General features: G+C 41.6%; 1 protein-coding gene and 1 pseudogene across 1 annotated transcript; both read right to left on the bottom strand.

Moving 5' to 3' along the window:
• Positions 1-45,590: 45,590 nt before the first annotated feature.
• LOC139291939 (contactin-associated protein-like 5) lies at positions 45,591-132,139 on the bottom strand. Its single transcript, XM_070914006.1, has 23 exons — positions 132,019-132,139; positions 131,113-131,306; positions 114,943-115,090; positions 110,639-110,842; positions 109,363-109,547; positions 100,780-100,923; positions 98,559-98,862; positions 90,974-91,117; positions 90,670-90,829; positions 84,548-84,654; positions 80,001-80,120; positions 69,401-69,601; positions 64,564-64,720; positions 60,830-60,957; positions 60,053-60,223; positions 55,451-55,669; positions 54,816-55,052; positions 53,653-53,880; positions 52,461-52,594; positions 51,640-51,727; positions 49,210-49,413; positions 47,528-47,602; positions 45,591-45,787 (listed from the first exon to the last, which is right to left on the bottom strand). Exons 2-23 carry the CDS (start codon positions 131,236-131,238, stop codon positions 45,591-45,593), a joined length of 3,681 nt encoding a protein of 1,226 aa, XP_070770107.1. The 5' UTR covers positions 131,239-131,306; positions 132,019-132,139.
• LOC139292101 (putative nuclease HARBI1) lies at positions 87,141-90,421 on the bottom strand (annotated as a pseudogene).
• Positions 132,140-144,179: the final 12,040 nt, after the last annotated feature.

The following is a 144,179-nucleotide window of genomic DNA, read 5'->3' as shown; positions in this document are numbered from 1 at the left end:
ACCTCTTCTTAAAAAGACCACTCTTGATCCAGAGGTTTTAGCCAACTATAGACCTATATCTAACCTCCCCTTTCTCTCCAAGATTCTTGAGAAAGCAGTCGCCAACCAGCTGTGTGACTTTCTACATGACAATAGGTTGCTTGAGGACTTTCAGTCAGGTTTCAGAGCTCATCATAGCATAGAGACAGCACTGGTGAAAGTTACAAATGACCTTCTGACTGCAACAGACAAAGGTCTTGTCTCTATACTTGTTTTGTTAGATCTTAGTGCTGCATTCGACACCATTGACCATCATATCCTATTACAGAGACTGGAACATTTAATTGGCATCAAAGGAACCGCACTAAGCTGGTTTAAGTCGTATTTATCAGATCGATCTCAGTTTGTACATGTTAACGATGAATCCTCCATGTACGCCAAAGTCAGTCATGGAGTTCCACAAGGTTCTGTGCTTGGACCAATACTATTCACCTTATATATGCTTCCTTTAGGGGATATTATTAGAAAACACTCCATACATTTTCATTGCTATGCGGATGATACCCAGCTATATTTATCGATCAAGCCAGAAGAACCTCATCAGTTAGCCAAGCTTCAAGCATGCCTTAAGGACATAAAGGCCTGGATGACCTGTAATTATCTGATGTTGAACTCAGACAAGACAGAAGTTATTGTTCTTGGCCCTGAACACCTCAGAAACACAGTATCTAAGGATATTGTTACCCTAGATGGCATTGCCCTGGCCTCCAGCGCCACCGTGAGGAATCTCGGAGTTGTCTTTGATCAGGACATGTCCTTTAACTCCCACGTAAAACAAACTTCAAGGACTGCCTTCTTTCACCTCCGTAACATTGCAAAAATCAGGAAGATCCTGTCTCAAACAGATGCAGAAAAATTAGTCCATGCATTTGTTACGTCTCGGCTGGATTATTGCAATTCCTTATTATCAGGCTGTCCCAATAAGTCCCTGAGGACTCTCCAGCTGATCCAGAATGCTGCAGCACGTGTACTGACAGGAACCAGGAAAAGAGATCATATTTCTCCTGTATTAGCTTCTCTGCACTGGCTCCCTGTAAAATCTAGAATAGAGTTTAAAATCCTTCTCCTCACCTACAAAGCTCTTACTGGTCAGGCACCATCATATCTTAAAGAGCTCATAGTACCCTATTACCCCACTAGAGCACTCCGCTCCCAGAATGCAGGGCTGCTTGTGGTTCCTAGAGTCTCCAAAAACAGAACAGGAGCCAGAGCCTTCAGCTATCAAGCTCCTCTCCTGTGGAATCGGCTCCCAGTTTGGGTCCGGGAGGCAGACACATTCTCTACTTTTAAGAGGAGGCTTAAAACTTTGCTTTTTGATAACGCTTATAGTTAAGGGCTGGCTCAGGCCTGCCTGGACCAGCCCCCTAGTTATGCTGCTATAGGCCTACACTGCTGGGGGACTTCCCATGATGCACTGAGCGTTCCTCCTCTCCCTCCTCATCTTTGCACATTCATCACAGTCCAATGCATGTTACTAACTTTATTTCTTCCCCGGAGTTTCTTTGTGCTTTGTCGACTCGTAGGTCGCTGTGGATCGTGGTCCTGGTACGCCTGGGTGCTGCTGCCGCCAGGTGCCTGCCTGACTACAGTTATTATGTTTAGTCGTAGTTCTGTTACTATTAAAGCTGCTATTATTAATCTAAGCTAATATTACAGCTATTTCTACTGTTAGTGCTGCCATACATCTTTGCCTACCTGTCTGTCTGTCTGTCTGTCTGTCTATCTGTGTGTGTCTCTGTCTCTCTGTCTCTGTCTCTGTCTCTGTCTCTCTCTCTCTCTCTCTCTCTCAAACCCAACCGGTCAAAGCAGATGACCGCCCACCTAGAGTCTGGTTCTGCTCGAGGTTTCTGCCTCTTAAAAGGAAGTTTTTCCTTGCCACTGTCGCCAAAGTGCTTGCTCATGGTGGGAACTGTTGGGTCTCTGTAATAACATTATAAAGAGTCGGTCTAGACCTGCTCTATTTTGTAAAGTGTCATGAGATGGCTTTGTTGTGATTTGGCGCTATATAAATAAAATTGAATTGAATTGAATTGAATATAAGTGACTGAATGGTTTGGAGTAAGACTCTGTATATAGTATATAGATTCCATGGACACTGGCAGTATCTACTCAGTGCAGTGGACAGAACCAGTATCCACCACACTAGTTAGGGTTACATTTCCGGTTTTGCCGTCCGGTCCGGTGTACGAACTGAACCGGCATCTGTCTTTATGACGCGTTCTGGCAAATAAAAAGAAATTCCTACATCAGCCACCTGTGTGACAACGTCATGGCCATCGAATTTGTATTGCATTAGTAATAAGCAATAGGACAACGTGATGAACTTAATGTTAGGCTCGTCTAACAGAGCCACTTGTGTCCGACAGGCCGTGCTGCCGGGCCGAGGCCAGCAACATGAAGGAGATCAAATGTCAGAGGTGGGGGTGGGGAAGCTGCGCACGGCTCAGGTTGTGTTTGTTTAGAAAGTTCATGTGTGTTTTTGGGGTGACGAGACGAGACATGGTGCAGTTAGCCTCAAAGAAAACCAAATCTGCGCCAATATGGCAACATTTTGGATTTGAAGCCAACAAAAGATGAGGCAACGTGTACACACTGCAGGAAAGTCAGCTTAGAGGTGCATTACCACCACCTAGTGCACGGGAGGAGACGCTGCACCCTCGTTCATCGGTTCTCAGTATCATTATGTTCCACTCCACAGTGGTGAAATTCGTTACGACGGTCCGGCCAGGTGTTTGGCTTAATATCAAACCCATCTGAACGTTTTTACGGCGGCCCAACTGTAGTTGACTCCATGTTTGTGTCAATGTAATGTTTGCCCATAATACCATAATCCATGACATCTGTGCAAATAGCTGTTTTATGTTTAATTATTCACAGAAGATGTCTTTTGGTTTGACCAACATAGGGCTGGCTACAGGGACAGATCAGCATGTAAACTACATTTGTAGAATTGCAATTAATACATTGTCAAAGGTATATAAAATAAAGCTGCACAAATTAACACACCAGTGTATCTCTGGCTCTGGTGACTTCTGTAAGCACAAATTTGAGACGAATTTATGCTAGGAGATCTGTTTTAGAGATCTGAGATACTTTGTTGTTGTCTCTCAACAGAATATCTCTGGGTGTTTCCATTGCTTGAGTGTTGGCTTCATCAATCTCTAGGTTAACATACACAACAGAAAATCTTCCAATACAAGGAACAGCTGGTAAAACTGCCCTCTAGGTCCTTGAAGACGATTTGAGGAGGATTCATTTTGTAATCTAATATTGTGTTTTGTTCATAGGTTTCTGAAGTTTGTAGTTTATGTTCAACAAATTAACAGGTTAAAAGACGTATGTGACATGAACAAGCTCTTAGATAATACCAAATTTAATAGTGCACATAAGAACTTACTGTGAAATTAATCTTTTTTTATTTCTATTTTTGCAATTCTTCATTTTTTGGAAACAACTTGCTCAGCGTGTCATTCTGGATTTCATGGGCTGTGATGAAGAACCTCAGACACTAACAGATTGATAATTGGTTGAGGTTGAACTTTTTACTGTAATGAATATATTACTACACTTAGCAATAAGCTGACTGAACCTAACAATAAAACACGTATTGCTCTTGCTCTTAGCAGGACAGCGGGGTTAAAGATGGCTTACTGTCAATGAGAGACGAGCAGGGAAAGAAACCGACAGAGTTGAGCTGCTTGAGAGGACACCTGTGGGCCGTTGTGGGCACACACCGCGTCTCACACATTGTTCAGCAGCAAGGGGTCTGAGAGCCTGCATGAAAAGCAAAGGATGCCCACTAAATCCCTTTGAAGGCTGTGTGGGACCTGTGTTTTTCCTGACGCGCAGCTACGGGAGGGCTGAGCTATGCAGAGAAGGGTGAGGGGGGTTAATGCAGCACTGCGACAGCTGCAGGGCTGGACACGACCCTTGCACGGATAACTGGACACCGATGAACACCGAGACTCCAAAAAAGGTTCTAAAGGCTGAGGGAGCTATCGGAGATTTAAGTGGCTGTTCTGTCCCGATTTTTTCTTTTTGGTTCTGGGATTAAGGTAAATAAACAGATCAGTGACTCAACCTTCCACACCACGGGTACCAGCGGTTCTCAACCCACTTCAGCAGAATAATTTTGATGAGCCATTAATAACAAGGACGAAAGCAGAAACAAAAGTTGTTGTTTTTTTTCCCTCAAATATCATGATCTAGAACATGTCCTGCATGAAATGCATGTTAGATGTTGTACTGTGTATTAACGTGGATCAGATGACTCTGACTCTGACTGACACAGATCATCACCCACTCTGCAGTTCCCTTTCTAGCCTCTTTCAGCTCATTGCTTTGGTTTTACAGCCTGAAACCTTACCGCTTTGGGTCAGCCTCAGCGCGCTCATAGTGTTTCCACCAACAGCACGCCGCCGTTTTCAAATTTGTAATAGGCCTATTGGTCATTTTTTTTTAATGAGCCACAGACATTCGTCCGATCTAAATAGTACATTTTAATCTTGTCGGTTAACGGTTAATGATCAGCTAACAAGGGTCGGCTATCAGCCCGAAAAAAATAAATATCGAAATTAGAAGCCCTACCTGAACAACAGTGCTTAAAGATGTGGATTGGACATTTCTCAATGTGAGGAAGTCTCAACATAAGAGCAAGTGATTCCACACGTGGTGACCCATATTTGCAAAATACATTTTGAGTTCATTGTACTACTTTATCATAATAACACAGCTAAAAAAAAAAAAAAAAGATCTGAAGTCTCTTGAAGTTTCTCCAGTTAATCCCCTGTAATTTATAACATCTCACAGACAGGCTGCAGACACCTTTGCTGTCAGCTGTAAATCTTAAGGCCCAGAAGCCATAACCCCTTGGAAATACGAGAGCTTTCGGCCCACTTTCCTTTGCCTTTCTTTGAACAACCCACGTCCAACATAAAAAAAAAAAAGAACGTCTGATTAGACATGCCGAACGAAGCCAAAAGCCTTTGCCCCGTACAATCCCAATCCCAAAAGAGTCACATTCAAGCCCTTCAGTTGAAATCAAACATCGTGAGGTAAACCTATGCATCAGGAAGGACGCTTTACGGCAGATAAAAAAAAAAGAGAAAAATCCAAAGAAAAAAGAAATGATTCCTGATATGTTTACTTTCAGTCATATAGAAATCTGAGTGTTTCAGTGCCTACCGCTCCAGCTACTATTACTATGACTAAAGCATGAATTATTTATGTCGTAAAAGTGCTGAACTTCAAAGGAGACCACGAAAGCAGAACTCTCCAAGGACGCGCAGGGAAATCAGCCTCTCTGTCTTCCGACAGAGTCAGGCAGGCTGACGTCCTCGGCTGAATGCTAACATCGAACAGGTCACCGTAGACGCGTAAAACCATGTGAGGATTCATGCAGATCTTGCAGATAAGCAGGGCAAGCAACCAACACTGAGGAAGCTTGTGCAAATGAAGATTTACACATCTGAACCCCTTCAGGAAAAGATTATGAATCCAAGTTGTTTTTTTTATTATTATATTATATTATTTTGTTTGTTTTTTTTCGGCGTAAAAGAAAATCTCAAATGATTCGAGAGACTGTGCAAATGAGGCGTTTAACCCGGACATGCGCGGTCAGGAAAGCAACAGAAGGTTGACAGCAGGACCCGGGCCTGTGCGACATGGAGGAGCATATGTCCTGTGGTGTGGACACGTCTCATACATCCACTCACAGCGGTACGCATTATCAACGCGTTAGCGGTTCTCTCATACGTGCAGCAGCTTCTGCTACTGTCCGTCATTACACACGTACTGGGCGAAGAGCCTTTCAGCATCTTCACGATGCAGCCAGAGGTTCTCCAACAATCGACAGTTCAATGTCAATTGATTAAAGTAAGTAAAGTAAATATGATTTTAATTAGAGACCTGACAGGTGATGATAAATAATGTTTGCATCTTTACTGCAAAGAACACTTCAGTGTCCTTTACTGCTTTATATTTTGGTCTACTCCTACCTTATTATATAGATATATATATATATTAACTGTAAATAAAAACATGAATTAAACTAGACCTGCAAGCAGCTGTACCGGGTCACCGTGTTCTCAGATCTCAGATATTAGTGAGCACAATGTTATTATTGCTGATAGAAGTGATGGACAAAACTGCTACCAAGATCCAACTTTTAATAAACCGGAATTGTCCTTTAACAACAGGCATTATTCAACTTGCAAATCACACTATGAGGTCTCCTTACAGCCCCCTCAGATCTCGAGCAGCCATGTTAACATCCCTGCGGTTCCATTCTATCTCTCTCTCTCTCTCTCTCTCTCTCTCACACACACACACACACACACACACACACACACACACAGTCCTCTGTGTGTGTGAAATGTTCCACAGTGAGCGGAGCAGTGACCGAACATAAAGCTCGTGCTGAAGTCACTCACCCGTGTGAGCTTGTACAAACTTTCCTGAATAATTCACAGCTAGTACTCCAGTGCCGGAGTAACACCAGCTGGCCAGGTTTTCTGTGTACATTTATTTAGGCATATATTCCCCCATGTGATCACAACACAAATTATAAAAACAAAAAGGTGTCAGAAATGTAGATTTTGACATAGACAGCCAGATAAGACAGGACCCACCTTAATTGATGTTGTACTTTCTAGCAATTTCTAATTATCAAAATTACCACAGATCATTTGAAACTCAGAACCTGGAGCGTTTGGAGGACCTGGGGGTCTGGGGCCACTTCCAGCCTTGTCTACTAGGTACAGATCCCAGCAGGGATGAGGATTTCAAATTTAAAGACAAAATCAGGAGGACTGTCCAAAAGCACGGTTTATTCTGCACTGCATTAGCTGCACAGTGGTATGTGTACAACTCTCATGTTACAGCAGCACAGAGACAGGCGAAGAGGTAAAAAAAAAAAAAAAAAAACCCAACTGTTTGAATTCATTAAATAACATTGAAAAACTCGAGAAAATACATTAAAAAGCTACATACATGATTTGCTTTCTGGCTGAATTACGCAGAAATAGAATTCAGTACTGCAACTCTGACCTCACGATTGACATAGCAGGCAGCCACGGTGTTTGTGCTGTACGTACATATAGGTATAACTCTGAATAAGAAATATACGTAAAAAACATTGACATGCACAGTATAGCTTCCCGATAGCAGCCAAGCAGGCCACTAATGCTGACACAACATCTAATGTATCATCACAACTCGGGATGTTAATAATTAACCATTAACCGACAATACGAATTTTGACCGTTCTTCCTGAGGCTGGCCACACCAGACTAACCCATGTGGACATTTTATTTCTGAATAAAACTCCGAAAAATGGAACTACAAGTTTCCGTTTTGTTCAACCTGCCGGCTGTTTTTGATCATCAATTAGCCTGTTACAAAAGTCTGGCCACTGTTTGCAAGGCTATTTCTTTGAACAAGTTATGAAATATTTTTCGACACAAGAAATTTAGGCTGTCACGCCTACTAAAGGTTCTATACAGTGGTCTCAGCGTTGGAGGATTCAATGTGCGTGTCAGCCTCCGATGCCTCGCCCAATCTTTAATCTTGTCGGTTAATGATTGGTTAACGAGGGTCGGCTATCAGTCAGGAAACAAATTCACATTAGCATCCCTACTCACAACTGTGAGTGGGGACATGGACAAATGTAATGAATGCAACAACCTAAAGATATTATTATGGCGGACTGAATTCAGCATTTACAGGCACCTCAATAAGGACCATTGTGGAAATGGGCAGAAGACAGACCTTCTGTCGCATGGACCCTGGTGTGTTTTTATTTGAGCTTGGCACTTGGTAAATTGTTTAAAACTACTGGGGTTTTTTTCCATTAATCAATTCATCAAAAAATGTTTCTCCAACCTGATTAATAATTACATCTTGTTGTCAGTTTCAAGCAAAGCTTAATAGGTGATGCAGAATTGGGAAAACTGCATGTATGAACTTTTTTTCAGCTTCTGAAGGGAGCGTGAAAGAAAAAGCACCACATAGAGAACCACTGCTTTAACTACAGTGCAGACGTCACGCTTACGTCACGGTGTTTAGCAGGAGGCAAAACACTGCGGGCAAACACAAATCACCTCAGAGTAGTAGGCTACATAACCTCCCGAAAATATCATCTGGGTGCCAGAATAGAAGGAAATTGAAATTTTATCACATACGAGCTGTAAAAAAATAATCAAAGACAACTAGGATTAAACGCGATAAGACGAAAGGAATGGACTGAGGCAATCGTCAAAAATGCTCATGTTTGTAGCGCACACTTGGTATCACGTGAGGTTAAATAAATTGTTGTAGGTATGGATAACGTTATGTGTCTAAAGGTTTGTCATGCCCACCTAATCAGAAATTGGGGAACTCTGAGGAATAGGTGATTTTTCTTGTTATGCTAACTCTTTCAGCGCATTAGTTAACTTTGTTAGCTAGTTGTGTGGCCGGAGACAAAAATCATCTGTTAAATCTTTGCATTTCAAGTTTTGTAGTGGCCATGACCATTCAGGACATAGTTATAGGCATCTAAAGATTTATACATCCTCAGTTTCTTTTTACTACTACTTTTTTTTAAAAACTTTTACTTGGTTTCTCTATCAGGTAGGTGTAACGCTGAATGTCTGATCATTCCACCGGAGGTAATCCTGGTGTGTACGGGTTTAACCAGATGAGTGACATCTACATATTCAGAGAAACTCATATTTTCTTCAGCCATTGTTAAAAAAAAACAAGCCAACAAAAGTTGCTAGCTAGCGCAAGCTAACAGGAATTATTCTGCCTTCACCTAAGCTCCGCCCACAAAAAAGCCATAATGTTTAGTAACAGAAAAGGGGTCTATACAATTGCCACCAGTCACCAAAAACCCAGTTTCAGGCTGACTGACCAACACGCCTACAGCCTCCCTGGTAGCTTTGCCTCTTTCGGTTATTGATTGTGAAACGAGATGCAAGTGACATGTAAGGTTGGAGCTTGTACATCCTCTGAGCCTCTGACTTTTCTATTATATTCCTGTATATTCCTGTAGCTCATTGTCCTGTATACCTCCTTCAACAAGCACACGTTGCACAGTCTTTCCATAAAGAACATGCGCTCCTCTGGTTAATGAAATCAGTACTCAAACACACATGCAGCGTGTACTGTCACATCGCTCACAAGAGAGATTGTTCCTCCCCCAACACTGACCCACAGAAGGCAGCTAATGAGGAGGGAGTATCAGAGTGAAGAAGCGAGTAGCATCACGCCAGTTTCCTGCACTGACTGACTGAGCTGACCCGTATGCTCACATTCTTTTCCTCACCATTTTATCACACACCTGGGAGCACCCCCACAGCCCACAGCCCGCAGTCACAGATGTGGGTCCCCCTTCCATCACACAGCTCCATAATGGAAAGTGTCTGCAGCTAATGAGGGTGAATAGAGTTTCGTTCACAGGCCAAAGCCCATTTTTCAGCCCTGTCACTGCTGCAGACATCATCCATCAAACAGCAGGGCCAGTGGCCCTCACTGCTACAACGCTAACACAGTCTACATCTACAGAAAAGGCGCTTCAAAGCAGATTAGATTGCCCCAAACACACACACACACACAGACACACACACACACACCCCAGCCCCCACCCCATCTCGGTCCATAAGCAAGTTGATAAGCAAACTGCAGTTAAAAATAGGGCGGTGTCTGTTGAAAAAGAGCTCTTCACATGTGAAATAGTTCTCTACAACATAAACACGTGAAATGCGATAATGTGACAAATGATAAAATCACGTGCTGTTTCTGTAGTATCACCTTAAAAGGACAAGTCTGGCAGTAACTGATGTTTTCCTTGTCTTAACGCAAAAACCACATAAGAAGCTCTGTTGAGTTACAATTACATTAGGAAATAAAGGGGCGCACAGTAAACCCTGCGGAGGACTCACTGATCCTCGACACTTAAAAGCAAAGCTGCAGCTGGGTGTGGGGCCATGCAGTGGGGGCCCAGTGGCTCTCGGGCATGGAGCAACGGCAACAGAACCAGAGGCTTTCCTTCCTTCAGAGTGCACTTGATAACTTTCAGCAGCTATTGTCATGCTGAGTGAACGGACACACAAAAGGCCGACACATCATGTGACTTCACAGCAAATTAAAGCCACTGTGGTTCTCCAGACAGAAGGTTCAGAAGTGAGGTGTGCTGCAGCATGGAGCTCACACACACACACACACACACACACACACTGCAGTGCTATACAGGCTTCATCATCTATTGTTACAGTAAATGTCTCATGAGGGGTAGAATTCATGAAAACTAAACAAGAAAAATAAAATGTGATGAAAACACATTTTGAAAGGAAAACAGTCAGCGATACATCCTGAAGTCATTCACTCCACGACTGTGAATGCAATTGAATTAAAACTATTAAAACTTTTTTTTAACTGGTTATCTCATACCACTTTAATCATTCAGCGGTCATGATGAAAACAATTGTCTTTTTTTTTGATTATTTACCATTCAACCTGAGACTGGAAATAACAAGTCTTAACTGATATTAGACTGAGAGTTAATGAAAACACATTGACAACATTGTATGTGGAATTGAAAATAGAACTATTTACATTTAAAGGGGACTGGGTAGAAGGTAGTTCAAGAATGTATTGTTTAACAAGTCACAAATGAATAAAAGCACTAAAGGTTAAAGCTACAGTAGGCAATATTATTGAATTATAACTTTAGTTGAAATAACTAATTTTCTGTGTTCTGAGTAGAAGCCCTTGTTTGTACAGAGTCGATGTGATTGGCCAGTTATGTGCTAGCTAACCCTGATTGGTTGTTTGATTCAGGCCTGGTCCAGTTTTTTAAAAGACTAAATACAAAGGGGGCGGGTGCTCACAGACACACATTTTTTTTAAAGCAGCCCTTCAATTAAGATATTGTTAGTGACATGCAATGGTCGAAATTCGTTATTTCAACCAAAATTATAATTCGATAATATTGCCTACTGCAGCTTTAATGAGAACATATTGCACAACATTGCATGTGGAATTAAAAATTGACCATTACCAAAAGGTAATTCAGTATTGTATTGTTTAACTGGTCATAAATAAATAAAAGCACTGAAGGTTTAAATGATAATCCACAGCGCTGTTCTGTGTGTGTTTATCCATATTACTATCACTTCGTAGTTTTCATGAAGTGATCCCAAAAAGGCAAGTGCAAGTTTAGGGCTTGTTTGGGCTTGCTTTGTTGATTCATCTACAATTATTATTATTTGTATTCAAATGATTAATTATTTAGTCAAAAATAATAACAAATGCCCAATATTTCTATAATATTGCTTACACTAGAATTCCGTTTTATTTCCAACATATGGTATCTGTTTTATTATTATTATTATTATTTAATTGTTGGTTATTTTATTCCATTTTATTCTTGTATTTTGTTTACTTTGTCCAGTTTTATTGAGTAGTCTAGTTCAATCATGAAGCACTTTGTAACTTTGTTTTTAAGTTTTTGTTTATTATTATATATATTATATTTTATATAAGTGAGGTTGTTAGCACTATGAAAACTGTCCATGTTCGCTCCTTCCTTTCGTCTTTTATTCAGACAAATTCTTGTTTTGTACGGTGAAACCTGTGATGTCTGTTGTCAACCCCCCCCCCAACATAAACATCACAAAACTTCAACGAAGATCTGGACGCAGATGAAACAGTATATGATACTTCCGGCATTATCAAGGAAAATGACAGCAGCATTTGGACGTTGAGGTTACAAAAATGTAAATAAAATCAGAGAAAAGAAGCAAATCATCACATTGGAGAAGTTGGAGATGCGCAGATCTCTGGTGTTTTTTCTTGATAAATGAATTCTTATATTTGCTATTGATTTATTTTCTTGACAAAGCTTGAAATTCAGCTACACAGCGTTTTCATTTCTTTTTTCTTTTTTTTAAATCAGCAAATAAATTATCTTCATTTCGTATTCTTCTATTCATTCTATTACATGTCAGAAAGCTGTCAAAACGCCCGTAGTCCAAGGTGACACCTTCAAATGTCTTGCTTTGTCGGACCAGTTTTGTTTTGTTTTTCTGTCAATTAACCAATCAATGAATTGTTTCAGAATATACATTTATATTTTATTTTTATTATTTATTTCTGTTCTTTTATTATTTTATTTGGTCTCTGGGATTCGTTTCCTATTCCAATGCCGATGCAATACCTTAGTCTCGGTGCCGATACCAAACCAGTACTTTTGTGATTCCGTACTTAAGAAAGGAACCAACGTTAAAACACACGCAGCTCTGCGGGAACATTACATTCTGACTTACGTCAGGATCTATCTGATCAAAGAAGGGGATTATCAATGTGACCAGACTGAAGCCAGGTTTCAGTACTGGACGGTTTCTGATTGTCAGAGCAGGCCCACTGAGGCGGGATACCCGCAGTCCACTGATGTGAGCTGCAGTGGCAGAAGCCGGGCACATGGACACAAGTGTCTGTCCCCATGCAACAACCTCTGGCACACACACACACACACATAAAAGCGCTGAGCCTGTAGAACAAAGCCTCCATGATGTGGGGGGGATGTTGCCCCTGTTTTTCCCGGATGCACCCATCCCCAAAAACATCTCGTCTGCGGCTTCAGGACCCGTCGCGCCTCGGTGAGGCGATGATCCACCTGCTACTCTCTCACACACACGCACACACACTGTGCAGAGATCAGTGTGCGTGACACTGTCCAACGTGTGCGACTGAAGCTGCATGCACGGTATACTGAGACTGGAGTTCAGAGCTGGCAGGGCCAGCTGACAGGACCGGGTCTACAGGAACACAATTGAGCCTCCTCTTACATTTCAAAATCAGAAATTTATTACAGCAGAAGCCCCCCGACCAGGCCTTATGCAAAACGAAAATAGATATATTTATCCTATGATGGACTTTAAACAGAGAGCCTTTAGATTCTTTGATTTTCCTTTTCTGACAAAAACAAAAGGAAAGTAAGAAAGAAAGAAAAAGAAAGAAAGAAAGAATCATGTCTTCATTGTTGAGACTCGATCTTGATGTGATGGAGCTGGTGAGGAGGTCAAAGTGGGTCATGCAGAGCAGCATTTCAGGAACACCGGGACGCAAACGCACCACTTTCCCTGGCCGTGAGCGTGGCTCTGACTATTTCGACACACACACACACACACACACACACACACACACTTGTTTTCAGCTCGTGCGATTGTAGAAGCGCTTTTGTGCTCGAAATCTGGTCCACAGAGAGGCCGTGTTGATCTCGGGGTCCGTGTCGTGGCTGCGGCTCAGATCAAAGCAGCCTGACGGTACTTACTTGCACAGAGGAGGTTCCAGCTGTCAGACTCGCTCAGGGTCCCGAGGCGGTGAAGAAGAGTCTCCTCCAGCGTGGAAACACTCGTCCACTCCTCCTGTTTGTTGCTGTCAGGATTAATGTCCCATTGGTGGATCGGCTCGGTCACACTCAGACACAGCGTCTTGTGTGGAATGGAGGAAAAGCTTTTTCCATTGATGGCAGGAGACTGGAGGGGGGGGGTGAAGTGCGGCAGAGGCCGCTTCTCATTGGCCGGGACGGCCCGGTGGGCGGCGGCTCCGTCGGCCGCACCTCCAGTCTGATGAAGGAACTAGACAGATAATATTAATCATCATGCATATTTCGTGCTTATAAGATGACATAATTCATAAGTTATAAATATATTGCTTTACATTGAAAATCTGTCTGTGTTATGTAGCTACCTGTTTATCTATGGAAGTGAATCCAGGCCAATAGTTTTGATAATTTGGAAAAGAAAAAGAAATTGCAACTGAAAGATTTATCCTGAACTTATTCAAAATAAAAATAAGCTTAAAAGGTTTTGGTTTTTTTCAGTTTAAACATAATTTTGATTCAACTCTGGAATCATTTATTTTTATTTGTCACGTTCCTATCAATATGATTTGATATTTGATGGGGGGTTTTTTTGTTTTTTTTGGTTTTTTTTTTACAGTTCCCACTTTTTCAGGTTCAGATCTTTTTTTTTCACTTTCAGATCGTATTTTTTCAGTTTCAGAACTTTTGACCTTGACCTGGCGTGGGGGGCGTGGAATCATGAGTGACAGCATAACAAATTAGGTTGAGGACCTTATGACTCAAGACTTTCCATATGCCATATTCACGTGACTGGCAGTGAAAAAAACTGATGCCAGTGACAAAGTCCTGTTTAGCAAGCTGTCTTAGCCTGCACTTGGCACCAATCAAACTCTCACTGACACCCCCCCGAACACTACCGCAAGCTATACGTTATATTAACGTACATCACCCCTGTCCCCACTGCGTTACATTAACGCACTCACCCCCTACTGGACACTTTATCTGGACACTTTACTTTACTTTATTCTGGTCACTGCACTGTTTGTTATTTATCTTATCTTATTTTTATTTTTATTCTTATTGTTATTTTAGCTTTTATATTCTACTTATTTGTTATCAAAACAATAGCACCTTCAGACCACAGCAAATTCCTTGTAATGTATGTTACTTGGCAATAAACAGTTTCTGATTCTGATTCTGATTCTGATTCTGAATCACAGTATAAGATATAATAAAATATGCCAGATTGTGCAGTTCTTTATATATGGTCTATGAGTTCAACACTTCGGCGTTGTGTTGATTAGTTAGGGAAGAAGACGTTGTGACACCGGGATCTCTTTATGGTTGACCACCATAAACACATTGGAAAATACAACCTCCATGTTAGCTCCTCTCCTACAGGGGGATTGTACGAAAAGGGCCACAACATGCTGAAAATATGGATTGAAACCAAATATACATGTAACATACCTGATAAACACATTGGGAAATACCTCCATGTTTATTTTTTTACAGCCCGCTCCAGCTCCTACACAAATGAAATAAATACACAAGATGGAAGTTAGCCTTGCTTCTCGAAACTTTAAGCTAGCAGCACTCTCTCATAAAACAACTATTTTTAAGTGCCACGTCATGACATTAATACATTAACAGACTGTGACAGACATTATAACACTGTGGGAAACAAAAATATAAACAACACATTACAAAAAGGCTTCTATAGGTGGGGAATTTACCAAAGCTGGACAGCATAGGGCTAGCAAGAACTAGCTTTATGCCAACCTGCAGGTTGCTTTGTGCTATTAGCTAGTGTGTTCAAAGACAATACACATTATAGGCACTGTAAGAAGTGTGAAATTCACGGACACTAACGTTAGCTAACAGCACGCTTCTTTTTATTTTGAACACATTGTTGTATTTTTCAAGTTCGAGATCAAAAGTTAACTTTCAGTTTCAAATTGTAGGTTTTCAGTTACAATTTTCTTTTTCAAGTTATCACAACTATCAAGCTCCATATTTATCCTATTAAGCAACATATTTAACAATTGCGAAATAACAACACAATGACATTAGAATAACATAAAGAACTAAATGACATTTTAAAATGTGGGAATACAAAAACAAAACAACAAAGCCAGAGTGCTCAACTGCTGAACACAAATATTTCACTTAGTGTATTGAATTTGAATTGGCACAACAGAATTATTATGTTCTGGGTATGTATATATATATATATATATATATATATATATATATATAAATGCAGGTATATATGTATGTAAATAACTGTATATATTGTTTTATTTACTTTATTTTAATTTAATTCTATTCTATTTTAAATGTAAATATTTGTATATTTGTTGTGTAGCATGAAGGAGCTACAACATACATTTCATTGTGCAATGCTGTGTTGTAAAATGACAAATGGATGACCTTGACCTTGATTCCTTAACCCATAAGAACCCAGACCCATTTCCCCTTAAAGGAAAATTATGGGGAATACACCACAGACCAAATGGACCACATTGAAGACATTTCTGATGTTTTTTTTTATACTACCCTTTAATGTCAAAGATCTGCGATGGTACATATACGTTACATTGGGCGTTTATGGTATGTTTACTTGTTTTATTGTTTTATATTAATTTGTTCAAGAAATATGGTCAAAACAGGTTGACTGTATACAGGACACACTATTAAAGTATTAGAATCGTTAAATGGGTTTTAACTTACCTTTAGTATCAAAATACAGGCTTTTTGAAATTAGTTGCTTCCTTCACTTGTGTTTACATGTCACACCACCATTTTGAAAAGGTCCCGACCTGTCACAGTCACATGACTGTGACATGACCGCCACAGCAGGATGTTACGTATATCTCGCTTAGGGACTTAATGAGTTGAGATCAAGCACAAAGCTGTATAAGGAAGATTCTGGGGCCTTTGAAGTGTGTGTTACACTGGTGTCACCATGGGTTCTTACGGGTTAAAGTTGTCTATGTGTTGTCAATGTGCAGCAAGGGGCTGCCATGTGTAAATATCAGTCTTACTGTTTTGGAATTATGCGCACAAACAGGCTTTGAGGTAACTTCCAGTTAGTAACTTCCACTTAAAATGTACCTCTAACTTTTCATTTCAAAAACGCTTTCTTTGAATCGACATTCTCTGCGAGGTAAGGGCACGCTTGGAGATCAGACTGTGCATGTGCACGGCAGAGAAACAATACAATACAAAATAACAGAAAAATAGAAATGAGACATTTTTGGGGGCTTTGGTATCCTTGTTTATTGGATTACCCATTTCAAAACTCAGTTATTTTCCTTTTTTGATTCTCACCAAAAACTAAATTTGGACCAGTTTTTTTATTCCCGTGCCTGAAAGGAAAATGGAACGACCAGAAGATACACAGACCAGTCTTTGGTAAGTTTGTTTATGTTGGTTAAAAGATCTGTTGAATTCCTTTGATTACCATTACTGTAATATCTTTACACGCACGTGCGTGCACATACAATGCGAGTGCTCTCCTTTGTAGGATAGTACACATATATATTGTGCAATATAGTAATCAATTATGTGTTATAAGACAGGATAATTGTATTAGTGAACATAATGCAACTGTAACACTTTGCCCGTTGCGTAATTTCAGGTATATTGCCTCCAGGGATTCTTATCGATCCATTGCCTACAGGTACAGAGTGGGTCTGTTCACTTTTTGTGCCATCGTCTGGCCATTTGGGATTGCTTGGTGGACGACTTCATGCTGGTACCCAAAGAGGCTGCCCGGGAGGTGATTACAGAGGACTACACGTTGTTATCCAAGCTCCAGCAAATTCAGGATTGTTGCTCTACAACTATAAGGGGTCCTTTTCAGTTGTCCTGATGGCAGTGGTTGATGCCCAGCACCAGTTCCGTCTGGTGGACATAGGGGCATATGGCAGGAGCAGCGATGGAGGTGTTCTGTCAAACTCAGTGTTTGGCCAAGCCCTCAGGACTGCAAGGCATCTCTCAGCTGCAGAACACCTTGGCCCCCTGCCTCATGTTTTTGTGGGAGACTGGGCCTATCCTTTGCTGCGGAATGTCATGAGGGGCGAAACCTGTCAAGACATCACCGCTGTCACGTGCTAGGAGGCTTGTGGAGTGTGCCTTCGGCATACTCGCCAGCCAGTTCCCCATCTTTCAGCTGGTGATGGCCGTTGAACCAGTGGCAGCAGAGTTGTTTGTTAATGCCACTTGCTTTCTGCACAATTTCATGCAGTGGAACCTTACAGAGGACATCCCCAACTCCATCAGCGGTGACGCAGCTGATGAGGGATTGTTGCCTGTCCAGCAGCTTGGGAGGAATAACTCTTCCAGAGAGGCTTGCGTCATGTCAACCAATGCTCATCAAAAAACATGCAAAACGTCCAACACAAGTATTTTTTATTTATGTCTTTTGTAGCCCATACAGTTATGAAAGAATGAAAATAATTTGCTGACTGGTGTAACTTTTGAGGTCATAGTTTTTCCTTGCCACTGTCGCCAAAGTGCTTGCTCATGGTGGGAACTGTTGGGTCTCTGTAATAACATCATAAAGAGTACGGTCTAGGCCTGCTCTATTTGTAAAGTGTCATGAGACGACATTTGTTGTGATTTGGCGCTATATAAATGAAATTGAATTGAACTGAATAGTGGGTGGTGGCGGTTTCTTGGAGGGCATTATATTGAAATCATTGAAATATGGTGCCACAAACATCTGCTTGTTTTAATGGTAAATAAGTGCAAGTTTCTAACTTTGCAACTAATGGCACTATTTTGCTGCTTCTTTAAATATTTTTAAAGGTTTACTAATTTGTTTGGTGGAGGTGGTGGTTCTATTTCTTAAACTTAAAATATATAATAGGATTATTATCAATAATGTTGATGCACAATGTGGTTCTTCGCTGGGGAAAGTCTGTTCAGAGTTTCCACCAGGCTGCATCCAAAGTAGTCATCCAAGTTTTTCCTTGCCGCTGTTAAGTGTCAATTTATGTCTAAGCACTGAGTGAAGGTCCGTTGAAGTGGTGTAAGGAGTTGAAGTTATTGAAGTGTAAGGCGGCATTCAGAGGAAATCCGGCGTTTGCGGCGAAAACGGCAGTCCTCCCATTCATTTTGAATGAGAGTTTTGCATTTATCCCTGCAGCAGTGTAGCTACGTCAATCCCTGCGTTATTTCAATTTTCAATTCAATTCAATTCAATTTTATTTATATAGCGCCAAATCACAACAAAAGTCATCTCATGACACTTTACAAATAGAGCAGGTCTAGACCGACTCTTTATAATGTTATTACAGAGACCCAACAGTTCCCACCATGAGCAAGCACTTTGGCGACAGTGGCAAGGAAAAACTTCCTTTTAAGAGGCAGAAACCTCGAGCAGAACCAGACTCTAGGTGGGCGGTCATCTGCTTTGACCGGTTGGGTTTGGGAGAGAGAGAGAGAGAGAGAGGGAGGGAGAGAGAGAGAAGAGAGAGAGAGAGAGAGAGAGAGAGAGAGAGAGAGAGAGAGAGAGGAGAGAGAGAGAGAGAGAGAGGGGGAGAGACAGACAGACAGACAGAAAGAGACAGAGAGAGAGAGATAGACGTAGAGACACAGATAGACAGACAGACAGACAGACAGACAGATAGGCAGAGATGTATGGCAGCACTAGCAGTAGAAATAGCAGCTATAATTATAATAATACTGGAAATATGACTGATAATAGTAGTTAATCGCCGCAACCACCGGATTCGGTCTGAATGCAGCCTAAGTGATAAATTGGACGGTTCCAGTTAAAGTGGAAGTCCTGAAAAACAAATAAATAAGTTGAAAAGTAAGGGCTGAAATGATCAGGAAAGTAAAAGATGAAAGCAATTGAAATGTCAGTTGATGTGTAAGTGGTAAAAGCAGTTGAACTGTCGAGGGACAAAAACCAGTATAAGTGTCAATTCAAATGAAATGGTTGAATCCTGTGAAGCTGAACAGCTGAAACTTAAACACTAACATTTTAATGTTCAATATGTATGTTAAGTTGGCTTAATTATATTCCAAAATAAACTGAAAATAATTGTTGTGTTATACCATAGCTACTTACCATGGGAAAACAGTCCCATCAGATGTAGCCCATCTTCACTCTGTGTGCGTGTGTGTTGTAATGTAAGTAATAAAACAGAACAGAACCTAAAACCTAAACTGTGTGATCATCAGTAAAAGCCATTACAAGCCGAAACAAAGCCGAGCTGTGATCTCATCCAACGGTTCAAAATCCTCTCCCTCAGTGCTGTGAAGGGCAGGGGAGGCTCCCTGCTGTGATGAACACATAAATCAAGGGCATATAAAACACACTTGAGAAAGAATGTGCCCACATCAGAGAGAGGGTTTGACTTGTGCTGAGAGGATTAGCAGTCGGAGACAGCAACGGAACTGCATGGATGTAAAAGTGATGTTACTTAGCGGCTGTGGTGATTGATGGATGGCCACGAGAGCCAGGGGGAGCGCTGCAGACAGAAGGAATGTGTTCTATCTGCAGCATATTAGACATGTAAGAACACTGCTTAATGCTAACCAGAAATATTTGAGTGGACTTACACATTGTGTATCTCTAGTTGTCTCCGTGTGTATCTATTGTAAATTTACTCCATTTAATCTATAGGTTTAATTTATTCATGAAGGCTTTTTAGACCTGGATGTAACCAGGTTGTTTACTGATACTCATACTCTGTTACTTAAATGACATGAGCTACATATGTATATGTCATGTATTTATACTAAGGTATATTATATATTGTAATATATAATGGTATTGTAGGGTTATGGCACAATAATTGTTATTGGACCTCTCCTAGCTAGTTTTATTCCAACTGTGATCTTCTCTGCAGACTAACTGTCCATTGCAGCCTGTTCTTGTCCTCTTTGGTGGATGAATCAGGCAGTGACTGCTTTGCAAAGTACAGAATCAGTAACTGCTGTGTAGAACTGGATCAGCAGCTCCTGAGGCAGTTGAACTTCCTGAGTAGGCACAGGAGGTACATCCTCTGTGGGCCTTTTTGACGATGGAGTCGATGTTGGTCTCCTACTTCATTCATCCCGACTGTGGATCCCAGAAACCTGCAGGTTTCCATGGCCAATACCGTATTGTTGGAGGGTGGGCCATTTGAAACACCTTGTCACTGAATATGGTGTTGGTCAAGTGGAAGTTTGACCTAATAGACCATATTCACACGGCGGCCATTTTCCTCTGACGTCACGCTGAGGGTGGGAAGCTCAAATGCTGTTACCATGTCATACTGCTGTGTTCCAGGTTGACAAATCGATATCATTTCACTGATTCTCGATTGTTCAGCAACTGAAAAGACAATAGATAGTGAAAATCCAGAGAACAATATATTTGATAACCATTAGCTACCGTCAGACAACAGCTAACGTTGGCATTCAACCACTTTCGAGCTAACGTTAACGTTACCGTTCTGTGTGCTGGATGAAATCAAGCTTGCAATGTAACGTTAACTGTCACAACTGTTAAATGTAATCTGTATCAACATTACACAGAAATATGTGTTCCAGTCAGCATGATGTCACATTACGTTACTGACGTAACCAGAACATTTCTGAGGTCAGGTGAGGAGACAGCAGGACAGTTAACGCTAATTGCTTGGTAAGATCCAGTGCGTTTTACTCCCAGGCTTAAATAAAAGTGTCCAAGATGTGCGTAGATATTTCAGAATTAATGTACACCTTCCCGAATGTATCTTGCACTATCAAACGGAAATGATAGCTAACGTTAGGAAGTGGTTGAATGCTAATGTTGGCTGTCAAACGGTAGCTAATGGGTTATCAAATATGTTGTTTCACCTTGAAATATGGCCTGATGTCCTTCCGGATTTTCACTATCCATTGTCTTTTCAGTTGCTGACCTGTCGAAAAGTCAATGAAATTACAACAATTTGTCAGATTCCCTACGTTTAACCTGGAACACAGCAGTACAACATGATAACAGCATTTGAGCTTCCCATCCTGAGCTTAACTTCAGAGGAGAATGGCCACCATGTGAATATCGTCTATGGTAGCACTAGACCAAAGGTCGACGATTCACCAAAATCATTAGGATTCAACATCTGGAGACAACGAATATCTACAGCATATCTCCCATGTCACAGATATCCTGGGCTGACATTAGACTGGGACTCATTTAATTTCAGTCTGTAAAATGACCACCTACATCCACAGGATGAATACTCTAAACTACATTTGCTGTGATGATGTACTCTTGTCGCACGCTGGCCAGCAGTTGACATATCATTGGATCTATTTACGGATTTCAAGCACGACTGGACTCAACTTGAAGTTAAGATCTGCAAACAGCCATCTCCCGTAATTACAAGGTAGTTAGCATGGGGATCAGGTAGCAGTTAATGATGAAGTGAAGATGGCACAGGACTCCGGCCTCCCCACAAGGATGACTAAACCTGAGGATAAAAGAAGGAGCAGAGAGATAAGGAGAGAAAGCTCCAGCGGTGAGTGGGGGTGGGGGAGGAGATCATGTGTGAGCATACAGGTTAAGCTTGTTACATGAAGCTGAACATCTTTTTTAAACATCTTCACTAAACATTATGGCTGTCAAAGAAGTCCCTGATTTCACTGAAACTAAATCACTACACAGGTGGACATCAATTGTCAATCAACAAGTCAATTGTACGCGAAATACATTTCCCTGCCAACAGGAGTCTCAATCAAGAATGCAATGCAAAGCCACAGTGTTCACAGGGTAGTTGACTAGCTACACTGCTGCGTCCTGATGGGTTGATGGTGAAGGCACTTTACTTGTACAGTGTTTTTCTACCCTAGTTCAATTTGCCTCTCATATTCATTCACACCACACACACTGATGGTGATGGACCTGATGTTCAAGGCCTATCCATCCAGAGCAACTTGGGGTTCAGTAGAGATTAATTCTGGTTAAAGAAAGAAACCACTCAAGTAAAGAATACAGGGTAGATTCAAATAAAAAAGAGATTCAACGGTGCATATGTTTAATTACCATTTAAATAGTTTATTCCTAGGCTGTGTAAATGCCCTGTGGTTCTTTTTAATGTCTCCTAATGCAGGTGGCTGGTTGAGCTATCTTTTTCTAACTAGCTCTATAGTAAGTAATATGGGTAATATGGGAGGGTGGCAGAGTAGGATACCTTGGTCCTCACTGCTTTATCAGTGGCCTAGCTGTCAGTCAAAGGAGACAAAGGGCATAGTTAGAAGGACTGGACCTCAGACAGAGGCCCATTCACATGGTGGTGGACATCAACACTGCAGTCACGCAGTCGAGACGCAGATTCAGGCACCGAGCTTCACTTAATGGTTGGGACCTGAGCAGGGGTGGATGTATGTAAGTATTGTGCTTCCCTACATTTGCAAGTTGCATCCGTTACAGAGTAAAAACAAAAGTCACCTGAAAATGTCCTGATAAACTGCAAGAATGAAACAAAAGGCCAGAGCCGCATGTCAAATTAAAGTGTTCTATATGAGCGCTGTTGACTCTCAATAAAAAGTTATCCCAGAGGAACAAGAGGGCTGCCTCTGTCGGACTGCACGTCCCAAGGAGGAAGTCTCCGTGCTTATGTACCGAACTGCAGTTCAGACTACCCGGCCAGAGTCTCTAAGTGCCGCCTAGGGACTCTATAGTAATGCTTCATGGGCAACGAAGGTGAAACTTGGAGGGGGTGATTGGAAGGAACGGCCTGCCTTATATGAACCTGAGTGGTGCTTTGTTATAGGACATCTGTGCTAGTCAAAATCCCAACCGTTTAGTGAGGGTGAACTGGAAACGTCTGGCTGGGGCCCCTGTCCACGAGGTCTTCAACTCCCACCCCCAGAAGAATTTCTTGTGGGTGGTTGGGGGCCATGTTCAAAGCCTCCATTGTGGAGGTGGCTGCTAGGAGTTATTGCCAGAAGGTCATCAATGCCTGTTGTGGCGGCAACCTAAAAACACGCTGGTGGACACGAGCAGTGAAGGTAGCCATCAGGCTGAATAAGGAGTCTTTTTGGGCTTGGTTAGCCCAGGGGTCTCCTGAAGCAGGAAACGGGTACCAGGAGGGCTGCAGAGAGCTGAGTCGGAAGGCAAAGCTTTCAATTTACCTCCAACCCTCACCTATTGTCACAAGCTTTGGGTAGTGACCAAAAGAATGAGATTGTGGATACAAGCAGTTGAAATGAGTTTCCTCAGCAGGGTGGCTGGGCTCCGATTTACGGAGAAGGAGAGGGGGCTCGGAGTAGAGCTGCTGCTCCTTTGCGTCGAAAGGATGCAGTTGAGGTGGTTAATGCATCTGATCAGGATCCGCCTGGGTGTCTTCCTTTAGAGATTTTCCAGGCACGTCCAACTGGTTGGAGACCCCGGGGTAGACCCAGAACACGCTGGAGGGATTAAATAACTCAGCCAGCCTGGGAACACCTCATGATCACCCAGGAGAAGCTGGATTACCTTGCTTAGCCTACAGCCACCGCTTTAGTAAAATCAGCTCACAGTCAGCTCTGTACAGGCCAGGCCAGAGATATAGCCCTAAACTACTGCACATGCTCTAGCTTCCAGCTGGGGTGGGACATAGAGACTGGGTGGACTGGTTATCGTGGGACAGAGAGGTTGAGTGGACTGGTTATAGTGAGACATAGAGGTTGAGTGGACTTGTTGTATTATCTCTGTGTTGTCTGCCTTGGTGATTTGGAGTTTTATTCTGCTGTTGATTCTATATCATATATAAGTACATATATACTGTATATATATATATGTATATATATATATATATATATATATATATATATATATAGTACGGTGTCCATTTTTTATTTATTGTTGTCATTTTAGTTTAACTGTGGGTTTTGTCCACTTTTCGGGGTAATTCTAGTGAGGCTACACCGAGGAAGGCGTTTATATAGTTAGATTTGAAAGGTGTAATTCACAGGCTGCTCTATCACGTCTAGAAACATAATTTATTGTTGATAATTATTGTTAATGTATACGTGGACATATAAAGCAATTCATTTTATTTTGCCTAAAGGGGTTTAACAGTAAAAAAAAATGTAACGAAGAAATGTAAAAAAAAAAAAAGTAAAATGTTTCTTTTTTTTACTTTTACTTGAGTAAAATTTCTTTAAAGTAACAGTACTCTTACTTGAGGACAATATTCTAGTATTCTTTACAACCCTGGACCCGAGTGCATTTTCCAGACAAGCCTTATGACTATCTGAAGGGGTGACTCATCTAACGTAATCATGGCGTCATTCTTTACTTTACTGTAACTTTAATCAAACTGACAACAACAAAAGAAATGGATGTGTAGAATGTTGCTTTCAAGTGTAGTGAAAAAAGTCATCTCACTATACGATTAATTGAGTATGAAAGCACTCTATATGCTGGCATGGTCCTGCAGCTTCCACAGTGTTGTGTTCACATGTGAGGGATGCAGCATTCACGAGGATATGGAGGAGGAGGCTGACACCTCACCACCAGCAGCCTCATCCGTCAAGCGCTTCAACAGGCAGAGCATGTTTGGGCTAAATGAAGCCTTCTGTTTCCGTAACGTGAACGAAAGATGCTACATGTTTTTTTTCTATCCGTCCAACATGTCAGACTGAAAGGAAAGGGACAGGTTGCAAACTCATTTTCGCTAAAATTTTGCCACCCATTTTCCACCTTTAAGCGTGTTGAAGGACAGGCTGAGGCTCATCTCACATACACGTACAGTATTTTAACATGAGCGCACGTTTGTTGCTGCAGCTTTGACATACTCACGTCCATCGATCTCATACCAGCGCAGATTGTTATGGTGCTCCCAATTGTTGTGGTTATGGCAGCCAACAGCACCCTTACTTGTAATCATTACCTCTGAGCTGATGTGACATGAATGAGTTGTAGCCTGTTGGCTACTTGGATAACGCTCTCTGTTTTACCCATGTGTATAATGTATTATTGATACCTGCATAAAACATTATAATGCATACAGAATGCATGATAATTTATGTAAGCCATCGTAATGCATTTTAATATCTGTATGATTAAAATACAAAATAAGGCATAATCGTTAATGGAGTATTACAATTGCTGTTTAACACTTCTTTAATTTAGCATGAGGGCATATGTGAAGGTATATAAAATCATGGTGCTTTCTGTAACTATAATCATCGCTGTACTAACCTACTGGGCGCTGGAGACAAATATGAGCTGCTGGGTCTCTCTCTGTATTGAGTACATTACGCCTTTGCTGCAGGAGGAATTGAGGAGTTAATTATTAATACGATGCCCATGTAAATGTACTGACATTTATTAGACAGCATGTCTTCTCTGAGTTTCACAGAGCCCCAACATACTGTATGTGTAGATATTTATTCGAATCCTTTGCATACAAGTTGTCAATCGTTTTGGCGTCTGATAAACATGAACTCGTGGATCTATCACTCAAACCTATTTCATCATCTCACCGGTGCATGGAGCTCCACACCTACACCAACGCAGACCCAATACAGATCTTACAAATGCAGCTCTGGTTTTGGTTTTTCCAAACTTGTGCACACTTTAAAATAACTTCCTATCAGACAAATCACTTGACGTGATGTGAATCTTGTGGACTCAAGGTGACAAGATATATACAATAACAACATACATTGTTATTGTATATATTTTCTTTCACTTAAATATTGTACATGTATGTATTTTCTTTAATATTTTTTACATTTTTAATTTTTTATATCTTATATTTTTACAGACTTCTCATTTCTCTCTATGCTACTTTTCTATTCTATTCCCCCGGGGATCAATAAAGTATTTCTGATTCTGAGTTAACCATCAGCAAGATAATCATATCCTCCTCCGGTCAAAGTCCCACTGAATGATTTCACCTCTGACTTATTTTGCCTGAAGCAGACAGTGAGCTGCCATGAAGCTACTGAAGCAGCTGGAACCACACACCGCATTAGCTATCATCACACGGTATATTATTATAGTCAGAAGACATTTATCATGTGAAATTGATTTTGTAATTATTAAAAACAGAACTGGTCTGAAAACAGGAGGAGGTGAACAGGAGAGAACTGCATTGACGTTTTAATGACTTTCCCAGACATGAGACACTTGGGTAAAACAAACAAGAACAAAAGCCAACATACCACCCCCAACAGACTGCCAGAGACTGGGGCCACCTGTCTTGTGACCAGGATCCGTTCTAGGGTCATGCCAGCCTTTGGTCTCTCTTTTCGGGGGGGGGGGTAGAGTTCGCAGTTAGAAGCTGACACGATACACATCAAAGGCTTTGTAAAAACATGACGGAGGAGACAAACTTTGACACACCCCAGCTGTTAATTTGATGACATTTGATTTTATGGAATCATATAAATAAATCCTGGTTTGAGGATAATGAATAGACAAAACTTCAAGAGCATTTAAGGAATGGAAACATCTCCGCACATCAGTTTAAGGGTGGGAGCCACAAGAGGATGAAAACCAATCTGCTGGAGGGTGCAGTTTATCTGTCAGCAACTGTGCTTGGAAAAATGTTCCTCCCCGAGTTTTTCACGCAGGATGGACTGAGTTGCTTTTCAGACCACCTATATTCACCTGTCTCCTTCAGGGCTATTTTTCAATCACCAGTTTGTCTCTGAGACGAGAAACTGTAAGGAATCTCCAAGTTATCTTCGGTCAGAACGTGTCCTTCGAGGACTGCCTTTTTTTTAACCTACGTAACATTGCAAAAATCAGACACATCCTGTCTCAAACAGATGCAGAAAAACTAGTCCACGCATTTGTTACTTCTAGGCTGGATTATCAGGCTGCCCCAATAAGTCCCTGAAGACTCTCCAGTTGATCCAGAATGCTGCGGCACATGTACCGACAGGAACCAGGAAAAGAGATCATATTTTTCCTGTATTAGCTTCGCTGCACTGGCTCCCTGTAAAATCCAGAATAGAGTTTAAAATCCTTCTCCTGACTTACAAAGCCCTTACTGGTCAGGCACCATCATATCTTAAAGAGCTCATAGTACCCACTAGAGCACTGTGCTCCCAGAATGCAGGGTTGCTTGTGGTTCCGAAAAAGCCGAACGGGGGCCAGAGCCTTCAGCTATCAAGCTCCTCTCCTGTGGAACCGGCTCCCAGTTTGGGTCTGGGAGGCAGACACACTCTCTACTTTTAAGAGTAGGCTTAAAACTTTGCTTTTGGATAACGCTTATAGTTACTCCGGTAAGGCCTGAACCATCCCTTAGTTATGCTGCTATAGGCCTGCCGGGAGACTTCCCATGATGCACTGAGCTCCTCTCCCTCTCCATCTGTACGTATTCTTATCCCATTAATGCATGCTGTTAACTGGACATCTTTTCTCTCTAGCAGTTGTGTGCTTTCTCGTCTCCCTCTTCTCTCCTTCTGTTGCATTCTGCAGTTGTATCTGCCTCCGGAGCTGTAGAGTCCAGATCTGTGATTGCAAGCCACCTACTGCCCCCATGTCCCTGCTCAACACCCGCTGCTACAAATATTATTATTAGTCTTATTATTATTATTAATAATAGCCACCGCCCTCTCTCAACCCAACCGATCCGGATTTTTTCCTTGCCACTGTCGCGAAGTGCTTGCTCATGATGGGAACTGTCTATTATGTGACCAGGAAGTACAGGGTGAAGAAGAAACACTTATCCCACTTATCACACGGCATATACCTTATGCTATACAGTACACTTTACATTTAGGCTAGCAGGTGGCCTTCACACTGACAATAGCACCACAGCAAAAAAAAACCCATCCGATTAATAGTTGTGCAAGTCCAACTGAAAATCTATTTTTGCTCAGAAATCAATATACATCTGGACCGGACTGAGAATGCAGGAAAGGTCCCCTTAACTCTATAGACCTCTTAGTTTCTCATTCCAGGCACAGAAATCCAGCTGGAGGTGACTTTCTTTGCTTCACTGTGAAAGCCAGACTACAGGTGTAGGAAAACCTGCTTGACGGTACCTTGGAAACCACCATCCACAGCGTCTAATGCGCTCTGACTCTGAGCAGCACATCGGTTGTTTAATAATATCTCCCTGACCTGTTCTGTAACATCTGCTCTGTACACACTGTATTGAAGCTGGGATCAGCCTGTCCTCTTCTATTTTCTACAGAATTCCTGTCCTGTCTTTGTTAAGGGTGTCGCTGGGTTTTTGTCCTCTCTTTGAAGCTCAGGTTTAACCACTTTTCAATGGATAAAACCCCCTTTTTGAAAAATCAGTCTCCCCGACGCAACTGCAGCCAATTAGCACTGTGAACTCTGACCTTGGCCGTGGAATGTTAATCCCTGATTGGCTGTTGCTGTGTCAACACAGCCAGATGCCAGCACAGGAGCCAGTGCTCTGTACCACAGACATGCACTCACACAAATGTGTCTCGTATTGGTTACAAATAAAGCTCAGTGTAAGTTCAATCAGGAAGCTCATTCATTCACGTCCCTCTCTCTCTCATCCTGTTACTCTAATCATCTGGTCGCAGGCGTCACTCTGTCTAACCAGATTTTGCCACGTTCTCCATCAGCCAATCATATTGCTGCTGCTGGAGACAGAGAAAGCAAAGATACATTACCGGGATTCCTGTTTAATTTGATTATCATTATTAATTGGAACAAAGAAAATAGTTAAGAAAGAAGAGATCTTGGGTGAGAGGAGTGGACATTCTTGCCGTTGACCCTTATACAGACAAAATAAGAAGGCGCCCAAAGATCACTTCTCTTAACTCTTATGCTGACTCTTCCAAAAATCTTGTCTGCTCTTGGCACTGCATTTCGTGCCTGAGGATGCCTGAATCTCTGCAGCATCCCAAGGCCGGTGTCCACCCAACTTTGAAAGCAAGAACTTCCTGAAAGAAGCCTGCTCAGCGTGTGGGTTCTAACACAACAAAAGTTAGAGCTGGAGAAACTTTGAATCCTGCACATTCAGCCAAGTGGGGGTGTCTGCTAATGTCCTGCTTGCTGAGAGAGAGACCGATTCAAGCTGAGTCGCTACGTGGGGACGGGCACACCCAAGGATACCTGATTGAGCTCCAGAGAGCTGGCCCACGGAGAAACCACATGCGTCTCCCTCCTCCCTTCCAAAGCGACTTCTTCCCTGGCCACCTGAACCACCAGGTGAAACTTTACTTTTCCTGTGATAGTGGGGTTGATGCTATAGATTACTAAAAGTGGCCTAATTTAGGTCGGGAGTAGGATCCCCCTTCACCCTGCTTCCCAATAACCTCTCAGCTGCTGAACGGAGCATTAAGGTGATTTCACAGGTCAATTTTAAAGTTCTATCCACTTAAAGGTACTATATGTAACAAGTCACATGCATTAATTGCTTTTTATTGCAAATGCGTGAAAAGAGTGTAACGTCATCCTAAAAATCAAGACCCTCCCCGACTTTCCTGATTGCCTATAACAGCCTGTGGACTGATTTCTATGCAAAGGACTTGGGACGTTTTTTCCAAAGGAGGTGACGTTATGAGCGCTCCACCTCTCCTCAGCTCCATGTTCAGCTCAGTCCGCTACCCTCAACAAACGACCAGCACCCGTCAAAACACAGAGCCCAACTCAAAGTTTACGTAGCTTCCCAGATCCACGCAGCAGCTAAGTTACAGTTATTATATTTCGTGACTCCTCAGATCCCTTGGAGTATTCCAGTTTTGGAGTTTTGTGTCTGTGATGTTCGGAGATGCCACAGGGTTAAAAGAAAGTATGTCGTTTAGGCAAACATTTTGAAAGAAAACTAAATCATAATAATAATAGAAATAAAATAACAAATAGTAATAAAAAAACAACTGGGCTTGAAAAAGAGGGCACCCTTATATCAAATACAATATTATAAAACAACTGACAAAGGTGCTGACTATGAGCTTAAACCAGGATATGCACCAATGTCTAAAATGCAGCTTTTTGTAGGGGGCGGTCAACTTCATGAACTGATTACTGTGACCTGTTCACTTCTAACATTTTGCTACTTAAATATTGTAATAATGTTTTCAAAATGTAATGATTCGAAACATTAGCTATGATGCTCAAAGACAACGGACACAGTTAAAAACAAACCAACAAAGTGCAACCATCAGGTGGGGTGGAGATCACGTCAGCTACTTTTGGCTTGCGTGGACAGCATCAACTCAACATGGCACTTTTTTGCCACTGAAGGATCAGCTAGAGACGCAACTGTGCAGGCGCCACATGTTGACGCAAGACACAAGACAAAGTCAAGTCAAGACATGGCAAGAGCCAATAGTGGCTGACAATAACAAAACCTGTAAACGACAGCATGGTCTTAAACTGATGCAGTTTGATAATAATAATAACAAATTTTCTTTTTTTTAAATCCAACATTAACTTCCCAAAGAGAAGAGACAGGATGTAAATAGTTATGTCTAGTGTGGTAGCTCCGGATTGGTTTGGTTAGATAGATAAGAATGCAACATAATTACAAGCTCAGTGTTCATTTATCTGCAGTTTTAACAAATTTGTAATCAAAATGTTTCGCAGTTCCAGAATGTTAACTTCCTTCACTGTTTATAGTGCAGCAGTTTATTCTCCACAGTTGTCCAGAAACTATTTGAAAACATATCAGTCTATCTCTCATCAGATAATTTCTGATGTATTACAAACAGTTGGTTTTGGCCTTTTCGGAGGATTTGTAGACAGCAAGAAATATATCAAATAATCCATTAAACCAGACTACACTGACCGGCATTGTGTTCATATCGTTTTCAACCTGGTTCGCTGTCCTAACATTGTAAGAGCAGTGAGCAGACAGAGCTGGTGTCGGAGGAGTTCAGCAGTGCCACCGTACATACAATACGCTCGAGGAAGCTGGAGGCTGGTTCCAGGTGCCAGTGCGAAAGTAAAATATGATCCGGGGAGTCCAGTCCTGAGTAATACATCCACGAGCGTGAAGGTTTACCCGACACCAAAACATTGCAAGCAGATTTGTACACTCATGTGTACATTACAAAGCAATCTACCTGAAATGTGTGCTTGCGCATATTTTATGTGGCCACCGCAGTGCCTTTCCAGGTGACGCTCTCCGTGAACTCTACATTTTTCGATCTGAGACCTCCTAAAGTCACTTTCCCACCTGGCATAGTGACAAGGACAAATGTGTATTTACTTTACTTAATGTTAATGTTACGTATTCAACATTTACTGCATTTTTACTATAGAAAAATATAAATAAACAATTTCAATGAAATAGTCTCCAGCCAGTAGAACTGTCGCGCCAGAACGCAATGACGTTATGCATGAACATCCACTGTGTTTAGCGCCATTAAACCACACAAGGCCGCTACAAAATAATCACACACACGTTAAACTGGTTATATAACTTCTCCAATGCACGCCACTGTCTCCTTTCCAGCAGTGGTTTTACATATTTTAGTCTTGAAATCGTCAATCACATTCAATTAAGGGGACAAAAAGCCTGTTTCAGGCCTATTGTGGGAATCAGTGGAGCCCAGCATTGGGTTGGTGATTTTGTTGGACTGTACCTGAATACCCAATCTGCTGATGATGAAAGACTCCTGGCTCCTGCCCCCACGTTGCTTTTGTGAGGGAAGGTTAAATAAATGAGCTGCATTGCTCGAACGAGGGACCTGGGTGAGTGAGAGCAGATGCCTGCATAATTTGTCCAGCCAGGTTAAAATAAAAAGGCACTTTATATGTGCCTTGACTGCTCCACTGAAACAGAGCTGACAGTGATGAACAGTGTGACTCCAGCGTGTGGAACAGAGGTGAGCTGGCATTTGGTCCACCACTTCTTAAGCACTTGGGGGGCACTGTCCCACCACTTCAAGTAAAAGTATGAATTACTAATATTTTACCGAAAAGAAGTCTGGACCTGCCTCTACATATACTACCTCAGTATTACTTATTCTTAAATTTCAGTGCAATACATATATAGTCATACACAATAGTGCAATACATACATATATATATTTTTAAAAAAAAGTCCCGACAAAGGAAATGCAAGCTCCCCTAGCTGTAAAGATTAAAAGTATTTATAAAATGAAAAATAAAAAATAAAAAAACATGGCTTCAGACAAATATTGCCCCCAGAACTACAGTAAAATCAGACCATGAAAATCAAACCAAACTTTAACTTTGGTTTTCATTTAAACCTGCAATATTTTTGCCACTACACAACACTGACTTATTATCACCTTTTTAGTTGATATGGTGAATGTGTAAGCAAATAGTGGCCTAGTGGCAACATTAACGTTCATTGTGTCTCGGTTTTCTGGCCACCCGACAAATTTAAGTTTAATAATCACTCTCTTTTATATCTGGCTTGGTAGCCATCAAGTGCTGAGAAAAGTGTCTGGCTCTTGTATCATTTGCTAAATGCTCCACTGTGTTCACCAGTTAGTCTCTTAACCTGATGTCTGTCTGATGTTTGGTGCTGGGCACGGAGTGTACAGGGGGTTTACCGGAGCTTTTTCCATTAAAAACAGCTGCCTGCTGCTTCTGGAAATGACACCGAATGAGCAGTGAGGCTGAACCAAAACAGTTAAAAACCTAAACTAGGAGCTGAAAGATGCTATGAAGCTCAGCAGAGCTGAAGGGAACTGCAGAGTAGGGTGATATTTGTCTTTTGAGTTCATCACTGTGAATGAACAACTTTACAGACAAGTAGTCATGAGATTCAGTCATGAGAGTGATCAAAAAATATTGATTACAGCCACATTTTTCGTTTATCCTACTGCCTTTAATGCATCTGGAATGAGTCTTTAAAGGCTAAATTCAAAGAATGACACTGTAGAGGCTTAGTCGTAGAGTTTGGGCTTGAATTTATCAATGGCAAAAGCCACAGCATCTTCATTTGTGAGCTCGCAGAGAATGATCTGTTTCGCCCAGGGATACCAGTATTACTTGGGAGGAGGAGCGGAGCTTCACCCTTCACTGGGGTGGAAAATGACTTCTGGACTGAGATCAAAAAGAAAAAAGAACAAGATGGATGAGGCAGTAATGAGTGAGGTGGGGTACATAGATAGCTGGTGTGTGTGTGTGTGTGTGTGTGTGTGTGTGTGTGTGTGTGTGTGTGTGTGTGTGGGCGCATCCTGTGACAGTATGTGCATATGTACGTGAACAGTGTTATCGCAGATGCAGCAGAAGCCAGCTGCTTATCTAATGAATTAATTGATCTATTCACCAACTATAAATCATAATGCAACTGTATGACATTATGAACAAAAACCACAGAATATAACTCCATTTGTTTTTAGTCATGTCTATTTTTGCAGGTTGTCAATCAATGAAACTAATTCAAAATTACAGGCTAATAATATTAGTCTATTAATTAACCCATTCAACACGTGGCACAATTATAAAAGTAGATTTTCTGTTCGTATGATGGCAGCTGTAGATGCAAATTATAAATTCATTTATGTTAGTGTTGTTGGTAGTCGGGGCAGGGCCTCAGATGCTCGGCTCTTTGCCCATTCTGACCTGAAGAAACCCGGGGTCGACTGGGGTTGGACCGGGGTCTCCTGAAGGTTCCTCCTCCAGAAAAGCTTCCCAGTTCTTCCCTATATGTTTGTGGGGGATGAGGCCTCTGAGAACCGACCTGATGAAGCCCTACCCCTTCAGGCAGCTGGGACCACAACCAGAGGATCTACAACTACCGCCTCTCACAGGCACGGCGAGTTGTAGAAAATGCCTTTGGCATTCCAATCCCAATAGGTTGAGGGTGTTCTGCTCCACAATCCTCCCTCACCCAGACAGCGCAACCAAGATCCCCCTGGCTTCAGCGTGCCTCCTCAACTTCCTTCATAAGCACTGCTCGGAGGCCTGCATGCCACCAGAACTGGCAGACTGGGAGGACGCAGGCCACAGGGTCAACGAGGGTGCATTGGAGGAGAGGTGGACTGGGGGCCACGAAGAGAGTGCAAGCCGGAACGGCACGGAACCCCACCCTCACTGCCAAGCGACAACGCAATCTCCTCAGAGATGACTTTGTGCCACCTGCTGGCCAGGTGCCACGTATATGCACTGCAATGTACATAGTTAACAGATTCTGTAATTTATATATTCTTTGATCACATGTACCATTTCCTTTGTTTTGAGATATTTGTTGATTGTCCTCTATTTGATTCTGCTCTCTTGTAAGTATTTTGATGAGATTGAAAACATCTCTTTACATTTTTATAACTCACAGTGTAATTTGTTGTGATTAAAATAAAGACAATATTCATGATCACACAACATTCATATATTTCATTCAAGTGTCAAAAACTTTGGTATATAAATGGTCTCACTTATATAGCACTTCTCAACCTTCACAGTTCCCAAAGCGCTTTACAGGTAAGTCACCCATTCACTCACCGAATGCGACCAAGCTGCCATGCAAGGTGCTGGTCTCCATCGGGAGCAACTAAGGGTGCAGTGTCTTGCTCAAGGACACTTCGACATGACGGGGGATCGAACCCCCAACCTGCTCTAACCAGCTTTACCTCCCATGGGACTGTGCTAACCACTGCGCCACCATGCCGCTTCTCACTTTTGACAATTATGAGAACAATCCTGAACTTAAGGCATTTTCCTTATTTGTACATTTTAAGTGACAACGAAGCCACAGACTGACACAAAGTAGAATTACATAAATAACAATCTTTGTGCAAGTAGCCTATACATTGTTTGTAGCCACTGCTCCACACCTTGCAGCCTCCTGCAATAGCTTCGAGGCTTGAGGGGGGCCCCGAGGAGGCAGGTGCTAATGGTGGGGGTGGGCTCGTGACTGACGTGACAGCAGCTGGTACGGACAACAGTTTACGAAAAGAAATTAAAATTCCGTTGGCGCAGGGCAAACACAATGTGGCAAAATTCTATGATCCAGCAAATGTTTTTTGAAAAATAAATTGGAAAAACATGAGGAACATGGCAATATGTGACTTACATTTTACACACATTTGTAATTTTAATATACAAAATTTTGATTTTATTGATTTTTTTTTTGAGTAGAGTTCTAGCATCCATGGGTGGTGAGGGATCATATATTCTCAGAAGTGCAGTCAAGCAAACCAAAAACAACCCGGTCACACAAAGGTGTCTCTAAAGAACTGGCTCCCTTACAAGTATTCCCGTCTAATTTATCTGGTCTGACTCAGCATCCTCAGATTGATAAACGTGACCTGCGGAATGATTTTACTCATGCACAGAATCAATAGCCCATGTTGGCACGGCAGCCATTTTCCTCAAATGCTGTTACCGCGTCGCACTGCTAGGAATCTGACAAACCGTTTATCATTTCACCGCTTCTCAACTGAACAGCAACTTGAAAAGACGACGAATGGTGAAAATCCAGGCGGAACCATTTCGGGCCATTTCTCGAGGTAAAACAACATATTCCGTGAGCCATTAGCTACCGTTTTGACAACAGCTAATGTTAGCATTCAACCACTTCCTAGCTATCATGACCGTTTGGTAGTGTTACGCAATACGATATGCAAATTGATTCTAAAATATCAATGCGCGTCTGGGACACATTTATTTAAGTCTTGGAGTAAAACTTACTGATGTAACGTTAAAGCAATATGAACAAGAAATATAAAACAAGTGCTTTTTCCCTAATCCCAGAATGATCATGGGTTGAGCCAGACCTTTCTCTGAAGTGTGGAGGAGAGGTCTGGCTATGCAAGACTACCTGTATCTTAACATTTTGCCTAGTAATAACTCTTTACTTAACTTTACTTTACTTTGACTCCCAGGCTAAACGTTAAACTGCCACTCAAAGTCTCAAAGTAGCTTTTAATATGGATGCATTGCACCTTTTCTTTTAACCACTGAAAACTAATTTCATGTGAATACTCGCAGTTAAAAATCTTATGATGGATTATACACGCGTAGAGTTGTGGTTCAAAAAGAAAAATACACTTACAAAATGCGTTTATGAAAATTCTGAAGGTGTAATCAATTGTTTTATTGTTTTGTTCCTAAAACAAAATGCAGCATGTGCCAGCATAGTATTTCTCCTTCTGGTCCACTGCAGTACAGAGTTACACCTCCAATGTTTCTACACAATTTGTGCAGGGAAGCAGCAAAAAACTCAATATATGCATGTAGACACATGGCTTGCCAACTGTAAATGAAAAAAAAATACATATAGATGCAAAGCAAAATACATTTATATACAGGGCTGCAAGAAAGCTGTTGTTAAACAAAATGAAATACTTCTAGTTGATCAAAGCCTGATATGTCTTCTTCCTCTGTGCCACAGAGCTCTATTGTCGTCCATAAACTATTAAAGTATCATTACTTAATCACATTATCTATTATTCTGGTGTACGCTGTTTACATACAGTATATAATAGACTTGCTGACTTGCTGCTATTAATCATACCACTGTCACTTTACCTCGTAACTTTGTCTTTAATTGCTAATTTTATACACCTCTTATTATTTATTTTGTACTTTCCTTATTTATCTGTACTTTAATTTCTGTCTTTGTGCTACTGCAACCGAATTTCCCCTATGGGGATCAGGAAAAGGCTTATCTTATCTTAGCCCCCTGCTGAAAGTAGTCCCCAATAAATGCACTATTTCCTCCTGTTTGAGTAACGCAACCAGCTGTTTTAGGAAATTACTGAGCCTTTTAAAAAAAAAACATGGAACTATATATATATATATATATATATATATGCCACAGAAGGACTAACACATTGTTGGTTTTGGTCTTTACATGGTATCTATAGGGCTATGTGAAGGAGCCCAGCAGTTCATTTTTGCCCCAGGGCCCCCGGCGGGTTAATAATGAAACATGATTTATTAGGGTAACAGAAGAGTTATAGGTGCCCTTTTTAGATTATGTCATCTTGTAACGCTATCTTGGGAATATTCTTCTGACCAAGAATTCATTTTCAGACAGGAAAGTTTTGAAGAGAAACTGACCTCTACTACGTAGATTTGTCTCAACTAGGAGAATGTTTTCTTGTTTATTGACAATGAGACTACTTTTTGCAGGATAAATGGTTCATCCTGCAGTGGTAGAGTGCCTCGTCTCCCTCCCTGAAGGATTCATGTTCGTGTTCCAAAACCTTAATCTGATGTTTCATGAATCAATGTCCAGGGGGAGGATGAAAGAGTCTGAAAGTGCAGATTGTGTCTGCTGCGTTCACTGTGAACTCATTGTGTGTTTACTCAAACATCACAGGTAAACAAACACTTCTGAAACCGAGGGATTAATCCTAGCTTTACACTGTGTTCAAGAGAACGGGGGGGGGAGGGGCGGCATTAAATGTGGCGGCAGTCTCTCTCCACGGGTTCAGAATCATGTGGCCATCCCTGTGGTCTCTCATGGAAGGGTCGTAGAGGTGCTTGAAATGATGCACTGGCTCGGCCAGTCTGGTTTCACAGGTGTCCATGTTGAAATGTCGCATTGTCCCCTAGTTACATAATGTTGCCGCGACAACATGCGGAGCCTTCGGCATGGCACGATGACGCCATTTTGGGACCACGGACCTTCACACCAGGGACACTACGGCGACCATAAATTATAAAGTGCTTCTTACATTCATACTTACATCTGTGCACCATCCTTAAAAAAGGGGAAACGATAGCTCAATATTGGAGGTTGCTATGAAGTTTTTGATAGAGGAGGGGCTCCAAATTGGCATTTCAACTGCCATTTTGTCTTATTGCAAGCTATGATCAACATACTGATATGTATAGGTGTACCCATATTCTTCTAACTTTTATCTTACACTTATCTTTTCAAGACTGACGGATCTGTATAAACCATCCCTGTTGGTTTAGGGTCTATTGTCCCTGAATCAGAATTCTAACCCAACACTTCATACTTCATACTACATGCTACATTTTGGCCAAATCAGTACATACTGCTGGTATAGTAGGTGGTTTCCAATACAGCTGAGGTCTGGGCCCTGTGTTTATCTATTGTTTTTACTAAAACTGTTGTTTTAGGGTGTAGTCCTAGCCCCTGTATTCACTGTGTTCTCTGAAAGATTTGGGGCGGGGGGGCAGTTCTGTCCTGGTCCTGAACCTGTGCTGTTTTTAGCTGCAATCTCGTGTGTGTGTGTGTGTGTGTGTGTGTTTGCTGGAGGATCGATTCTTTCGACATTGCTCTATCGCCGACGGCAAAACCGGTTGTTGAATTGAGGAGAGGCAGAGTATGCTGAATTGAGAATGGAAAAAACAATAGCGACAAGAGAATGCCAATTCTATGGAAGAGCGTGTGCACTTTTGGAGAAAAAGATACATAGCAAACCTGAGGCGAATTTCCAAGTTCACGGTCCACTAAAGTAATCAGAGCAACGAGAGAAAATTGGAAACATACACATTTGCTGACACCTGGCAAAGTGGATTGGGTAAATTTACTGGCAGGCTACGAGGATTCACAGGTGAATGAGGATTCAGCACCATTACCTCAGCCCATAAGGGGGGAGATGTACAGCTACGACTGTAACTCAGATATTGCTGAAAGAACTCCGTAGGTCAGCATTTCACACACCAGAACAGCTGAATATTTCCCTACACCTCACCACAACCTCCCACCAGTCTCTCGCGCACAGCAGTGCATGATGAGGAGCGGGATCAGAGTGGTAACTAACTTAACAGGCGGAATAAATTGTTAGGAATAAGTGATTGACAGAAACAGACGGTGAGGTCGTCGCATTTGCTTGATCTGGCGTGAGCTGGGCTTCTGGTTGCACTCTGAAGTAAAAAAAAAGAAAAAAAAAGGGACATACACATAGATGCACACACGCATGACACAAACTGTCTCTCTGTCTCCTCCTGCTGGGAGTACACATACATTTACACACACACACACACACACACACACACACACACACACACACCCTCCCTCTCCATCTCTCTCTCTCTCTCTCACAGTATCTTGGTAGTACTTGATTAGTAAATAAGCGATCACAAAGAGACTGAATTAACTGACTTAAGAGAACTTCTGTTTCCTTTTCGGCTGTTAAGAGAGGTGGAGTTAGGATTTTTTTTTTAATCAACTAATTAACTTTTGCTGTTCAATTGACTTAATCATCAAATGGTAAAACAATAAAAAAAGAAAGACATTTTTTTCCCCCAATAACTACTAATACGACTGTTGCTACTTTTTTTTTTACTGCTTCTCTGCCTGACTGACACAGGAAGACACACACATACACACACACACACATTGCAGTGAATGACGACCGAGTACCCTCACCCACACCAGGTTTGGGCCCCTCATGCACACCCACTCCAGCACCACCACCACCACCACCCACTCACTGGCTGGCTCTAATACCAACGGGAGCTCTTGGCTATTAGCCTTGTAGATGAACACAGATGGAGTCTCGAACAACCATATCCAAAGGCAGTGTTATAGACCAGTCCAGGCAGTGTTATAGACCCGTCCAGGCCATGCTCTGGACCAGGCCATGCTCTGGAAAATACAATAAAATAGAATCATAAAGGTCAATGTCTTTTCAATTAGACTGTGAAAGTTAAATTCCCCCTTTTCCCTTTTACCTGAAACCAAAACAAGGAGAGCGAAAAAAGAAATCCCTTCAATGAACGAGTGATTAGAGAAAAGTAAAATCAGACACTGAAGAAATGACTGAGATCAAAACATGACGTCAAATCATGGGTGAACATGGGTGATCAAAGTATTAGTCAAATTGTGCGCAGAGCTGAAATACTGTGTAGAGGCTGTCAACTGAAATGATGATAATTAGGCTTACCCACATGTTTGGCCTATTGCATTGGTAATATAATATATGAAAAAATATAACATCATTTACAATGTTATCGTATACCATTACAGGACTTGGACTTACTCTCTGCACATTTGAGAATGTTGGGGTCTGCGGAGAACAAGCCCACTCCTACCGCTCTCAAGGTTGACTGAAACGTCATGTTTTCTGAAATGTTGCTGTGTTTTGACCCTCAGTTCACCAACCGTTTCATCGGGGACTCAGATTTAATCCGCCAATACAAATGCAGTACCAGGAATTTGGCCAGCAGATGTCACCATGTTTTCACTGTATCAAATACAATGAGCCGTGTTCAACACGATTGCTTCATAGTGACTCGGTGCCCCATCACTAGCTTCCACCCTTGGCTTTTAAACAGGAAGCTCACCCTGCAGACAAACCAAAGTTAGTTCATAATCAGTTAAGACATACAAGTGACAACGAAACCCCTCCCCTCTGTACTCCAACCAACACGGCACAGACTGGGCTCGCCCTCCTGTAAAGCCCTTCGGATGCTCTCACTTCCTGTTTGGCGATTTGGACCCACGATCGGCCGGTAATATACATGGGAGCTCATGCACACAAACATTTCAGTGATTGAAATTGAATAAAACCAATCGATGACTTTGAGTGTGTGTGAAACATTTGTGGTTATTCCATTGACAAGGTGTGAATGTATACTGGATTCTGTTATTAGCAGGTGCTATACTTTTTTTTCCCTATGCTAGCATAGCTTAGCCTCATGCCTTCAGCTACATAATACAAAGGAGAGTGGTGTCATGATGGTTAGCCTACGACTGTATATTGTCAGCTGGATGGAATGAATGATAAAATTGCCTGTACTAAAGTAAAGCAAATGATCCCAACCTTTTTTTTTTTATGTCGCCTCCACTGTAATTTTAATTCTTTCCATCCCAAATTGGAGTATAATATAAAATATATATTATAAGGGTTTCATCTATATTTTCCTGATGTAATCATTCTTTAGAAGCAGCTTGACACACAGGACAACACATACAACGAACCCCTTTTCATTCAGTGACGGACGCTGGCGATGTTGTATGTAGCTTCTGAGCTTTCTGTGTGATCATGGCTTTGCTGCTACTTCATTGCATTCCGGCAAAGTTTTTAAGAAAGTTTTAATAATTTCATGTTGGCCTTCAAGCCTTTTTAATAGACATTGGTGCTGTTCAATAGTAGACTGACTTTTGTCCTACAATGTCATAACAAAGTTTCTTCCTGGATGCCCTTATTTGTGTGAAAATTAGTCATTCCTTTTCCTAGCCAACATTTCCAAAGATTGAACTCGCCGCTCAGTTCTAAAATTGTTCGTCATCATCAGCTCTGAGATCTGATGAAAAACGTCTGGGCCGCCAACTCGACATGAACATCACAACTCCACGTATCCATTTCCATTTTTATAGTTATTTCAGTTTTCAAAGTGAGTGTGTGCTAGCTTACACACGCCTGCATATAACCCCACTTGACTGAGTGGAAATGTCAGCAACACATAAGAAGAAACATGAGTTCCTCTCATATGTGACATATGTGCCTCTACGTTTATCCTCGAAGCTGAACAGATGTGTCTTTCCTGGTGGGACAGGCTAAAAATAGCTGAGAAAACTGAAGGGGTTTCCCTCCAGAGTGGACAGATGTCACTTTGTCACATTTCCGGCCAGGGGCCCGGAAGTTTTCATCCAAGAGCACAGGCCGCCAGTGCTGAAGCTGCAGTTTAAATGTCCTACTTAAGAAAAGGTAAAAAAAAACAATTAAAAAAAAACTGCTGAAATTGTTACGGCAAGAACTTGGAGTGGACCTGAAAGCAGAACATAGAACACTGACGATTCAGTTTCAACAGTTTAGTAAAGAGGACCTATAAAGCTTTTCCTTATTTTCTGTCATATACTGTATATATAATGTCACAATGTTGGATATTCATACTAAATGTCGCCAAAGTTGCCAAATAATGAGGTAAATGTATGTAAAAGTAATCCATGTGAGCCAAAAACTCAGGCTGCAGTCTGCTCTGAATGCTCCGTTTCAGTGTTTTTTGACCGCCGCGTCTATCTGATGTCACAGATGTCCTTATATGGTATCTCTGCTCCAGGCACAGGCCAGAAGTTTATGTTTACAACAACGTTGCTTAGTAACGTGGAAATTCTTCCAAAGAAAAATCAGGACTTTTTTTCCCAGTGGAATCACAAAATGAAAATGTAGAGCTGGAAATTAGCATAATAGGTCCCCTTTAAGCAAAACCACAGCTATTCAGGTTGGCCGGGGAGGAGTGGTGGCAAAGAGTGAGCAGACAGGAGGCAACCAGTGATCACAGCGAGTGGTGAGACAGGAGCGGGAGCTTCTATGCGACATAATCTAGAGGGAGCAATGCTGAGGCAGTCAAAGGTTTTTGAATGAATGTGTTATGGATTGGTGGGTGAGTATTTTTCCTCCCTACAAGACCACGCTTCAAGAGACCCGTTAAACTCCTTAAGTTGCAGTATAAGGGTTAAGGATTAATAACTTAATTAAGTTAATTAATTAGGATCAAGTTGCCAGACTTTTTTTGGGTACAGTTGCTTCTGTTGTTTTGCAGATTAAAGACTCCAGACTAATCCATTGATGTCATCTGTGATGTCGGCAGTTGGGTCCTGGAACGTGCTCCAGTATGGAGCTCATGTAGTGCAGACTGTACAGTATTGTATTGTATTGTGAAATATCACTGTTAAAGCCTTTGGAGTGTTTTTTTGATTTTATTTTATTGTCTCATGAAATCCTGGACATCATTTACAGTGTAGGCTAGAAGAGAAAAATAACAGACAAAAGGCAGATATACATGTTTTTGGTTTGGAGTATGTGGATACCTGGATGTTCCAGCCATATGTGATAGCTGAACATATGATCCTAAAACCATGGGCATTAATGTGCTGCTACACCAGCCTCCACTGTTCTGGTTTCAGGCTTTTCACCAGATGTTGGATCCCAGCTGCAGGGACTCGCTCCCATTCAGCCACAAGAGCATTAGTGAGGTCCAACACTGATGTCCGCATTCCAGCTCATTCCAACGAGACACTAGGTGTCCGAATGAGGTCTCCAGCACCACAGCTTTTTAGTTGCTGTTAATGTCATCATTTCAAATATGTAAAATCATTTAGATTTCAAGTTTAAGGGGACCCAAAATGAGATCCACCCTTTGTCACGTCACACATTAAATGGGAAGTCGAGTCATACTGCTCTACTGCTTATGTTATGCTTATATTGTTATTAGAGTTGAAACTATAATCGTCGGAGGCTAAACTTTCTTAATCCAATTAAGTTTATGTTGGATTTAACATATTTACTTCAATTTTCTGTGATATATTTTGTCTTTATTTGTTTTATTAAAGAATCTGAAGTACAACCAAAGGAAAATCTTTGTCCAGTGCTGATGCTGAAAGTCTTTTGGGGGCAGAGACAGAGGATGGTGATACAGACAGCAGGGAACCGGAAAGATTAAATGTTCATTTAAGAACAGATGGAAGCTGCTGCTCTGGACTGCAGAAAATTGTAACAATTTCTCTCCACAACTCCAACGGTGCTGCCGGTGGACTCTCAATTAAAAATATGCCCTGGCTATGGCCGTGCCAGTTCTTCCACACTCCAAAAAAACAAATTTCTTTATGGAGCTGGCTTTGTGCAGGGAAGAGAAAATCAAACTTTTGACACAAAGCTGGAAGAACACTATTGCCTAAAATGTCATGGTATGGTGTAGAATTAAAGATATCTAGTTGTTGGAACTAAGGGTTCCAAACCACGGAAAACAAGGGTGTCCACATACTTTTGGCTATGTGGCGTATGTATATGGTGTAAAATCTTGTTTTTCTGAAATAACAAAATAATAATAAATCCATGTTGCACCAAATGGATTAGAATATAGTCTTCTTCACTTTTATTATTAAAGTATCCATCTTTACAATATACCCCTAATAAAACTGCAGTTGTACAAATCATCAAATCATTAAGAAGAAGTAATCACATGACACGACTCAATGTATGTGTGTGTGTGTGTGTGTGTGTGTGTGTGTGTAGGAAATAGGTAAAAACAAAACAAAACACTTATCTCTTTGATCCAAATAATTATAAATAATTACTGAACAGATGATGTCAAGTTACCTTTTGGCCTTTTGCTCTAATGGCCAGGGTAATTCCAAAAATGGGTATGTCTCTGGTTTAAAAATAATTGAATGATTTCATGAGTTTTCCTGGTCTGTTCATTTTCATCCTACTTCCAACGGTGCAGTGCAAAACAACTCGGTGGTGACAGAAACATTTCATACACCGCTTAATAGTCACACGGCTGATGTGGTTGAACTACTGGGGGATGGAAATGGGACTCCCTTGGTGTCAGTCACTCCAAAAAAAAAAAAAAGTTCTAAAATGCTGAAAGACAAACGTGAGGGCAGATTAGGCACTCGTACAGTAGGCAGTATTGGCCCCCTGTTCCTCGTCCTTGCGACAACATGCCCCGTCAAACTAAGACGGCAGCGAATGTGCGCCTGTCTTACAGGGCAGGCCTACTCCTCTTGATTTCCAGGTATCTTTAATATTCTACTGAAATGTGGAAATATTCCGCATTTGGAGTTAGTAAGAAAATGTTCACATTCAGGAGATTAAGTGGAAAGATTCCACTCCTTTCTGTTTTTGCTTTACTGTTCACAGAGCAGTGTCCCCCGTTCAACGTGCACATCCTGACCTCAGAAACCTGTGTTTGTAAGGAATGCTACAACAACACATCCACATTGTTATTGTATGAAAGAGGTATGTGCAGAGAACTGGCCACTGTCGTAGTACTCCTTGATGTCAGACGTAGTAGTCCTTGATGTAGTGTGATATAGTGCTATTTCATGTGGTTTGATGTAGTACTTGTTCAAGTGGTCAGATGTAGTACTCCTCCATGTAGCCAGATGTAGTGGTCCTTCATGTAGTCAGATGTAGTACTACTCCTTCATGTAGTCAGATGTGGTACTCTTTCATGTAGCCAGGTGTAGTAGTCCTTCATGTAGTCAGATGTAGTGCTACTCCTTCATGTAGTCAGATGTAGTACTACTCCATGTAGTCAGAAGTAGTGCTCCTTCATGTGGTCAGATGTAGTACTCCTCCATGTAGTCAGAAGTAGTGCTCCTTTTCATGAGATCAGATGTAGTACTCTTTCATGTAGTCAGATGTAATACTACTCCTTCATGTAGTCAGAAGTAGTGTTCCTTCATGTGGTCAGATGTAGTACTCCTTCATGTGGTCAGATGTAGTAGTCCTCCATGTGGTCAGATGTAGTACTCCTCCGTGTGGTCAAATGTAGTACTCCTCCGTGTGGTCAGATGTAGTATTCCTTCATGAGGTCAGATGTAGTACTCCTCCGTGTGGTCAGATGTAGTACTCCTTCATGTGGTCAGATGTAATACTCCTTCATGTGGTCAGATGTAATACTCCTCCATGTGGTCAGATGTAGTACTCTTTCGTGTGGTCAGATGTAGTACTCCTTCGTGTTGTCCCTGACAGAGTTGTGGAGTTGCAGCTCTGTCCTGTTGCCAGTCTCCATGCCATGCCGGTGCTGCTTCTCCTTGATGCTATTGTTGCTCCTCAGGGACCCCCGCCGGCACAGGAGGCGGGTCACCACGGCCAGGATGCATACCATGATGAACACCACCGCTGTCACCACACCTGAGGAACAGCCACGATACACATTAGCAGGTGCCAGTCCAGTTACAGTACAACACTGAAAGAATTCTATTTCTTTTTTTAATGCAAACATGTTTCCTTGATTTGAAACCAACTTCCACTCAGTTCACACAGAAAGGGAAACTGACTGAGATGTCAAAGGAAGAATTTGTTCGTCTCCTAGAGGAAGCCTTTGACTGTGATACAGAATAAAAGGAAAATGTGCTTACCACGGGAATTTGACACTAATATCTCAGTCGTGGTGATAGTTGCTCTGAGACAATGTGTGCAAAGCATAAATTAGAACGCAGTTTAATTGATATGCCACCTGTTCAGATTCCCCTGACTCCAACTCCAACTGCCCAATATTCAATCAAACCTCAATCTGAGCCAGCTATAAAGGTTTAGAGTTCAGCTATACCTCGCACCGCGGCTCCACCCTCCTGATCACCACTGCACAGCTTAACCAGCGCAAGATGGCGGCGCCCATATCCGGGATATTTTTGGCTTGATTTAGTCTACTGTTGAGCCAGATTCTCAGTTTTGGTTTGTGTCCACCTTCAAAAGGCGCCCAGTAAAGTAGCTTTATGTAGTCCCGTCTTCATAGATAGACACAAATATTCTGGGCGGGCTATCTGCACTGGTGGCAGTCAGCTCATCAAGGGGTGGGGGGTGGGGGGGAGGGGTCAGCACAAACTGCTGAGCTATGGGCTTTGACTTTGTCACGGATTAGCTTGTGATGGTTCGAGAAAAAGTCATACGTAGTGGCATCTTAAGCTGCTCACATTAATGATCATGTTAAACATTGTACAACATGTCTGAGCTGTAATCCAGGACCAGATGATGACACTACCTGCACAACAACAACTTTGTCCCAGTGCTCCCCCTTTGTTCACATCCAGGCTGATTTCTGTTGTCCGTCTTACAGAGACAATGGAATACAATATATTTTGGTTGTAATAATCTTATCTGTCCGGTGGAGGCCTACTCTACTACTAGGAATGAGGCAAAGACAGTAGCATAATTGCTGCTAACTGAGTATTTCCCACATTTTGGTGTGGTGCTGTACAACTGATTCTGATAAAGGTCCTCACTTTGTTTCAAAGGTATTTAAAACAATGTGCAAAGCCTTAGGAACTGTCCTTGGCACCCACAATCCAGTGGTTTCGTTGAGCGATCCAATCGTTCTATAATGACTAAACTAACAAAGCTTATGTTCTCACCTGCAGGGAAATCCTGGGTCACTGCCCTACCAGCAGTGCTGATGTAAATGAGAGCAAACGACTGACCGAACGTCTGAGCTTTCCACATAGGTCCGACTGGGAAGGCGATTTCTAAGCTGAATCTGCCAAGGGCCCCGAAGTGAACGCTGGTGATTAAGTTAATGTCAAGCTTTGGCGTAAAAAAAAAAAACGAACGCTAATGCAACCCATGTGGCAGATGCAGAGGTCGTGATTCAAGCCTTTGCTTAGCCCAGACTTGATTATTGTAATGTTTGTGCTTTAAATGGTTCAGAATGCTGCAGCTGGAATCCTAACTAAAACTAGAACATTTGATCACATCACACCAATTTTTCACACCCTGTCCATTTCAGATCAGACTTTAAGGTACTTCTGGCTCCTGTCTGCTTCCACTGTTACAAAGAAGTCAGCTGGTGAAGTCATGATGGTGTGGCTGTGTTCAGGTGGGACCACTTTCAATAAGCAAAAGCCAAAGAAATGAGCACAAAAGAGGAAAACAGACCTGCTATTACAGCCACATCATTTTGGGTGTTGCCGCCATGCTGCTTCTTATCTTTATTCGTTGTTGCAGCTTGATCTGTAAAAGCATGAGTGAGAAATTCATTCACGTTGTATAAGTAGCAAATATGCAGTGTTGCTTTAGTTCTGTTGCTCCACAACATGAACTGGCTGGGGGTAAAACAATGAGAAACAGCTACCATTATACAGGAAGGTGCCCGGTTAGTGTGCATACAACTAATTCCTGATTTATTCCTGAAATGTAATAATGACATACTGTATGTCTCAAACATTAGTCTCAAAGCCGCGCAAACATGCTCCAGACAACTTTTGAAGAGGCATTTAAAATATTTAAAATAAAAGATGAACAACAGATTTGATTTTTTGCTCCTTTATGCAGGGATGAGTTTGTCCAACAAGCAATGGGAGACAGGAACATGTAAGAAATTAGGTTCAGAAAGTAGCTGCTGGATGCCAAAAAAGTGGTTACAAATTGCCTGTTGACATCTCACTAATGTACTGGAAGTATATTCACTGCACCCCACTCTCAGTGGATGTGTGTGTGTGTGTGTGTGTGTGTGTGAAGCTCAAACCCAGCACATCACTGTAAAGCTGATAACAAATGCTTTGGGACTCGACTCCTTAACAATATTTTCTAAATAGTCTTAATAACTACGTGTCATGGTGGTATCTCCATCATCTCGTTTTGAGGCTTTTCACTGAGCATTCTTTGAGCAGTGGAGGGAGCCTATTTCTGATTAGATTTCAATGGGGTTTGAAGCGTTTTGTGTGCTCTATCGGCTTAATTCCAAGCCGCAACGTGGCTGCTCTAGACAATGCTTGCGAGTATGAAAATCTGAGCAAAGTTAACAAAGTCGGGCAGGTTTCTGAAATGCTCCCGGCGGGGTATGGAGCAGTGCGGAGGACGGAACAAAACCACATCACAGAGCCGTGTCATCATGGCGGATGACCCTGTGACACTTTGGAGGGGCCCGACCCCTAGGTTGGGGACCACTTGACTACACTGGCTTACTGTATGTGAAGTAGTTGAAACTAAGCTAACAACAGTAAAATGCTGCTCTGGCATTGATGCATCGGTATTAATAATCTGTCTCACACACAATTCTTCTAAAAAACGAGGACTTTTGCTTTTGATACTTGAAGTATATTTAAAGTACAGCACTGACTCATGGGACCATGCGTTTTATCCACAGGGCACGATTTGGATAGTTCAACTCCGGGTGGATTAAGACTCTTCAGCACCGCAGCTTTTAAATCATGTGAGAAGTGACAGAGTACCTAATGGCAAGATGACATATGCATGACATCTACCTTCTTCTTCCAAGGTCAATTTTTTAAAGAGTATGGTCAAGACCTGCTCTATGAAAAGTGCCCTGAGATAACTTCTGTTATGATTTGGCGCTATGCATCCTCTGTGCTGCCCAATTATGAGAGTGCATATGAGCCTACAGACCCAACACGGATACAAGACAAATGGTGAGGGGTTATTGTTGCTGACCAGCCGGAGCTGATTGTACTCACAAACTCACTAATTGGAGGAACATTAAAGGAGCGCTGAAGAGTTTCAGGCTAGTTGTCTGCCCCCATTTTGTTTACTTGGTAATGGGTTTTTGATTGCCTCGTGTGTAACTGCTTTTGCCTTAACGGACACAGTGTGTGTGTTACCTCGCAGATTGTGGGACGTGATGGAGTCGGCCAGCGCTCCACAGTTTGACTGGACCAGTGGACCCCAGACGGCGACCAGTGAGCTTCCTCGGTTCAGCAGCGCTGCTTTCAGGGGAGCCACATGGTTAAACTGGACTGATGAGAGGCAGCCAATGAAACCTGTTGAACCTGCTTGAACTACCTCCTCTTGGAAGTTGTCTCTTCCTAGATGGATAGATGGATAGATGGATAGATAGATAGATAGATAGATTCAACCGAAAGGATCCAATGAATTTGTGTCACAAAACATACCTACCTTATCAGTTCATGGTATTTATCCATACGGTCGCGATACAATGGTGTTTTTTTTACCATGATGACGTCTTGCAAGTGTGGTGGTTCTCATAAACCACAATGATAGCTTGCAGCCCTTCCACCAGCTCACTGCGCCTGCTTGCATTATTCCTCCCTGCAATATTTCAAATGATCCACATGCAAACCTCACTGCTAGACACGTTGCATTTCCTGTAGCTCCTTCACAACAGGTCGCTCTAAAGCCCCCCCCCCCCCCCCCCCCCCCCCATTACTTACGGTGGCAGAGTGGAACTGAACACATTCACGCAGACAATGAAAACAGGGATGTTTGAGATGTTCATGGTCGACAGTCACCTCAGGGCGCTGGTGAATTGTCACTACCAATTCTTTTAAGGATCTTAAAAGTCTTGTCATTTTAACTCCACATAGTGTGACCTGTAAGGTCTAAAGAATTGTCAGATCTGTGTAAAATGTTGGCTATTTTAATGAAATGAGAGATGACAGAGTGCGATATAGGGGATGCCTGGTATAATGATCTGGCAACCCGCTGTGCTACGCATTATCAGCCGCAGCATCTTTGAGTTGAATGAACAGCGGCACATTTGAAGCAGTTTTTACTGATTTATTTAAATTTTTTCATCATGAAATTAAAGATAATTCCGGCAGCATATTTTGGTTGGTGGGCCGCCACAGAGCTCTCCTTTTTTGACGGAGAGCCTTTGATGGCTAGATGCTGGCATTGTGCTTAATGACTTCACAGAAAAAGTTAAAAATAAGGTAAAACAAATAAAGAGGTGACAACAAAATTTGATCATTAATATAAAAACAGAAACACAGATGTACAGAGTCTTTAGCTGTTTGTTGAAAAGGTAAATCTAAGTTAAATATGGGTGATAATTCCGCGGAAAAATGCACAGGGCCCGTATTCAGACACTGTGCCTTTAAACAGGCCATCAGTACTTCCGTACGGTTATGATGTCACAGATACAGTCACCGCTCTCAGCCCACGACCCCAGCAGAGCTCAGATCAGGTAACTTCGTAACTCACCGAGAGGTGAGGCGGAGCAGCTGGAGGACATCAGAGGGAAAACCAGAAAATATTTTCCCCATAAAACATGGAGTTTCACCAAAATCGGTGAATAAAGTTGTGTGTTTTTGTACAGTAATCAGTGAGGCCCAGTCCCCAGAAACACTCAGCTCCCGCACCCATCTATCGTTTTTCAAACCTACTTCTTGTCTCATTTGTGTTTATCAAAGGTCATCAAATGCCCCATATCGCTGTTTTCCAAGTTAAGTTACTGTGGCTGTCATATGCTGTCGAGCACACCAGCAAGAGGATGAGGCGGTGCTTTCCTGGCGTTGCTGCTTCACATTAAAAGCTTTCCACTTGCGAACCCGGGGGATGTTTTTATTGTGAAGGAGTTGTAGGAAATGCATTGTCTTTGTCACAGAGTTAGCTTCATTAGCGGAGCTATTCTTCAATAATAAAAAAAAGAAGGTCCAGTCAACCAGATATCGACATATTCTGCACTATTTGGGCAGCAGATCAGTTTTGAATATTGCAGGGAGGAACAGAACAGTGAGCTGTTCGATGAAGAGCTGCAGGCAACAGTCTCTTAGTGTGGTTTGTGACCAGCACACCTCCAACACGTCCAATCAGGGTGAACAACTTGACCTTGCTGAGCTGTGCAGTGGAAAAACAGTGCAACTTGACTGCTCACGGCAGTTCATAGCAAGGCTTTACAGCGACTACCTCCCGTACTATAGAAAACCCCTATAAACTGAGGGTCTGCGTGGTTACACTGTGTGGCAGTCAAAATGACTTGGCATGGCTGAAGTGGACTACATGGTGTTCAAGCACGTATGTTTACAGGTTGGACTTCTTTCCGTTTTTTCCTGCGTCCTTGTGCACAGAGCATCATCTGTATAATGGATGTGGCTCAACATGGTCCACTGCCGCAACGGTGAGAATAGAAAGAAAACATCCCTTGGTATTGATGCTGAAGTCTACTTATTTGAAGAGCAGTGATCCCTGAGTACCAAGTGAAGACTGGAAAGGAAATGGTTGTAGGAAATGATACTGTCCGTCGACTCAACCTTCCCTCAAAGAAGGCTCAACGTGATGAGAGGACTTACTGATGACTTTGCCCAACGTCAAGGATTTGATTAAGATCAGCTCCGCGTCAGATGACAGCGTGCGCTTTCTGTGGATGTCCTGGTCAATCTGGCGGAGAAGCCAAGTAATCAAAGAAAAAAATCAGGTTACAAGAAATCTAAACCAAGACAGCAGCAGCACATTGCGACACAAGAGCTTGTGTTCTTGACAGCTTCACATAAACCACTATAAGCCCACAGCTGTTGTTAAGTGCTTCGGAGCTTTCACTAACATGCCGACTCAAGATGCTCGGCTCAATACAGATCAGAAAATCGGAAAAACACTGAACGCTACAGACCTGTGATGCATAGAACCAAACATATCTTCTGTTGTTTGTGACCACCAAAGTCCTTGTCACCAAAAGGACTATCATCTGTCTGAGCTCTCCAAAATCATGGTGGTATTTTTTTCATTAGGTCCCCGTTAAATTGTCTGAAAATGACTTTGAGTTGAGTCATTAGATTATTTAAATATAGGTTTTGAATATTGGAGTTCTTCATTTTTCACGACGTGTGTTTTCTCATAACTTGATTTACTCAACTTGTTTTGATTCAATACAGACCCCTTTTCTGTTAGTAAGTATTATGACTTTTTTGTGGGCAGAGCTTAGGTGGAGGCAGACTAACTCCCTGAACACGTTGGCTAACACGAGCTAGCAAGTTTTGTGGGCTTGATTTTTAACAATGGCCGAAGAAAATACAATATATAATAATAATATATTCTGTTCTTTTCTGTTAGTTTATGGCAGACAGGGGAGCTCATTGCATATCTACATGGACGACTTGAGGTGTCCATCGCTCACCTGTACATAGAGGTCTTTGCCCTCACGGTGGAATCTGATGCGGTGGTGTTGTCCATCTGCCAGGCTGCTGAGGACGGGACTGAACACGTCTGGGTCCCTGTGTGTCTGCAGCTGGTACCAGATCTGCAGACTTCCTACACGCAAAACCACACAAACGGCATGACAAGTGGCCTTGAAACAGACCTTGAGATCCACATCTGAGTACTTCAGGATGGTTTAAGGACGTTGCTATTCAACAGTCAGTTACACATATGACACCTGCACATTGTTTAAAGCTCAAATTCAATGCTTTTTAATACCTTTTGAATGTCTCAACAAAGACAAAGTAATGCGTTCCCTTGGCAGCTGCAAAATGAATGCTAATGGCCTATGTGTTTGAAATCAGTACAATGATGATAGCATGTTTTCCAATAAATTATGTATAATGCACTATAGGAAAACGTACGCAAAATCCCATTAGTTAGACAAATGAACGCTTCATGCAATGAATTGCACTCCACCATGCATTTCGTTAACACCTGTGTAACAAAAGCTTAAACGGCTCATTTTGTCTACTCACGATTTGCTTGGAATCATTCTTTCGGACAACAGAATCGTTTAAAAACCTGAAGACAATACGTTCATTTCATCAAGAAACTTTTACTGAAAGTTGATCATGTTAAGGCTGAATTGTCACTCAGGACCTGAGGCACATAAATACGCGCTAAGAAAGCACATAAACGCATGCTAACAAAAATCAAATGAAAGTAATAAAAAAAAAAAAAAAACAATACAGGGAAACATTAGACAGACTGGTTCTTCAGGAACTAAGAAAAAATACTTATTTTCAGCTAAACCAAAATGTAGTTTTGATTTCATATGATGGGATTTTGAAAGTTTAAGAAGCACATAGTTGAGGAACCACATCAGTTAATTTGGGGTTTTCAAATGAGTAATTATATAACATTTATACAATTACTGAAGTCTGTAATTCTTTGTTTCTGGTTGTTTTTGTGAAGAACATTGATTAACACACCTAAACTTCCTCAGAAACTTTAATAAGAAGGATAGGCTACAGACTGCACTCGTTGATTTCATCATCTTGTTAATGACATAATTGTGTTTCTATCATTTCTCATATGTGGCGGTGTTGTGTTCATGCATGCTTGTCTTTAGTGTGAATGCATTGTGAGATCGTCAGATGTGTGCGTACCATTGCGAGCCAGGATGACAGCGATGTACTGCTGGCTGAAGGTGCTGACAGTCAGCAGCATGGCCGGGCTCTGGGAGGTGATGAAGCTGAAGGCCACGTCCTCTCTAGCACTGCTGCTGCGTTCTCTGGAAGCACTGGAGGCCTGGGAGCTCCTGTTCTGCATCACGGAGAAGGGCTCCTGGAAAGTAAAGGTCACCGAGGACTCTCTGTCGAACGACACAGACACCTCTGCACACAAACACGGACACAGAGAACACTCTTAATATACCATATACACACAACTCATTATTATTCCCACTGACACTCTAAAATCCTACTAGCCTCCCCTAGAGGTTGCAGAGGTCTTATGGTCTTACCAGTAGTGGAGCTAAAAGTTTCTCCAGAGGGTAGAGGAAAGGTCATAGGGTCTATAAGTGAAGTGCATTTACCATTCACATGTAAAGGGTTCATCCTCTGGAGAGCAGGACATTTCACGCGCAGATTGTGACATTTCGTGTGTGCAGTGGACATTTTGGCCTAATCATGGTATTGGAGGAAGGGTTAGGGGGTCACCAAGCTGTTAGGATTCATCCTCAAAGAACCATCCTCATTAGTTTTCAAGAAACCTTTCCATAAAAACGGCAAAATTCAGATTTAAATCAGGAACTATCTGATCAAAGAAAAAGTAATGAGTATGAATCTGATCAGACATTTGATGGCAACTTTCAGTGCTTGAGAGTTACATTTGGTCGAAAAAGAATAAGGTATTCAAAATCATGTCCATCAGAAATCATGGTAATCTTGTTAGTAGTGATTTACTTGTGAACTTGTCCCATTCACCAATGTTCTTGTGCTCGAGTACGGTCTAGACCTGCTCTATCTGTAAAGTGTCATGAGATAACTTTTGTGGAGAAACATGCGACTGATTTTTCAGCTCAGAGAAGTTGGGTGCAGCTGAACGTTTGGGCAGAGCTACCCAAGAGAAGCAACATGCAGTGTTCAATCAGTGATGCACTCATTCATTTTCTTTTCTCCTTCAATAAGGTTCACTAGCTTAACAACAATCTGCTCATATTTTGGTCTACAATTTGCATGTGGGTAAAAGCATGTTCTTCAAGGCTAAAGTCGTGGATTTTATTTGAAGATGCCTATTCATTTATTTGTAACTGACCAATCGGTCTCACCTTCCTTGCAGGTGGGTCCTCCGTAGGCTGACTGCGAGCAGTCGCAAGTGTAGCCACTGCTGTTCTCGATACACCTCCCTCTGTTGTGGCAGAGGCCGGAGCCACTGCAGTAACCGGGACAACCAGAGCTCACCCCTGGCACCATCTTGGCCCTCTCCTCCAGGTCAAAGGTCACACCGTTGACTGTCAGAGTCCTTATGCAGCCCAAAAAGCCTCTCTGCTTGGATGCTGTTCCTCCTGGGACAACCATCATACACTGTTTACTACGTGCTTCTACTAAGACTTTGTCATCAGAATCCCCTTTCAAGTCTGATGAGGATTTACAACATGGCTGCTTTCTCTGGAAGCACTGGCCTCATTAAGACTCAGTATATAATATTTTGGACTAATGTGGACCATGTTAAAATCCCGACTTAACTACTGTATCATAATGTAGTCTATCCACACTGCTTTAGATTTAAGCGTTTTACTTAACTTTACAGGAAGTAAAGTATTATTTGTCAGATAGTTTATTACAGTTTCACGTGTGTGTGTGTGTTGGAGCAGACTGACAATACAGAGAGAGGACAGACATCCTTTCCATGGATTTCATCTTATCTTAAATCCCTCTGTTCCCTGGTCAGAAGCTGTCATACCTACAAACAGCGGGTTGTTGAGACGTAAGCGGTGGTGCCCGTCAACCCGAGCGTCAAGGAAACGGAGGGGGAGCTGGTCGACCTGCAGCGACGCCTCCTTCACGTTACGCTCCATCTTCACGTGGTGCCACTGCCTGTCATTCAGAGGGAGGTGGGACCTCACAGACAGGACCGCTGGACCATTTCCCACGTCAAAGGAGAAAGTCACCACTGAGGGAGCTGGGGGGGGGGGGTCACACACACACACACACACACACACACACACACAGTCAACTGGGTCAGATTGAATCTTATGCTTGCGTATGCTTATACAACTTGTGCTCTTCTCAATCTTTTTTCTTCATAGCAGGAATACAAACAAAAAATGAAAAAAGAAAACACAAAAGGAAACAGCTCATCCTGAGTAATAACAACGACCATAGTCATGTTTAAATTAAATAGTTTGTCTCTAAAAGTAGAGTGTGAATAGTATGAAAAGAAAAAGAAAACAGCAAGGTGCGTCACATTGAACACAACACATTAGTCCTTGCCCTGAAAAAATGCCAGTACAGGGTCCCTGATCTTACAGAAACAGCTCCTCTATCTTCATTATACAATCTCAGTCTCTGCAGATGTAATGTGTTTGCCATTTCTCCCAACCACAAATCGTGCTTGGGTACAAAGTCCATTTTCCGAGATTAACTTTTTTGCAATCACCATCCCCAACAAAACCAGCCCTTTTTTTCGTACTTATTAGCAAAAAGATAAGCTCCAAGGATGGCTATGAGTGGATCAGGTTCCCAACGCTTTCCGAAAGCCTCCGAGAAACAATGAAAGATGCTTTTCCAATATGTACAAGTTTACTGCATGACCAGAGAGAATGTGTTAAATTACTGATCATAGACTTTGATTACAAACAGGTGAAGCATCAGTAAAAAAAAAAGCTGTGTAACTTTTCCCTGGAGTAATAGAGTCTATGTAATGTTTTAAACTGTATAAGATTACGTCTGACATTGACCGAACAATCATGTATCTTCTTCGTCCCAGACCTCATCTTTTAGTTCCACATTCAGCTCGTCCGCCCACGCCTGTTTAAGTCCTGATGTGCTCAACACAGCTCTGTTATGTAGGATCTGATAAAAGAAAAAAAAGAAAAAAAGGAGACCGCCCCACAAGTAATGGGATCAAACTTGTTTATTGCGTCCAGGGGCTCATGTTCGTTCAAGATTACAAAGTTAGACATATGCTTCCTGACGTAATCTTGAATCTGTAAATATCAAAAAAAAAAAAAAAAGAAGGAATATTGCTCTACTCAATCTGAATGATTCTTCCGCCACTTTGTTTTTTGGCACTTAACTATTTAACTTTTTTCAACTTTGAAACTTCATTCCAACATCACAATGTTCAGCTCAATTATATGCGCGCTATTACTTATTCATATTTTTCATACTTTGAGAAATTCAATTCATTTTCCCATTCAAATTAATGGGAGGAATGTTTTCACACTTTTTCATGCACTTTTCAACTCAATCATAATTTCCGCTTCAACTTCTACTTACAATGGAAGTGAATGAAGAAAACCTTAAAACCCACTCGTCTTTAACCTCTTCCCACTCATTCATACATTCACGCAGAAACTCCATTCAAACTTTAAAATGGTCACGACACTTGAGACTTACTCACATTAATTCCACTTTTTCATGCATACATTTTGCTTCAAAACACAAGGACAGTTGTGCTCACAGTTTTAAATAGTTTTTCTTTTCTTTCATTTTTCGAAGTTTTCGAGTTACCCGAGCTAGTTAGTGCAGCCAGAAAAACTTTATTCGACATTCAGCCACTGCATCACAAGGCCTCAACAAGAGCCGTGTTGCCCCGGAGAACCGTGCCAGTGACGCCTCGGCCAGAACCTTTGCCGTCGGCCGTGAAACTAGACCGCCAGACCGGCTAGAGGACCTCATCCGCTCGGTGACCCACTGCTTTCACAGAGTCACCTGGGAGCGTAACCTGCAGCTGGGCCGCTAAACGACCTGCACCTCCCGCTGCGCTGCCAACCCACAGTAACTTTGGAGGTCAGCTGAAACGGTCTCCTCTCTCAACGGGTCGGAAGTACAGGCAAACCTCCATGTGCTACTGTGAGAATAGTTGATGCCAACTAAAAGAAATCCCCCTCTAGAGAAGATGATGCCCTAGTGTTACGTTAGCGTCGCCTTATTATACATTTAGCTATAAATACATGTCCTCATTTAGCAGCAAGAAGTTGTCTGTGCGTCTTTGTAGCAGAAGACAGAAGTAAACATATTGTTGAGCAATCCACCTGTGTTGTGTCCGAGTCATACCCTTTCCCCCCTCCCTCTTCAAAGTAACAGTTCAACAATCAAGTTCAACAGTTCAAATTAAGTTTAACAGTTCAGGTCGAGATGTACCATGTACTTTCTCAATACGGGGCCAGACTTTACGCCTTTTATGAAACTGCTAAAATGACAGTTGAAGGTACAACCACATGCCTGTGGTTTCTGCATCTGCCGGACACCCTACGCTTGCAGTGAAAAACCACAAATGCACGGTTGTTTCAGTGCATGCAGGGGCCTCGTTAAACACGCAAGTTGAAGCATGCTTTGTTAAAGTACGGAAAATGTATTTTTGTGATTTTATGTGTTTTTACCCAATAGCTAAGGTGTCTGTGCAGAGGAAGACCTTTTATGGATCTCCGACCCCAAGAACAGGGGGCAAAGGTTATAAAAGGAAGAGCAGAACAAAGGCTCAGGACGCACTCAGCTTGGCTCTCTTAGACTGCCTTTAATAATCTTATTTGTGTACTTTATTTTCAGTATGATTAAAAACTGGTAACTGTTCTATGTTCACTTTTATCTAGAAGTAGTAGACACAGAAAAAAAATCACTTATCAAGTTCAAATGTGTTATCTGCAGTGAAGACGTACATTGTCACAGAACAAAGTTTCAACGTGCTTCTAAATGCAGCAGAAATTGCATTCTCTATTTTATTTTAATGTTCTACTGTATCATCCCTGGCTGATGCAATGTGATACAATGCTGCTGGGGGAGCTTGATGACCTGAATGGATTTATGAGGAGACTCAGCTGACAGCTCGTCAATATTTCAAGTAAGTCTCTGATGCTGCAGGGATGTGCGGTGAAACATTATGGCTCCAAACATCCTGAGAAAGTCAGAACTCCTTCCTCAGATAAAGCCCAATCAATGACATGTAAAAGGGAATACAAGAGCAACAACAACTAAATCAACCCATATTATGAAGGGTGTAGGTTTGGTTTCAGAAGTGCGGGGGGGGGGGGTCAATGAAGACAAAGGCTTGTTTGGTCTATCTTCACTTATAAAAAAAAAAAAAAAAAAGGGAAACCATGTGGATGCTGTTTATACATTATTTACATAACGAATGCTGCATACATAAATTTACAGCATATCACTGTCGCAAATGCCACATAATGACACTGTGACAAATGCAATGTATACATAAAAGTATTTGTATTTGTCACCAGCCAATCCTGAGGATCGACACTGGGGCCGATCCGGGCATATTTTAATGGATCGTATCGGTCAAAATCTGATCCTTTCTTTACTGAACATTACTGTGTTTTGTCCACCTCAGCCTGCTCGTGTTGCAACACGAGCAGGGTCTCCTTAGCGACTCTCGCGTTACACTGCGTGTGTGAATGTGAAAAATGATTTGGTTGGACCGCTGATGGACAACCTGGGTTTGGCAAAACAAATGGATTCACTGAGCACCGTCAGTAACAAATCTGTCATCTCTATTCTCTTATTAGCAAAGATCAGTGTACAACGCACTGGGCCTCATGCAGGAAGCATTATACGATGAAATGTTTTCTTATTTTTGTCCATACCCATGATTTAAACATGACAAAAGAAAGAAATAATTGGACTCCGAGTGATGTTTGAGCGCGTCGGGCCGGACGCATTCCAAAGGACAAGGAGTTAGCAAATACCTCCGGGTGTGTGAATTGAATTATTTTATCCCCATTCAAGTTAGCATAGGACTAAACCTTGTAAGTCTCATAATATATATAATTAATTATGTTAATTATATAGTACCATAGATAGTTTACTATATGGGCAAAGTTTACTACATGGGGCCTTGGCCTTGAGGATTCTAGTGGGTAGAAATGTGGCTCATTTGCAAGTTGATTTTAACTTTTATAAACAGGAAATTGTGCACAGTTTTATAAATGAGGCCCCTGGACTCCTGCTCTGCAAAGCCATCAAACAATCTGATTATTTTCGTTGAAACAGAAGATTGAATAAATCTACGTGACAAATAATTCAAGTATGTTCTTAACTTTACTTCTGTACATTGGCATTGAAGATTATACTCTGCTGCTGACAGCGTGATATGTCATTAGGATTACATAAGTCTGTACAGACCTCGGCTGTACAGACCTGACCTGATGATTATCAGACCTGCTTTATCAGGAAATTAAACTGTCAGCTACAGCATTACCATTTAAGCAAAGCAAAAAAAATGTGTACGGTGCTGCTGATTATTGTGAACATGCCCTCATACTCTCCCCTGTCCTGTTTCATATCAATCTTGTTCCAAACGGTGGGTGTCTGTTGATCATTCACTCACAGCTGAGCTCTACTCGGATGAAGTCTTTATGGCCCAGGTTCTCCAGAAAGACTCCTGAGGGAGAACTGGTCTTGAAGTAGAAGGAGATGTCGGTGGCGAGCTCGGCCTGCAGGCTGGGGAAGAGGAGGGGGGAGGACTCCTGGTAGAAGGACGCTGCATTCCAGATGGACTCTGATGATAGCAAGGCAAAACCTTCAGTCAGACTGTGTGTGGTTGTTTTGCAGCAGCCTGGTGTCATTTGTCATTTCCACAACACAGTGGACGGCTGCTTTAACCTCAGTAAACATTAATTCTTGATGTCGATTTAAACACATATATTGGCAGGAGTCTCCTTTGTTACTGGACATCATAGCAACAGCCTTAATACTTTTCAAACCTTTTTGGAATTTGTGAAACCTTATTATATTTGTGAAAACACAGAAAAGGACAACTGAATGGCTTTCTCTCCATCTAGACCACATCACACCAGGTCTTAACCAAAAACCACTACACTTTGACTTGTCAAGATAAGATTCAGACAGACAGAAAAATCCCCTTTCAGATTTGTGAAGTTTGCAAATAGAAAAAAAGGACAATTCTAAGCACACTGGTTTTTGACCTCCACCTGATCTGATGTGGTCTGGATGGAAATAAAATAAGAAAAGAGGACATGATGCTAAAGGTAAAGATGATATTTGAACTTGGTTTGTCTCCGATCAACATCAAGCCTGAGAATCAAAGCCTCCATCTACAGCCAGAGGCCCAAACTGGAGCTTCAACACTGAAGTGATCACCTACTGTCTCCATAACAATGCAGAGGGCCGATACGGTAGACGGCTTCTGAGCCTGTTCTGTTGGTGTCTCCGATGACGATGTGGCTCAATGGCAGGTGGTCTTTATAGGAGAGGACTCCTGTATCATTAGCCCTGTGACATAAAAAAACAAAAAACAGAGAACTGTCTCACTTTCAGGGTCCAGATAAAGGAATGTATTCCTCTACAGAGTAAATACATGAAAACAGAGTGATACATCACAATGCTGACAAGTGCCTGTGGAAAAATGTAAATTAAGTCCCCGAATGTGAAATCCCAGAGAGGACTGGCCAAAGTGAAGATCAACATACAGTATGCAAAGAGATTCAGAAAGTATAACACACCAAAACTGTGATACTGTGCTTGGAATCTAATTTTAGCAATTTATGAACTGTAATTCGTCATTTGGAAGAAAACCGTAGTGCCGGTGCGCTCGTGCGTCTTCGCCGGCGAGGACAACGCACACCGCTACCCGGAATATTTCTCTCTAACGTGCGCTCACTGGGGAATAAGATGGACGAACTCCAGCTGCTGATGAGGAGAAACAAGGACTTTTATTCATCTGCTGTTTTGTGCTTCACGGAGACATGGCTGGGGGAAAGAACTCCCGACGCGGCGCTGCAGCTGGACGGATTCCAGCTACTCCGAGCGGACCGCGACGCGCACCTCTCCGGCAAAACAAAGGGTGGAGGTATTTGTTTCTACATCAACAGCAGCTGGTGTAACGACGTGACAGTGATCCGACGGCATTGCTCTCCTTCCCTGGAAACTTTTTTCATAAACTGTAAACCCTACTACTCCCCCCGTGAGTTCGCTTCATTCATTCTGGTCGGTGTTTACATTCCACCGGAGGCCAACGTGCAGGACGCACAGCGCGCACTCGCCGATCAGATACTGGAAACGGAGCGGACCAACCCGGACTCCTTAGTTATTGTCCTCGGTGACTTTAACAAAGGTAATCTCAGACATGAACTCCCCAAATACAAACAGTTTATTAAATGCCCCACCAGGGAGGGGAACACTCTGGATCACTGTTACACCACAGTCAGTAACGCTTTTCACGCCGTCACCCGCGCTGCACTGGGACACTCCGACCACGACATGGTCCACCTGATTCCTGCATACAGGCAGAAATTAAAACTTTCTAAGCCTGTTGTGAGAACTTCGAAGAAGTGGACCAGTGAAGCTGCAGGCTATACAAGCTATACGTTATATTAAAGTACATCACCCCTGTCCCCACTGCGTTACATTAACGCACCCACCCCCTACTGGACACTTTATCTGGACACTTTACTTTATTCTGGTCACTGCACTGTTGTTATTTATCTTATCTTATTTTTATTTTTATTCTTATTGTTATTTTAGCTTTTATATTCTACTTATTTGTTATCAAAACAATAGCACCTTCAGACCACAGCAAATTCCTTGTAATGTATGTTACTTGGCAATAAACAGTTTCTGATTCTGATTCTGAATATGAAACTGAATGTTTTAAGGTTAAAATAGTCTGGAATGTGATTCTGGGTGTTTAATCTCAAAGGACTCCAACACTCAGGTAATGTTTAGTTTACATAAATTCTTGAATACACAAAAATACTGCCACTTAGAATTTTGTGTGAGGTTACATTTTTCTGTCATTAATGTTTGTGGCCTGGAACTCATTATTCAAACAACAGGAGATTGACTGCTACAAAGTAAAAAACTAACACTGTAGTTACACACAATTAAATACACCAGCATCCTGTAATTATCAGCTGTTACTGCTCAGCAAAAGTTCAATAGTCTCGCTTTAAATCTGTTGTGTGATGTATAGCTGCAGTTCATGTATGAATAAGCTATGAACATGCAATAAAAGTAAGGTTTAATCTTCTTCAATTTAATATTAGTCTTAATTAGTGTCAATCGGTGGAGGTGTGCAGAAAGGGTGTGGACAAAGAACATCGACCAGTTCAGAACAATCTCGCTGCTCAGTGTTGAAGGAAACACTGATTCTGATTCTGAAAGCTTTTCTTCAGCATTGTTGCCATGTGCCTGACTGACTTCCTCCTGAAGAAGTCGCACATAGACTCGGTCCAGAAAGGAGGGATCCCAAAGGTACCAGGGTGTCTGGAGCACACAGGCATGGCCACCCAGCTTATCAGTGAAGCCCAGGAAAACAAGGTGGACCTGGATGTGCTAACGCCTATGGTTCCATACCCCACAAGCTGGTGGAGGTGGTATTAAACCGGCACCCCGTCCCAGGTTATTTCAGAGACCTCATTCTAGACTACAACAACAGCTTCTCCAGATAAACAACTTTTGAGTGGCAAAATCTCGAGAAGGGTATCATCACTTGATGTACCATTTCAGAGATTATTTTTGATATAGCCATGAATAAGCGGGTGAAGTCGGCTGAGGTTGAGTGCAGAGGACATCTTACCAACTCTGACATCCATCAGGGCCTTCATGTATCTCCTGACCATGACAACTACATCATCAGCAGCCTGAATGAAGAATTTAGGGTGACCCGCACGAGGGAAGTGCTGCAATGTGGTGGTGAGACCCAAAAGTCTCCCAGGCTGTCATTGAGCTTAGAACAGGACGAAAGTGGAGGGTGGCAGAAGCTGTGGAGGCCGCTGAGTCTTGGCTAAGGCATAGTGTGCTGGTGGCCAGGTGACTCATGCAAGGGCTGGCCTGAGAAGCAACACAACGCTATGACAAGGACAGGAGGGTGCAGATCCAGGAGGAGGAATAGGCCAGCAGGATGGTTGGATGTGTGGAAAGCTGAGCCCCATCAACTCAGATTATGGATCCAGGCTGTCTACAACATTCTACCAAGCCCGTCCAACTTGTTCTGCTGGGGGAAGGTGGAGTCACCAGCTTGCCCTCTGTGAAGAGAGGCTTACTAGGGCACATGAGCCCTGGGCGAGGTGCACTACCGCTGGCACCATGACCAAGTCTTGAAGGCCATAGCGTCATAGCACCCTACCATTTACAATGGGATCAGCCACTGCAAGCACCTCCACCAACCAGGAAAGACCATCACTTTCATCAGGGCTGGGGAGAAGCAAACACCAGCTGCCAGGACCACCTTCACTGGCCTGCTCACAACGGCACAAGACTGGGAACTGAAGGTTGACTTGTGTAGGCAACTTAAGTTCCCAGAAAATGTTGTAACAGCAACACTGAGGCCAGACATGGTGCTACTCTCAGTAGCCTCCAAGCAAGTCATCCTCCCAGAACTCAGCCTTGAGGAGGCCAACGAGAGGAAGAGGGCAAAGTATGCTGAGCTGGACCAATGCTCCAGCAATGGGTGGCGAGCAAGGTGTGAGCCCATTGAGGGTTTGCAGACCAGTCCCTCTGCAGGGCCTTCAACTCACTATGCATCACAGCCTCAAGGTGGCTGTAGATTAGGAGAGGAGAGCCGTGGATGCAGTGGTGCTACCTGGACACAGACTGGGCAAGAGTGTCTGATTGTTGAAAGACCCGAAAGACCCGATGACCCAAGGTAACATCACTGATGATGTAGAATACATCTTTCTCACCTGGACATTAACAATATTAACCACCACATAGAAAAAACATACGCATCCTCTACTTCACAAATACTTTTGATGCACTGACTATGGTTTTGGTGGTTTTTAAATATTTACTCCAGCTTTGGGAGTCTTCAGTGCAGCGCAGCGGTGACAGTGTCAAGAACAGTTACTGTTATGCATTCACTGTGTATGTCTTAAGTACCATGTGTCTGTGTCTGCATCGCAGTTACAGAAGTAGTTCATGTCGATGCAGTTCTCCTCCAGGCTGCAGGAGCACTGCTGGACTCCAGGCAGGAAGCCTCCCCAGTAGCTCCGCCTCTCTCCTCCCTGATCCAACCACCAGGACAACGGACGGCCGTCTGCAACCAAACACCAACACAGTCAAAAAAGTAGGCCTGGATTTTACTGAAATAACACCGGAACACACACATGAGAGACCTGACTGATGACTAAGTATGGGGCATGTCCAAAAAATGTGTTTATGCCTGTTTGATCACTGCATTTGTCCTATGTATTGATCGAAGTTGTTTTGATTTGAGTTATTATTGTAAAGATAAATCTGATCTAAATAAATAATGCTTTGTTTGTGATGACAGTTTAGTTTAGTTCAGTCTTCATTCAGTTTTCATTTTTCGGAATAATGGGCTGTCGGAACAATGGCATGGCACCGTAAACTGGCACCTCTCCAGCTATTAGTCCAACCTCCATACTGAATGGTCCATGCTGGACTTTAACCAGCCACCCTCCGGTTCGCAAGCCAAAAATTTATATAACATTCTACAGCTATACACACATATACAAAAATACTCAAATTTGTATCATGTTTATCCATATACAATGACTATCTTAAATCCCCTGTATCAACAAGTAACTTTCAGCTTATTAAAGTGATCTGTCGTAACCTCAGTCTTTCATTCTCCTTTCTGTTCCTGTTTCAACATTGTTGCCAAGCCCCATATCTACAACATACATATTAGAAATTATGGGCAGCAAGTTTGCTTAAATGGTGGATGGTAAATGGTAAAGACTACAACAACAACAGCAGCAGAAAAAAAATGTTCAGTTAAGAAAGGCAAACCTGTGGAAGATATAAAACGCCTAAAAAAAACAAATCAACCAAAGAAATAAAGTGAAATACAGTACATATTGTTATATGTATTTCCTTTTTATGTATATATTTATTGAGTCAGAATTAAATTCAATTAATCTGAATTGTTTTCAAGTTTTTATTTTGGGCTAGACTATCCTCCCTCTTAAAAAGTCTTAAAACTCTTCCCTGCACCTCCTCATGAAAACTAATGCTTTTCATGAAGTACTAGCTGGCCTATGATGCTCTCTGCTGGACAAGCACAATGCACATCTTCACTTTGTGAGAACATGGCATGGAAAATCAGTGTTAATTTTGCCACAAAAACTATTATGATAACTAAATAACTACAACTAAATAAAAAGTAGCATTTGAAAGCAAGAACTTTGACAAAATTAATAACATAACTATATGTGACTGTCTGACAAATGAACAAATTACTGTTTTAAGGCAAAATCTTATTCAGTATGAATCAAAGTCATCATAAATGTCTAAGGGGTGTAATCTATCATGGATAACGCGTTGCGTTACGATGCACCATGCCAACTGCTATTTTACAGAGGACTTTACACCTACTAAGGGCTAGGTGTAATATTTCAGTTGTAATTCATGCCTAAAATGTTAGTAGCATGTAAACTCTTCAGTTAGACTTAGGTTAGAAATTATGTTCAAACTAGGCTGCCTTTGAACTTGTGCATAGCTGGTGCAAGTTTTAGGGAGGTGCACCTGATAAACTAGTACCTGAGCGCATATTTTAGCATTTCCCTTGCAGGACTGATGAAAAAAAAAATCAAATAGTCACAGAGGAGGGTTCTAGTGTGCACAGTGGGTCATAAACCTGTGCTTTGCCACATGCAAAGAACAAAAATCCTGTCTCTGCTTCAGGGATTTAATTTTCCCCTGACACTAAATGTTATTCCAAACTCCTTCCGCATCAAGTAAAAGAAAAAAAAATCAAAGGTTTCACAAAATTGCAATGAAATGTGCCATAATTATACTTCAAGTTCAGCCTTATGTCATGTTTTTGCCATGAATTTGGAAATTGCGAATTCCACTTTCGCATTGGTGGTTATTGTGAAAATTATTGTTTTATACAGTTGCAATCAGAAATATTCAACCCCCTCACCTCAAAAAACATTATAGTGATGTGAATGAAAGATAATGACAAAAAACCTCATTAAACAAAACATATTTATTGATACATATCTGAGTTATTTTGACAACAGAAGTTGACTTAACTTTGAAGTTCAAATGAAAAATGTAACTCCTTTAACACATGTGCATGTGCAGTATTATTCAACCCCCAGCTTCAGTACTTTGTGGAGCATCCTTTAGCTTTTATAACTTCTAACAAACGTTTTCGGTAAGTGCTGACAAGCTTCTTACACCTCTCAATCGGAATCTTTGACCATTCTTCACATGCAAAAGCCTCTAGCTCAGTGATGTTTGATGGCTTCCGTGCTGCAACTGGCTTCTTTAAATCCCACCAAAGATTTTCAATCGGATTTAAATCTGGTGACTGAGAAGGCCACTCCAGGACGTTCCAGGATCAACCAAGCTTTGGTTGACTTGGAGGTGTGCTTGGGATCATTGTCTTGCTGGGAAGTCCAATTATCAACGAGGTTTAATTTGTCAACAGAATGCATCACATTCCTCTTTAAAATGGCCTGGTATGTCTGGGAATCCATAATGCCAGGTACACGATCAAGATTGCCAGTTCCTGCTGCAGAAAAACAGCCCCAGATCATCAATGACCCACCTCCATGCTTGACCGTGGGGATGGTATTCTTCTGGTCATAAGCCTGGCCTTTTGCACGCCAGACATGCCGCTGGTCCATATGTCCAAACAGTTCCAGTTTGGTTTCATCAGTCCATAGAACTATCTCCCAAAACTCTGTAGTCCTATCCAAATTCCTCCTGGCATATTTTAGTCTACTTTTGATGTTCCTTGTGGGGAAGAGTGGAGTGCATCTTGGAGTCCGGCCATGAAGTCCTTGTTTATTCAGTGCACGTCTCATAGTTGCCACTGAAGCACTTGTACCAGCCTTCATCACGTCATCCTGTAGGTGTCTTGAAGTCACAAGGGGGTTTTTCTTACTTATCCTGACTAAGTTGCTAAGGGCCCTTGATGAAATTTTTGGCTTTCTTCCATGGCCAGGCAGGTTTGCAGCTGTTCCATAAGTTTTAAACTTCCTTATAATGCTCCCAATGGTGTCTCTTGGAATGTTAAATGTTTTGGAAATCTTCTTATACCCAAGGCCCTTCAGGTGTGATGATTCCCATGATTGCAACTCACCTTTAATACCTTCATGGGTGAGGTTTATATATGCATCACAGCTGAAGCAAATGAAGGTCATTATAGAGTTCCCAAAGGCTTAATTATGTTTCAACTCCACTTTAGGCCATAAAAACTGTCAGAAAGCTTTAAAAACAACAATATTATATAGGGGTTGAATAATTTTGACATGGCTATCTTAACAAAATATACTCCAAATAATATATTAATAATGGTGGTGCAATTTTAAGAATTTAAATATAAGCATTAACCCCCTTCCCACCCCAGTAATTTTTACACAGTCCCTTAACAGCCCTTTGGGAATTATGAATATCCAACCAGTATCAGTTGCGATCTGTCGACCAAGGTGTTAAATGGAGAGATGGAGAGACTAACCCAACGACATTTTTAGGTAGTATCAATACAATACCTACGTTTTACAACGTTTTTTTATACCGTTCTTTGGCAATGTGTTTGCATTAAAAAAAAAACCTCACACATTTGGGTACGGGTTTGCAAAGTGAACCCGTGCTGGACTCTGGTTGGGAGATTAAAAAGAACATCCTCAAAAGCACAGCACACTGCATGGGACACATATTGTTAGAGGGTATTTTGGAGAGAGGGCTAATGTCACACCACCAAACTACACACCCGGATGTAAACTCCAAAGGTTCTTGGCAAAACAGGTGAATACAAGCCAAATTGTGGTTGAATCTCAAGCAACAACAAATAAGGACCAGTCCCTAATAGATGAGAGGTAAACAGTGTACTATAATGGCTATAATGTACATTTCAATAGCACAAATTTCATTGATACAACCACAGAGTCATGTTATACTCACCACTCCGCTTCTCTCATTACACAAATATTATTTTCATTCACTAATTAATTACTTCTGTTTTGTAAAATATAATTTATAAACATCATCACCAAACATAAGTGTTTTAAGTTGTCTGTTTTTTTAAACTCTATTCAAGCATGCACATGTTAAATTTCAAATTGCTGTTAAAGCTTTCTCTCTTTATTTTAAAGATTTTTTTTCTCTATGTAAAGCCACATTTCTCACATGAAAGGAGCCATAAAGATAAAACTATTACTGTTATTACAGAATGTAAATATACTCTCTACTAAGTTTGTGTAAGTTTTTTCTGTAGATAATTTCCTGTAAATATTTCACATTAAAGGCCTACCGGGAAAGAAAATGAATGAGCCACTGAAGGGCTTTTAATGTGAAGATCTGCACAGGGAGTGTGTCGTTGCTTTGATGAAAAAAAACAAAGCGCTGTTGAGTGTGAAGTATACGGGGGGGCTGTAGCAGGTAGCATCCATCCAGCTATAAAACAGCTCTCTTTGATCTGCTTTGAGAATGAACTTGTTTGTTTGCGTTCACAAGGCACTGAGGGAATGGTGGAATTCAGGACTTCATGAATGTTTCATGATTAGGAGCAAATGTGCAATGTTTGGGACACCAAAGGCTCCCAGCGCAATTCAAGACGAATGTACACAGGGAAGGCCGGCTATTGCCTCTCAGATTATTGCAAAAACGCACACACAGCAACACAGGAGGCAAAGTGTGGGTGTCCGTTCATGAAGTCAAAACGGGGTTTTCTCAGTGTAAAGCAAACAGAACGGCAAAAACATTCAGAGAAAAGTAATATTCTTAAACATGTTTTTACCATTGGTGTTGAAGAGGCGGGACCTCTTGCAGTTGTAAACCACTTCCTGTTGGCACTGCTCTGACCTCGTAATGATGGCGCGCAGTTGTTCAGCCGAGGTGCTGTAGTTTAACATCATTGTGTGAGGTTTCTGCAGAGACGAGCCCTGGACTCTGACTGGAGCTGTGATGTTGTGGGTCACCACCGTCCACACCCTGTCGTCTAAAAACAAACACACACACACAAAAATGACAAGTGTTAGCCTTTTAGCATGAACCCATTGTCCACACCTTCTCCTTTACATATGGAAACATGTTTTACAATCAGTAAGCAATTTGTTTTTGTGAGATTAGGTGTGTATAGCGGACGGATTTGTCCACACTGCAACACCATATTTTCTGAAAGCAAATTAAAAACTTTCAGCTGTTTTCAAAAAAAGTGACTGTCGGTATCTTAACAGAAAACAGAAATTGCACATAACATCAATAGCATACTATGTTAACACTGATTTTTTTTTTCTTTACAATTTGCCTCTCATCCACCCATTCACACTCACACACCGATGGCAATGAACTAGCATGCAAGTTCGCTAGCCTGACCATCAGGGACAATTTGGGGTTCTGTGTCTTGCCCAAGGACACCTTGACGCGTGGACAGTAGGAGCCAGGGAATTGAACAGCCAAACTTGTGATGAGTGGACACACCCTGAGCCAAGCCAAAGGAGCAAATGCCCAAGGAGTTGGTAGAGACCAAACACAAAGCTAAAAGGAGAGCAAATATTGGACTCACATTCATCAGGTGACACAAACACCCCTCCAAATGAATGATAATATTGCTTCGTAACTGCTTGATGTGTAATTTTTCACTTTGGCTTTCGTTAATATTGTTTCATTATCGATGAATGCAAATGATGCAAACTTTTTCAAACTTCTCCAGGGGGGTTATTTCGGATTAATTTGAAATTTGGTTGGTATAACCCTCAGACTAATGTGACGACCTCAAAACGTGTGATAAATTGCAAAGCTTTTGAGCTTTCATGAAACGCAGTTGCTGTGGCGAGGCGGACAATTTGCATGATTCGCCATGAAACAGGAATCCCCTTTTGAAAGCCTAGGGATGCTCTAAAACTCAAATTTGGCACACACATCAGAAGTGGTGAACGATTATATTTGATGTGGGTCGTGGGCTTGGGTGTGGCAATATGGCTCGATAGCATCCCCTATAAAATTCCAACAAACTAGCCCATGTGGAACGTTTCACCTAGATGTAGAAAAATTGGTAGCCACATGTAGCAAGTCCAGTCATACAAAACTCTTGGTGCCATGCCCTTCAATCAACAGGACGTCTGCCATTTTGAATTCAGTGCGCAATTCTAGTGCATTTTCTGCCATTTCAAACTATTTATTTATTTACACCACTTTGAAAAAACTCCTCCAAGCATTTTTACAGGATCCACCTCAAACTAGTTCATCAAAGACTAAAAACTTTCAAGATGCTACATTGCAAAGCTTTTGAGTTTTCAAGGCACTCCAATGGGGTCACCATGGCAGACACATGACGCCATGCCAAACAGGAAGTGGAAATAACTCAGCCTCAAACATCATGGTTATTGACTGGCCACCCCTGATCACATCCATGTGACATTCCTGAGGCATAGGTATAGTGCAACCTGCATTTAACGAGGTACACTGCACTTTTAACAACTCCTAAAGGTATATTTGATGTGTCAAACAGGGTTTCTATGGAAGGCACTTGACGGGAAGAGGAAATAACTCTCGCAATGCTTTTGCCGATCAGCGTCAAACTTATATGGTTATTGAGGCCAGGCCTGAAGATTTCAACTAGTCAGTATTGAGTCATAGTCATAGCACCACCTACTGGCAAAAGGAAGCAAGCCGTATGTGACAAAAATCATTCGAATTACATGACCTTTACACTGTGTGGTGTACAATTGATATACAGCAATATCTGTTGATGTGTCGAACAAGGTGACGCCATGCCAAACAGGAGGTGGGAATAGCGCGGCAATGCTTTGGCCTTAAACGTCACATAGTTATTGAGGGACCATTCCTGAGCACACCTGTGTGACATTCATGAGTCGTCGTCAGAGTGCCACCTACTGGCAACAGTAGTGAAGTCACATGTGACAAACATTCAATTTACATGAAATTTATACATTGTGTGGTCTGCACTTGAGGCATGAGGCAACACTATGTATAATTGTTGAGTGTTCATTATTCCCACATAGTGTACACAGGAAGTGATATCTAACTCTGCGCAGTGCCCAGTAGTCATAAAGATTCAGAACAGAGTCTGCCAGCCTCCGGTGACAGGACCACAGCTGTTGCTCCCCTCGGAGCGTGATGGCGAGGGCCCTTTCAACGCTAATTGCAGCTTTAATTATATATTATTATAAAATTGCAACAGTGTAGACTTATGTTGTTTAATGAATACAAAGTATCTAATCTGATTTGAACTTAAGTTTGAGATGCCGGCCATTCTATCTTTCACACATCTAGCAGCCAGCTGCACACATCTTGAGAGACATGCCTTATTTTAACACTTACTGAAAGGGCTGAGGGTTTTTTTTTTCTTTCAGATGGGGGCCTCTACTGTGTTTTGGATTTGTTTTTATTCTTTAATACGTTTTTCTTTCCTTTTTTTTCTTCTCCTTTGAGAATGACTGAATAAACATGCTGTTTTGTTTTTGGTGGTTGAGCCTGAGGATCCACCCCCGTTTAGAGTATGACAGAGTAATGAATGAGTGTATGCATATAAAATTCCAAATACAGTATGTCAAAGATGGTAAATAATTGATCTATTTTAAGATTCGAGGGTTAAACCATTCAGTTAGAAGACTGGTCTATCCAGTCCATCTCGGTTGATATATTTTTAGGAGACCCACCTTAAAGATACTGCTTTGAAAACAGACAGGTTACGGGCGGCTGCAGTGTGGGCACTGTTTGCATGGCTGTGGTTAAATCGATCTAAAATAAAAACTATAATAGCTAGAGCGTTCTCTTTTTTGCAGCAGAAAGCTAAGGCGCCTGCCCTTCGCTTCATCATGTTGTACGCTCGTGATGACATCATTTTACGCTACATTACGTTACGTGCAGTGAAAAATGTCTCCCATAGTTCAAATAACTTATGGAGTGTTAATATTTTGTTCGTTTCTACATTTAGAAATCTCTTGGATCAATATGTTACGTGTTTATCTTGCAAAATGTGATGAAAAAACATGTCAGATTTTAGTATTTTCTTTATTTATGACACAATTTCAATACTTTTATCAATTATTATGGCTTGTTGACTTACATTATCTTTTAGCTTAGGTTGTATAGCTTTTAGGGATATGAAGCATTTGAAGACACTCCAAAGAAATTGCATCACAATAAGCTAAAATTCCAATATAGGTCATGATAGATGTCTCATTGTAATTGGAGAAATGCACTACTGTTAATGTGGGGCTTTTTCCCCATCTTTATTCAAGAACGTGGAGCACTGATTTCACATTCTGATTTTGCGATGCTCAAATAGCCCCTGCTTTTGCTTTGATTTGCTCTGCTTCTGCTCAAACTGGATGCTTGCACTCAAGATATAATGTTGCTTTCACAGATTCCCTGCACTCCAGCCCTTCTCCTCACACTCCTCACATTCGGTGCACTTGCGAAACGTCTACTCTCAGATTTCTTGGATTTTTTTGCACGACAATCCTGTCAAAATCCCCCAACCAATAGAATGCCAGGTGTAGTATTGACAAATGAAATGACCCCTGTCTCATTGTGGGGATGTTTGCGGTACTTTTTAGAGGGCGGTTACTCTGTAACTGTACTTTTTTCGCCCCCGTCTGTGTGCTAGAAGGGAAAACGATATCGAACACGCAGCACATCTTTCTGGTGCACTGTGTGTTCCTACCCCGTCTCCGCAGCGACCTTTACACCTTTACTGAGGGCTGGAGCCATCATCCACTCTGCAGAAGGAAATATGAGCCCTCAGCAGTTGTGGCAGTTGGTCCTGCTGCAAAACAGCACAGATGAGGCTGAGAATGTTGAGGTGCACAGTTACTCTTCTGCAACTATCTCTGCTTAATTTAAACTCATATCTGAACCCTAGGACCTGCAAAAACTTGACATAGACTGGGAGAGTGCCCTTTACTGTGATAAGTTGTTGTTCCGGAATTTCCCACGCCCCTAAATGAGCACGATATGATAGACCTTCAACCTGCTGTCACGTTGGTAAGTCTGAGTCAGTGCCGTGTGGACATGAAAAAGACCAAGTCAACATTGTGTGGAATTGTGTAGAATTCAACAAACATCTCCCCCCCCCGGGAATCAATGAAGTATTTCTGATTCTGATTTTTATTTTGAACACGTGTTCTTCTCTGTTTTAACTACTGGTGATACACTGAATGACAACGTTGAACATTACACTTCATTAAACTTAAACTACTGAAATGAAAACAGATTCACAGATAAACAAGGCCGTACATGAAATGTCATTGAAACCACCACTTTTACTCAACCACAAGTTATACATTGCGTACATTTTCTTTCACAACAGTTGCATGTACAACGTATTTATCTACACTCTTGAGAATTCTTGGGAGTGCCTTCACCAGGACTACTTCTTCATCTTCATGTGATCCCAAGTGTTGAACAGAGAAGGTGCAAGCTGCAACAGAAGGATAGCATATCCTGTGCTCCCCAACTTAACATTTACTTTGAAACGTCTCCTCTCTTCCTGTGGGACGGGAGCCTGGCCATGCCATGTTATCCACTGATAAAATGCTTTTGGAGAGAATGAGGGAGGTGCAGTTTTCTCCATCCCTGGTTAATTTTCATCTGAAATTAGAGGCAATGAAGATAACAAAAACCACCTCCTGTAGTTAGTCCATGTCCTATGGGAGTGGTCCATGTACCAATAATATTGGCGGGGGCAAAGACAGCTAAGAATGTGTTCCTGCTACTATGCAGACAAAAATAGATTGCCAATGCCAGCAGATGACCCATTAGCACAATCCAGGTTTCCCTCCCTCACCAAACAACAGAAAGTGGGGGAGTGGGATATAAGAGATAGATATAAACTGTAAAACTGTTCAGTTGTTAAGATGTGTTAAGATTTATTCATTGTGAAATTGGGTGAGACTGTTGAGTCAAGATGTAAAACAGTCAACAAAGAAGGAAAACTCAAGCTGCTGCTACACTTTATTTTATTTGTCTGAAATTAAGCACTTTACTTTAAGATGCACAATTTTTCAAAAGCTATTTTATCTATTTTCTCTATTTTATTTTTAAATGCAGCCCTTCTTTTACTTGAGAGAAGAACATTATACATATCTACAGTATTATATATCTGTATACTTCAATGTTAAGTGACAATAAATATTTTTAAAATGTTTTTGTATTGCACTTTCTTTATTTGATTTGACAGTCAGTTGTTGATTACGTGCAGACGTTGATACAACTACTAGGCTACTTCAATATATATCACACTAAATCACAACGCAAGTTAGACATTATGATGTTCCGGACCTTTGCTTGAGGACATTTTCTCTAACCGGACCTCTTCGAATTTTAGTTGAATAACCCTGCTGTAGACGTTACCAGAGTCGTTGATTTTGTAGTCTTGTATCTTTTTAGAGACCTCGGGTTAATCTAACATTGCCTTTTTTTGGTATAATAGTTTTAGCATGAAGCAGACCTGTTGAAATCCAGGCGGTATCAGGTGAGTGTGCTCTTACCACATATTTCAACCACACTCAGTCATGTAATGTTGTTCAGTTCAATAAGGATTTATTTAAATTGTGTTATTATTATTATTATTATTATATTTTAGTAATGTGCAGTCACCTAGATGATGCACTGAAGAGTTTTAACAATTTTCAGTGTTCGGATTATGTAGCAATGCATACAAACTGAATTGTGCCATGCCACATCTCATCTACAGTATATCAGGTCCAATCAATTGATTACTTTACATTTATCTATCAGTTGCTCACACTTTATTGTATTGAAAGGTGAACCCTTGCGATCATACTTACTTCTAACACTAACTGTTTCCTGTGGGAGAAGTCTGATGTGCTCAAAAATGAGTAAATTGAGCACTTGCCACTCTTTTGCATTGAAAACTAACTGAAGTGAACTGAATAAAAGACTCATCATGCAACAGAAATGTTTAGTCTTTGGTGAATTTACTGTGATTTCTTCCTCTGGTACAAACAAACGCTGACAGATATCAGGGTGTTTGGCTATGGTATCACACAAGCCATAAAGCTTCAAGCCATCCCTTGTCTGCAGCAGAATCGGGAGCAGCCTCAGGTTTGTATTGAAGACAATAGTGCTTTTTTTGTAATAAATCACATGCACACACAAACAACATAACATTTACAACTAAAATAAACATGATTAATCAGAAAATATGGAAACGATACACCGTCTCGTCTAGTCGCATAGGTGTAAACTGGCAGGCTTTCAGAACTTGCAAGTAGTTGCAAGTTTCAACTCGTTTCATCACAAATCTTTGGTCTCAGCTGGCCTTAAGGCAATGGCATGGAATTAATGTGCGTCTGGAGAAAGAGGGGATGTGTCGAATTTATGTTGGGGTGGAAGAATGTAGATGGTGTTCTTTCCTTTAAAAAGTGGGCGTGTTAACCTTCAGCTTATGGGGGTATAAAATAAAGTTTGCGTTGCCCCGATCCACCTGAAATGAGCAATAACAGAATAAAAACATAAATAAATGGTTCAGTGCAAATTTTACAATACAGAGGGCTTTGTATAGCTGCCAGCCTCCTGATATGTTCTGAAGTTTCAGGTACTGACTGGTCAGGAGTCTTTAAATCTGTACAAAACACAATACATCACACTGAATGAAAGAAGTACACCCATATTCATCCATATTTGCATATTTACATGAATGTACTTAGGTACTCCACCAAATATTAGATAGAAGTGTTCAAATATTAGGAATACATTGTACATTTTCAATTCTCAAAGTTAGTTCTGTACAAAAACAAGCTAGTTAGATCCATAATAGATCTAGTTCGGCTTAATTTACCTCAAAGTGGTCAGCAGACTCGGGCAGTGTGATGATGCGTCTACCCATCCCAGCAAGGACTCAACTCAACTCACTGCTTGCTGTTGGTGTCCTGTCTGTGTTTTCATTCAACATGTAGCGCTGAAGGGTTACAGTCTTCCCACTGCTGGTGACCACCTTACAGGGAGAGCGAAATCTTTTTCTTCCACTTGCATGGGGTTTTGAAAAGAAGCCTGGAAAAGAAAAGTCTTCATTAGGCCAAATCGGAATTTTAAAACAGGATTTATTCCATGATACATATTTGACCTGTTGTCTTTACCTTGTATGCAAGAAAAGGACGAACTGTCTGCTGCTGACTGTCGACTTGTAGATGGCTGCCCAGCAGAGACATCAGATTTCTTGCCACCTCTTGGATGGAGCTTCTCTCTACGTGTAGGATCGTTCCTTCTTTTATTTAGCCACGCTGATTAAACTTGGACAGGATGAAGGGGAAATGTATCTCTTCCACAGAAGCACAAATTAAACTTTAAACCTTAAGCTCGGGTTGCACGTGTGACGGAGATAGAAAGTAGGAATAGTTCTTCTTCTTCAAAACACAGATCACCACCAACAGGTGTCCACTGCGTGAGAAAGATGATGAATTATTTCAATTTACAACCAAACGCTCTCTTAACCCACATCCCAACGTACTAGGATGTACTAAGGAGAAGGGGTTTGAGCTGACGTGGTTGTTTCACGACATCCTTGACAGTGTACAAAGTGTGGCACAATAAAACAAAAACTGGCTCCAGTAATAGCACCATTAAAATAAAAAGCTTACTTGAGGTCCTGAACTTTGGCAGTGCATGTTGGCCAGCGATCCTCTAGACTCCCGCTTCTGAGTCACGAAGCTGACATTGTTTTCCCCTCTCGCACACCGACGGGAGGCCGGTGTAGCTATTATAGTAAAATAAAAAGCACGGGCGCTGGTATATATATTAACTGTCCTTTAATTCCAGAAGTCTTGAGATAGCAAGGGAAGTACATATAATAAAGCCATGTAGGGCGGGCGTGGATGAACCCAGTTAAAGAGTAACCACCCTGTAAGGCTCAAAGAAGTAAAGCGAATGCGCCCCCAACGATAGCGATAATTTCATTGGTCAACACTACACCTGGCATTCTATTGATTGGATGATTTTGACAGTATACCTAGGTTCCTGAAATAAATGGCATTGAAACAGTGGCATTGCCTGTCTACTGTGCGTTGACATTTTTATTATTTCTCGGCAGAGAACAATTAAAAAAAACCAATGAAATAGTGAATAATGTTTCTGTCCCCTTGTTGTCCCAGGCTAAATATTCTCTGTATAAATTGAAATGTATTGATAGTATAAAATAGGGGAAAATAGGGCTCCCTGAAAAGCACGGCAAAACGAGGACGAAGACCTTGCAGGTCAAAACGTTGCATTGACAAAACTTGGGAGCTTGTAAATGTAAGTATGCCAACAACCTCTCATTTTCCTTTGTTCCTGTTTTTTGTCCTGCGTCTGTACCCAACTGGGGTTGGATGTGCACACTATCTACCTTCGCTCATGTTTGTCTGACGTCTTTTGATGAAAATACCCTAATTATCCTTTAACACTACTTTACATCCCGTTCATTCAAGCTTGGCATGCAAATGATTTCGCTATTGGTCAAATATGTCAAAGGTTTAGCACTGTTGATTTCAGTAAAACTTGGTAAGAAGATGCCTCTTGTTGATGAATGAACCAAGGGACACTTATATTGTATGTGGTGGACAATAAGCTAGTCCTTTTGTGTGAAAGTTCAGAGCTTGAGAGAGCAGTTCAAACCCAACCTACCTTCTCACCTCTGCCAATCATTGTGTAAAATGAATGATTGTCAGTATCGGAACGCCACAAAAATAGCTGGATGGGGCTTCAGACTCTGTTAGATGATCTGACAGCACTTTGTTGTCACCATTTTATGATGGATGCACTACAAGTTTGTTTTGGATTCAGACTTTTTCTCGAAAGGGTGTGAAAATTCAACTTGTTGAAGTTTGTGTAGTTTTCCTGGTTCTAGTAACTTTCAAGAATTCATTATCTGAAACAAGACAGAATTTAAAGGCAGGTCACTGCGCCACTTCTCTATATATGAATTACTCACCAGAATCATGTCACTGTTGATCATTCCTTGCTTTTACATTACATTTAAGTAATGCTGGTTTTAGTTCAAGTGCTTGTGCATTGTTCCTGGATTTACCCGTCTGATCGGCAGCAGTCAGTGAACTATTAGTCTTTACCAATAACTGGTGCTCCACAAGGTTCAACTTTAGATCCAGTTCTTTTTACAATTTATGTTAATAATGTTATTTCATTTTTAACTGACTGCCATGCTCATTTATACGCGGATGATACAATATTGTATTGTATTACCGACTCTGCTCAACTAGCTGTGGAGAACCTGCAATATTATATTACATATGTTCTCCAAGCTGCACTTAACGATCTTAAACTTGTATTGAATGACCATAAAAGTAATAAGTTTATGTTGTTCTCAAGCGCTAGAGATAATGGTAGCAAAAACAGAATAGTTTATACAGTATATAAATACCTCAGTACTTGGATAGATGACAAATTCACATTTAAATGGTAAATGGTCTTCACTTATATAGCGCTCTTCAACCTTAACGGTTCCCAAAGCGCTTTACAGATCAGGTCTCATTCACCCATTCACACATACATTCACACACCGATGGCGACCGAGCCTCGGTGCTGGTGCTGGCCTCCATCGGGAGCAACTTAGGGTTCAGAAATTTAAGCATCCTGCATTGTGTTTTGTGCTTTTGTGTATGTGTTTTCTTGTTTTGTTTTGTTTTGATTTGGGTATTTATGTAAAAGCCCACCTTGTGACTGACATTGCAAACTAGTTTTGACTATGAATGCTGTGGCATGTACCATTAGTCCATGTTATATATTTCCCCCTATGTTTTAATTAGATATTTTTCTTTTTAAAACATGCTGGCATGACATTGAACAGTATATTATCATAGTGTGATTATTGGTGTACTGCAATTGTCAGTAATTAACAAACAGAAAAATGTTTCCTCTCTTTCTGTCTCATACATCCATTTTTGTAGTCCATACATAAAAACAAATCTATTGGAGATGCACTGATGCCCTGTATTGAGGCTACTCACAACAATTTCTATGCGTCTTTCAAGTATTCGTTCATCCTGTGTTTGCCTTGTATCCCTGAAGAAGGTATACAGATAGCAATAGGAGGAAACGCACCATTCAAATAAAAATGATGATGGAATACAGTCAGATTTATTTTAGAAACTGAGGAAATGAGCTCACCCTGCTGACAAGACTCTGTTGCAGTGTATTCTTCTGGTGCTGTACAAACACATTGACATCACACAAATGAAGTTCCAAACTGTCAGGGATTGACAGCCGGAAGCATATTGAGTGAGTGTAATGATTTCTTTCTGGACAGTGAAGTGTCAGTGCTCCAGATCGATGGAGTGTGTGGAGCTTTGGGCTCCGGTCTCAGTGGAACTCAGAGAGAAAAAAAATGACAACATGGTGGAATGCGGTGAACTCACCTGTCATGTTGCAGTAGACCAGTGCAGGCCCCAGGGGGCCACTCCCATCTGGATCAATGGAGTAGAAGCCAGTGGAGCTGCCAATCAGCTTGTAGGCCTCACAGGACGACTCGTAGATGGCTGGAAGGAGCAGACAGTTTTTTCCTCAGGAATCAGCACAACAACAGCAGCTTCCTGTTGGCTGCACTCCTGCATCTCATTTAGTCATTTCTGTCTATAATGTATATATCTATAATTTAGTCAAAGCCCTCAGCTAACCTCATCAGGACTGTGTGGGGGTTTGACCAGAGTTGTTATGTGACATGAGGGGCAACAGGAGCCCACCAACTGTCACATTCTGATCCTGACTGGTGCACAGAAGTACATGCCATCACCTTTTTCCGACTGAGACCCACGCCTTTCAAACCAATGAGAGGAGAACAGAAAAAAACAGGTAACTAGAGTCCCTCATGTGAAATAACCAAAACAGTTTGGCAGAAAATAGTGTTCACATAGAAACGTATTCTTATAGCAAGAAGCTGATTGGTGGCAGCAGGTTAAGCAGGATAGTCCAGATGTCCCTCACCCCAGCAACGTTTTCCAGCTCTTTCTAGGGGATCCCGAGGTGTTCCCAGGCCAGATGAGATATGTAATCCCTCCAGCGTATTCTGGGTCTACCCCGGGGTCTCCTTCCGGTTGGATATGCCCAGAAAACCTCTAAAGGTCCTTAAAACGGGTGGTGGTGGAGTGGTTAGCACTGTTGCACAGGAGATAGAGCAGGGTAGAGCGGGTTAGTGGTTTGATCACCGGCTCCCCCCGCCCACATGTCGAAGTGTCCTTGGGCAAGACACTGAACCCTAAGATGCTCCCGATGGAGGCCAGCACCTTGCATGGCAGCTCGGTCGCCATCGTCAATGGGTGAATTTACAATTTACAATTTCCCCCCGGGGATCAATAAAGTATTTCTGATTCTGAATTTGATGGCTTGAAAAGTGCCTCCCTCAGGATGTGCCTTGAGATCCTGTCCATGAATATCACAAATAGAATCCGTGACAAGGGACAACCACCTAAAACTTCCCCCTTTTTTAAAAATGGGAACCACCACCCAGGTCTGCCACTCCACAGGCCTCCTGACTTCAAAGTAACACTTGGCATGTCAGCCAAGACAGCCCAACAGTGTCCACAGCCTTCAGCATCTCAGGGTGAATCTCATCCGCACCTGGCGCCTTGCCACTGAGGAGCTTCTTTACTACCTCAATGACCTCTGCCAGTGATATGGGTAAGGCTTCAAGTCTTCAAACTCTGCCTCCTCCACAGAGGATGTGTGGGTCGGGTACAGGAGTTCCTCAAAGTACTCTTTGCACCATTCTACAGTGGTCAGCAGTTCTGCTACTGCACAGCCTGAGCCAAGCCCTGCTTTCCATTCCTGAGTTGTCTAATGGTTTGCCAGAACTTCTTTGAGGCCACCTGAAAGTCATTCTCCACAGCCTCCCCAAACTCCCCACACCCGGCGATGCCACAGATCGGATAAATATCCATTGTATACAACCATGTTTTACAGCTGGGGTCTCTGATCGCCCAAACAGAAAGAATGGATCATTTTCTGGCAAAAAAGTGTAAACAATTATAAAACAAATTATATTAATTTTAGACGGGCCCTGTGCTGAATGCACAAGAGAACGTATGCACTTTCAACAGAACTGAGGTCCATGGTCCTCACAACGTGGAAACCGTGACGATTCTGTCACAACCACTTTTGTAGGAATAAATCTTTGATCGCTCCCATCGTGCCTCATGTAATGTGCAGATGGAGTTATGGAAAAGCAAGCTGCATTCACACAAATCAAGGCTTTATTTACTTTATCATTAAGTCATTTCTTTGAATAAAACTCCTGTTATTGGAGCAAGTAGTCATTTTCTCCACCATGCACGCAGGTGACACGGCACACATCCTTCCTGCTAATGGTTTCACACTATTCCACTGACAGTACAGGTGGCGGTAATATGCCAAGATATGCTGCGATGCGCCAGCAAAGACAGGGAACAGGAAGACTGCAAGCTAGTAAAAATGGATGTTAACAATGTTGGATATAAAACACTGAAAATACTAAAACGGTTTTGCAAATGTTTTATGAGGAAGGAAATCTGTTAGAGGTTTTGTAAAAGCATGCTTTAAATGACATGCAGGTGTTTTGTCAGCATTTCCTTACAGCATATTTCAAATTGCTTTCTGGTAAAACATCATTATGAGATAAGTTAAGCTATGTAATAATTTTGGAGTCATGTTTTTGCACGTAAAGTTGTTACAGCTTAGTCACCTATAATGTTTGCCTCGATGCATATAGCTTACACTTAAAAAAGCGGTGCTATTTTCTGTATTTCGAATCTTTGCATTGCATTGCATTGCATTTCAAACTGTCAGAAAACTACAACACATTATAATTTCTAGAGAGCGACGTAAAACAGCGGTGTCACATTTTAAATACTTTTTCCATTAGTGGCTATCCAAGCATGGATGAAACACCATATGGGCCTGCAGGTAAGCTAGGCAATTTCTTTTTTAGGCATCAATCATAGACAGTTATACTACAAAAAGACCTTGAAATGGCTTTCAAACGGCTAACACATGTTGTAGAATTATGCAATATATAATGGCAGGATGCAAAGGCAAACCAAATTCAACGAAGCACTGCTGTGTATGAGGACAAGTTGGGGAACAATTTTTCATGACCCATTTTTAATTCAGGAGGTGTTTTTTTCATGTGTCACATGCAAGGACAGCTGCACCTGCCTGCGTGTAAACAGGAAATCAGTATTCTGGGGGCACACACAGATGACTCCATGCTCAATAACAAGGTGATGTCAAGAGCTGACAACCAAGAGGAAAAACTCCCAACATGTATGTGCAAGTCTGGAATTATTTCAAGGACAACTGGTTTTTAAAACTTGGGTCTTGTTGTCATTTTGGCCATCATTTCTGTCACCATATTTACTGTAGCTGTGTTCGCGCAGTTTTCCTGTGCCATAAGGGATTATTACTGACATTTCAGGTGCGCTCACTTTCAGTTTTACTACAAATACAGTGGTTTGAATAATGTCTCGCTTGGCGGTTTGGCTGTGCTAGCAAAGTTGTCGACTCGCTTGTTTTTGATCATGAGCCAAGTCAGCACACCACATCCAAATCCTTGAGCTTGCCAACAAATGAGCTGTGTATGAGGGTGAACTGCACTCCGAAAAACTTGCACAATGTTGCTTTTAAAAAAAGATGCATGTAGAGATGCATGTAGCATAACCCAGGATATACAAGATGGGGATGCAATGCAATGTGTTGCTGTTTTTGTTGTTGTAGTTTTTTAGTTGTCTCCTTCCTTGTTGTTTACTTAGAAATAGATTATGGGTTGATTTGATTTCTTACTAAACAAAACAAAACAAAAAAAAGAGGATTTGTAGAAATCCACAATTATCTTTTATCGTTACGTCTGTAGGTACCCTTATCAACAGTAGGCGGTGGTACAACACGCAATCAAATGGCAGCAATGTGCAAATGTGTACAAAAGTTTAATGAGGAAGAAAATGCATTTAATGCATGGATAAACAGTATGTTTTATTAATAAACGCTGAACGTAAACTAAACACAGTGTTCTTTTTAAGTCTATATGTTTCTATAAATTCAGTAATATTCTGTATTTTTCTTATGATCAACAAATCTCACATGGAGACTCAAACCGACTATCAATGTATCCACTGAGCACTGTGTGTGTATCACAGCCACAGAGCTCCACTGTTGTCCATAAGCCATTCAATGAGCACACACTGTTACACAGGGTGACATGTACCTTCATTACCATGAACACACACACAGCAGTTTATTTTGATTCAATCCCACATACACCGTCCTGCTGCCCCAGAAACTCACTAGAGCACCAAGGGTGGATTCATCCACCGTGGAAAATAGTCCCCAACAAAAGCACTATTTCATCATATTTGAGTAACGTTTGTTTAAAACTACAGTGACCAGCCATTTTAGGGATTTACTAAACTATGGAACTATATATTTGTGAGCTGTTTTTAAAGATTGACATCTTCAGTAGGAACCAATGGGCTTGGAGCTGAGAGCCACAGACAGGGTAGGGAAGTCAGATAGTAATAAGAGAGGCAATAACACATTGTTGGTTTTGGTCTTTTCATGGGATTTGTTGCCGATAAGAAAATGCCAAATAATACCAGACTTGAATGCCAGTTCAGTGTATTTCAACTTGTGTCTAATAAAAGTGAACTTATCCCTTTCCGTTTCAAGATACAAACACTTATTTCTGGAAAGTTCCTGAACAAAGGAAACATAGTTTTTAGAACAGAAATTGCATGATAAAATTGACTATTTTATTTATTTATTTTTTTTTTCCTCAATTGTTATCGTTTTTCGTCATTATGTTGACTGTAAAGATGGCCCTGTGGAATCATATTTATCTATCATTCTCCTATTTTTCTTCCTTTTGGCTCTGTTATGAGTGCATTTTTTTTTTGTGGTTTCTCACTGAAACAATAATGAACATTAAGTAGTGACTCACAGTTGTGACAGGTGGGTCCAGAGTAGCCAGTCCCTGAACAGTCACAGGAGAAGGAACTCCAAGACTGCCAACACCGACCTCCGTGTTCACACATGTTAGGAAGACACCTGCAAAAGAGTTTTTTTTTTTTTTTATATAAACTTGACCCTTCATAGTACAATATTTCTGACAATGTAGGCAAACAGGCTCAAAGATGACATTTTTCCATCAAAACTAATATATATAAATTAAAACACACAGACAAAACTAAACCTGGAGTTTTCAGTGGAGATGTGTGTTGCTGAAATGAAACATAACTGAGTCCTTCTTCAAGTTATCTTCATTATCACAATCTCCACCAGCGACAGAAACCCGTAGGGGAACACACAAGCATCCCAAGCTGACCAATCACAGTCCTCAGTTCTCCCCACGTGGTGTCCCCACCGTAGCCCTGACGTGTACTTACACAAGGAGGACTTTGGGGAGGTACACGTCACCTGCACTGGATACATGTGCAATCTCTTAACACACCGTAAGAGAGTCTGCTAAATGAATGTAATATAATGCAGCAATGTCAAGGAAAAAAAACGGAGGAGATGCCCAACATAATATTGAAATACACTTTTTGGGAGATGCTATGTTTTTAGCCCCAGTAGTGGTGCAGCAATAGACCAAATCAAATGGTCAATGTTAAAGTTAGCTAGGAAGTAGCTGAATGCTAACGTTGGCTGTTGTCAACCGGCAGCTAATGGTATATCCATTGTCCTTTCAGTTGCTGATCAATCAGGAAGCGGTGAAATGATTGAAACGATTTGTCAGATTCCCCACAATCACATGACTTAAAACCTGGAACACAGCAGGACGACATGACAGCATTTGAGCTTCCCACCTTGAGCGCGACGTCAGAGAAAAATGGCTGCCGTGTGAACATGGTCTCTGTCAGTCTATCCCCACCTTAACTTTTCAGGTAGCGCCATCATCAGGTCAAAATTTGAATTTGAGCGAATACCTGCAAAACCGATGACCATGCAGTCAGCCTGAGCTGTACATAATAATTAGAAAAAGTTGGCATGCTAACACCCTAAACTAAGATGGTGAACATGGTAAGAACATACCAGTTTTAGCACCAGCATGTTAGCAATGTCACTGTGAGCACGCTAGCATGCTGACATTAGCATTTAGCTCAAAGCTCTCTCTAGCTTTGAATGCAAGAACAGTATTCCTGTAACCATTAATTACAAACATTATTTCATTTAATTAAATTAAATTCAAGATTTAAAAAGTTCTATGGGAACACTATTATTAATATTATTATTACTGTTATTATTATTATTTTCTCCCAAAATGTCTGTAGAACAGGGAACAACAAACAAACACTGTCAGAAACTGAAAGCAGGAGTTGTTTGCGTTGTTCTGCACCATGTTTCTGGCTCCAACAAACATCTGCTGAAGGGAATTCTGCAGCACTTTGATCTGAGTTATTCGGGACACAGGTTTTACATTTAAAGCATAAACAAAACTATTGGGAAAGATGATGAAGGAGGATTACTTAACAGGAAAATAAAAGGTCACTCAAACCCCCAAGGCGATGTGATGATGTATAAAATACAGAGTTCATGTTTACAGGATTTGGACACAGTAAGCAAATCAAGGAAACTCTAAGCTGCACTGTTTTGATTAATGGTCCCTTCCTCAACCTAAATCCAGTTTCACATAATTGCCGTCTTTTCAAGCATGCACCTATAATTTCATACGCCTTTATCTCTCAGCCATTAACTGCAGTGGAGCGGCCGGCCACAGCTCGGATAAGGTTGCAGCTGTTGGTTTCATTACCATCAGTTTTTTTTCCCATTGCTGTGTTCGCCGCTTGCTCTCACGGGTCGTGAAATTAAAACAGCTGACCCGCGGAAGTGCTCTCCCGCCATACATTGAGTCATGAAGTTTAAATGTACACAGAGAGAAAAGGAGATTAAGTCCCATAAAGCTTAATCTTCTCTTCCTCTTGACAAAAGCACAAAACTGTGGTCATGATCCTAAAACAGACAGAAAATGAACAACAAAAGCCTGGCATATCTGACAGCCTCATGTGTCCTGACGCCAGCTGATCACAGCACAGCATGTATGTCAGTGGCGACTGGTGAAACTCCAAAAATTGGACAGGAGGAAAACCAACCCAGTGTGATGAACTGGCGGCAAAGCGATAGATTCATAATTTCATACAGTAGCACATAAGAAAAGAAATGAGAATGTGCAAATTGCACATCCCCCCAAAAAATTACATTTTTAGCTATATCTAGTAAAGTGATGCCAAAATCCTAAGAATAACTTAAAAATCACAATAAATGCAACTAGAAAGTATTTCACACTGCATACCCTTGTAAATCTCGCCCATAACTTGTTACTGGTGTTATACCAAATTCTGTGACCCATAAGATTCTGTGTCTACATCACATACTTTAGTACATAGTGGTTTTGGTGCCTAAACCTGACCATGTAATTTAAAGGCTTTCTGCCAGAAATCCCTGAAGGCAAAAAAGAGCTGGCAGCATAGTTTAACTTCCCATTTGGGTCACAGTATCTGATATGGGTCATAGAGTTTGGTCCAACACCTGGATCAGACAGTCCTGTGTGCAGCAGCAAGTGGGTCTGTGGGTCCAGCCCAGACAGTTGAGGCAGCAATGAAAAAATCATCACAAACAGGGACACAGCGCCGGGTAGCAATGTTGTGTAGGACAATGCAGGCCAGTAGTATGTTGCAAGGAGTACTGAAGAGGCATGCAAAGCCTCTTCAGTACTCATTTCAAACGTTCAATTGTGCATCTTGCTTTGCACTGAGCTGCATTGTAGCGTGCCTGCTCTGCTGTGTCTGTGGCAAGAAAAGTCAAGAAAATCAGCCATGGTAGGAGGGGATAGCCACTGTCTCCTAATATCATGCCGTCTGGCCGGTTGGTTTGAAACTCTCTGTGTAGAGCGCTCTCCCTCAGGATACGTGCATCATGGACAGACCCAGGCCACCTCACGGAGCAGTTTCTTACGATGAGGTCAGCGTCGTCCACAAGTTGGATGCAGATGCTGTGCCTCCCCCTTTCTGTTGACATACTCCCACTCTCTCTCATGTGGTTCTTATATATGCACATGAGTGCAGTCAATTACCCCAATGGTATTGGGCATGTTTCCCAAAAGAAAGAACTTGCGCTTGGTCTGGGAAATCTGGTCAGACAGATTTAACTCGCTCAACTACAGCAGACCAAGGCAAGACTTGCGGCTCAGAAATTTAAAATGGAAGAGGATGTTTGCATTGTTTTCTGTCTCTTAAAATAAAACGCTGTCAGTGGCCCCGTAATGGCTCATCTAACTAGTAGCCTACATTGTGATATTCACTTCCATTTAGAGCACTGGTGATCCAGCTTCCTATTAGGCATCTCAGTACATTGATCCACAAAAGAAACCCTGAAACACCCTGCTGACAGAGCACACAAACACACTGCCGTCGAACAATGGAACAACAGAACAACAGAACTCAGGTAGCTTCAAATCTGAGATGAGAGACAGACAGAGATTTCCCTCAGGGTAGTTTACAAGAGGAAATGGCAGCTAAAATGTTTGTGTCCTTTCTATAAATGTTCCAGACAACATGCAGATGCCCGTGCAGCTTGTGAGTCTGATCCAGCTCAGCTATGTGCCGGGTAATGAGGGACTGATGCCACACAGGACAGGAGGGAGCAGCTTGTTAGGAAAGTCCTCTGCCAGGAAAGGTGTTACTGAGCCTCTGCTGCAATGTAATTGGACGATCCTGTCAGTGTTGCCTGTCTCTATTGGACAAGATGTCAGTGGCTTTCAGCCTGCTCTGTAGAAAACATGCCGCCATCAACAAATGAATAGATGAATAGAATAGCACAGGTAACTCCCTCCTGCTGAGTCGGATGTAGAGAGTCCATTTTGACTGGTGTATGTTAGATGTGTCCTAATTCAGGAATTGTATAATTTCCACCCGGGGATCAATAAAGTATTTCTGATTCTGAAATCCTCTGAAGGACCTGGACAACGATGGGTCCTACTGAAGCTGCTCCTCTACCTAATTGTGTGGAGCTGTAATGCTCATTGTCATGTAAACTTGACTAAAATTTGAGGTTCAAAGACCGATTTTGGTCCTTAGCAGTCATCGAAAAAACGAAATGGCTCGAGGCTGGTGTCAGAATGCATGATTAACCCATGATCGAGGACCTTCTGCATGGCCAAGGCGTGTGTGACTTTTACACTCGACTGACCACTCACAATGTGGAGCTCACACTGAACGCAAGCACAGAAGCCCCGGTCAGTTTTGTCCAGTGACAATTCCAATAAAGGTTATTCGACAACCGCTTCCTCAACAATGTTGACAAAAAGAGGGAAAGGCAGCACTACTAAACACTACTACTACTTTTTTATGCTGATGAGGTTTTGTGGTGGCATTACAATAATGTCACACTACTGTTTGTTATTTGTTCCTGACAGACAAGAATCATAATTCACACAACCACCATCCTTATCGGGTAAAAAAAAAGTTGCTTTAGGCATTTGAACAAATTACAAAGCTGTTATTTTTCTTGTGATGACAGCCTCCATGTTTTGTTCAAATAAAAACTCCAGGGCAACAAGATACTACTACAGAAGAGTTTCAAGCCCACTGACAGGTGATCAGGCTCAAATTCCTTCTTCTTTGCATCTCGTGTTAAGTGGGAGACCCCAGAGTTAGGATTCATCCTCTGGGGACCATGAATTATTAAATAATTAAGTTTGGGGCAGGATATTTTACATATTTCAGTCTGAACTAAACTGACACTTCCTTCTCTAGAGTCTCGCCATGTATGAGGTGGCCCAGCCTCCGTGTAGGTGCTCCTTGTCAACTTATAAAGCCAAACATTTCCAGTTTCATCACCAAGAAATCACCCTTAAACAACTGACGGTGTAATAACCAGTTTGTGACACCCGCCAATGTGTGATCACATTTGTGTTGATATATTGTGTTTTTATTTGTGATCAATGTAATGTTTCCACAGTATGTACACTGTGTATGTTCTACCGTGGAACCAGCAGGGGGCAGCGTGGCGTTTCACTTTGCTCTGGGACGGCGTCACGTCAGAAGGGTCGCTTTACGGCTTTTACGGCGGGACATTCGTTACTTTCCTCATTCTGCTGAGCAAGGCTAAACAAACAGGGGCAAAGTTGCCCTGTTTCATTTCTTTCTCCTGTTTGCAGGTTTGTATTGTAGTAGTATTGTAGTAGTCTTAAGTTAAGTAATTTCGTTTTGTGGTATAAACGCGTTACTATGATATGTGGGTAACCAGGAAGTAGATTTTACCAAGAATACTTTGATGTGATTGTGTTTAATTTTAGTAGTTTGAATAGCGTTTTCGGCTTCCCGAGCATGTGGGTTGATTTCATGGTGTTTTTCTAGTGTGTGTGATTGCTAATGATGGGTTAATGAAGATGTTTCTGTAAATATGTTACAGAATATTGTATGTTGATGCACTTTGAAAATGTTAAAAGCTGTAACCCCGTGCACTTCATCGGCATATATAAACAGTAGCATGCTAGGATTTATTTTAAGGGTACAGTGTGGCAGTTATTGCTATGTTTTATTATTTTGGTTAGCTGAACCCACACAACTTTACAGTAAGTAGACTTCCTCAGAGTTCTGAAATGTAGAAAGGACATGTATGACTGTATCTTATTAAGAATGTACTTTTTGTATGTGAGATATTGTATGAGAATATACGTATGAACATGTTGGAAGAATTTCGTAAGAGAGTTTGTATGTAATACGATGAATGCATTCAGAGGCAAAGTTGCCCTGTATCATTTCTTTCTCCTGTTTGCAAGATCTATTATCTGTTTCTTTGGTACCTGTAACATGTTTACACAAGATGTTTCCCAAATTTAGAAGTTGACCAAGACCCCCTGAACACTCAACTAAACAACTGATGCTGGGATACCAAATAAAACATACTGGTTATGTCCTCTAAGCAAAGGAGGGAAGGCTGCTTTTCGGATGCCGCCACTAAAGTGTCTAAGGTATATTTGTGGGTGCTGTCCTTAGTTTCAAAGTGTATTCAGCAGTGAATGACAACACACAAACAGCTTCTTCTTTTCTTTTTTTTTACCTGTCTCTTATGCTGCAGGTGTCAAACTGAAGCTCATTATAAATTCCAAGCAATCCTTGCTGGACGTGATTGAGGTTGATTGGCTGGCTGTTGATGGATATGAGGCGCATGCAGCCCTGGAAGGCTAGAGTCGGATTCTGACAGCCCGCTGGGGGGCAGCCTGGGTGGAAATGACACATTAAGCACAAAAGCTGTTATCTTAACATGCTAGAGGACAAAAGAAACCTTTCAAGAGCTTTTTTGAATAAGACAGATAAGTCAAGGTATCTTTACAGTAGAGCCACACTTTCAAACATCCACTGACCTCCAAAGTAGAAGCTGCCTCTTGCTTCCACTTGTTCCCACTGTTCAATGATGGAGGCCGGCTCATTGTCCAGCGTCAGAGTGATCTGTAGACTTCTAGTATCGAGACTCACAGAGTGCCACAGTCCGTCATTGACTCTGTGACCTGGAGACAGAGGGAAGTACTTTACATCAACGAGGATGAAAACTGTACAGTGGTCTGTAGTACAAAACAGCTCTTTGCACCTAAGGGCTCTGTCACAACAGCATTTATAAGAGCAAAAGTTTAGAATTTAAAATACATTCTTGCTGTCGACCAACTGAAGGCTGTCACAACAGTGCTGACCTTTAAGAGAAAATAAAGAATTGCAGAGTCCAAAACCTGCCACCACCAATTTATTTAAACATGGGGCCTCATTTATCAGTGCTCATTTCTATGCATAGAATCAAATAAATACATTTTTCCTTATGCTTGAGAATGCACCAGCAAACCCTTTCACAGGTATGATCGCAGGCAAACCGATTCCTAAATGACATACACACAAACCAACTCTACCGTCGACCATGTAATAATGGGTAGATGATGAACCAGTTCTGTTTTCATTTGGTAAACAAGGTAATTATTCTCTCAGAGTGAACATATGCCATTAACGCCTCTGTTTTGTCTTGTTTCGCCACTGAGCACATGGGACTTCATATAAGAGATCCGGAGGATCTAGTTAGTGCCATTCAGTCGTAATCAATCTGCATTAATAATGAACTGTTCATTGTTCTGTTCATGTTTTGGTATTAGGTGTAACTAAGCCCTATATATTTTCTGTCACGTTGAAAGTGGTAACGTGCCAAATATCTGTTTGGCTTTCTGCATTTTTTTTATTGACCCCCAGGTAAAGTGAATAATCTGTCAATCACCTGTCCCATCCTGTATCTTTATATATCTTTTGACAAGCCACTTGTGGAAGTATAAAAGAAAAAAAAAGTTTGGTGCTTTCATTAAGTTGTGTGGTGATCCCGGGTTCCCAGCTACGAAACGTTAATAAGGGGGGAAAGTGCGACATTATATGGCATATCAATACGGTGACAACAGGAAGAATGGTGCACACCACATCATCACAAACAGTCAACCCATCAGACAGGTTGTTGCTGTTATTACTACTGGCAGAATGGTAAGTTGACAAAACTGCAAACACTCAGGTGTACTGAAACTGGAATTATTCTTGAAGGTGTTGTGTATCCGGCATAGCTCTGACTGACTGACTCTGTTTTAAAAGGCTAATTTAGCCTAATCCACAATCTACTTTTTGTATTTACATGTTCATGCTTCAGTTTTATATAGCGATCAGGAGGATGATAACCATGATGGCCACTGTGAATATGGATGACTCACAGCACAATGTTCACAGCTCAGTTCCCAGACTACAAAAGCAAAAAAAAACACTCGGAGGGGACAAAGGGGTTCATGCAGGATGCACAGTCACTGAGAGGAATTGCAAATAAAATCTTTGCCAACATTGTTGTACTGCAACTGTAACTTTTATTGTAGTCCTATTCTGCTTCGTAAACAGCAAACACCTGATACATGCAATCTATAATAAGCCTCTTCAATATACAATCTAAATTAAACATACAATGTACAATACATGGTACATAAAATATCATACATGCAATTTTGAAATGGTTTCTGTAAATCCTACCAATGAACACCTTAAAACTTATAATTCAAATTCTAATCCAACATTAAAGCTGCATTAAAAATATGTTTATGTTTTAAACATTTAATCAAAAACAAAGAATTAAAAAACAACTCTTATGCTCCCTGTCCACCTCTACATAGTCTTTTTTAACCTCCTCTAACTCATTGTTTTGTTATATTTCCAGCAAATATCCAGTCTGGCTTGTCGACTAGTCGTCGCACAACGATTCTGGATGTGCCAGAACAACCAGCAAGGAGACTGAACATTTTGTTAATTTATTTCAACACGGTATAACATTACACAGATACTTGCTGACTGATCAAATCAGTTTGGTTGTAATTAATTATTTGATGCTGTAAAAACGGGGTGAAACGTCATGATTGACAGCTGTCAATTGACTGCGGTGTGCTTGCAATTGGGTCGGGTGGGTGTATGGGCGGGACCTCGCGCCGCGGCGCCACTCGCCAATAACTACTGTGCATAGTCACATCACCAGCGCAAGATGGCAGCGGCAGTATCTGAGATTCTTTTGGCTTCATTTTTGTACAGCAGGAGGAGGAGGAGGAGACGCGTAGTCCATCTTTATATACAGTCTATGGTTTGGCTCCTGGCACGCGCCTGAAAACCTCCTCCTACCCGCAGTCCAAAGCTTAGTGCTAGTGCTGTAAACACCAACATTCCCCCGGTGCTCGCCCGAGACTCAGCTAATAAGACAGCTGCATGGCTAACTGAGCTAACGCCAACTATAGTTAGAAGCGGTTAGCGTTTAAGGGCCCCATGTTGCTATTTTCCAAGCTACTGTAGCTGTCGCGTTTCACAGGACCCGTGTGGGCGCGATTTTCCATGGGAACACAGCCCTCAAGGCTTTCGTTACACGGCCCCGCCTGGTCATGTGATTAGCATTTGGTGTGTAAGGTAACAGAAGAGGGACAAACGACACAAAACAAACAAACTACGACTAACTGACCAATTAAAACTTGGTCGACTAAGACTTCTCGTCTTCGGTCGACTATTTTGGGGCAGCCCTAGCGAAAAAGCTTATAAAACCGCAAACAGGAGTTGGTGGAGAGCAAAAACACAGCTAAAAGAGTGAACATTCATCAGATGGTCGCAGTTCAATGCCATTGTTGCTTAGGTTGTTGAGTCTGATGTATGTGTAAACTGGTAACTGTTGGCTAACACACCATTTTATAAGGCAGCATTATGGTAGTATTTGCGTGTGCCTGTTGCCTTTACATTGCTTCCTATTTGCCAAAACATTTAGTACACAAGGTAAAAAATAAAAAAAATAAGCTCCTCCTTTTCATCTGGATGAGTTTGGGCACAAGTGTCTATGTCTGGGAGTGGATGTATGATGTAGTCCATCTTGCAGATTCTCTGTGTCCTTCACCTCATTGGTGCACAGTGCAACCTGCCATTAAGTTCTGGTGCAATGTGAGGATTACCGTCCCATTTTTTTTTTTTTGCATATGCATTTTCCTCTCTCAGGATTAATCTTCAAAAGCCTGTAAACACAAAAGGACGGGGTGAGGGCTCAGCTTTAAAAAAATGAAGGGGAACTGAAGCAACTGGGATTGGATAATAAATAAATAACTGGCATTCAACGTGAAGAAAGTTACACGCAGCATACTTGCACTTACATACGTGCAACACCAAAATCAGTTTCTAGCATCTGTAAATATGGTTACATAATGTTTTCAATAACAATATTGTTATTTGAAGTTTTAATTTGCTTGCTAGATATCCTCAAATGAATAGCCTACTGTCTACACACCAGCTATGGCATTCCTACAGCAGAGAGAGGCAGCACAGGCCTGCTTTCATGCAGTAAAGAGGCGATATTTTCAAAGAGTTAAACTCGTACAAAAATAAAGCAAGACAAAAAGTGGAGCTGTTGAACTCACCTTCAGTGTTTGCGCCAGTGCGTAAACATTTACAGCAACAGCCTGCATAGCACACCGACAGCAAAGCACTAACACAGTGCTGTTGTTGTTGCTGTTGTTGTTGGTCCTGGTAAGGCAGAGGAAACGGGAAAACCAGCCTCCTCTACTGAGTACTCTTCAAGCAAATGTTCAGACTGAAAAATGAGCTGGATGAGATCAAGAACAAGGACACCTTTTCAAGGGGACATGTAAAGTTATGGCTGTCAGGGAGACCTGACTTCGACCCCAGACTCTTGTTCCAGAGAGTCTCTCAATTCACCCCCTGGACCGGTCAATAGACTCAGGAAAGAGCAAGGGGGTTCTATCAGTTCTACAGGCTGTTCTCTTACCTAGAGTACCTTAGGAGCCGCTGCAATCCTTATTATCTCGGAGGAGAAAGTCAGCAGGATCAGAGTCGATGTGATTGGCCAGTTATGTGCTAGCTAACCCTGATTGGTTGTTTGATTCAGACCTGGTCCAGTTTTTTAAAAAGACAAAATACAAAGCGGTCGGGTGCACACAGTCATACAGCCCTTCAATTAGATATTGTTAGTGGCATGCAATGGTCAGAAGTCGTTATTTCAACCAAAATTATAATTCAATAATATTGCCTACTGCAGCTTTAACAGTCCAGTTTTCAGCGTTTCAGAATCAGAATCAGAATCAGAATCAGAATCAGAAACTGTTTATTGCCAAGTAACATACATTACAAGGAATTTGCTGTGGTCTGAAGGTGCTATTGTTTTGATAACAAATAAGTAGAATATAAAAGCTAAAATAAGAATAAGAATAAAAATAAAAATAAAAAAAAATAAGATAAGATAAATAACAACAGTGCAGTGACCAGAATAAAGTAAAGTGTCCAGATAAAGTGTCCAGTAGGGGGTGAGTGCGTTAATGTAACGCAGTGGGGACAGGGGTGATGTACGTTAATATAACGTATAGCTTGTGTTTGTGTTCTGGGGGGGGGTCAGTGAGAGTTTGTCAGGTTGACTGCAGAGGGGAAGAAACTGTTTTTGTGGCGGGAGGTTTTGGTCCTGATGGACCGCAGCCTCCTGCCAGAGGGGAGGGGGTCGAACAGATGGTGTCCGGGGTGGGAGGGGTCGGCAGCGATCTTCCTGGCTCTCCTCAGGGTCCTGGAGGAGTACAGGTCCTGAAGAGATGGAAGGTTGCAGCCGATCACCCTCTCTGCAGAGCGGATGATACGCTGCAGTCTGCGTCTGTCCTTGGTGGAGGCAGCAGCGTACCAGACGGTGATGGAGGAGGTGAGGATGGACTCTATGATGGCAGTGTAGAAGTGAACCAGCATTTTTTGTGGCAGGTTAAACTTCCTCAGCTGCCTCAGGAAGTACATCCTCTGTTGGGCTTTCTTGATGACGGAGCTGATGTTCAGCTCCCACCGGAGGTCCTGGCTGATGATGGAGCCCAGGAAACGGAAGGACTCCACAGTGTCCACTGCAGAGTCACACAGGGTGATGGGGGCGGGTGGGGCTGCGCTCTTCCTGAAGTCAACAACCATCTCCACTGTCTTTGAAGCGTTAAGCTCCAGGTTGTTGCTGTTGCACCAGGTCACCAGATGGTCAATCTCCCACCTGTAGGCAGACTCATCCTCTCCAGAGATGAGTCCGATGAGGGTGGTGTCGTCCGCGAACTTCAGGAGCTTGACAGACTGGTGACTGGAGGTGCAGCTGTTGGTGTACAGGTGTTTGCTGCTGTTTAAGATGCAGACTAGATTTCTGCTTCATGCCCTGCATTCAAACATGATAAAACCAAGTCTGTTGTTCACACAAATCTTCTAACCAAATCCCTAGAATATCCCCTAATGTGATGTAATGTCTCCATGCTGAGCAGCAAGACGAGCCCTTGCAATTTGTGCCCAAAATGTACTCAGTAGTTACATCTGCTGCAGCCTAAGAAATTATCCACCCAGAGCAGGGGAAAAACTGGGAATGTTTAAAGTGTGGGGCTATCACCATGGTGCAGAGTGACAGCTGAGGGGACGGGCTGTTCCTGAACCTGCTGGTCTTGTAATGGAGAGTCCTGCAGTCAATGTCGATGAACAGCATTCTCACATAGCTGTTACTGTTGTCCAGGCGGGAGAGGGTCGACTGTAACGCTGGGGAGAAGGCGTCCTCCGTACTCCTGTTCTGGCAGTAAGCAAAATGGAGGGGGTCCAGTATTAGGAGGTAGGCAAGTTTTGAGATGAGCCAGGACCGGCCTCATCTGAAGAACCTCTTGACGGTGAAAGTCATTACTGCGGTGGAGTGTTGAGGCACTGGCGCGCTGGAAGTGGTTTTAAAGCACGTGGGGGCCCAAGCTACTTGGGCCAAGGACAGGCGGGAGATTGTCAGTCAAGAACTCAGTCAGCTGCCCAGAATTTTTTTTATTTTTTCTTCTTCTTCCCCTTTTCTTTCTCTCTCTTTTTCTCTCACCTTTGTTATTATTAAAAGCATCATTACTATTATTGCAGAAACATCCTTACCTGCCGCATACTCTCACACAAACAGCTAAAGTGCTCATGTCCCCTCCTTTCCGTAAAAGGAGCCTTTGGTGTGAGGCAGAGACTTCAAAACACATGAGTTGTTCATGAATTTTGATGGTTAAATGATTCCTAGCTGTGAACCCCCCACAGTTGTATTTCAATCCAACCCACCATCTGATGAAAGTCTGGCTTCCCCAATCAAACATGATTATCCGCGTTATCTTTGCAAAGTAATCCCATGATCCCCTCACTGGTCTTGACATGCGGAAGATGACATTTCCCTTCAAATAATTCTAAGAAAAATGAAGATCTTATTGAGGCACAAAGGCGCTCAAAAGATATATGAAAAAAAAAAAAATGAAATGATGTGCATGACCACGTCTGGTGCACCCTGTTTCGACATGATGGATTAGGTCAGCAATGTTGTTCCATTTAGGATTTACATTAAAGCACAGTGAGTCCATTCATATTTGACTCCTGAGTCCATTCTTTCCGATAAGGTTTTCAATTTATGTTCTCATGAGCCTATAAACATTTCAAACTGACATGCATTTTGTAAACCATTAATGTCTTGGCGGCGAATTCTGAGGCTGTACAATACTGTGAAAGTGTTCACCTGAACTGCAGAGAGACCAGCTTTTAATCAAAATGTCTTAATTCATATTTGATCATATTTTAGTAAAAATATGAAAAATGTTTTTTGATCTTCTCTTGTTTTAATTTTCTGTTAAAGCAGACTGAACAGCTCCTCCATGATTACCTGTTGTGAATGGGAACTGTTGAGTCTCTGTAAATAATATTATAAAGAGTCGGTCTAGACCTGCTTTATATATAAAGTGTCATGAGATAACCTTTGTTGTGATTTGGCGCTATACAAAATTAAATCGTAAATTCTCTCTCTCTCTAGTCTTGTTTTGACCAATATTGCGATATAAAATGCAATAGTTTTTTCTGTAAATAAAAATCCTGGATTGATGGTCCACACTGCATTAAACGCAGGTTTGCGCCAAGCATGATCACATGTTTCTACACTAAAACAATCGCTTAAAATTAGCTTGTTGGTGAAGTAGCTTGCTCTAGGGATAGTCTGTTGGTCCACCACTTTGGTCCAGAGTGAAATATCTCAACTATCTGATGGCTTGCCATGACATTCATCTCCCCCTCAGGATGATTTGGGATCTCCTGACTATTAATTTAGCACCATCATCAGGTCAGAATTTCAATTTGCCCAATACTTTTGATTTTTGACCAAGTACCTTAAAAAGTACAATGGTGAACATGGTAAACAATATGGCTGCTAAATTAGCATGTTAGCATTATCATGGTGAGCAACTTAGCATACAGACGTTAGCGTTTAGGTCAAAGCACCACAGATCTGATTCGATTTAAATCATGACTCCTGCATTTTCAAAATTGTACTATGCAGTACAATAAAAAAAAATTAAAAGATTATTTGTTAAGACTAGAAAATGGTCTAGATGTGTTTGTTTGTGTGTGCTGTGTCCTGACCAGTCGAGGCCTCTGATCTCTGCTGTCCTGAGCTGTGGACGGTCAGGAGCAGTCGGCTGTTGCTGATCTGCAGCTCCAGTCTCTGGGGCTCTGGGCTCAGCTGTGTGGAGAGCAGCAGTCCGTCAGGGTTCCATGTCCTGAATTGGAAACGAATGGAGAAACCCCCCATAATGGCAGACGGTGCGGCCACCGGCAGTGAAAGGTAGCTGCTGCTGCTGCTGCTGCTGCTGCTGCTGCTGCTGCTGCTGCTCAGGAACGTGCAGGCCACCTGCTGGGGCCGCAGGCACGAGAAGGTCACGTTGCCCTGGGGACAAGAAACCCGCTTTGACTTTAAAGGATAATTCCTGATAATTACAACCTCATTACTTTTAGTTTTAACGCAGTACACTGGGCAGTATGTTATCCAGACTTGCAGTAGTTGGTGGAACACAAATAATGTTTTATGCTTGGCTAGTTGTCAGTTGTTATTATTCACGTTTTTAGCAGCATTGACCCTGATTTTACCCTCACGTTTCACCTTAATGACTTTGAAGTTCTTGGAAAAAATGTCCCACCCAGTCTTACATATCTCACACTGTGTATATATACATATATATGTATATATATATATATATACACATATATATATACATATATATGTATATATATATATATATATATATACACATATATATATATATATATATATATATATATATATTGCTTGTCAATTTGTTCCAGGCTATACAAGTGGGATATTAAAGGGGACCTATTATGCTAATTTCCAGCTCTATATTTTTATTCTGGGACTCCGCAGGAGTAGCTTTGCATGACTGACAGTTCAATAAAGTCCTCATTTATCTTACACAGGCCCTTTATACAGCCCCTCAGTTCATCCTCTCTCTGACACAAGCCGTTTTAGTTCATGTCTCTTTTAGCCCCGCCCTCCCTAAAAGCCCTCTTTCTTCTGATTGGCCAACTTCCCAAAAGCCTACGGAGGGACAGCACCAAGTGCTTCTGAGCACAGCCCGCACCGCCTCATCCTCTTTTTGGTGTGTTCGCTTGTGTAACTTCGCTTGGAAAATAGCGATACAACTGCAATGAATTTGATGAACTTACTGTTTATTAACAACAAATGAGACAAGAATTACGTTGGAAAAACGTTAGACGGACCCGGAGTGTTTATTGGGCCCGGGCCTCACTGATTACCGTACAAAAGCACACAACTTTTATTCACTTTATTCACAGATTTTGGTGAAACTGGATCACATTTTATGGGGAAAATATTTTCTGGTTTTCCCTCTGATGTCCTTCGTCTGCTCAGCCTCAACTCCCTGTGATTTACAGAGTTTTCTGATGCACAGAAAGCTTTATAAAGAAACTGCTAGCTGTAGCAGATGATAGCGAGTCAGCTCTGTTAGCCATGCTGCTGGTGGCAATATCAGCTCCGAGCTCCCAGTCCAGGCAAAGTCAGCTAGCTAGTAGGACCGACTGACTGAGCTAACTAGCTAACAGCAGCTACAGTTAGAAGTAGTTTGCGATTACTTTAGCAACAAGTAAAGGCATCAGTCCATTAAAGAAACTAACTTCCCTTCACAACGGAAAAAGCACTTTCTATGAGACATACTGAACAACATCCAAAAACTTGAAGAGGAGTCCAGAGCAGAGCGGTTGAACAACTTAGACAGACGGAGCGAGCGGATGAGCGCGCCCTGTAGCAGATGACCATATAAAGAAATCTGTGTCGAGAAAGTAGAAAAAAAACATTGGAAACCTGGTATTCAGAGCAGTCTGAAGCCTGGGCTTTTTGCTCACAGGGATTACTTTTACATACGTTTAACTCATTATTTGAAACTTTGGTCGCATTTAATGTGAACGTCCTACACTGTAACATTATCTATATGAGAAAAAGAGGGAAAGCATAATAGGTCCCCATGTTTTACCCATCAGAAGGAAATGTTCTTGATGTCAATTTTAGACACACTTCCCCAAAATTCAGGCCGAAACAGGCAGAAGGTCTGTGTGTGCTGAGGGGGGGCTGGTGCACGTTTTTTTCTAATTGAAATGGGTTTACATGCTCGAATACGTGTTTGCGTCAGTTTGGGCTAAGACCTGTTAGAGACCTTTCCTGTTTACAATGTTTTGAACGATCATTTCGCAATCTTTACTTGCAATCATGATGATGATGATGATGATGATGATGATGGAGTTAAAGCACAAATAAAATCAAAGTCAAACTCACCACACTGTAAATCTGTGGCTTGCGTCTCTTTGCCAGGTCAATGACGTTGATTCCGTTGTAGTAGAGGTTTTCGATGCAGCCGTGGAAGTTTTTCCTGAGAAAGGTGCCAGGTTTGCCAGGCAGCGGGATCCCTCCAAAGCTCAGCTTTAATGAGGAGATGAAATGGAAGAAGCATGATGCAAAAGCTTTACGAGTAGACCATATCACAGTGAAATTCAAATTCTGTTTTGATATTTTTAGGTTAATGGCACCACCTTGTTTTAGAAAAAATAATACCCTGGCAGCTTTCCCAAGCTATTTCAGCTGGAGTGATGGCAGCGTTTTGGACTGTGAGAGGCCCCATGAGCGATAATAACCACTATACTCTCCCACACACACTACCATACCCTCTTTCATATCACAGTCATACTTTCCCTTATTTACTATCATTACTATTCTGTCTAACACACACAACAATACCCTCTTATGTGAACCATTATGATGATCCATGATCTCCTACACACATCACTATTCTATCTGACACGGAGATCTATATTCTTTGTACACATTATACTGTTGCATGATTCATCTCGTATAGTACAAATGAGGGTAACAGTGTATGTGAGACAGAATTCTAGTATATGTAAGAGAGGATACTATTGACTTTTTGGTATGACCTTAATCTTTTTCTAAACAGAAAATTAAACACTCAATTCAAACACAAAATTGTATTTATGTAATGTCTAATGTATTTTTTTGGTTTTTCTGCTGATGAAATGCCTGTCATGAAAATGTTAATTAATCTTATCTCTTTATCAAAATTCCATATACACGCCAGCAAATTCGCAAAAGCAGAAGACCAATCTTACTGTGTACATATCCTACTTATAATCACACCAGACCGCTTTACTGTGATTTACAATCATATTTAGAATAATGTTACTATCTGTAATGTTCCCATAATTTATTTGGACCATTTGCTCCGTGATACAAATTTTTTCAAATTCAATTCAATTTTGTTTATATCACGCCAAATCACAACAAATGTTATCTCGTGACCCTCTACATGTAGAACAGTTCTAAACCGTACGTTTTGTAATATTATTACAGAGACCCAACAGTTCCCACCATGAGCAAGTGTGACACATAGGATATTTGCAAAATTTGTGTTTTCCATTCATTCTTTCAGGTGGGTAAATGTCACATAAGCATTCGTACAGTTTGTCAGTAATGTCGGCTCTCTATTTAAGTATGCCGTGATGTATTGTAGATGTTTTTGTCATTTGTTAGCGGTATTTCCGCTATACTGGGGATACTACTATACTTTGTGCTGTAATGGGGACGCATAGGCACTAGCTTGCAGTTTACGAGTGTTTTTTTGTCGGATGGGAGTTGGATGTAACGTTTGCCTGACTCCACTGATACATATATGTGTAGGATTTGATGTTAGAGTGTTTTGTAGGTTATATTTTCTTTGTTTTATGCTAATAGTTTTATTCATTTTAGCCTAACTGTTTTATTCGTTTTCTTTTAACGGCTGTTTGAATGTAGCGCCAGAGCCTGAACAGCTGATTAGCAGCCATGAGCAGTGCTCTAGTTGGCAGTTGCCAAGGCAACCATGCAGCTCATGCGTCACCTGTAAATAAAGACATAAATAATAAAAATTGAGGGAATAAGATAATGGTTTTATACTGGTAATGATAACAATTATAGAAAATAGAATGAGCACTGTAAATATCCTTGTATATAATTGATCCTTTGAATAGCCTACTTTTATAACAGTATATTTGTTTATTGTGATTCTATTAGCTTATTGATTTTAATTGAAAATATCTAGTGTATGATAGCATGATTATTACTGTATTTTGAAATATTGAGATTTTAATACTGTGATTTTGTAGTTGTTGTTTTGTATTATTCTTGCTAAGCATGACACATAAGTAAAGCCTCTGAAGATCAGCAGAGTGACATTTGTGTTTTTATTTATTCTTTCTGAATAATTCATTTCTAAAATATGGCACTCCTTGAGTCAGCTTGCACTCTATGGGTGTGACACAAGCACTTTGGCGACAGTGGCAAGGAAAAACTTCCTTTTAAGAGGCAGAAACCTCGAGCAGAACCAGACTCTAGGTGGGAGGGGGTCATCTGCCTTGACCGGTTGAGTTGAGAGAGGGAAAGAGAGAAGCTAGGCCTATAGCAGCATAACTAGGGGTTGGTCTCAGGGGCACACCTGAGCCAGCCCTAACTGGGAGCTGGTTCCACAGGAGAGGAGCTTCACGTTGCTCTGCTCAACTCTGCTCCATCCAGACAACATGATGTCCTGAAGAAGTGCACCTTGTTGTTAACACTCCCCAATGCACCTGATCCAACTCATTTCCTCATGGTCTTTGATCCAAAACTTCACTGTTTTGGCTCGCTCGGGCCTACAGACTGCGGGCGCCAGCAACAGGATGCTGACTGCCATTCACTTCACGGCCACCAGTGTCATTAATAACAACAACTACGTGAAAACTCCATAAATATAAATGTATTTTATCTATTCATAGGCTTCTGTTCTGCATACATAGTCTACTGTTACACGCTGCAAGAGTAAGAATACCTAAAACCATACATAGGCCATATACAAAGGCCTGCTAACACATTTGGTGGTTTGAAGGGTCTCACTAAAAATCTCAGTCAAGACCTCATCAGATATTCCTGTATAGCAGGAGTATTCAACTGAAGTTCGAAGAGGTCCAGTTAGAGAAAATTTCCTCAAGCAAAGGTCCGGAACATCATAATGTCTAACTTGCGTTGTGATTTAGTGCGATTATATTTATTGAAGTAGCCTAGTAGTTGTATCAACGTCTGCATGTAATCAACAACTGACTGTCAAATCAAATAAAGAAAGTACAATTCAAAAACATTTTGACAATATTTATTGTCACTTAACATTGAACTCTACAGATATATAATACTGTAGATATGTATAATGTTCTTCTCTCATTAAGTAAAAGAAGGGCTGCATTTAAAAATAAAATAGAGAAAATAAATAAAATAAAGTGCTTAATTTTAGAAAAACAAAGTAAAGTGTAGCAGCAGCTTGAATTTCCCTTTTTCTTTGTTAACTGTTTCACATCTTGACTTCACAGTCTCTCTCCCTGTGTCGTTACCTCGTCTTATCACCTGTCACTCGCCTCTCACCCCTCTCGTCTGTCTGTATTCAGAGTCGCAATGTTTATCGCCTGGAATGCACAGATTTGATTGGCTGAGCAGCGTCACGTGGGCTGGCGTAACTCGTATGCAACTGGTCTGTGAGTTTCCTGAGCCGCTGAACCAGTGCCATAAAGACTAGAAAAGCTGCACCGGTTAAAATAGAAGCGCCCCGTCAAAGTTTAAAATCCCTTAATAATTTATTGATTACAGGTCCGGGTCCGTATAGGACGCAGTCTGGGTCCGGACTCGGACCGTGGTCCGCCTGTTAGTGACCCATGTTGTATGGGGTCAGTGGTCCAATTTCAAGTGGCTGTCTGTGCCCGCACAATGTCCTCCTGCTGATTCCAAAGCATACAGCTATTCTTTGCCAACTCATTCCAATGGACAAACAGTGAGTAATTTCCTCATGTAGTATGTTGTACTGAGGGCAACCAGGCTGACCAGTTCTGATTGTCTCTTGGATTAAACATAGCCAGGGGTTAAATTGGGATTGTGGGGGGGGGGGGGGGGGGGCGGCTCTGTGCAGTGTTTCCCACAGAACTTTGTGAGACTATGGTTTTTTTGGAAATTTTTTGAGAGCAAAATGAAGAGGTTAGATCTATGAAGAATGTGCTCTTGTAAACAATTTAACCATACACACACAGCTTTTTCTTCAGCTATTTAAGGAGCCAGTGTGGCCCAGAGCTAAGAGGGCTGCATATATACGTGGAGAACATGGAGTAGAGCGTTCTATATCGTACAGGTTTCGCCCTCTAAGGCTAGTGGGATGAGGGCGAAGCAGGATATTGTCTGTTCCTCACTGGGTTTGTCCGGTACCATGAGCACACACCCACTTCACGAGATGAAACAATACGGGTTCCATGCCCAGCTACTGTGCCATGCATAATAGTGCATAGAACTTCATTTATTCTTATTTTACCTTTTATATTCTACATATTTGTTGTCAAAACAATAGCACCTTCAGACCACGGCAAATTCCTTGTAATGTATGTTACTTGGCAATAAACAGTTTCTGATTCTGATTCTGATATGCGCCCCAGTGGCACATCCACTCATTTGTGCCTATGTTCTTTACAGCTACGAAGAAAACGTGTTTTAGTCGTTGTTTGAATTCTTAAGACTATTAATTATTAAGTGTGAAAATATATACATTGATGAAAATGTTAAGCGTCCTTTGGTGACATGTGCCGTGGCTGAGCCCAGGACAGCCCAGTCCCAATTTAACCACTGAACATAGCCCTTTGTCTCACTTCCACTTATTTTGAATTTTCATATGAATTCATAATGGGACAAAAACATGCATACAGGGCCCCCACTGCACCTAAACTTTCAAGACTACCACTCCTTTCTAAGTCCTGGCTTATCTTGAGAAAGGAAGACATTTTCGGTCAATCAAGCTCAAGTATTAGTGGAAAAAGAACAGTAATATCCTCCTCATTACCATTAACTTCCACAAACAAAACCTGACCCTGAAAAATAAGGTACATAAGTAGAAGAATCGTGGCCACCTTGCGACTGTTCTAACAAAGTTGTTCGTAAAGTTGTCCTTAAAAGTGCTGCTGCTTGATTTAAATCATGGGGCACTAACAGGCGGACCGAGGTCCGAGTCCGGACCCAGACGCCGTCCTATACGGACCCGGACCTATAACACTGGGGAACAATTTGAAAAAAAAATTCTGTTGAGTTAGATTTTTATGCTGATTAAAACTAAAATTGGCATGCTGATTCCAAAATTGCAGTCAGTTTTTTTCTAGCACGTCAAGTTTTTTGTCCACAGCTTACCCTCCAGATAAGCAAAATTCCACTGATTAGCTGTAGTAAGACTTGCCAGCTGATTACGATTGGACTCATCTACAGCTACGTGGCAACTTGTTTGTGCAGTCACAATTGAGAAAGTGCGGTGAGAGGTGTGTGCAGCTCCCAATAGGTCAGTACTATCTGCAAACAGAAAGCTAGCATAGTAGGAATTAAGAGGATTTGTGCTGGCTTTTCTCTTAACCTTGTAACCATGGGCATACCGTTGTAAGTTCTATTTCGTTTTATGCTGTTTTTTTTAGTTTTCAAAGCTTGTAACTATTCCATCTTAGTGTTTTATTTACATAGGTATATATTTCCTTTCTTCCAGATCATGTCTGCTCCTGCTACTTCTCGTCGTAAATGCCTAAACAACCCTGACTCCTTTTGCTATATTTGTGGTAGTTTCACCATTCCAAGTCAGAGGGCAAACATCAGTGCATTTGTCAAACAAGCATATTTTGCATATCTTAAAGTAAAACTCGGTGATCAAGACAAGCCATGGGCCCCTCACAAAGTGTGCAAGCAGTGTGTCGATAGTTTACGGATGTGGACCAAAGGAACACGTGAAAAGTTGGCATTTGGTATCCCCATGGTTTGGCGAGAGCAAAAAGATCATTGCACAGACTGTTACTTTTGTTTAGTGAAAACATCAGGATTTAACAAGAAAAATAAAAGTAAAATAGAATATCCTAATCTACCGTCAGCTATAAGACCAATGCCTCATTCAGCTGAAATTCCAGTGCCAGTTTTCGAACAACTACCTCCTCTAGAAGATCTGAGTGATGTTGAAGAACACAGTGACAGCAATGATGCAGGTTTTGAAATTCACAAGGATTCAGTTCGTAGGGGATTTGATCAGCACTAGTTGAATGATTTGGCAAGACTGAATGAGAAAAACTTACTTGAACAAGGAGTGAAGGTATCATACTTTCGAACCAGAGAAAGTACATTTCTGCAGTACTTTCGAAGTGACAGCAACTTTGTGTTTTGCCATAACATTCCTGGTTTACTGAAGGAATTAGGGCTTTCAATCTACAATTGAAAAAATCAAGGCCGGTGTGTTTGATGGTCCACAAATTCGGCAGCTCATCAAAGATGAACAGTTCACCGGGACTATGTCAGACCTTGAGAAGAATGCTTGGTTATCATTCAAAGATGTCGTCAAGAACTTTCTTGGAAATACACGTGCAAGTAATTACACAGAAATTGTTCAGAAACTATTGGAGAGCTACAAAGCGCTTGGTTGCAACATGAGTATTAAACTACATTTTCTGCATTGCCATTTTGCCAGCTTTCCGGAAAATCTTGGTGCTGTTAGCGACGTGCAAGGTGAACGATTTCACCAAGATTTGAAGGTTATGGAAGAACGTTATCAGGGTAGATGGGATGTACATATGATGGCTGACTATTGTTGGAGCATCAAACGCGATAGTCCTCAAGTTGAACACTCCAGAAAGAGCTATAAACGTAACTTTTTACCTTAACTACTTGCACACAATTATAATTACAGTAGCCATATCCTTTGTAAAAACATAATAGTGTTAAATAAACATTGCAGTCATGCCTGTTTCTTTCATATTTCATTGTATGTCAATATTTGAAAATTTTTATAAAACAAGCACATATCTGTTAAGTACAGTATTTTTCATATTTTTGAAGAAAACGGGGATCCTATAGTTCAAAAACTTGACGTGATAGAGAAAAACTGAGATCAGTTTTGGATTCCGCCCCCAAAAATTAGTTAAAAACAGCTGTCAGACCTAACTCAACAAAAATTGTGTTCCCCAGTGTAATCAATAAATTATTAAGGGATTTTAAATTTTGACGGGGTGCTTCTATTTTAACCAGCGCAGCTTTTCTAGTCTTTGCAGCACTGGTTTAGCGGCTCAAGAAACTCACAGACCAATTGCATACGAGTTACGCCAGCCCACGTGACGCTACTCAGCCAATCAAATCTGTGCCTTCCAGGCGATAAAAATTGCAACTCTGAATACAGACGGACGAGAGAGGTGAGAGGCGAGTGACAGATAAGACGAGTGAACGATACAGGGAGAGAGACTGTGAAGTCAAGATGTGAAACAGTTAACAAAGAAAAAAGGAAACTCAAGCTCCTGCTACACTTTACTTTGTTTTTGTAAAATTAAGCACTTTATTTTAAGATGCAATTTTTCTAAAGCTATTTTATTGATTTTCTCTCTTTTCTTTTTAAATGCAGCCCTTCTTTTACTTAATGAGAGAAGAACATTATACATATCTACAGTATTATATATCTGTACATTTCAATGTTAAGTGACAATAAATATGGTCAAAATGTTTTTGAATTGTACTTTCTTTATTTGATTTGACAGTCAGTTGTTGATTACATGCAGACGTTGATACAACTACGAGGCTACTTCAATATATAATCACACTAAATCACAATGCAAGTTAGACATTATGATGTTCCGGACCTTTGCTTGAGGACATTTTCTCTAACTGGACCTCTTCGAACTTTAGTTGAATACCCCTGATTTAAATGATCCTCGTTGCTCCAATTTAGCTAGCTGTGCTCTTTGTTTTCAAAGCTGCGAGCCAATCCGGGAAAGAGCATTTAAACTGTCTTCCTGTTCAATCAAACTCAAATCATAAATTTCTCAGACACACAATCATTGTCCCTCACTTCGATTATCCTACTGTCAAACACACAACCCAACCATTGTCTCTCGCTAACAGTATCATTCATTCTCATTCTTGCCACTATTCTATCTTGCATACACTACTATAGAGAGTATTATGGTGTGTGTACGTGAGAATGATGGTGTTTCTCAGAAAGTACGGCTGTGTGTAAGTAAATATGATTTATGGCCCAAACAGTAGCCTGTGCGTGAGTATGAGTGTGCATGTATGCAGGTATAGAGTGTGTGCGAAAAAGTATGAATTACGGCCTGGATGGCCACTCACAGTTCACGCAGTGTGACAGTCGGCTTTCTCCAGTGAGCTGATTTTGGTAGCCTCTAGAAGTCTGTTTCCACCGCTGATTATTTGTTAAGTTCAAATACTTTTGCGTTGAGAGAGAAAGCTTTGCTCTGTCTGCCAGGAAGCAGTATCTTCTATCACAGTGCAGTTAAAGTAGGAAAGCCACATTTGCATAAGGTTGGGGAGTCAACAGAATTCAATTGTGGGATAGAAGCTAGTCAGAGACGCAAATTATAGTTTTGTTGTTGCAGTTGCCTCGTTAGTGAATTCTTACCAAACTGATCCAGAATCTGAACGTGAAATGATTTTAAACTGACAAACATTTCATCCAGTTTCCACAAAGTGTGATCTTTAGCTTCAGCTCACTGTTCTGGGGGCGCACAGAATGTGAAGTTCTGTGGTCGGTTGCCTCTGAAATTCACCTTGGCAGTTGTAGCTGACTGTTCACAGACTTGTACCTTTTACAGATATTGTTCCAGATATTTTCTTTTGTACTGATGATTCAATCAAAGTCCCATGTCCATCCAAGACTGTCCAGAAGAGAATGTCCAGAACCCTGACTGCCTAAAAGAACACCTCCCACTCCGTGCAACATATATAACAAAGGCATGCTAATGAACAGCCCTTCAGTCTGAAAGACTGGCAGGATGGACTGACCTCATAGTCGACCTCCAGTGAGTCTCCTTCCCCTTTGGTTTGGAAGTGCTGTGTGTGGGAGTCCACCGTGAGGTTCACCTGCTTGTTGAAGCGCTCGATGACAACGGAGTGCCAGTGCTGGTCGTCCAGCAGGCTGCCAACCGTGACGGCAACACGACTGCTGCTGAACCTCAGCCTTGTGTCGTCTAACAGAAACCCAGAAAGACAAAAAACAAAGCGAAAAAAACAACTCAATCAACATGACTAATGAGAATTTGTATATGTGTAATCACTGAATTCATTTCTCTACTGAAGATCCCAAAGATTTGCTTGTTCCAGCTTCGCAAACGGAATACTCCTTCCCACCAAAAAAATTTCTGATTTTCCACACATTCTTTATTTATTAATTTCACTGTTATGTTTTATCGTTAAAACGGTCAAAATAAAAGATACGGAGTCTACGCCGCACTAGAATGAGCCTTAATAAACTCAACAAAGCATTCACCAAAGGAACCAAAACAATTTTTTATTCATAATTGTCAAGTACCAGACCTGTATCTTTTTACTTAAGAGAAAACTAGCACACAATTGCACAATCTGTAGTCTGTTATTATGGAATCTGTATCTCGTAGTTGTAACATCTTACAATTACGAGATACAGATCTCATGAGATATTAAGTCACAATTATAAAATAATGTTTTACTAATTTCTTTGGGTAAATTCATGTGCTTCCGTAGTAATTTGTATGTAATTGTAAACTGCCAAATTCCTAACAGCACATAACCTCGATGTTCACGTTGGTTGCTATGGTTCCTGGCTGGTGTTCACTGAAAGACGAAACCACCGTTATTTCACAGCCGCTATTCAAGCTGCACCGTTCACCCCTCAGTTTATTCTGATGAGCCCTCAGCACCAGAGGAGTCTGTTTACTGTGAAATGAGCTGCCATGTCCTCTGGCAGACATCGAATCCAGCTGAAAATCTCTTTAAAATGATCTATTCCTTCAAAAATGAAGGATGCCTTTCAGTAAAAACAGAGAATGATGGGCTGTGACCACAGTCTATATAAAAACATGGACATGAAAAAAACAACGCTTCTGAAGGGACACGCTGGTTCCTAGATTTTGGTTTGCTACTTGTTACTGGAGCCACCAAACATTGGTGAAGAAGCCTGGGTAACGGACAACCGGCACCCACCATGCTCGATGGTAATACGCTTACACAGCTATCAATCAAGCACAAAGGCTTCAACATCATATCAAAAAACATATATTTGGAGAGTGAGGTTGTGACTCACCCAGATTGAGGTAGAGGGCCAATTTTCCTCTGTGGAGCTCCAGGGTGATGTAATCTCCTCTCTGTCCCTCCCCATGCAGTAAAACCCCTTCGGCCTGACGGCTCTTGAAGCGCAGAGAGATCATGTCCCTCACTGTCGACATGGACTTCTGGTTGAAACGATAAAGCAAAGAGCTTCTGCCGTCGAAGTCCGCCACATCTGACTCTAAAAGAAGGAGAACGTCATTAGAATAAAAACTGTATCAGCCTGAATGACATGCTCGGACGCAAAGCAACAGCATGTATGACTGACTTTATAATAAATGACTCAAGTTATAACATTTTTATGGGTTCAATAATGTGGCTGTATGGAAAGAAAACAATTCTAAAATGTAGAAAACCCCTAATATTTGGGAACCTTCAAAATCACAAGGAGACAAAACTGATACTTCCATTACATGGCATTAAACAAATCAAAAACAAAAAAATCTAAATTACTAATAAAACAATATCAGACTGAAAAGGCAGCTAAAACGTTCAGAGCTTTTGGTCATGAGTGTGTGAGTGGGGCCAGGCAGGGCACACCCTACCCAGGTTTTCAACTGTGGAGGCTAAGTACTCAAGTTCATATTTCAATTTAATGGATTGCCTGGTGTCATTCGTGCCAACATGCACTATCACAGTGTGGATAAAGTGGTGAATGTTGAGAGCCAGAATTAGTTCTATAAAGAGAGCATGTAATTACACCGGGCACCTTAACAAATCTAATGATAGTAAATTGAAAGCGTGGTTGGTTGGAGTTTTGGGAGTTAACAATCTGGCTGAATGCAGCTGAGCTGTATGATTGACCACCTTAATTGAAGTTTACGCGGGGGGAGGCACTAAGTTACAGGAGGCTGTGGTGAAGAAGTCACTGGAGCTGATGCTGAGTGGAACAGGTTATCTGCAGGAAGCAGAATAGGGGACATCGGGGAGGGGGGGGGGGGGGGTGTCCTTCCACTCCCCCGGTGGGATCCACACCTTGCCAACACATGAAGTCTGCCCGTCGCCAGACAGGTAGCAGATGTGTGGTTCTCTCTGGGCTGGATCCAAGAGGTGGTTGGATGTAACTCAGACATGGAAGACTGTAATAACATTATAAAGAGTCGGTCTAGACCTGCTCTATTTGTAAAGTGTCATGAGATGACTTTTGTTGTGATTTGACGCTATATAAATAAAATTGAATTGAATTGAATTGAACTAGCGAAGTTAGGCTGACAATCCTTATTTCCCAGGGTAGCATCATTAAGAAGTTGTAAGAAGGGAGTATTACTTCAAAAGTTGTGCATTTCAGAGCTGGAGTGCTGAGGCTGGTTAACAGGTGTAGATGGTGCTGGGCATTGTGAATGTCGCCAGAAAGTATAAGGACTTGTGAGTAATATTTCAGCTCTTGAGCGGTTGAGACCGCTGAGCTCCTCTTTTTGGTCTTTGTGTTGTACCAGTCAGAGTAAAGAATTAGGAGAAGTTTGTAGAAGGGCTTGTTTTTCGTGGCCGAAAGGCTTGCATCCCTTGTGTGGAGTTACAAACAAATGGGATCCATCACGACGATGGCTCACAGTAAGACTCCAATGAAAAGTCGAGGTTAGAAATAAATCCATGTATTAAAACCACAGCCAGCACACCTAGCACTGGCAGCCCTGACCGGCCCTCTCCAGAGACTCCTGCAGAGATTCATAAAAAAAAATTTTCTCGAGCTTGAAATGCAGCAGGAAGAGCTCTGTAGATACCTGCCTGCAAGTCTCCTCCCTGTCATTCTGTCTTCTCAACATCCCCAACACACACACAGTCTTCACATTCTACTTGAGATATTGAACATATAAAAATAATATAAACACTACCTATGTGCTTTCTCAGGGAGTGCTTTATTTTAATTTTTCCTGTTATGGAATTATATTTGATGATATTCTAGCAAGAAGTCTTTCTGGACTGTTCCTGTTCTATTTTGCTGTTACTGTACGCTCAACACCCCCTCCATACTTACCTGCTGTCTTAATCATTTCAGTATAATGTACATTTCTGCAGCACTAATTCCATCAATACCCCATACGTCAAGAGGTACAACATCAAAATAGACACCCGTACACAAATGAAAACATCCATTCCAATCCAATGGGTTTTGTTAAAGATCTGGCCAGGACGTTAGCCTTAAAACCATAGCCTGTGTAGCCTGCAACTTTGGCATTCTGGCTGTTGCCATCTTGTTTTTTTTGGAACCAGAAGCATTTGGATGAGAAGGTGGAGCTGGGGATCTGAGAACCCAAGGACAAAATGCATGCCTACCTATACCGGCAACCTGACTGCACCTGGCTACGTCGTACACAAAGTCAATGCTAACACAGTTACACTATATTGCCAAAAGTATTGGCTCACCTGCCTTAACTCGCATATGAACTTAAGTGACATCATCCCATTCTTAATCCATAGGGTTTAATATGACGTTGGTCCACCCTTTGCAGCTATAACAGCTTCAACTCTTCTGGGAAGGCTTTCCACAAGGTTTAGGAGTGTGTTTATGGGAATTTTTGACCATTCTTCCGGAAGCGCATTTGTGAGGTCACACACTGATGTTGGACGAGAAGGCCTGGCTCTCAGTCTCCGCTCTAATTCATCCCAAAGGTGTTCTATCGGGTTGAGGTCAGGACTGTGCAGGCCAGTCAAGTTCATCCACACCAAACTCTCTCATCCATGTCTTTATGGACCTTGCTTTGTGCACTGGTGCACAGTCATGTTGGAACAGGAAGGGGCCATCCCCAAACTGTTTCCACAAAGTTGGGAGCATGGAATTGTCCAAAATCTCTTGGTATGCTGAAGCATTCAGAGTTCCTTTCACTGGAACTAAGGGGCCAAGCCCAGCTCCTGAAAAACAACCCCACACCATAATCCCCCCTCCACCAAACGTTACACTTGGCATAATGCAGTCAGACAAGTGCCGTTCTCCTGGCAACCGCCAAACCTAGACTCGTCCATCAGATCGCCAGATGGTGAAGCGCGATTCGTCACTCCAGAGAACGCGTCTCCACTGCTCTATAGTCCAGTGGCGGCGTGCTTTACACCACGGCATCCGACGCTTTGCAGTGCACTTGGTGATGTATGGCTTGGATGCAGCTGCTCGGCCATGGAAACCCATTCCATGAAGCTCTCTACGCACTGTTCTTGAGCTAATCTGAAGGCCACATGAAGTTTGGCGGTCTGTAGCGATTGACTCTGCAGAAAGTTGGCGACCTCTGCGCACTATGCGCCTCAGCATCCGCTGACCCCGCTCCGTCATTTTACGTGGCCTACCACTTCGTGGCTGAGTTGCTGTCGTTCCCAATCGCATTGGAACACCTGATTTCAATTATTTGAATGGGTGAGTGAATACCTTTGGCAATATAGAGTACTTTGTTAATGGACTTAACGGAAAGAATTAACAGTCTAATGGGACCATAATTTATAAACTGAACATCACGCTACATGAAGAAGACTTGAAACTAGTGATTGAGACCATAAACTCATGAGGAAAATGTTTACTGAGGTAATAAATCAAGTGAGAAGTAGGGTCATTTTCTCATAGACTTCTATACAATCTGACTTCTTTTTGCAACCAGTGGAGTCGCCCTCTCCTGGCCTTTAGAAAGAATTCAGGTCTTCACTGTTCAGACCCGGAGGTCTAACAGTTTGACGAATGTCGTCGTGTGATATTGCACTTAAATATAAACACTGTAAAATCTGATGTGGATTAAGCAGGTTTTGGAGGCTACAGGTTAGCCTAAATAGTTGCTAATATGTCTTTATGGAAGTAAATGTTTTCATGTTGAAATTGTACACGTTGCCTGTTAGGCAAATGTTTTACAAAATGTATGTGAGCTTTACCTCCATGTTTTGTTTACTTCCATTTCCTATATATGTATGGTTCAGTTACTTTAAACAAGTGTTAAGGGGATTTATTGATGTATGTACATTTTAGAGGTACAGGGTTATTTATTTTGATGCATAAATCTGTTAATTAGAAGGTACATCTATTGAGGCACAAGTGTGGATCTTGTGCCTATGGAGTATACTGTTGAGACCATGTTGGCTGCTGAGGAGCATTAAAGTCTCTGTTCACAGTGACCCTTTGAGTTTCCCTCTAATTACAGGGAAGTTATTATGCTTGTGCCGAGCAACAACATACTGACAGACCCAGGGCACGCTTTCTTTATCCAGTTACACCCACTACATGAACACATGTACTGATCAAGTTTGGAGTGAGTCTGGGGGGTAGATCACTCTGAGTGTGATTTGAACTGTAGGGCGTGTGTCACTCACTGTAGGAGCAGCCGTACGCCTCCACCCTGAGGCCCAGCCAGCCGCTGGGGTTCCAGTCCAGAGGGACGAAGCGCAGGAAACGGGCTCTCACTGAGTGGGACAGTTTGTTCTGGACGACAGCCTCCGAATCCACGTTCCCCACAAACGTCTGAAGGAACAGACAGAGACAAATATCAAGGTTATCATGCCAGCATTTAACCGATGTAAACATACCAAGGTTTCATTAAGAAATCACAGAAAAGACGTCCAATTTGAAGAAAAACAAAGAGACACATTTCCACTGGGGAGTGGAAAAAGACTCAGAAGAAGAAAACATCTAAATCCTTTGAATAGGAAAATGCTGACAGGACAAACCCAGGGGCAATGTCTTTTCCCTCTCCTTGAACACGCTATTTGATGGAAAGAGATAAGAACCATCATGTGGTGCAGAAATATGAGAATATCCAGTCCACTGTGGTGGGGAACGAGTGGGGGAATAAGGGGTCTCGCACTGTCTTCTCCCTGGGAAATAACCCACGCCTCTTAGTCATTATTCATTTCCACCTCAGTGTTCCTTCTAAAGCAGCAAGAGTGAAGCAAATAGCCACATTGGCTACTCCACCCCGGGTGCAAATAGCATCTGCCAAAAAATAACGGCTCCATGACCAGTGAGGTGCCTCTCAGCCGACTTTCTGCCGAAGAGGTAAGAATGGGGCAATGTCCAACATGTTCACATAAGTGTTGCAGAGTTTTTCCACTGAAATGATATGTTGTAGTGGCTTTCATTTGTTTTGCACCCGGGGGACTTCCCATGATGCACTGAGCTTTCCTCCTCTCCCTCTTCATCTTTGCACATTCATCACAGTCCAATGCATGTTACTAACTTTATATCTTCCCTAGTTTCTTTGTGCTTTCTCGTCTCGCAGGTTCCTGTGGATCGTGGTCCTGGTACGCCTGGGTGCTGCTGCCATGGGCCTGCCTGACTCTCATCACTACAGTTATTATGTTCAGTCGTAGTTCTGTTACTATTAAAGCTGTTATTTCTATTATTAATCTCAGCTATTATTACAGCTGTAACAACTATTATCAGTCATATTTCCAGTATTATTATAATTATAGCTGTTATTTCTACTGCTAGTGCTGCCATACATCTCTGTCTGTCCGTCTGTCTGTCTGTGTCTCTATGTCTATCTCTCTCTCTGTCTCTTTCTGTCTGTCTGTCTCTCCCTCCCCCTCTCTCTCTCTCAAACCCAACCGGTCAAAGCAGATGACCGCCCAGAGTCTGGTTCTGCTCGAGGTTTCTGCCTCTTAAAAGGAAGTCTTTCCTTGCCACTGTCGCCAAAGTGCTAGCTCATGGTGGGAACTGTTGGGTCTCTGTAATAACATTATAAAGAGTCGGTCTAGACCTGCTCTATTTGTAAAGTGTCATGAGATGACTTTTGTTGTGATTTGGCGCTATATAAATAAAATTGAATTGAAATTGAATTGAATTTTGGCAGTGACTGTTATAATATGAGCCGCTTGACTGTGAAGTGGTTTGGTGCGGCATGAACACGTGTGCGCAAAATAAATGACACACAAATGACTGACAGAGATGTGTGTGCCCAGTTTAATTGAGAGGAAAGCATCACGCATGATTTCAAAATGCAGACTGTATGAAAGCGTATGGTTTTAGTCAGCACAAAGCTGTGTAAGACATACTGGTTTTGCATACTGGTAGAACTCTCATGCATGAGTTGTGCGTCAGCAGCAGGTGATGCGAATGCTCCAGTCTTCGCTGCCAAGATCTGCATTAAATATCAGTTTTTTAAAATCATATTCATCAAAAAAAAATTATGCATTTGCATCACAACAGCCCAGAGGGGGCCTAATCCTCTAGATAGACGTAGAAATAACATTATAAATTCAACTGAAAATCTTCAGTGGCTTCAAATTCAAAGTCTAAAAATGCTGCTCTCCTCCTGCATGTGCACGATCATACATGTTATTGCACTTTATCCCTCACACCCTGCAAACAAAGCATTAAAAAAAAGACAAACGGACCAAAACAAAAAAAATTCAGAGAGCCATGGATGGAGACAGAAACGGAAATGAATGACAGATCACCAGCTGTTTCAGGGAAAGGTGGCACTCCAAATCGATAACAACTTGTATTAGAAACTATTAGAAAGATAGATTGTCGACAGTATAGCTTCAGGCTTTTGTGAATAGTTCAACAGAGTGAAACAAGTCCAATAATAATAAATAAGGCATGCACGTAGGCTGCATGGCTGCGGCGTGGAGGCTGAATCTCTCTCAGAGGACATAGATACAAGGACGCTGTTTCTCCACAGATAATGAAGGTGACAGTCTGTCAAGGTAACTGTTGAGGCTGCTATTTTGATTTATGTTCAGCCCTTTCCTCTTTTAAGCCGTTTAAGTGGCTGAATCTTGAAGGAGATGCAAGCTAAGCACTTCCACCTGCGCAGAGGAGACATTCGCTAATGTCATAGGGGTTTACACAGCCGTCTGAGACATGCGTAATATTTCTGTGGCGAATACATCAAAAGGAACACACCGGCCTCGTAGAAAAGATGGCATGAATATCCACAACACCAGGGTTTTCTAAATGTCTTTTGACACAAAACTCTAAAGGAGACAAAACATACACGCGGGGTTTCAGCCTCGCGCTGTAATGGACAGCAGAAAAGATACATTTAGAGAAAGAGACAGTGAGCGCAATGACTGGCACTGGCTGGCTAGCGGCACCCTGTGGCAGCTGCTGGCACCCTGTGGCAACCACAGAGTGCCGCTAGCTGGAGTTATTAGCTGGAGTCGCTTAGCTGCCACTTAGATATCAGGTATCAGTAGGTACCAGGGTGTCTTTGCAATAGCTGGCTTGACAGAATTCAACAATAGCAATGCAGGTTAATGGGTCAATTCCCCCCCCCCCCCCCCCACTTTCTCTGTTAACCCAGGCTTTCTAATCAAGCTAAATGCACGTTCCCATAGAGGGGGGGGGGGGGGCATTTTTCAGCAACAATTGAGCCACCTAAGGTCCAGAATGAGCCCATTGCGTGTGCAACAAAAAAAAAACCATCATCGTGGAAACTCTTGAGGAATTCAAAAATATTCAATATAACATTAAAAGATCAAAGATAAAAACATGCCTGGAAATTGCTAATCTTGTAAATGTATCTTACCACAGTTTATTTCTAATGTGACAAATCACAATTATAATATATTACCACTGAATACCACATTCGTCAGTGCAATTGATCCTGTTTATTGGATATCATCTGCGTTAACAATGTACAATATACGTTATTACTAAAAGCACAACTTTTATTACTGCATTCTTGTTTATCTGCTTCTTTTAAGTAGTGGTACTACGAATATAACTACATAGTTGTTTATTGTAGGTATAGCATTTAATTGAATTGCATTTAACTGCAAGAGGATTACTAAACACAGTAAATGACGTTAAGCGCTTAGGCTAACTTCATGTATTTGTTTATTTAATATTTTGTTAAACATACCTACATTTTGTGTTTTATTATCCTTACATGCTACCTGGCATAGATGGCTACAGCAGCCTGCCTGATTACCTATCAGCCAAGTATTGAGAGCAACTATTTGAATAAGAAAGGTGTCGGTCTTAAATCGGGCACCGCAATTTCGATGGGGTCTCTTGGAGTAAATATGAAATACCTCTCACATGAGCAGTTTGCAATTGCACACAAGCAATAAAGGTTATACGCACACTGGGGTCTCTCTGTAAAACAATCCGGAATTGTGGTGCATCTCGGGTTTTTGAAACTTTTGAAAGTTTGTGGGTAGAGAAGAAAGGAGCTGGATTGACTAAAGTACTATTCTGTAGCCAGACCTGAGCAGGTTCGTGTCTTGCAATGTCATGGTCTGCCCTCTTTGTCGTGGGACAGCAAAGCGGGAGGCCCCGTCTGCAGTGCTGCGGTAACACATGGTGGACATGGGCGACCTGCTGAAACGGTTCATTCAGGATTTTTTATTTTTTGCTCTTTGTGACCAGATGTCCCGGTTTGTCCGGGATTGTCCCAGTTTCAAGCTGGGTGTCCCGAGTCCCGACAAATACCTGTAAAACACTAAAATGTGTTTTCAGCATTTACTACCAAAATAACTAAAATAATAATTACAACATTATACTTGTTTCCAGCACTTACATATACGTTTATAATGTTCTGTCCCACTCGTTGTTACCTAAAAACAAACAATGCACCACGCATCAGAATTCAACACTGATTGGCCTGCACGTGTGTCAATCAATCAAAGTGTTGTTGTCAAGGCTGTTGCTAGGCTATGACAGAACCTGTCATGCCGAAGGGAAAGTCCGTCTTTTTGTCTTTTCTGAAGAGCTCCAGGAGGCTTGCCCCTTCCTTTGTAAAGAAAAAAATCCTGCGTTCAAGGCGTCCGTGGTGTTGAAGCTCTGAAATACACGTCAGGCATGGACGTGCAGTATACGTTAGGGTCCCGGTTTGGGGGTTCGAAAATATAGTCACCCTATCTTTGTTATCTTTCTCTTAGTCTGACTCACCAGATGTAGCCTCAGGATAAGTCTGCCATTGGCTGACTATTTCAGTCGTCATTCTCCTCCCCTCCCATTAACGCTTTGCAAGGGCACAGTCGCTGCACCCAGGGCAGCCCAAGACGATTGTGATTGGTTTAAAGGAATACAACCAAAGCCCTTCAAATAAAGCTGTTCATTTAATTAAATATTATTGCTAGTAAGACGTCAGTGAACACAACCCCAGCTCACCCCTATAAGTACTTCTGATTCTGATTTCTGATTCTGATTATAACCATCCACACTCACACTCCACCAAACCCACGTGCTCTCTCAGACACACAGCCACAGCTGAATGTGTCACTGTCTCCCTGCAGATTCAGCGAATCCGCACTCTCTTCTGAGTCCTCTGCCCACATGGCATTGTCTGAAAAAGCTTGTAAAAGAAAATCTGTCCATTGTCGATCTGCTTGCCGTTCTTGCATAAAATCAGTGATTTCATCGAAAAAGCTCATTTTAAATATCGATTCCAGATTCATTACCTCTTAATCGCTGTGAGAAATCTTTAATCCAAAAGCAATTTGCCTGTTTGATTTATGAGAAACAGAGCAAACCCATTTAAAGCTGTGCTGGTACTATAATATTACACATTACACACAGTAGTATAGAAGAAGTACTTGAATATCTATAAATATTTATTGTCTTATTATGACCTGCAAGGTTGCTAGGGAAAAAATTAATGAAAAATGAGAGTGCATTTCTAAAAAAAAAAAAAAAAAAAAAAGACCTGGGACTATAGATGAAAAATAAGTCTTAGAGGATCTAGCCTATACCCCTTGCGTCGGTCAAATACAGATCCTAGAGGTGAGATTAGGCTGTAGAGGGGCTCTTGACACCGTTTCATTGACACTGCATGCTCAATCATTGAAGCAAGATCGAGCAAGATAGGCGAAGAGTCCCTGAAGTTTATAATGTCTTCAATATACCTCTTAAATATTACTATCACACTGGAATTATTAAGGAGACTTAAAAACTAGATTCTGACGCTTTGGAATCAACTTTCTGCAGGGACACCGGGCCCCCACCATGGTAGGTAGGCTAATGAGTGCACACCGAGAGTGTGTATGTGACATGTGTCGACATTTAATAGAACATCTATGACGCTTTGTCGACTTGCCTACTTGGTTTTGATCTTTACAGTAAAGTCAAAAGTCTTCCACTGCCAAAGTAAGATCTATATCCATTGCCAAAAATAGTATTCTGGAATTATGGCACACAGACCAGAATTTGGGTAATCCTTTCTCTTTCTCGGGGTGCAGATGTATAAAACAAATATACCCGCCTTTGAAACAGAAAGATCCAAACTCTTTAAAAAGGTAGATGACGACATCACACATGCGCTTCTTGAATCTAAAATGTTACGTATAAACTTCAGAATGTATTGTATTGTATTTAACTGTTTCCTTAGAATTCGTACTGGAAAGTATATCGATTTTTTCAACCCCAGAAGAGAGAACTGCAAGACTGTGAAGCATGTGGTGTCAATTCCGCTGCCCTAATAGACTGACTGGAGGGAGGAGCTGCTGAATTTCAGTGAGCTGTACAGTTTCATTTCAACTGTCTACAGCAGAAGTTCTTCCGCCCCCATGATGGCCAGCTCAGTGCACCAACAAAGCAAAACACTGAGGCAGCCATGGAAAAGAAACTTGAGGTGGACCTTGACTGGGTTAATTACCTCAGGTCTCCAAGGGCACCACAGCCAAAAGATTGGTTCAATGCATCACATCCGATCACCAAAACAAATCAGAGCTATGCACTGTACGGCTGGTATGAGACCAGAGGAAAAAACAGAGGAGGCGGAACATCTGGCCCGCTTTACGCTCAGGGGTCAGCTCCTCAGCAGCAGAAGAATTTAATCGTGAGCTAGCAGCATTTCGCTATGCCGTCTGCCAAACGAAGGAGGCACACTTTAAAAACAGACTGTTTACCAAGAGTTCACAATGAGAAAATCAAGGACGTCCTCAGAAATAAAACGACGTTATGTAGCACACCACTGATGATAGGTCAAAACAACATGTTGGTGTTGGAATCTTCAGGTGGGACCATTCACCTAAATAGCCTGGAGAAGGTCCATTCTTCACTGTGCTCTTGTAAGTACACAGCATAAACCCCGCCCCCTCCATGTTAGAAGATGGGACATGGGTCAAACCTAACCTAAACCAAAGTACATGTCAAATACATTTTTCCCCAAGATGGTTTCTGTCATTTCAGGTAGTTCTTATCACGCTGATGTTTGTTCAAGTGTTCGTTTTTTCTGATACGTTTGGTTTTAATGAGTTATTTGATGCTATAAAAAGGGGGTGAAACATCATGATTGACAGCTGAGATTGACTGCGGTGTGTTCGCGATTGGGTCGGGCGAGTGTATGGGCGGGGCCGCGGCTCCACTCGCCGATCAATACTGTGCAGACTCGGGCGCCCGTATCCGGGAGAGTTTGGCTTCATCTTTGTACAGTGGGAGGAAGCGGCCTTTGGTCAGAAACGTGATGTGCTTCACCGAGCAGAGTCTGTCCAATCAGAACTAATAACAACAATAACACATTTTATTTGTAAAGCGCTTTTCTAAAGCACCAGTGACACAAAACCTAAACATTCGGCATGAAAGCACATTAAAAACAAATGCATAAAAGTTACAGAAAGTGACACAAAAATTTGTAGGCAGGACATTTGACCTGCTAATCAATCCAACATGGGAATATATATCTCCGCAGTGGAAATAACTGAGCATAAAATATTTATCTTACGGCCTAGATCATAATTACGTGTGTTTTGATGGGTGAAGCACAGAATTTTGAGGAGGGTGGATCACCTGGACATTTCATTTTCAAAAACTGTGGTAAAATATTACAAAAGCTGCATACGTTCGTTCAACTGAATTACTTTTACGTTTGAGGGACACCCAGTATTCTGAGCGAGCGGGAGGCGTTGGTAGTGGCGGCGCGTGCCTGGGATTGGTCAGTTAAGCGACGGACACAAAATGGTGATTTTTCTAGCTTAAATCTGCATTTTACATGATTAAAAGAAACAGACTGGGCCTTTTAAAGGGAATATATATTCATCATTAGGGGTAAGACATGGCTTTACACTTTGAATCCCTTTTGAGATAAAAAGAGCTCTTCACACACAGCTCTTAAAGGATGATGATGATAATCTGGACCCCTACCAGGAAGACTTTCAACTGGCTCCACATGCACTGAGTGTTCAGCTAATTTACCTCTACAGCGGCTTTGGGTAGACTACAAATATTTTTTTTTTACAGACAAGTAGTAGAGGAGCAGGATTTAAAGTAGCAGCCATTTTCACATATCACATATGTTTCAGCCTGCTCTGAAAGCCTGTGAAATCTTTTTTTTATATGTAAGAAATGACACTAAAATAACTGCCGGTGCTTCCGTTGATCTTTGGATTGCACAGGAAATTTCTCAACCAGAGTCCACATTGCATCACGTCCAAGCAGGTAATTTTGCAAACACAAGCCATTTCCGCAGCTCCTCTCGCCTGCCCATAGATAATTTGGTCATCATCAGCTTTTGCCGTCCTGTCGTTTCCACGTCCTCTTGTGCCGTTCGAAGCTTTGCTTTCTGAAGGATGAAGCGGCTGCTGAGACCGAGGTTAGAGACGATCTCATGCGCAGCAATGAATGTATCCTACTAACAAGCATTGTGTGTGTGTCAAAGCCTGACACATCGTCTTCCTTCCGTGCCACAGAGCTGCATCGCTGTGAAAACTCATCAGTGAGCCACACTGTTGCTCTGGGTGACATGCTCCTTAATTGCCATGAACACACACACACAGTTTGATTTTGACTCAATCCCACACACCGTCCTGCTGTCCCAAATACTCACTAGGAGCACCAAATGTGGATCAATCCACTGCTGAAAACAAAGGCACTATTTCCTCTTGTTTGAGTTACGTTTGCTAAAAACTACAGTGTCCCGTTGTCTTAGGAACTGACTGAGACTGAGCCCTATTCTCCATGTTAGTTAGCTGATTACATACATAAAATCTTGCACGGCCAGCCTCAAGCTGTTGCAAAACAAACATCACTCACAGCTAACTATTGCTTACACTGCCCCACATTTTAAGGCCCTCACTGCTTCAATTTACTGCTCTGTGTCAACAAGTGTTTGCAATGGCAATCATTTGACACCCCTGCTGTCAAGCTTCATTTAAAGCTAAAAGGTTGAGTCTAATTTGGCAGGCGGAGGGCTGCTGAGAGCGAACAGCCGTAAGAGCAGCTGCGGCTCTCTCATTAGACTCCTCAGCTCAGGTACCCGCACCGAGCTACCACCTTTGAACTTCCCTTGTTAAAATGCCAGACGGACATCAATTAGCCAAAGGAGGCTGTGGTTGGCCGGCTGAGCAGGGGCTTCATCACAGACACATCACTAATTAGCTACCATTCATCCAGCTTTTGTGCTGCTTTTTTTCCCTTTTTTTTTGTTGCCGTGATAGTGGCCGAAATATTATATAAAAAATATTGCATGGGTTGCCAATGAGATTGTACAGAGATTCATGATATCCAGGGGCCAGTTGTTCAAGAAAAAAAAGAATTCGGATTTGGAAATCCCTATTTTTGCTAATCCAGGATCAGGTAATCCGTCATCCGGTTTTTCAAAGAAAATTGGATTGGGACCACCCTGATCCAAAATCCAACCTTTTAGGATCACCAAATCCTGGATTAGCAGCGCTCCGAATGGTAACAACAGGTAACAGCCACTTTGAGTGTTTTTAATTGAAGAGACAGACTACAATGCCAACATGCTCCGCCGTTTAATACCTTTTAAATTGTCAGACTTTTCAGCTGACCCACAATAATTAAATCAGAACAAACATATGAATTGACCACAAATACACGTTTTTAACACAATTTGACAATGTCCACTGACCAGATGTGGGACGAGGGGTCCAATTGTTCCAAACTACCTTTAATTGCTTCATCTGTGACAATTGTTTCATTGTAGATAATTTACAGTGGTAATATATATAAAAATATAAATATATATATATATATATATATATATATACAAATATAAAAATATAAATATATATATAAATAAATATAAATATATATATATATATCAATATATATATATATATAATGGAAGTAAATAATACACATTAATAGTTAAACAAATCAAGTGCAAAATGCAAATAAATGTATTTAAACGATTCAGGTGTATTTTTGAACAGTTTTAAGTTTTTATGACATTTTGATCCTGAAATTCACCCTATATCCACCTTTCAGCTGGGATCAGAATAATCCTGTTTTTTTGGATCAAAGTGATCCCAATCCTACTAAAGAGACAAGACAAACTGAGGGTATTATCCAGATTAAAAACAGGATTGGATCACGTGATCCAATCCAATTTTCAGAATCCAGATTTCCTTTGGAACAACCCATTTTCAAGATCTGTTTCAATCAGACAGCCGTAATCCGATCGGATTCAACAACTGGCCCCTGAGGATGAATTCCACTGACTTTCATAATCTTCTGACTTCTCCTCTAGCGCCACCATGAGATGCGGTTCAGAGAGAAATACCTTACAACATTAGATGGATAGCCATGAGATATGCTACATATATTCAAGTCCCCTCGAGGATAAATTCCTCTGACTTTGGCGATTGTCTGACTTTTCCTTCCTTGACACCAGCTGGTCAAAGTTTTCACTCATGCAGCGAAATATTCTTACCGTGAATGGATTGGATAAGTGATGGATTGGTACCTCATTTTGCGCAAACAATCATGGTTCCCAGATGATGAATCCTGATAATCCAAGAGGATTGTTTTGTTTTTTTCCCCTGACCGTTAAATTTGCTAATGGAGTTTTGGTGCCATCTGAAGGCAGCAGGATGCATATGTTGACACATATGTTGGTTTGAGAAGTGCCATTACCCACGGCCATCCACTGTGTTTACCTTCATTAAGTCGTGCACATGACATCAGGCTGCTACGAAATAACCACCCCCATCAGACTGGTTGGTCATAACTCACATTTTACAATATGATGCGGCCATTTATGACATGAGATACAGTAGAATTAAAACTGAAATAATAATAATTTTTAATAATTTATTCCTATAATCATTATACAAATAAAATAAAATCTCCACACCATCTGCCTCTGGCTACAGATTTGTGTCACTATGTGCACCGACATTGTGCACCATCCAGACAACAATATGATTTCCTGAAGGAGAGTCTTTCCATAGAGAAAACCCGGTAATGAGTTAGCATTTTTACACTTCCGGTTCCCTCGTCTCAAAGTCAGTGGGTTTCTTGAATGGGTTTTTGGGTAGATGCCTGAAATCAGGTCTGTGGTTAACACAAGCTTAAGAGATTTTCACGTTTTGTTCTACGACATAAAATACGTCAAATACGTAAATACTCCACCCCAAAAAGGCAGATGCTAACAAGTGGCTAAATGAGACTACAGAGGTTGACATTAAACGTCATCACGTTGAACACGGAAACTCATCTACTGACTAGTTGGGCCTTTACAGCCTTGTTGTGTTAGCCAGGACCACCAGCTAGGTCAGGTCACATTAAGAGGAAAGGCTTTCGTAGAAGGGGTAAGCATGGTGAGGTGAGAGGGCTTTTAATACACACCAATGAACCCCCTCTGAGGGTTTTTTCCATTTTCAGAGGACTGATGCTTCTTTTGAGTGGTTTGATATCACCAGGTTGGCTGCTATATAAATGTCTTAATATATGAATGAAGTGAGACGTCTCCGTCTGCCTCTCCTGAGTCATACACACTGCTGGTCATGTCTGGGGCCGAGCATGTTCAGTAGCTTTTCTTCCTATTTTAGTCAGCAGGATAAGAGCAGACACAGTGTCAAAGTGGCTGTGAGCTATTTATCGTCACACTTCAACAAGTCAGTCACGACATAAAGCCAATCGGCCTCTCTCAGTCCACGTTCTTGTAACCCTCTCTTCACTGACAACCCTGTTATGTGAGGACCTCTATGTTCTGAATATCTAGGTTATCAATATCTAAAAATTAGCACCTTAAGTCCAAATCCACAGTTCTGACTTGGTTATCCAGTGTTTAGCTCCAAGTTTCTTCAAAATGTTCCCAGGTTCTATAAGGAGATTGGCAGCAGCAACCCTTTAAAGAGAGTAATAACACCTCCACCACACAGAAATACACACACAATAACTGATCTTAAAGGAGTAGAAAATGTATTTATAGAAGGTTATTCATTTGCACTTCCAAAATGTACCTTAAACATATAATTGTTTTTCTTTCAACAAACCATGTACAAGAACCTCAGTTCTCAATAAACCTCCTTATAGTCTGTTAGTCTTTAGTCTGTTTCAGTGTCCCTTCAATAAAACTGATGGTTGGGCCGAACAAAAAAACAAAAGTAGATAAACTCTGAGATCTCAGGAAAAAAGATGGAAAAAATGTGATCCTTCTGAACAAGATTGCCTTGACTAAGCTCCTACCACCCCTCAGGAAGGCGCGGCATCCAAGCATCTCCAACCAGCAATAAGGACAGTTCCAATGGTCGACAGAAAATAGTCCCTCAAAAAAAACAGCCTGCACACAAGTGTGCAGAACAGTCAATATATAGTCAATTTTCACAGTTTCAGTACCTATAATATTTCTTACTTTGACATAGGAGAGCATTAACAATAACAAACACTTCAGTAACAACTCTTTTTCCTCCTTTGAAATGACAAAATAACACACATTTTGGCCCATTACATCTTTAAACTTTAAACACTTTCAAATACACACATATTGCCTACACGTGCTTCACTAGCCGTGCACGTTGCACTTAGTTTAGCCCCAGGCCGCCATTAGTCAACAAGTGCGAGCTGCTAAATAGCACAGCAACACACTGTGCTTCAGGTGCATCAACATATTTCAGTTTCATCCTGACTGGTTTTGGTTTAGCTTAATTCTTTGAGTAAAATGTCACTAGCAAAGTAAAATAAAATTCAACACCCCAAACAGAACCAAAAATGCTAATTCATTAGCTTGTGTAGGTAACTCACCAGGATAATGAGTAATGACGACGGAGTTTTTTCCACACCGACAACCGCTCTTCCATACAGTAACGCCGCAGCACAACAAGGGTCTCCCCTGATAAACACTGCCAGCTTCACCTGTCCAGTCCCACGCCAAGTGTATCGCTTCGCAATCTTTCTCCTTGTCTGCGAGTCTTCACCCTAGCCGAGGTTCCTACACCTGCCTGAGCAACGTGCTCCCGGTGACTCTGTGTGCGGACGCGGGGTAAACCGAATTTACACGAGGCGGTATTTTACTAACGGTGCATTCAGGGGATGCGCGTAAATCTGGCCACTAAAAATAACCTGGGTTACATTCTCATCTGTTCTTGTGTTCTCCTGTTCTTGTGAAACGTCTTCAGTCCAAAGTACTGTCCCAATGCAAAGTCCATATCTAGTCAAGGTTGTCTAAGGTGTGTTTAGACAAGTCCCAGCATGCATTTCACGTCAACCAGCAGTGACAATGGATCCTCAAAATGTTACAATTGGCAGTTATTGTGTCACCAAATTACGTTTGGTAATTTTACCATTTAGATTTCCAATGTGGTTGATGACACCTATTTGAAAATTTGCTGCGATTTTAGGAGACGTTGTCCCCATAGAGTTTTAAACAGAAGGTATAATTCCTTTTAATTCCTAAAATAAACTTCAGTCTTAGAGTTTTAATCTAATATTTTCTGTTGTCAAATCGGTTTTGTCTGAAGGTAAAGTTAAGGTTGATGTTTTAATTTGGACAGTTCAACATTATGCAACAGCGCTGCCTCTTTTGGCTCTCCTATATTACAGTAAGGATATCAGTACAAGTAACATTTTGTTTCATGGTTGAAAGCCCCAACAATACTACTTCACTGGACCTTTGACTTGAAATTATTTTGCCTGGTGTACGTGTGTTGAAGTGTAGTGGCGTGGTTGAAATTGCGCGTCCTTCTGTCCTTGGGGTATGGACAGCAGAAATGTGAGTGTGTACCACTGTGACAGTGACCCCCTTAATGTCATAAAATGTCCTGTCATGCCTGCTGTCCCCCATAAAATCAGGGGCAGGATCAATGCTTTTAGCAAGACCTCTCAATTTTAGATTTTAGAAACTGTGTCAACATTGATTTTGTGAGTTAGCCGAAATACAAAACCACTTGATTGTTATCTGGTAAATGTACAGCAAGTTCTTTAGAAGAGTGAAATGCCACTCTGTATCGTTTTGATATGTAAAAAGATAGCTAGGATTGTGTATTTTGCTGTTCACAAGTAAGTGTGTCGGGCAATAAATAATCTAGCTTTAGCTGACTTTTCCAGCCCGGTTCATCGTAGCTAGAAAGCAGTCGAGAATTTACCGACAGCTAACTGTAGCGAACGGTTGATAAATAGCCGGGATCCCTCAGTTATGCTTTTAATCATGTCATATTTTAATCACTTTAATCAGAACCAATTGGGATGTTAGCTAACATTAGCTCAGCATCCAATGGGACAATGGGGAAAGCTTCAACGGGATGAATATAGATGATAACTGATATCTTCAGCTGTAACTCTCAGACAGGACTTAACTTAAATCATTATTACCATAACTGGAAAACTACATAGCTGTCAACTCTTAAATATGCCACTAATGTATGAATGTAATGGTTAAAAAAAAAAAAAGCTATTTTAATGTAATATGGCTAATACCAATTATTGTGTGTGCAGTTAATGGTTGGGCTCTCTAAAAGTTTGCAGTACAAACTAATAATAAAATAGAGCCTGACACAGCAGATGGACTCTTACTCAATGAAATGTGTCCAACGCAACTAAAGGATTTGTTACTGCATGAGAGGACAACCTGGCAAGGCCCCAGCCGTGCCTCCAGTTATTTCCCATGTGTTTTTTCTTTTTGTTTTACAAATTCAATCCACTCAGTGAGTTCACTGATGTCATCGGTGACCATTTCCTCTTGTGTCACTGGGGCTATGCCTCATAAGTACGTTTACGTACTTTGACACCCTTCCCGAAGGCGGGTAGTGATTCCGCTCTGTAGCCGTTTTTTAATGGTGTGGCGGTGATCCAGAGAGTTTATTCCCCTTGTGGCACAGTTTCCTTCTTAAGGTTAGCCTGATTGGAGTCTCCAGCAACACTGAGCACAGCATCAGGATTACCGATAATGACCAGTGTAAATTCCCTTCGGCGCTGTCCAGGATTTAGCCATTACCTGTACATTACTTGTACGGGCGGCATGGTGGCGCAGTGGTTAGCACTGTCGCACGGGAAGTAAAGCTGGTTAGAGCGGGGGGGTTCGATCCCCGGCTGCCCCCGTCATGTCGAAGTGTCCTTGAGCAAGACACTGAACCCTAAGTTGCTCCCGATGGAGACCAGCACCTTGCATGGCAGCTCGGTCGCCATTGGTGTGTGAATGTGTGAGTGAATGGGTGAATGAGACTTAGCTGTAAAGCGCTTTGGGAACCGTGAAGGTTGAAAAGCTATATAAGTGAGAAGTGAGAAGTGAGATACATTCACCATATTCACACGGTATATTCACACATATTCCTCAGACGCCATGCTCAGGGTGGTCATATAGATGTGGGGAATCCACATTTCAAGGTAAAGCAACACATTTGATAACCCATTAGCTAGATACAGCCAACAGCAGATACTGTTAGAGGTTATTTTAGCAACAAGTAAAGCTATCTGTCCGTCAGGAAACTCCGAGCACATCAGAAAATATTTTCTCCATAAAACACGATCCAGTTTTACCAAAATCAGTGAATAAAGTTGTGAAGTAACATTCTATACTTTTCCAAACCTAATTCTTGTCCCACTTGTGGTCTGATAAACAGTAAATCCATCAAATTCACCTTAACAACAACGACGCATTTAGTCTTTGCAAACGGAAATGATGTCCATGCTTATTTGCATATAGAGGGAAGTGAGATCCAATCACAAGTGGTCACTCGAGACGCATTTTAATACCAGGTGTAAACAGGGCCATTGACACACACAGAAATGAGACCCTACCTGACCTAATTAAATTGAATATAATTTGGATCCAGCCCAACTAAAGTCCCAGGTCAGATCTTGATTACATGGAACGAAGTGGACCTCCGAAGACCTCAAAATCTAATCCTGCTATTATTAATCTCAGCTAGTATTACAGCTGTAACTACTATTATCAGTCATATTTCCAGTATTATTATAACTATAGCTGCTATTTCTACTGCTAGTGCTGCCATACATCTCTGCCTGTCTGTCTGTCTGTCTATCTGTGTCTCTACGTCTATCTCTCTCTCTCTGTCTCTTTCTGTTTGTCTGTCTGTCTGTCTGTCTCCCCCCCCCCCCCCTCTCTCTCTCAAACCCAACCGGTCAAAGCAGATGACCGCCCACCTAGAGTCTGGTTCTGCTCGAGGTTTCTGCCTCTTAAAAGGAAGTTTTTCCTTGCCACTGTCGCCAAAGTGCTTGCTCATGGTGGGAACTGTTGGGTCTCTGTAATAACATTATAAAGAGTCGGTCTAGACCTGCTCTATTTTGTAAAGTGTCATGAGATGACTTTGTTGTGATTTGGCGCTATATAAATAAAATAGAATTTAATTGAATTGAATTGAAATGCTGAAATAAAAACTGTAAAAACTCACCCCTTCTCCGTCCTCCTGTCTGTACTGTTTCCAGACCTGGCCTGTGTCACTGTAGAGCAGCAGGTATCTGCTGACCCAGTCCGAGCTGGTGGAGCGCCCTTGCGTGGCAACAGCCGTCACCTCCATCCGGTCCCTGAGGTCCACCTGGAGCCAGGACTCCTGGTCTGTCACCTTGGGAGACCAGCCTCCTGCTCCTTGGGAGGGCAGGAAAACACATGGAGAGGAGAGCCATTAAAACGCACATTTAAACAATGGACTGTGGAATGTTGTGGTTTTCTACTTCTTACTCTCCTCTCTCCTCTGCCAGTGGGTTCAGTCGCAAAAGTCACTGCTGTAGTGCAAATTCATTGATTTAACCGCGCAATAGCCTTAGAAAGGCTAAATGACAACAACATAAGCCTACTGTTTCAAAATCAAAGAATACATTTATTAATCACAGCACTCCTTTAAGAATATCCCAATAAGTCCTTTGAGACTCTCTAGCTGATCCAGAATGCCAGGCAGAGGAACCAGGAAGAGAGATCATATTTCTCCTGTATTAGCTTCTCTGCACTGGCTCCCTGTAAAATCCAGAACAGAGTTTAAAATTTTTTTCCTGTAATGACTTTTATGAGCTGCTCAGTGACTATAATAATAATATAATATAAAATATAATAATGTCAAAGTTGCGGGAGATGGAGATCCAGGACCATGATATGTTGTGTGAAGGCCTAGATCAGTGCCACTCAAAACCATAATGACACACAATTTATTTTATCCGATTCAAATTAGGACAGACGAACAGCTTTTGCATAGAAAGTGATTCGATATAAGGTTGAAAGTGATGTCAGGGTAACAAAATGTTTGCTGTTCCAAGTCGGTATGACAGCGTGTAAGATTGAGGAACATCCTCTGTCTCCTACTTACCGTCTCTTCTGTTGAGCTTGGCTTTTTGAGCAGCATGACTGACGGAGGATTGTGAAGAGCTCTGGAAGGATGGCTGTGGTAATACGGACACCAAAGGACTGTTGCAGTTATCTATGAAAGAAGAATGACAAACTGTGAGCCGTTAATGACATTTTGAAACTGAAATTGGAATTTAAAGGTCCCACACAATAAAAGCAGACAACTGCATAGTAGGTCTGCACAAACACAAACACTACTATTAATTATAGAAGGGTAAACATAAAAAAAACCTTGAAGCAGAAAGAGAGGGTCACGCTCACAGCTAGCAGCCAATCATAATCGACGTTTAACCCCCGCCCAAATATGGCAGTTAAACCAATCAAACTGCGGTGGGTGGGATTAAACGTACCCCGCCCCGCTCGGCAGGCTGCGGCCACATACGAAAAATGTTCATTAAAACCAACTGATGCTTTGTTCCGCCCCTGAGGAGGTCACATTTGTACTTCTGCTTGTCAGTTAGTTAGCAGCAACGTCAGAGTATTTGGTGGAACACTCGGGCCAAGGGTCAGATTTGTTGTGAATCAAAAAGGATTTCATCACTTCAGTCTGTGATTTTTGTTTTTACATTTTTTGGTATTCTCTTGTCAACTTGTCAAAAAAAAAAAAAGTCTTGTCAACTTGTGTGTATGTCTGGATCCGAAAGCAAACGCAGGCAAAACAATTTCTGAGCATTTTTGATGACAAATTTAGAGGAGTGGTAGGAAAACACTGGAAATCGTAGAATTAGAAAGACAGTGTTATTAGAAATGAGTAGATTTCACAAATAGTGCGCATGCGCCAGCAGTGCATGCAGCCTGTTACAGTCCCTCCTGTTTGTTTTCAACAGAGCAATACATACACACATCGACATTGTTTTTGTATATTTTTTTTACTTTTATTTTTCACTTAAATATTGTAAATGTGTATATTTTTTCTATTTCTTATTTTTTATATTTTGTACACACTTTTATTTCAAAATTTATGCTACTTTCTACTCTTGAATGGGAGCACAGGTACTGTGTCATTTCCCCCCGGGGATTGTTATAATTGGCTATGTTTCGAGCTATCATGTATTCTGATTGTATGTGTTCTGTATTTCTCCACTGAACTTATGATCTTGTTTTGTACTTTTCTACTGAGCACAATGTATGTCCTTGAAGATAATATGACTGGTTAGAACTGGTTTTCATACCAGGAGATAGCTGAAACTCCTCTATTTTATCAGTTAGATTTACGCCATACCACCAACATCCACACATGATTTATTTCAGTAAGTCCAACCTCTGTATAGGGCAGGCCCAGCCCGAGAAGATAAATGTGAATCATTTTCGGACATCGGGGCTCCTTCTGACTGAGATCCTGCGAGAGCTCTGTCACTCCAAGCCCAGCACTGCATTTACTTTACCTGTGACCGAAATAAAGTTTACATCTGTGAACTGAACATTGCTCCAGTTTGTTCTTGGGCTTCCAACAAAAGAATCGGGCTAACAGGATCAATAAAGTATTTCTGATTCTGATTCTGAAATATACTATCAGCAGACAGTAAATGTACTATCAAGTACAGAGGGTGTCGTATATTGTACAGATTGTAAAGCCCCTTGAGGCAAATTTGTGATATTATAAATAATATTGACTTGACTTGACATTCATGAGTCTTTTTTTTTTTTGCCAAATGAGTATCAACACAAGATGCTGTTTTCCCACAATAAAATGACATATGTTGGACATACACCCTGTGATATATTTCAGATGACAATGTTTTCACGTCAAATCCTGTATAATTAATTAAGGATGTGAAACATTACTCATTAAAGAACTGGTTCAACGTTTGTTGGGAAACGTTATTTGCTTTCTCTCTCTGAGACTGAGATGAGAAGATGGACATCAATCTCACGTCCGTGCGTTCAGTATAGAGCTGGAGTCAGGACGTGGTTAGCCTAGCTTAGCAGAAAGATAGAAAGGAGGGGGAAACAGCCGGCCTGGCTCGGTGCAAAGTCAAAAATACACCTAACAGCACCCCTACAGCTCTGTGATTGCATGAGTTACATGTTCCAACTTTGTCTTGATGAACAACAGTGTTGCGGCATCTCCGACTGTAGCGCAGGTTGTCAGATCCAGTCAGGGAGCCCAGGTTTTGGATCCCTTTACAGCCACGATGATACCAAACCTGAAAACCTCTCCATGACACAGAGTAGGGAGGTAGGTCAGGCACAAACTCTGCTAGTTCAGAAACGCATTGGTCTCACAATAAAGTTGTTCTTGGTGCTACAAGTGTTGCTGGAGTTTTGAACTCTTTAACCTTACTGAGTTAGGCCTCTCGCACACCCACACTTCAGGAAGCTGCACACAGTCGCTCCAAAATCACAGTTCCGTGTAACTCCCTCTAAAACCATACAACACCAACACCATTTTTTAACGTTGTATTTTATGGACTTTTTGCTAAGCTAAGCTAAGCTAACCCCACTACTAAAACCAGCTCTGTACTTAACACACCTCATCTAACTCTCCGAACAACAGCGTCTTTCTCAACTATCAAACCTTAAACATCCATCTCAACGAACAGAAAAACCTCAATGTGTGTTGAGAAAACTCCACTTGTTTCTGTCACAGTTTCCCGTGTTTCAGGACGCGCTCAGAAACCTTGAAATCCGACAGAATGAGACAGACCACCGGCCTAGAAACACATAAAAGTGTTCGGTGGCTTGAAAAAATTGAAAATGAATCATTGAGGAGTTAAAGTTGTTGGCTGAAGTATCAGCCTTTCATGATGTGAACAGTTTTAAGGCAAGACTGGTGGAAGAAAAACAGGAGTAGCTTACTTATCCAGCCTTCAAATCACTCTGCAACCAGTCCATTAACTTGTGCAGTGACCCCTGGAAACAGGACAGAGGAGGCTGTGGCTCCTTGTATATGTGTTTTGTTTAATCCAGCGGTGTGAGATTAGAGCACTCCCAACATGCAGGAGCAGATTAACGCTGAATGTACGCAGCGTCCTGCTGCGCTGCGTTCTTCAGCAGCCACGTCTATAATATAGTAATAATTATAATAAGAGTTGTTTTGCTGACATCTTTTGTGTTTTTTTACATTTTTAAAGTAAACACAGCAGCTCATTTAGATGGTAACAGATGCCTTTTGGGCTGTACTGAACATGACATGTTTTAAAAGCCAATACAGCCGATCTCACAGCACCGATGCTGTCATGGGTTCTTGGCGAACGATGTCATGATCCTAATATAAAATAAATATCAAAATAATGATTTTATCTGCAGCTCAACCCAGCTGGTCAACACGAGCCGCTATCATGTTTCATATGGGTGATCACGGAGAGCAGGACGAGGGAGCAGAAAGGAGGTTCAGGCTCTCATCTTCCTGCAATGCTGCCACGCCCTCCACAATCAGAGCAGTGAGCGCCGACAACAACACTCTGCTCTGTTTGTTCTGTTGGAGCTCAGAGCTGCATCATCAAGGCCAGAGTGTAAACTGGCACCGGCCCCATCACAACCCCCCCCCCCCCCCCGCCCCCCACCCCACTCTCGCCATCAGTCCTCACAGAGACAGATGCTTGTCGGTCCACTTCAACTCAGGAGGAATTCTAAACACATATAGACAGCAGGGGCTGGATATTGAACCTCGTGTCGACCGTCATGCGTCAGGAGCAGCAAGCTCTGAAAAGTGGTCAGATATTTCCTGATATGAAGATTAATTTAACACTAAATGCACTGTTTTTGAGCTATTAAATTACATGTATGGTCACTTTATTTACATTTACATACATTTACACACAGGCACGCGCACACATATTCCACCCGACATATGAGACACATGCAGCAATCAACTTTCGGCAGTGTGGACAGAATGAAGTATGGAAAGACTGAGAGCGTACAACTTAGAGTACCAGTCGTAGAACTACTACAGCAGAAGGAATACTAAATATACTATATCTGTAGCATCGTCCTCTCCACAACCAACTCTAAGGGTTCCAGAAATGTCCTCCATCCATGCACATATCATGGACACATTTTCTTCTGCTGTGCATTTACAATCAGCTGCACTTTGATGTGGTTGAAAACATGATTAATCAAATATCAGAACAGAAACTCGTGATCCTGTAAAAGTGGAACGTTTGACTGCTCTTTTTTTCTAATGCTGATTTGAAGTGTGACTTAAGTGGATCAATCTGTTTTTGTTTTGTTTTTTTCAAGGGCTAAATTACAGCATGGCTGCTTTGCAGATACAGGTGTTCATCTGGGAAACACAAGAACTGGCGTCTTAGCCAAGCGCCAACCCAACTGTGACGTTTTGAAACCCCGAAAAGGACCGCTCTCGCTCTGCCAGTCTTCCTCTGTGTCTGTCCGTCATTTCTTGCCTCGCCGGCGGACGATCTGACGACCCCGATGCGAGGTCACACTTTTTGTGTCTGTTTTCAGCTCAGGCTTGCGGTGTTACAGTTCCGAGCTGTTTCTCTTTGGTTTTAATAATCAGTTGCCAGACTCTTGAAACTTCCTTGAGCTATGTAATCCATCGCAGTGAACATCAAGTCTGAATTCATTTTTGTCAAAGTTACAGTATAGTGAAGTCAAGTCATGGCCCAGTATCACAAATCACAATTTGCCTCACGGAGCTTTAAAATCTGTACAGCATACGACACCCTCTATTCTTAGACCCTTGATTCGGACAAAGAAAAACGATATCAGATATCCTAGTACTTTCCTAATGAGTGTCCCAGGAACCAAGTTATATAAAAATATAATGCATGCAATGTCAGAATTTTGTTGTCATGTTACGCTGCCCTGTTGTGCTCCGACTAAAACGTTATGCTGCTTTAGCAATGAATTGGAAGTGCACTGGTTGAAAAGTGTCTTTATTTTCCCTATCATTAGGACCAAATCACTTATTTCCAGGAAACTTCCTGGGAGATTATTATGAAATCATCGACCCTTAATGTAAAGCTTTGTCTGATACTGTAACTTAAGTATTGCTGACTTTATAGGTCAAGCAAGAGTTTTTTAATATGGAAAGTCATGAATGCTTGTAATGGTAGAACAAAATGAATACCGCTTTATTTTACATAAATACATATATATTCATTTCTTAGGAAGTTTCCTGAATAGAAGAATGTCATTTGTTATGAGTTTTAAGGAAAATAGGAATTTAGACAAATTTTCCTTTAAAACCAAGTAAATATTAGAAATTTTAATAGAAATTTTATTCTCCCAGTATGTTGAATTGTATGTTTCTTGTTGACATTTTTTTTTGCATTTTCAGCTGACCTGTGTGTTCAAATTGTAAATAATTCTTTCCATGAAACATTCTAGGAAATGGACCTGTAAAGTACAGTATTACCAAAAAACACAACATGATTTGCAAAATGGTCTGCTGTCAGTTCGATCGCAGATTCAGGTGTGTTTTGTGGTCTGGAGCCTCTGTCCTTGAGCAGAGATGCGGAGCGGGTTACATAGGTCTGGTAAACATTAATAATATATAAATAAACACTAATCACACCACTGTCACTTTTACTTTCTCTGTACTTATTTCTGTCCTTGTGCTGCTGCAACAACTGAATTTCCCCTCCAGGGATCAATAAAAGTTTATCTTGTCTTATCTGATCAGGTTCAGACTACACAATATCAATCTGATTATAGGTAGACGTAGGTTGCTGCTTCCAGTCACCGTCCCTGAGAACCCCTGGTCGTGGTCGGCAAACGCAAAAAGATGACGAGCCAGACAAACCTTACTTTCTAGTTCACCAAACTCCTCAATCTGGTCCCTCTCAATCACCTATCCTTGCAGGAACAGTTGATGTCCAGTGATGGAGGACTCGACGTCAGGCTCCATCTCACTACCGCCATACCAGACTGATATCACCGGTAACCAGGCCGCTAACCCGCAGAGCTGCTGTACACTCCCACAGCCTTCATCAGCCGGTGCAGACTCCTCCATCAACGCTCATTATTGGTGACTCGATAGTAAGAAACGTGAGAGTCAGCAGGCACTACAGTACCTGATTAATTCACAAATATAATAAAATACTACCCCGAGGTTGACAGGATAGTTATACATGTCAATACAAACGACATTCTAAGGCAGCATTCCGAACTGAAACTAGACTTCGCCAATCTCTTTAACGTCCTCAAACAATCCCAGCATCCTCAGCAACCCTCAGGTAACTAATTTAAAAGCTGTAGTCGATTGCTTTTCCTCTGCATTCCATCAGCACTTCACAGCCCCACATAAGACAAATGAGACCTTGACGTCCTGGACAAGCAAAAAACAAACCAATAATATTTTTATGGCAGAAGACATGTTCTTAAATTGACATGTGGTGCCATAACTGTCAAGCTCTGTGGGAACTGAAACCATATCTCCATGTGCAAAATGAACATCTTATAGCTCTTATAAACCTGTTGTTGGCGATCCAAACGCCAAACTGTCAATCACAGAGACTTATGGATGGAGACTGATTTGGCTGCTGCTCGCCGCCTACTTGGCCTGTGGGATAATTGAAAATTCTCTACAGCCATGAATGGGATTGTGTTATGGCACACTCTCTATGCAAAGCTCTGGGGCTTAAATCTCATATTCATGCCAGCCCAGCTGTGCATCTGCCTGCGACAGCGCAAACACACAATTGTGGCCTAGTGTGAAAACTCTCAAAGCCATAAATACATCAAGTGTTGGAAAAGGAAGCAAAGCGTTTCAAGTGCTGCAGTGATGTTTGTTTGTACAGGCCGACAGCGTGGCGGCCGCACACAACAGAAGGAGTCAGCTCGACACCCCGGGCTTGTCTCACACCACCAGAGGTTATCACTGATTGTGTTTGGGATAAAAATAATAGATACCACTCCCTCCCTCCGGGAGTGATGCGTACAAAGATGGATGACTGCGAACAGATTCAGGTGGTGAGCTCTTTGGCCTCCAAGATGTTCATCAGTTAATAAAGAGCTCCATGAAGAAAATGTTTGACATTTATAATGACAATCTGCAATTTACTCACGCACACCTTTTCAGTAGAGAGTACAGTAGCGCATCTGAAAGGCAAAGCACAATTGCCATTGCCATGGCAACACACACACACACACACACACACACTATAAATTTGAATACAGACAGTTTTAAGAAATTAACAAATGCAGATTAGGAGACAGTAGCTTCACCCCTAATATCAAGTCTCTGGAAACAGCTGGACATTAAAACTGCAAAAAGTAATTTCAAACTGTACAAGGGAGGAGATCAGTCCAACATGACCCTCTTCACCAAATGGATCAAAGACATGTGGTTTAATATTCCATCTGCACAGTCTGAGTCCAGCCTGTTTCCAGAGGCATAAAGTTATCTACAGATTTTACTGAATTCTTCCCCTGACCCAGAAGCTGCAGCATGTATGAGTCTCCCTGGGCCTCATCTTATGACACAAACAGTCAAGTCACATTTTCCCAACAGCGAAGATGAATCTCACCCGAGTAGAAATCCCACAGAAGTGGCAGGCAATTTATCACGAGCCGTATTTTGGAAGATTCAGGCCGCTTTGTGATTTTGGCTCAAAGACAAAATGTGTCGGACAGCCAGCTGCTCGCTCAGATTATCAGTTTATTAATTTATGAGCTGATATTTGACTCGTGCTGCTGAATCAGTGTCAGACTGACCTGCTGATGAATCTTTGATTTCAACTATATTGATACATTTTGCAAACATATTGCAGTGCTTGTTTTGAAGGACCACCAGAGTTCTCCCCTTAAACTTTGAAAGGTACCGTGGGATAATTCAAAGGCTGTTGCTTATCAAGAGGCAGGGCTTCAGACGTTGGAATTTGAAACAGCAGACATGGAGGATAGGGGCAGATGTTGCAAAGTTTGTGCCGTTGACCTGAGCAAAGGGATTGAGGGATCGAATGCTGTGCAATATCTCATTTGGTAAGTCGATAGGATCTACAATGGTCGCTCCACCCAGGATGCACTCTCATGTTAAATGTTCTACGTTGTCAGATTCGTCAGGCCAAGAAGAAACCTGTCATCACTGATGGCAAGAGAGTGAGATTCATTGCAGAATACAGCAACCACACAGTCAAACAGCGACAAGCAATCTCTCAGGCGATGGCCACCACGAAAAACAGGGGAGTTGGATTCTTTCTACTTTACCCAGCGACTCTAAAACTCTAAGAGAATGGATGTAGTTTTTAGATTGGATTTTTGTGCGTTCAACGACCCCAAAGAAGCAGAGGACTTTCTTAACCCCCGACTGACAGCGCCACAAGCGAGGACCCCCAGGTCAACCCCCAATCAGTGAGACAATCAGCCGTCACACTGTGGCAATGCTCCGGAGGATCCCTAGCCTCTCTTAGCTGCTAAATTGATGTATAGCTAATGGCTAGAAACAACCATTGCCCCAGCTTTATATCCTTCATTGCAGAGAATGGTGAATGGAAAACTGCACATTTCTCCTCTTCTGCCACAAACGTTTTGGAATTATTTTCATTGGTTTTGCCATGGGGAATGGTTTGCAGGGTGTGTTTATGTGCAGATTTTCTTTTTGGAGAGGGATGAAAGGATCTTTTTCTTTCTCAATAGTTGCATGTCTGTCAGCATTGACATTCGGATTCAATCTCAGTTTAGACGTAATCTCAAAATCAGGATCCTGGACACATGGTCGGATACAGCAGGTGGACTGGTCATTGTTAAAGTAGAAGTCAATGGCAGGAAAATTGCCTTTGTATCTGCATATGCACCAAATAGTTTTGCTAAAGAACAATCTAACAAAAAATATCTTGGCGTTAAGTGAGTACTCATTTAAAGGTTACTGCCGTTTGGAACTTGGTTGAAGACAGGACAGGCAAATCTGAGACTAGAAACCAGAAGCTGGCATCCTCTGCTCTGCAGACATGGGGCAATAGCGTAGGGCTTACAGATCTTTTGCGATTAATCAATCCCTCAGTCAAAGACTTTTTCTCTGCACAAATCCTTCACAAGAACTGATTATATATTTGCATCCCCTCAATCTTTTCAAGGCATCTCTAATGTGCTCTGCTCAGTGATGTTTAGCAGAGTGTCTTCTTATGTACCTAGGTGGCGTTCTAACTCCACTCTGTTGAAAAGGGAAAGATTTATGAAAGTTCATAGAAAGCCTTTTTAGTTTAATTCTGGTTCTGTTGATGATCCTAGAATGCTTTTATAGTTTTTATTAAGAGTAATGCTACATTACTAGCTTCTAATTTGCACTAGGCATGACTTTCCAAGTTACGAAAAATTTGAAAATGACGGATTTCACTTGAAGAACTAAAAGACGCTGCTCTCAGTCTGCAAATAATTATACTTCGCCTTTTGGGAACTTATTGGTCCACTGCTTCTAGATGTTATCCATTTTTCAATAGGAAAAGGCGGTTTCTCTAGGGATGTCAATTAGTGGTGATCTCCTTGCTCCTGAAAAAAGACAAAGACCTAACAGAATGTAGTCATTTTAGGCCCCTCAGTTTGTTGAATTCTGATATGAAATATACGCTAAGGTGCTCTCCTGCTGCCTTGAAACTCATATGTCATCGCTGATTCACTGCAACAATAGACATCAAAGCCCCAGCAGCTGTTTTATCCCTTAATGCAATGAATGCAAACTTCTGTGAAACCCATCTGTATTCAAGGCACTCAACATCACCTGGTGTTTATGCTGACGACGTTCTTGTTTTTCCTCAAAGATCCATCACAATCTACCCCACACCTTTTATCAGTGTTGGTCAAAATCTACCCTTTTGCCATTGCTAACGAGACTGCCAAGACTATCTCTTTGTCTGCAAATATCCCCTCTGTCCAACACTTTAGATATTTGGGTATTGAAATATTCCCCTCACTGAATCAAATTGTAAAACACAATTACACGAAAACTAACGTATTTCATCATGGCAACTCCATTCTCTGATTTTTAACATAACAACAAGGGTCTGGTGATTGGGGGGAGGCTGGTCACCTCCTCTCAGTGGGAAAACAGGGGTATTTCCTGGGTGATATTTACGATACAGATGGGTTACGATCCTTTCAGGACATTAAGAACATATTGTCTGTTTTATTGTTAAGTTATTACAAATTATGCTCGGGGGACCATGAATGTCTGAATCCAATTTCACAGCAATCCACCCAATAATATTTCATTAAAAAACGACAAATGTCAACCTCATGGTGATGCTAGAGGAAAGGTTTGGGGAAGTCAGTTGGATACATCCTCTGGAAGCCATGAATGTCTGTACAAAATTTGGCACCAATCGATCAAGTAGTTGTTGAGATTTTTCATTTAATAACATAACATTGTGACCTGTTGGTGGCACTAGAGAAAAAGCCGGGGGGGGGGGGGGGTCACCAAAATCCTTTCAATTGATCAGAAAGGGGCCTTGAATATATGTCACAAATTTCACAACAATCCTTCCAATATCCAATCCAATCAAAGTTTTAATTTAGTATAAGACACTTAAGAAGTCAAAATGAGTCAAGACTCGCAGGTACTAAGTCACAACAATGAAATGTTTATTGTTATCGTGACATGCAAGTTATAATTATGGGACAATAGGTAAAAACATAGAAAGCCCGCCTTGTCAGTTAATATTTCTAATGGTTGACCTATTACCTACCTAATTTTTAAATTAGAATTAAATCTGTTTTCTCCGCTAGAGTTCATCTGTTACAGCTGCTCCTGAGGTTTCAAACGTTTCTTTTTCTTGATGAGTTCAGGTGTTTTCTAATGTTTTCCCTCATCTTGTTAGAGATTTTGGCCTGGTCAGCTGTTGTTGATGACAATGATGAGGTACTGAGGCACTGCATGTGATTTTGGGACAAATATTCCTTACTGAGATTTTACTGTCAGTTGGAAACTTTGAGTTTCCAGTTTTAGATCAGTTAAACAAAGAAACAAAGAAAACAAGTGAGAATTAAAGAAAGAGAAAGACTGGGTGTAGGACAAAGCTAGGAAATTCCCATGATCAATTATTCAACCGTCATTCACACATTTGACTAAACTGGATTTTTGTTCATTATCGACAGGATTATGAAATTTCCTTCAGCTGCTGGAGGCTCTCCGCTGTGTTGGTGGTGAATTAGCACTTGAGTGAACCTGGCATTAGACAGTGATCTCTGTGTGTGTCTGTCCAAAGACACCAGCAGTTAGAGGCTGATTAGCTTCTGCTCAATGCCACGCCTGCAGATCAGAAAAGCACTGCAAAGGGACAGAGAGGTCTGAGTTTCCCAGCAGACCCTGCAGACGCTGCTTCAGATCCAGTGAATGCTCTTAGAATTGTCACACAAGTCTCCTACATTTACAGTCACAGTCTGACCCGCACAGTGTGGGTACACTGAATCACAGCAGCAGGTTGAATGGGGATGAGTCACGCCAGACAGTTTTGGAGAAAAAGCCCTTCATATGACTTTTAAAGGAATAACATTTTGGGAAATGCACCGATTTGCTTTCTTGCAGAGAGTTAGATTAGAATATAAATACCACTCTCGTGTCTGTACAGTAAACATGAGGCTGGAGCCAGGACATGAAAGTGATGAACATGTTACAAAGTCTTCCAGTGTGAAACCCAGAGGTACACTCCCATCCACCACTTTTCACCTCACTACATACGCAGCACACTACTCCCTGCACTGCCACAGAATGATGGCATTATATGCAAATTCTGCGGAAGAACCATTTAGTATTAACATTGAATAGGCCTGAAACTGAGACCCAAATGCGTCTTTAAGACCTGACTTGACTGAACCCAACTAGTGCTGCCAAATGTGAGACCTGAACAGAGACCTTGAGCTATATTTTATGCTGTTAGCTCAGCATGCTAATTCAACACACCGACTACACTCTATGGTCTATTTCCCTGCCAGCACAAAGGCAGCAGTAGAGCAAACGCAGTCTTATTCTTTGGGCCGTAGTGTGTATGTTGGCATCCACACTTGTTTGGCATGTTTGACATGTTTGTGCCGAGGTGGGAGGGTGCTGATCAGGCAGCGCAGAGCAATTTTGGTGCTCATTTTAACGAGAAATTGTGTTTGTGTTCCCGCCGGATCAGACCACCTCATTTGATATGCGCATTCAAATACAACTTAATTTAGAGAAGAGTCTATGACAGATGGCAGATTAATGACTGAGTCTTAGAAAGAATATCATTCACATGT

This window comes from Enoplosus armatus, chromosome 11 (genome assembly GCF_043641665.1).
Source record: "Enoplosus armatus isolate fEnoArm2 chromosome 11, fEnoArm2.hap1, whole genome shotgun sequence".
In the NCBI taxonomy this organism is placed as follows: Eukaryota; Metazoa; Chordata; class Actinopteri; order Centrarchiformes; family Enoplosidae; genus Enoplosus; species Enoplosus armatus.
The sequence above is the reverse complement of the archived record's forward strand: the minus strand, read 5'-3'. Positions and strand labels throughout refer to the sequence as shown.

Coding starts and splice junctions, on each gene's coding strand:
- LOC139291939 (XM_070914006.1), bottom strand. CDS start 131,238: ATGGAGGTGACGGCTGTTGCCACGCAAGGGCGCTCCACCAGCTCGGAC. Junction 110,843..114,942: donor GGCGTACGGCTGCTCCTACA/GTGAGTGACACA, acceptor TCCTTCTTTTAG/AGTCAGATGTGGCGGACTTC. Junction 47,603..49,209: donor CACGTCCCACAATCTGCGAG/GTAACACACACA, acceptor ATGCTTTTACAG/ATCAAGCTGCAACAACGAAT.